At 38.0% G+C, this 144,179-nt stretch overlaps 1 protein-coding gene across 2 annotated transcripts; it reads left to right on the top strand.

Moving 5' to 3' along the window:
* Window positions 1–31,936: 31,936 nt before the first annotated feature.
* Window positions 31,937–129,554, top strand: NVL (nuclear VCP like). 2 transcript variants are annotated; one of them, XM_036757012.1, is made up of 23 exons: window positions 31,937–32,061; window positions 36,509–36,582; window positions 41,507–41,559; window positions 41,640–41,739; window positions 43,359–43,416; window positions 48,111–48,374; window positions 56,412–56,538; window positions 56,811–56,887; window positions 57,415–57,549; window positions 58,330–58,431; window positions 64,046–64,163; window positions 72,394–72,538; window positions 79,979–80,237; window positions 82,605–82,823; window positions 83,523–83,627; window positions 93,625–93,687; window positions 101,144–101,263; window positions 105,380–105,479; window positions 114,457–114,563; window positions 116,940–117,016; window positions 118,784–118,872; window positions 122,058–122,128; window positions 129,237–129,554. In XM_036757012.1, exons 1-23 carry the CDS (start codon window positions 32,005–32,007, stop codon window positions 129,279–129,281), a joined length of 2,565 nt encoding a protein of 854 aa, XP_036612907.1. In that variant the 5' UTR covers window positions 31,937–32,004; the 3' UTR covers window positions 129,282–129,554. The 2 variants fall into 2 exon arrangements, with proteins under 2 accessions (XP_036612907.1, XP_036612909.1); XM_036757014.1 differs by lacking the exons at window positions 31,937–32,061; window positions 36,509–36,582; window positions 41,507–41,559; window positions 41,640–41,739; window positions 43,359–43,416 and adding an exon at window positions 44,893–44,899.
* Window positions 129,555–144,179: the final 14,625 nt, after the last annotated feature.

Below are 144,179 nucleotides of genomic sequence, written 5' to 3'. Positions count from 1 at the left end.
CCTGGTCAGAGAGCGGCACTGACACTGGCTTTCTGTTCCCAGAGAAACTTCATTTTCTTCTCTTCTGTGTTTTTAATGTTTCCCTGACACTCCCCCCCCCCCTTTTTTTCGTCACTATCACCACTTCTATGTTTTTAATGTTTCTTCTCTTCTGTGTTTTTGTTTCCTTGACATTTCCGCCCCTCTTTTTTCATCACTATCACTACCTATGGACTTCTCCCTATAATTTCCCTTTCTCACAAAAAATTAAAGCCTTTTCTTGTAATAAATAAATACAGTCAAGTAAAACAAGTTTCTTTCTGTGCTTCCCTAGTCCACCACCTCTCTGCAAAGAAGTGGGAGGCCTTCTTCTGGAGTCATGATTGATCATTAATCAGCCTTCCTCAGTCTTTCAAAGATATTTTCCTTAAATTATTTTATTATGTTATAAATTGGACAGGTTCTACTCACTTCACTCTATCAGTTCATGTGTCTTCCTATGTTTCTCTTAACCTATCACTTTTATCATTTCTTATTCTGCAGTAATATTACATTGTTGGCAAATAGATGGATAGATGGAGAGAGACAGGCAGGTGTAGAGATAGAGATTATAATTTATCTCTTAGGTATGGACCAGGCAACGTACCAGGTGAGGGGGATACAATACAACCAGATGCCGCCTGCCTCAAAGAGCTCACATTCTAACGGGAGGCAATATATAAAGGAGAGCTAGTAAGAATACCAGGGGCATGGCAAGGAAACCTAAGGAAGTTGCATGGAGTCCTGGGGTTCTGCAATTTAAGGCAAAAAAGCTCACCCTGTTAGTGCCTGTGAGCCAGGATAGGAGATGGTGGGATAGTAAGGCCATGACAGGGAGGCCATATGTGCAGTAATTTGTTCAGCTGTTACCTAATTGATGGTCTCCCACTTTGTTCTCAGTTCTTTGCTACAGCAAAAGATGCTTTTATAAATAATATTGTACATATTGATCTTTATAAAAGATAGGGAATTTACAGAAGACTCTAAGTGTGAGCAAAGGGGCTCTCAGTTGGAGCTATAATTACTACTACTCTCTGAACTCAGCCAGGAGAATTATCAGTGCCTGCTAAGCATTGATATGTTAAGCATAAAGTAACAAGAGTTTGGACTTAGAAGCAGCAAGACCTCCCTATCTGTAATAACTTCCCAGAGACTTAAGTCACTCTCTAGGTTTCATATCAAAATACGATTTGAATAAAAAGGGTCTATCTTAATTACATCATTTAAACCTTCTTCCAAAATCAAGCCAGTGATACTAGAAGATTACCCTACTTATTCACATTCAATAAAAAGTCTTATTTTGTTACCACATTGTGGTTCTTGCTCTTCTGGTGCTTCCATAATTCAGCTTCCAATTCTTTACAGACTGTACCCAACAGTCATGTCGGGCTCACACACACAGTTGTTTGCTGCCAAAAAAAAAAAAAAAAAGGAAAAGAGACTCAATATAAATGAAAGAGGGAAGTGATATCAAAGCAATAATGGCTCTTTGCTTATGGGCAGAGACCTTTTGCATGCCTAGGAGGTGAGGTGGACTCTAGTGGTTGAGACCATGCCTGCTGCAAGGCTGAAGTAGAGTAAGCTTACATCCCCGTTTCAGGTAACATCTGGGGGCAGTAGTGCCTGATTTGGGGTGGGAAAGTTGAGATTGAGCAGGAAGAGGTTCTAGTGGGAGTCCTAGTTATAGAGCTCTGTCATATGAATGGGTGATTTGCCTCAGAGGTAGGATTAATCACCCTAGTTCACAGCACAAACTCCAAGATTTAGGGCTGGAAAATAGAGGTCAGGCAGAGCAGAATGCAGAAAGGGATCTGTAAAATCCCATTAGACTAAAATCTTTGACAGCAAGGACTGTTTTTTTTTTTTACTTTCTTTGCAGTCCCCAGTGCTTTGCACAGTGCCTAGCACATAATAGGTGCTTAATAAATACTTGTTGACCTACTACTTATTGGGCTGCCATTCCTCATTCAATCCAGAGGCTGAAAGTATGTAATTTCAGGAATGTGCTGCTTGTTTGGATCAACAAATCATATGTGGAGAAGTAGCAATAAATGTCACCAGGAAAGAAGGGCAGTAGAAGTATTCACACAGTGGGGGGCGGGGGGGGGGGGTGCGGAGCCAAGATGCCAGCTGGAAAGCAGGGACTGGCTTAAGCTCTCCCCCAGGTCCCTCCAAACACTTGTAAAAATGACTCTGAAAAAATTCTAGAGCTGCGAACCCATGAAAAAGCAGAGGGAAGCAGGGCTCCAGCCCAGGAGAGCCTGGATGGTCACTGGGAAGTGTCTATCGCACGGAACTGGGAGCAGAGCAGAGCACAGCCCAGTATGGGCCACACCAGGACCCACCAGACCGGGAGCAGGGTGGAACAGGCGGTAGGGCCCTGAATCATTGTGCTGTGGCAGTTACCAGACTTCTCAACCCACAAACACCAAAGACAACAGAGCAGGTTAGTGCAAAAACTACTGGAAAGGAGTGAAAGAAGTATGTGGTTGGCCCCAGCCCTGGGGGCGGCAGAAGTGGTGCAGCTCTGAGGTTGCTTCGAGAGCTACAGCTTCCATTGCTTCTGGCCCCAGGCCCACCTGGAGGGAGGAATTAAATGGATCTGAGGGATAGTGCAGAGCCTGCTTGGATCTGGGTCACGGTCCTGGTTGGCAGTTCATGGGGAGGAGGAGCACTGGTGTGGCAGAGCTTGCTGTGTAGAAGTAGCTCTGAAAAAGCGGCACAGCCACTAACGCTTGGGACAAAGTACTCTCTACAAGCAGTAGAGACAAAAAGCTGACAAAAACCCTGACAAAAAGCTCAAGGGTCAAGTAGTTGGCTGGGAACATTGAACAGGTAGTGAAAAGAGACTCAGATTCAAACTCAGATTTTAGAATCTTTTTTTGGTGACAAGATCGAAACATACAGCCAGAAGAAGCCAACAAAGTCAAAGAGCCTACATCAAAAGCCTCCAAGATAAACATGAATTGGTCTTAGGCCATGGAAGACCTCAAAAAGGATTTAGAAAAGCAAGTAAGAGAAGTAGAGGGAAAAATTGGGAGGAGAAATGAGAGTGATGCAAGAAAACCATGAAAAACAAGTCAATGACTTGCTAAAGGACACCCAAAAAAATGCTGAAGAAAATAACACCTTAAAAAATAGACTAACTCAAATGGCAAAAGAGCTCCAAAAAGCCAGTAAGGAGAAGAATGCCTTGAAAGTCAGAATTAGCGAAATGAAAAAGGAGGTCCAAAAGACCACTGAAGAAAATACTACCTTAAAAATTAGATTGGAACAAGTGGAAGCTAGTGACTTTATGAGAAATTAAGATATTATAAAACAGAACCAAAGGAATGAAAAAATGGAAGACTGTGAAATATCTCATTGGAAAAACCACTGACCTGGAAAATAGATCCAGAAGAGATAATTTAAAAATTATTGGAATACCTGAAAGCCATGATCAAAAAAAGAGCATAGACATCATCTTTCAAGAAATTATCAGGGAAAACTGCCCTGATATTCTAGAGCCAGAGGGTAAAATAGAAATTGAAAGAGTCTACTGATCGTCTCCTGAAAAAGATCCCAAAAAGAAAATTCCTAGGAATATTATAGCCAAATTCCAGGGTTCCCAGGTCATGGAGAAAATACTGCAAGCAGCCAGAAAGAAACAATTTGAGTATTGTGGAAACACAGTCAGGAGAACACAAGATCTAGCAGCTTCTACATTAAGGGATAGAAGGGATTGGAGTATGATATTCTGGAGGTCAATGGAGCTAGGATTAAAACCAAGAATCACCTACCCAGCAAAACTGAGTATCATGCTCCAAGGCAAAATATGGATTTTCAATAAGATAGAGGACTTTCAAGCTTTCTCAGTGAAAAGACCAGAGCTGAATAGAAAATTTGACTTTCAAACACAAGAATCAAGAGAAGCAAGAGACTTAAGAAAGTTGAACTGTTTTGTTTACGTTCCTACATGGAAAGATGATGTGTGTAATTCATGAGACCTTTCTCAGTATTAGGGTAGCTGAAGGGAATATACATATATATATGGACAGAGGGCACAAGGTGAGTTGAATATGAAGGGATGATATCTAAAAAAAAAAATCAAATTAAGGGGTGAGAGAGGAATATATTGAGAGAGGGAGAAAGGGAGAGATAGAATGGGGTAAATTATCTTGCATAAAAGTGGCAAGAAAAAGCAGTTCATTGGAAAGGAAGAGGGGCAGGTGAGGGGGAATGAGTGAATCTTATTCCCATCGGATTTGACTTGAAGAGGGAATAATATACAGACTCAACTGGGTAACTTACCCCACAGGAAAGTAGGGGGAAGGGGACAAAAAAGGGGGGATGATAGAAGGGAGGGCAGATAGGGGGAGGAGATAATCAAAAGCAAACACTTTTGAAAAGGGACAGGGTCAAGGGAGAAAACTGAATAAGGGGGACAGGATACTATGGAGGGAAATATAGCTAGTCTTTCACAACATGACTATTTATGGGAATGTTTTGCATAGTGATACATGTGTGGCCTATGTTGAATTGCTTGCCTTCTTAGGGAGTGGGTGGGGAGGGAAGAGGGGAAAGAATTTGTAACTCGAAGTTTTAAAAGCAGATGCTCAAAAAAAAAGTTGTTTTTTCATGCAACTGGGGAATAAGATATGCAGGCAATGGGGCATAGAAATCTATCTTGCCCTACAAGAAAGTAAAGGGAAAAGGGATGGGGGGAGGGGGAGGGGGGGTGACAGAAGGGAGGGCTGACTGGGAAATGGGGCAATTAGAATATATGCCATCTTGGAGTAGGGGGAGGGCAGAAATGGAGAGAAAATTTGTAACTCATATTCTTGTGGAAATTAATGCTGAAAACTAAAAAATATTAAATAATAAAGTATGGAATTAAAAAAAAAATAAGTATTCACCTACAGGCAGCCATTTCCTTGGGTCTTCACTGATATTTACCCCCTTGCTAGAAATATGAACTTATCATCATTCAACAAAAAGGTCGTGTTTTGGTTTTGATTTTGGTTTTTTGCTACAGTCTTTTCTTTCTTGCTGTCTCGGTGCTCCCTCAGTTTGAATCCTGGCTCTCCTCAGATTATAATCTCAATGAATTTGGTGGAGTATGTGTGGCAGTGTTGTGCTGGTAAATGCTTAGAAACCTGTTCTCTAAACAAACAAATACCCCCAAAACTACTCTCTCCAGAATTACCAATGAACTCTTAATTGCAAAATCAAATGGCCCCCATTATCTCCTTTACTTGTCTCTGATGAAAAAAATCACTCCTCCTTGTCAAAGCTACCCCCCTAAATGTGCCCAAAATCCAATCCTTTCCAGTCTTCTACAGCAGATCGCCCCCTCAATTTCCTCAGTTTCTCCCTCTCTACTGGTTTCTTTCCTGCTGCCTACAAACCTAGCCAAGTCTTTCCATCTTTTAAAAGAAAAAAACCAAAAACACCCTCTCTAGACCTTACCATCCTATCCCTTCAAGCCATCATCCTATCTCTCTCTCCCTTTCTCAGCCAAAATCCTTTAAAAAGCTAACACTCATTGTTTCCACTAGCTCTCCTTATTTTCTTCTAAACTTTTTACGATCTGTCCTCCAAAGTCATCATGCAATTGAATCTGTTCTATCCAAAATTACCAGTAATCTCTTGATTGCCAGATCTAATAAGTTTTTCTTATTCTTCATCCTTTTTGACCTCTATTCAGCAATGGACATTTGAAACTACCCTCTCTTCCTGGATAGTCTTCTCTCTGCTTTTGTGGCATTGATCTCTCTTGGTTCTCCTCATACTGGTTAAAGTGCAGTTCTGACCCTGTCACCCGCCTTTCCAATAAATTCCAGTGCTCCCTATTATCTCTAGAATCAAATGTAAACTCCTCTGCTTTTCATTTGAAATTCTTCACAACCTGGTCCTAGAGGTAAGTCATAACCTACCTCTGCTAGCTAATTAAATATTACTTCCCTCTGTGTATACTATGGTTATCTCAACTAGCATTCGTGTTGGTTCTCACATAAGTCACTCCTTCTGCTATCGTGTGTTTGCACTGGTCATCCCTGATGCCTCTGTCTCTTAGAATCCTTTGTCTCCTACAAAGTTCTGTTCAGGGACCATTTTCTCCAAGAAACCTTTTCTGATGCTTCCCCTCTCCCAGCTGCTAGTGCCTTCCTCTCAAAGTCATTTTGTATCTATTTTGCATATACCTCTACATCCAAATGTTGTTTTTACCAGTTACACTGCAATTCCTTCAAGGCAGAGACTGTTTCACTTTTGTCTTTGTATCTTTAGTATCTAACACAGTGCATGGCTCATTATATGAGTCTAATAAATGATTGTTGATTGACTGAAATACCTTTAGTGAGCATATGTCTCCCTGGTTTGTGCCTTGTCTAACCAGAAGGTTGTTGGACAAGGTTCGCTCTGCCAGTATATCTTTCCAGGGATCCTGACTATTTTGGATACCTGTAACCCCTAGAGGCCTAAAGTGAGGAAGATTCATCTTCCTTAGTTCAAATTTGGCCTCAGACATTTGCTAGCTATGTGATCCTGGGCAAGTCACTTAACTCTATTTGCCTCAGTTTCCTCATCTGTAAATGAGCAGAAGAAGGAAATGGCAAACGACTCCAGTATCTTTGCCAAGAAAACTGCAAATGGGGTCATAAAGAGGTGGACACCCCAGCAAAATTGAGCATAATTTTCCAGGCAAGGACATGGACATTCGGTGAAATAAGGGAATTCCAGACCTTCCTGATGAAAAGACCAGAGCTCAATGGAAAATGTGATCTCCAGATACAAAACTCAAGAGAGACATAAAAAGGTAAATGGGAGGAAAAAAACCCTAGTTAATCAACAAGACTAATTAATTACATCCTTATATAGGAGTATTTTGTTTTATATAGGTTTGAGATATATATATGTCAGTCTTGAGAATAGTATACTTATTATGACAATTGAAAGGGATATTCATAGACTGTGGATGTCAGTATAAAATAACCAATATAATGATAAAAATATAATTGTAGAGATATAAAGAGATGGTTCTGGGAGAAGAGGTAAGGAGGCAGTAAAAAAAGTCAAATTACATCACATGAAGAGGCACAAAAACGTATTATAGTAGAGGGAAATAAGGGAGGGAGAAGAGCAATATCTGAGCTTTATTCTCATCAGATTTGGATCAAGAAAGGAATAACATACCCTGATAAGTATAGCTGTCCTACAGGCAGTAGGAGGGGAAAGGGGGAAAAAAGAGAGGGGGGTGGTCAAAAGGGAGGGAAGAAGTAGCAAGTGGAAAATGGGAAGATAAGGGAGGGGAATCAAACTGAGGAAGGTAGCGGTCAAAAGCAAAACTTTGTTGAGGAGTGGAAGGGGAAAGGGAGAAATAAAAGCATAAAAGGGGGAAATAGGATGGAGAAAAAAGCACAGATAGTAATCATAACTGTGAATGGGGTGAATTCTCCCATAAAACAGAAACGGATAGGAGAATGGATTAAAAACCATAATCCTACGATATGCTGTTTAGAAGAAATACATTTGAAATGGGGATACACACAGGGTAAAGGTAAAATGCTGGAGTAGAATATATTGTGCTTCAACTAAAGTAAAAAAAGCAGCGGTAGCAATCCTAATCTCAGACAAAGCAAAAGCAAAGATAGATTTAATTAAAAGAGATAAGGAAGGACACTACATCCTGCTAAAAGGCACCGTAAACAATGAAGCAATATCGTTGTTTAACATATATGCCCCAAGTGGTATGACATGCAGATTCTTAGAGGAGAGGTTAAGGGAGTTACAGGAAGAAATAGACAGCAAAACCATAATAATGGGACACCTCAACCTCCCCCTCTCTGAACTTGATAAATCTAACCTCAAAATGAACAAGAAAGAAGTTAAGGAGGTGAACCAAATTTTACAAAAGGCAGATATAATAGACCTCTGGAGAAAACTGAATGGGGATAAAAAGGAATATACTTTTTTCTCTGTGGTACATGGCACATACTCAAAAATTGACCATGTACTAGGGCATTAAAACCTCACAATCCAGTGCAGAAAGGCAGAAGTAGTCAAAGCATTCTTTTCAGATCATGATGCAATAAAAATTATTTGTAATAAAGAACCATGGAAAAATAAGCTAAAAATTAATTGGAAATTAAATAATCTAATTCTAAAGAATGAGTGGGCCAAAGAACAAATCATAGAAACAATAACTTTATTTAAGAGAATGACAATAATGAGACAACATACCAAAACTTATGAGATGCAGCAAAAGCAGTTCTTAGGGGAAGTTTTAGATCTCTAAATGCTTACATGAATAAAATAGAAAAAAAAAAGATTAATGAATTGGACATGCAACTGAAAAACCCAGAAAAAGAACAAATTGAAAATCCTCAATTAAATACCAAATTAGAAATACTGAAAATCAAAGGAGAGATTAATAAAATTGAAATCAAGAAAACTACTAAATTAATAAATAAAACCAAGAGCTGGTTTTATGAAAAAACCAATAAAATTGATAAACCTTTGGTCAGTTTGATTTTAAAAAAAGAAGAAAATCGAATTACCAGTATCAAAAATGAAAAGGGTGAATTCACCTCCAATGAAGAAGAAATTAAAACAATAATTAGGAATTATTTTGCCCAATTGTATGCCCACAAATTTGACAACCTTAGGGATATAGATGAATATCTACAAAAATATGAATTATCCAGGTTAACAGAAAAGGAAGTAAAATTCCTAAATAACCTCATCTCAGAAGAAGAAATTGAGCAAGCCATCAATGAACTCCCTAGGAAAAACTCTCCAGGGCAAGATGGTTTTACATGTGAATTTTATCAAACATTTAAAGAACAATTTATTCCTATACTTTATAGACTATTTGGGAAAATAGGTGGAGAAAGAGTCCTGCCAAATTCTTTTTATGACACAAATATGGTACTAATACCCCAACCAGGAAGAGTCAAAACAGAGAAAGAAAATTATACACCAGTTTCCCTAATGAATATTGATGCAAAAATTTTAAATAAAATATTAGCAAAAAGATTGCAGCAACTTATCACGAGAATAATACACTATGACCAGATAGAATTTATTCCAGGAATGTAAGACTGGTTCAATATTAGGAAAACTATCAGTATAATTGATCATATCAATGAGAAAACTAGCAGAAACCATATGATCATCTCAATAGATGCAGAAAAAGCCTTTGGCAAAATACAACACCCATTCCTATTATAAACAGTAGAAAACATAGGAATAAATGGAGCCTTCCTTAAAATTATAAATAGCATCTACCTAAAACCATCAACAAGCATTATTTGTAATGAGGATAAGCTAGATGCATTCCCAATAAGACTGGGGTGAAACAAGGATGTCCATTATCACCCCTACTATTCAATTTGGTACTAGAAACATGAGCTGTAGCAATAAGAGAAGAAAAAAATTGAAGGAATTAGAATAGGCAAAGAGGAAACTAAATTATTATTTTTTGCAGATGATATGCTGATTTACTTAAAGAATGCTAGAGAATCAAGTAAAAAACTACTTGAAATAATAAACAACTTTAGCAAAGTTGCAGGATATAAAATAAACCCACAGAAATCCTCGGTATTCCCATACATTACTAACAAAGCCCAACAGCAAGAGATAGAAAGAGAAATTCCATTCAAAGTTACTGTAGACACTATAAAATATTTGGGAATCTATCTGCCAAGACAAACCCAGGGCTTATATGAACATAACTATGAAACACTTTTCACGCGAATAAAGTCAGATCTAAATAAATGGGAAAATATTGGTTGCTCATCGTTAAGCCAAGCTAATATAATAAAAATGACAATTTTACCTAAGTTAATTTATTTATTCAGTGCCATATCAATTGAACTACCAAAAAATTACTTTACAGAGCTGGATAAAATAATAACATAATTCATCTGGAAGAACAAGAAGTCTAGAATATCCAGGGAATTAATGAAAAGAAATGCTAGGGAAGGTGGCCTAGCCAGACCAGATATTAAACTGTACTATTAAGCAGCAGTCATCAAAACTACCTGGTACTGGCTAAGAGACAGAGCTGTGGATCAGTGGAATAGGATAGGTACACAAGATGCAGTACTCAACTACTATAGCAATCTGCTCTTTGATAAACCCAAAGAATCTAGTTTCTGGGCTAAGAATTCACTATTTCACAAAAACTGCTGGGAAAATTGGAAAATGGTAGGGCAGAAACCGGGCATAGACCAATATCTTACACCATATACCAAAATAAAGTCAAAATGGGTTCATGATTTAGGAATAAAGGCTGATACTAGAAGCAATTTTTGAAAGCAAGGAATAATTTACCTATCAGATTTATGGAAAAGCAAAGAATTCATGACACAACAAGAGATAGAGAGCATTACAAAATGCAAAATGGATAATTTTGATTATGTTAAATTGAAATGTTTTTGTATAAAAAAGCCAGTGCAACAAAGATTAGGAGGGAAGCAGAAAATTGGGAGAAAATCTTTACAACCAGTATCTCTGATAAAGGCCTCATCTCTAAAATATAGAGGGAACCAAGTCAAATTTATAGGAATGCAAGTCATTCCCCAACTGAGAAATGGTCAAAGGATATGAACAGGCAGTTTTCAGAGGAAGAAATTAAAGATATCTATAGGCATATGAAAAAATGCTCAAAATCACTACTGATTAGAGAAATGCAAATCAAAACAACTCTTAAGTACCACATCTCTCCTGTCAGATTGGCTAAAATGACAAAACAGGAAAATGACAAATGCTGGAGAGGATGTGGGAAAATTGGAACACTGTTACATTGCTGGTGGAGTTGTGAACTGATCCAGCCATTCCGGAGACAATTTGGAACTATGCCCAAAGGGCTATAAAAATGTTCATACCCTTTGACTTTGCAATACCGCTTCTAGGATTGTACCCCAACGAGATCACACAAGTGGGAAAAGGACCCATATGTACAAAAATATTTATAGCGGCTCTTTTTGTAGTAGCAAAGAATTGGAAATCAAGGGGATGCCCGTCAATTGGGGAATGGCTGAACAAGTTGTGGTATATGAAGGTAATGGAATACTATTGTGCGATAAGAAATGGGGATGATACGGACTTCATAATAACATGGAAAAACCTGCATGATACAATGCTGAGTGAGCAGAGCAGAACTGGGAGAACATTATATACAACCACAGATATATGAATTCTGTGATGACTAACCCTGATAGACTTTGCTCTTCTCAGTAATATAAGGTGCAAAGACAACTCCAAAGGACTCATGATGGAGAGAGCTATCTACATCCAGAGAAAGAACTATGGAGTCTGAATGCAGATTGTGGCACACTGTTCGCTCTCCTTTTTTTTTCCTTGTTTTTTTTTTCTCTTTTGTTTGTTTTTGGATTTTTTTGGTTTTGTTTCTTCTTTGTCCTGATTCATTCCCTTGGTCATAATTCTTCTTTACAACTTGACTATTGTGTAAATAAGTAAATAAGTTCAACGCAAAGTTATATGTAGAAGACATATCAGATTCCATGCTGTCGGGGAGGGAGGGGGGAGGAGGGGAAGAAAATCTGGAACTCAAAATTATGTGGAACTGAGCATCGTAAACTAAAAATAAAAAATCTTAATTATTAAAAAAATAGTTGGACACAACTGAAATGACTGAACAATAGCAGCTCCTATGGACTTTGAGGGTCCTTATTCCAAATTGCAGTTGAATTAGAGAACTGGTTCTCTGAAAGCAAAACTAAGTATGATTCCTCTAGGGTACCCCTGAGAGGTCGAGGGTATATCATTCAAATACTAATAGTTTGAGCTTTCAGTCCTATGCATTGCCCTTAATATCTATGCCAATTACAATTAGTATCTTCCTCCTATCACTAACCCAGTAATTAGTACCCACTATCATTAAATTAATTAGCTTTGACAAAGAGCTAATTTATTGAGAAGATACTGAACAAGAACAGAAGTGTGAAACACAACGTGTTATATTAGGACCACATTTTCCTCCATACCATCTTGGTCCCAAAACATAAAGTAATTGCTACAAAACATTTTCCTGACCAAATTTACTTCTGAATGCTGTGTGGCTGATAGACAAAATCACTCCTTTGACTGCAGAAACCAGGGTCTTCATTGTGTTAAGTGGATGAGAAACAATCAGAGAATACTTGTGCTTGTTCTGAAGTCCATGTGGGGGCCTGAACGACACACAGTTCACTGCACACGATCATAATGACTTAGCTGTCATTGACCTTGTTAGAGAAGAGCCTTTGGTCTTTTGTTCTGCCAAATCAAAGGTGGAGCTTGAGCTGAGTCTTGAAGGAAATTAGTGGTTCTAAAAGTTGAAGGGGGATGGGGGGCTGTCCCAGGGGTGAGCAGGGATGGATGTGTCCCAGGCATGAGGCATTAGGGATGGTCAGTTAAAAGGAACAGAGATGGGAGATGAAATGGTATATCTGAGGAACAGCAAAAAGGTCAGAATGACCTGATTATAGATTGCATGAAGGAGAATAGTATGAAATAAGACAGGAAAGATACGTTGAGGTTTTGCTGTGGAGGGTTTTAAATGTCAGAAAAGGTGCCTGATGCAAAAGAAGCCCTTAGAGGTAAGTAAACAAACAAACAAAATGTATACTGGTATTTCATATTCTCTTTCTACTTTTTTTTTAAATTTTAAACTTAATAAACACCATATAAACAGACAATTCCATATATATATATACATATATAGTATATATAATATATATATATACATATATAGTATATATAATATATATACATATATAGTATATATAATATATATATATATACACACACACACACACAGAGACAGACAGACAGAGAGAAAGAGAGAGAGATTGAAAGTAGAAAATGACAACTGAACTAATCTCTTCCATTTCCCATTTTTCAAGATCAACATCTGGTTAGAATAGGTCACATTAAGATTATTTTTATTGCATACCTTATCTTTTTCTCATTTTTAACTTTTTTTCTGGATTTGTATTAATTTTGATCTAGTTAAGTCAATCATCTGGCTGTACACGTTAATTCTTAGAGGCAGCTGGGTGGCTCAGTGGATAGATTGAATGCTGCGCCTGAGAAGACCCAAGTTCAAATTTGGCCTCAGATACTTAGTTAGCTGTATGACCCTGGGCAAGTCTCTTAAGCTCTGTCTGTCTTAATCCACTGGAGACACTGGAGAAGAAAATGATAAATCACTCCAGTATTTTTGCCAAGAAAACCCTATGGACAGTATGATCCACAAAGAGTCAGACATGACTGAATCAACTGAGCAACAACACAGATGATTCAGGAATGACACATTAATAACAAGTCACTTGCTTTCTGTTAAAATCGATTCAATTTCATTCTTTGTGATATTATTTGATATTAGCTATATCCAGTCATTCCCAAATATTTTCTCAAAGAAACTATTCATGATGTAGGGGCATGAGGTTTCTGTGTGTTCCTCAAGTCTTTGGCTTCTCTCCTTCCTTATTCCTGATCCATATTTTCTAGGATATTTCTTGCCATCCTCACCTATTCTCATTTTTCCACTGAAGTCACTGAGTATATGTTAATTTAGTTTGGAGGGTGTTCTCAGGGTTGTCATAGAATTTCCCTATCTCTCCATAAAAGATACTAACACATAAGCTTCAATTATTTTCATAGTGGTCTTTTGCAAACATTCATCATTGACACTTCATTGGTGTCTTTCAATTCTTGCTGGTATCCATCAGCGAATAGAGAAATCAAAAAATCAGGGGCCTGTTGAGTCCAATGGAATGCTACTAATCTCTATAATTTTTACAAATTCTCTGTCCCCACCCTTGTTATGACTTTGTAGCAATGCTTAGTCTTTATTAGAATTGGCAGTACTTGCTAAACTTGAAGGTAGAAGTATAAGTAGCTGCCTCCATAATAAGTCTTCTCTTTGAGTCCATGATCAAAAGGGAGTGAAGGTGAAATTAAATTATTTCAGCGACAGACTAACTAGCCCAAACAGTCAGTGCTAAGAACCTGACAAGGCAACTGGGAATACAAAATAGTCACTTGGAGATAAGAGTCCCTTTTTCCTCTTCCATCACCTATCTCCTAGAGAAAGATTTTTAGATCTGTCATAAAAGAGAAGTATCCCTTAAGAAGTTGTAGCATGGCAGCTAGGTGGAGTCTGGAGGACCTGAGTTCAAATCCGGCCTCAGACACTTGACACACTTACTAGCTGTGAGACCTTGGGCAGGTCACTTAACCCCAATTGCCTTGCCTTCCCCCCTCAAAAAAAAGTTGTGGTGAGGAATCCCCATTATAATATATGTAACACATATCATTCATGCATTTTCTTTAATTAATTTCCATTAATAGAACCATATTGATTTTTGATGTTGTTTGCAAGAACTTTATTTTCTAGGTCTTCAATAACTGTGGCTGATGTGGAGGTAGGGGCTGTAGTACCTGCAGAGGGAATTAACAAATTATGTCTCCAAAAATGATTATTTATTGGACTATGGCTTCAGGGGTCCTGTTAGAAGTGGAGATTTGGGAGTGGGATGCTGCCATTCTTTTTCTTTTTAAAATATTAAAAAAAATTTTCCCCAATGTTGCCGTTCCAAGGACACTTGGGCTTACCTGCCCATCTATGGCAGTTTGTTGGCAGTTGGTATTGACAGCGGTAGAGGTGGTAGGCTTGTTTTCATGAGGCCTCATCCCTTGAATGATAGCTGCCTAGGCTAGGTTAGAAGCAGGGTTAGTGATCTGGTGGACACTGCTGTTTCTGAGGCTTTAAGGTTTACCAGCTCATTGGTAGCAATTTGCCAGTTAAGTGATTGGTATAAATAGAGGGAAGCCCTCTTTCCACAGGGGTTTCTTCTTTTAATGGTGGCTTTGGGGTGCAAGCTAGAAGCAAGGCTGGTGGTCTGGGAGGCATTGCATAGCATAGTCTGAACAACAGACATTCTTCAACCATTTGATTTTTCCTATGTGAATAGTTTGGCAAAACACTTTTGAGAATTATAGATTTCATCCAAAAAGTCCTGCAGTGTTCCAGGTCATGACGCTGTCAGCACAATGCACTTTTCAAATAGGAGTGTTGCGTATGGGAGTATCTGGAGGACCACGCTATTTTTAAGTGTGGTCCTGTTCCATACTTGCTGTTTTATGCTTCTGATATTAATAATCAGATGGGTGTTATATCTGTGATGGGGGAACTTAACCAATGAGCCTAGTGCCTGTGCAGAGTATGTCAGCCTGCTTGGCTCAAGGCAGTTCTTCATGTGGAAGAGGCTGGGAAGCCTGCTTCTGAGAAACTCATGAAAATGTGTAATGGAAATGCCTTGGAGAGACATTGGAGAATGTGTAGATGTTCTGTAACTGGTTCTGATCTACTAATAACATGATGGACAGCAGCCTCTTTGATTGGCTGCAATTGCACAACCAGATCTGGGGGTGCCTTCAAAAAGCTTTAGTCAGCTTGAGCTTAGTCCCCTCTCTTGGTGGATCCCTCTGGGTGTATGATCAAAGGTTTCTGATGAGAAACAATGCTCTAAAGGGGAGAGAGGCCTTGGGCACGCCACCACCTAAGCAAACATCTTCTATGCCTCAATTCTTTGCTTGCTTTGGGATTTGTCCCCTTGATTTAGGTGAAGAAAATTAATTTGGAGGCAGTGTGACCTTATGGATTTCTAAACTGTCCAGATAGTCTAGTAAACATCAAGTCCATGTTAGGTTTTACAGTCAGCCCAGAACCCTTAAGGAAAGATGTAGCAAACTGACTCTGGGATAGTGAGCCACAAAGAAGGCTTGCTACATATTTTTCTGGTAACCTGGAATAATTTTTTGGGGAAAGCAATGCAATCAGGGTTAAGTGCCCTGCCCCAAGGTCACATAGCTAGTAAGTGTCAAGTGTCTGAGGTCAGATTTGAACTCAAGTCCTCCTGACTCCAGGGCGAGCGTAATCTGGAATAATTTTGAAATATGCATGGAAGATACCTAGTTGGAGAAGAGCCTTTTCTTTAGTATTTTGCCTTACCAAATTACATGCCTATTTAGTCAACAAATAATAATCACAGTGGGATTTTGCATTTTCTATATAGTCTTTCAGTCAATTATATGATGGAAGATATGTGGTCTATTGTGGAATATCATTGAAGAAGGCCTACCTGTTTCCTACTAATATGCTCATTAAAGAGATCCTTCATATGGATGGAGGTCATTCTCAAAATTTCTCTAGGTGAAAAAGTAGGGATATAGGCTAGTAGCTGCTGATATTTTCTTGGTGACTCTCCCCTCCCCCCAGTACTAATAAAATCTAAAGTTTTGTCCTCGCCTTTAGTATCTTCCCCTTTTCAGATAGGTTATAAATATATCTCGCTACACCCTCTTAATTATGTCACCTCTAAACATCCTCTGTGTATACTTGGTCTAAACCAGCTTTTTCAGGTTTTTTTTGGGGGGGGGGAGGTTTGGGAGGCAATTAAGTGACTTGCCCAGGGTCACACAACTAGTAAGTTTCTGAGGCCAGATTTAAACTTAAGGCCCCCTGACTCCAGGGCCAGTGCTCTATCCACTGAGCCACCAAGCTGCCCAGCTTTTTCTCTTAATGCCATTTCTTCCTTCTCTGTAAAGCACATCTGAGATTGATGTTAAAGTCCAAATGCAGTGGTTCCACTGCCTTTGAGGTAAAGAGTTTGTCATTTTAAAAAAAAAGAGTTTGTAACTACGCGTGCGCGCACACACACGAATTTGTTTTTATTATGAAGGGAAAGTTTGGTGAGGGTAGCAGAGCTGAAGAATAGAAGCTAAAATATGCCACTGCCACTAGATGGAGCTGTTCACTTGAAGACTGAAGGAGGTTTCTCACTGTTAAGTACTGGAAGTTAAACACTGCTCTAGTTTAGTTTGTTTTGCCTGGATTCTGGCAATTGCTTTGTCCCTGGTCTCCCTGCCTCCATTTCTCCACCTCCAATCCATCCTTCTCACTGCTGGTAGGTTAACATTTCAAAAGATAAGGGTCATTTCCTTGGTCAGATAACTAAAGTAATTTCCAATCACCTACCAAAGTCCATGTCCCTTCTTGGCAATCACAACTTTCTTTACTATTTTCTCAATGTACCTCTTGAGCCTTGTTATCCACACTCTCCTTACAGGTTCCCTTACCTTCAAAGACAGTCCAAATTCACTGGTCTTCGAACATGCTCAAGGCTCTCCTGCCTCTGCACATGCTATTTCATGTCTATAATACTCTAACCTCCAGTTGCCCCAAATCAAACAATTCTTCAAAGTGCATTTGAAGTATCAACTCCTTTATGTAATCCTATCTAATGTCCCTCTTTTGAACCTTATCGTACATCTCCTGCAGCAATTATATCTTATTTTACAATGTAATTGTTAATTATAATACTTAATGTCTGCTTCCCAGCAAGATCGTGACTTCCTGTAGGTCAAGGAACATGTGTCATACTTTCCTTTTCTGTTCCTCAAAATGTGCTGAGTCAGACAGCTATATTTCTAAGTTTCTTAAATAGATATTATAGATAAGCTCAATCCCTCGCCTGGCTTGCCAGAGAAATGGACTTTCATGGAACTGTTTAGATAGTTCAGAGCCAAAATGAAGTTGAAGGTACCAATTCAGCAGTCCCATAAAATGCCTAATGTTTTTGCTGTTAAAATATCTATCTCTAGGGAGAATATGTTAATTATTAATTGCTGCTTTGTAGTTAATTTTTTTGTTAATTATAAATTACTTTTTCATTATTGATTTTTTTGATCAATTTGTGTTTGTGAGTCTTTTGTGTGTTAAATATTTCTTTTGAATGTCGGAAATAAATAACTGTCCTATATCTAATTTGCAATGCATATTGAGTAGTATTCTCTCTCTTTTGAGGCAGACTCTAGACATTAGATAAATCTAAGCTATAAGTGATTTTTTTTGCTGGAGCAGTTGTATAAAAAAACAAAGAGTGTGAGGGAAAAAAAATAATTGATTCCTTTCCTTAGGGGACAAGCTTTCTAGGACTGAACCCAGACTGCATGCATACATTCAGGGTTCAGAGATTCTCCTTAGTAGAGAGTAATTGTAAGTGCCTCTGTCCCTTTCTTGGTTATGAATACATCTGCTTATAGCTATGAAGGCTATAATCTGCTTCTCTTCTAACTTGTTTATGTTGTAATCTTTAATAGTCAAATCTTGTATGAGAGAGCTATCTTTTTGTCCCTCTTTATCTATGTTTATCCTTGGTATGCCTGCTTCTGTTTCCAGGCACAGACTCTTCTTTCTCTGGTGCACATCTGTTTGCTCTTGATGTGTTTCTGTTTTTGGCAAGATGTCTCATCTCCTACTGAGCCTCTCTCTCCGGTGACATCACCTGGAGAGAGAAAGAGAGAGAAAGAGAGAGAGAGAGAGAGAAACAATTCCTCTCTCCCCCCCTTACCCTTACCCCATGGTTCCCTTTGAACCTGGGATCCCTCAGAGGTGGGTTGGTCTGCTGCTTGATTAATTAACTGCTAGAATTTCTCTCACTATTTAAATTCTTCAGAGGTATGGTTAGGTTATTTGGTTGGCCAATCATTTTGTTACCTTTTTGAACCAATTAAACTAATTAATTAATTAAATTAAAATTAAAATGTTTCCTCTTTAACAGGAGTTCATAGGGCATATAAATTTTATTTATACATTTCAAAAAACTAATCACATCTGTTGATTGATTGAAATAGGGGTATAGAACTTGATTACAATAGCATGAGAGCATTTATTAAATACTTCGTAAAAATTTAGACAATCTATATCTACAGCATTCTCCTGATCTAGTAACCCTATTAAAAAAAAAAAGAATGCGGTTGGTATGGCACCATCTGCTCTTAACGAAGCTATGAGCACCACTTCTTTAACTCAAATTGCATTCGAAATATACTTTATAATTTTGCCAGGAATAGAGAGTCAATTTAACTGTCCTATAGTTTACATATTCCATTCTTTTCTATTTTTAAATATTTGGGACATTCTTTACCCTTCTTCCTTTCTATAGTACTTCTCTTGTTCTGCCTAAATCCTTCAAAGATCACTGATAGGGGCTTGGCAACCACATCTGCTAATTTAGTATCCCAGGAGGTAGTTAATCTAGATCTGATGAATTCCCATCAGCAAGAGCAGCTCGGTATTCTTCTTATCTTCTTACTTATCTAGGAAATCAGTTTCTTAGCCATTTGTGTTCTGAATATTCAAATCCAAAGATCATCTTCCTTGAGAAAGAAAGCAAAAGCAAAAAAAAACAGCTCTACTTTCTCTATCATTTGTTATCATCATCCTATTTCACTACCACCCCTCCCCTACCAACGTCAACTCTATTTTTTATTTGATCCTCCTCTTTCTCTCTCCCACTATCCATCTGTTTTTGTCATCCTTAGCTTTTCTTACTAGCCTAAGTTCCTTCAAACTTTAATACAGTTGACACTCTTCTTATAGAACTATGCCACATTTTTGTATTCATCTTCCATTACTGGCCCTTGGTACTATCTTCTGTACATATCTTGTAAAAATCCAAGTTGGTACTGAGCTCCCTGTACATCTAAAGGGACATTAGTTCCTTTAGACAACTCCCCCTTTTCCGTCTCATATCTCTTTTTTTCTTCAGATCTCCTTCCTGGGAGCTTTCTCTCTAGACTGCCTTTTCCCTTTAGAATTTTAGTACATGTGACCCCATCTTACCATTCCCTGAATGCTATGAAACCTGTCCTTCTAAAAGTTAGGGTGCAGACAATTACCAGTTTTCCTCTCCTCCTCCCAAATTCCAAGTTGGAATAGTATTTTCACCTTAAGGTTTCTATAATTTCTACCCCAGAAACTAATTCCACTTTGTTGATGAGAATCAGAACCAATATGGAACTTTTCCTTGTTGGCTCTGGCTGCAGCAAGTATTCTTTTCAGGTTCTTATAAGCCATTTTTGTTCTGTCCTATTCAATCAAAAGGTAATATTCTTTGTTGGACAAAAACTAACAGCCTACTCCAATCCTTTTCATAGACTGATGAATAGAGCTAGAGGAAGTCACACTGTGAAGCTGACTAGGTTCACTACAAATTTTTTTTTAATCTCAAAAAGGCGTTACAGCATTTACTCTTCCCTAATTGACTCCTTAATCTATTCCCCACAGAGGTTATTCCAAACCTTTTCTTCTCTCCTCAAATCTCCTCCCCCTCCACGCACTCCATATCCCTCCTACCCTCTCAACTCAGGACCTCGAATCTTAACTAATCTAGAATAGAGGCCAAAAGCAATTTCTACTGGGACACAAGGTACCTATTCCTGCCTGCTCTAAACACAGCCTTGCATTTAAGTACTGAGTTCATTGCTCTGGAGTTGCCTAATTTCTCAATAGGAGATATAGACCAAGATCGGGGTGGGGAACCTGCAGCCTCAAGGCCACATGTGACCCTCTAGGTCCTCAAGTGCAGCTCTTTGACTGAATCCAAACCTCACAGAACAAATTCCCTTAATAAAAGGGTTTGTTCCGTAAAACCTGGATTCAGTCAAAAGGCTACACCCAAGGACCTAGAAGGCCACATGTGGAACTCGAGGCCACAGGTTCCCCATCCCTGGACCAAATAGTTTATTTCCACAGAGAGTTTATTCCCTCTCTCCACTCTCCACCTGCCTCTCTGCTTGAGCACTTAATAAATGTTTATTGAATTAAATTGAAAAGAAGATAAACCATAAAACAATCAATAAAGATGCATAGACTAATTAGAACAGACTCCAGTAATATCACTTAATCCAATTAGTTGAGAGGCTAATACTTAAGCCTTATTAGAACGCAGGTTGAAAGGCTGCTAACTAGCCATTCTACATTTCGGTCTGTGTGGGACGAGTGAAGACCTCTCATAAAAGGGAACAAATTAGATAAATAGAAATAAGTAGGATAGTGAGTCCCATTTCTCTACTTAGATATTTTCCTTTCTGTAAAGCCATTATCTCTACTCAGATGTTTTCCCCTCCACAAGCTTAGCTAGTGACCATAAAGCCCCCGAGGTTAAGAACAGGTCCTGTGTATTTACCTAATGGCGAGAGGCCTGGAAGAAAGAAGGGTTGAGGTGAATAAGTCAGCAACTATAAAATTCTCTGAGGATAAGGATAAGACACAGGACACTCACCCCCTGTACATTGACCCCAAGATAAGAGAACCTCTGTTTGGGGAAGAATGGATGGAAAGCCGAAAAGCCAGGTGCAATATAGATGTGCAGGATTAGGTAACTAACAACTAATTCCTGCCTGTCACCGATAACCGAACTGTTTGTTTAATCGTCATTGTCATTTAAGACAGATTTACTACCTTGAGATTGATAGTAGAATGAAATAAGGATGGTGGGAGGTTTATGACTGTCTCCTGCTTGTAAAAAATAACCATACTGTTTGTTCCTTGCAGTTGTCCCTGGGTAGATTTATCGCGTCTAGATTGTACCCTCAAGGCTTACGTCTGCAAGCTGAGAGGAAGGAGGTGGGGAGGGGGAATTGCGATTAGGGACCTATATAAACACCCCAATTTTCTGTGTCCAGTGCGCTCTGACACTGAGAGGACCCCCAAGTCCTCTCGATGTCCGGGTGGCCCTTTCCTGCAGGATCGTAATAAATTTTCCTTTCTACTTTCACCTTGAGATGCCTCTGTTGTTAATTTTTGGATTCATAAAATCCATCCCACACAGTTGGAGGTCCCACCGAGATTTAGTCCTCGCCTGGGAGGAAGCTGTCCCGCTGCGACCCCTGGGGGCAGGGTACCCACTCCGTTTTTCCGGAGGCCCTGGGGTTTCGCTGGGGGAGAGCTCTTCCTGGCAGGACAAAAGATCTCGAAGAGAGGAACTCGGAGAAAGTAGAGACGAAATAGAACGGAGCTCCTGATTGTGCTAGCGAAGATTGCAGAGACTGCAGAGACAGCTGAGGAAGCTGGGTTGCTGATCGGTCCGTAAGTGGTGTGCACACGGCCCAGGGCAATGGGGCCTTGGGTGACCGGGAGGGGACGAGAGAGGGAGAAACTAGACAGTTGGTGTCTGTAGAGTCCCTGTCCCCTGGAGTGGGGTGGACGAGAGAGGGAGAAACTAGACAGTTGGTGTCTATAGGGTCCCTGTCCCCCCGGATAAGACTTTGGGAAGTCTTGAGAAAGGAACAGTGTAAGACAGCTAATATCCCTGAAGGTAGCTCTCTGGGAGTAGGCTTAGAGATGCTGGGATAGAAAAAGAGAAAAGAAAGGAATCTGGGGATGTCTGGCAATCCCCCCTGAGCTTTTGGATTCTTTCTGTGGATTTCTCTCTGTATCTGTCTGTGTTTCTGTGTGAAGAGAGTGTGTTATCTCTAAGAGTGCAGCCCTTTCTTTCCCCTTCCTCTCTGACTGTGGCAGCAGGCAGCATCAGAGAGCGGGAGGGGGAGAAAGAGAGAGAGAAAAGTATTTTTAGGTGGAAAAGGGAAGTTGAAAAGGAAGTAATTAACAAAAGAAAGGTCCCTGGAAGGCTGGGGAGAAAAGGAAACAGGTTGAGAGACTGAACAGTCACTCATTAAAGAGAGTAAGAGAAGTGTCAGGAAGATATAATCTATTTGCATGGACAGTGTAAATAGAGGTTTTGAGAGTAAAAGTTTTGGAAACTTTTGGGAAGTTGTAGGAAAAGTGCTCTTTCTTTTTCCCTCCATTCCAAGTTCTGGCCAAATTTGGGGTGAAGAGAAATAAGAAAGAGAGTGGGAAACTTTTCCCTCAGATTTAAGGGAAATGTGTTATTCCTGATTGGATAAAGAAAGTTTTTAAGGAGTGAACACAGGAGTGAAATTCACCCAGGTGAAAGTTAGTTGTCCTGTCTCTGACCGAGCCAGGGCTGCGATAAAAGTTAGAGCAGCTAAAACCTTTTAGCAGATTCCCATCCTGGATCAGATAAGGGAAGAAAGTAATGGTAAGGAATTTGAGATTATCCTCCTCTGATTGGGAAAATGGGGGAGGCAAGCAGAGGAACCTCTCCTCTCAAGCCCCCAAGTTCTTGCCGCCACACAAAGGGACGGGCCACACCTCTCTCAAATTCATGGGGCATTTTAATTTGGCTAAAGCTAATATTTAAGGTATTGATGTATTAATGTATGTATTTATATATATTAATGTATTAATATATATAAATACCAGAAGTAATTGGATTAATAATTTCTATATGTGATAATCTGAAAACGTAATTGAAGTCATCTTATTTCTAAATTGTATTTTTATAGTTCTCTTAAGCTGTAAATTTGAGAAACCCTTGTGAGGTCTAAATTTTGTCATGCATATGAATTGGTCTTTAAAAAGGGTATGATAAAAATGTGATAGTTTGAAACTGTTATATCTGGTTATGAGCAAGTAATATTACTTTTAAATCTCCATGTGTTGGTAATGAGACTGATGTTTCTATAATCTGAAATTTGTTAGAATTGTATTAGGTTAAGAAGTTGGACAATTGCTATAACCTAAGAAATCCAAGTTTTGTCTTTATCTAAAAGGAAGTTCAGTTAAAATTGTTTTTGCTATAGTCAAGTATTTATACAGGCCCTGTTTAAACAAGAATCTCCTCTTGCAATTTCAGTCAATTCAGGATACATTATAAACTGTTAAGAAATGTGATTTTATAATCTTTACAATGCTAAGAGTATTGGGCCTTAGAAATTAAAATGTTAACACTAGTGATTATGACTCCAGATTTGATTTGACCTATGTTGTTAGAAAAAAAAAACAATTCCTCTTATAATCTGGATGTTGTTATATTAAGAATTGAAATTGAGGTTTAACTGAAACAAAGATAAGGCTAATTTAATTGGGTATGTTCTTAATTTAAGAAACTAAGTGTCCTCCACATTGCAACATCTTTTTAACTAAGGAACTTTATAATATCTAGGAATTCTGTATAAATATTTGAGAATGAGGACATCTTCCACCAACTTAGTTAATGAATTCTAATGTTTAAGGGTTAATTTGCTTTAAGGAAAGAAAAAAGAGATGTTATCATTTTAAAACTTTCCAAATAATTTTCTTCAGAAAAGTTTAGTGAGTATTCCTTTTAACATCAGGATGAAAAGTATTTTTGTGATTTTAAGCAAGTTAGAGCTTACCAGTGTGTATAAGATTTAATTCCTAAAAGTGTCCCTTTCCTCCAGAATGAGTAAGCAGGGACATAAATCCATCAGCCTGTGAGGTTGATCATTAACCTCTTTGTTTTGTATAGGAAGCTGGAATGGGATTCCAGTATAGACAGTTATGTCAGTAAGAAGTACTAATTTATGAGCTATTTTTGTCTTATGGTTGAAACATAAAGGAAAGCTGAATAATGGGTTTGAGAGATTTGGAAAAGATAAATAAAGGTTTGATTGGAAATACAAAAGGCATATAAGAAGGTCTGGGGACAAATGGGAGTTACTCAAGCCCTTCCTGTCCCCTACATAGTTGTTATGTTGAGAAAATATGAGGAAGTATTTTAGAAGACAGAAAAGATATGTACATTGATTTGATAATTATTAGCTCAATGAAATTTGGGACAGTACTATCTGAAGGACATTCATTTGCTATTTAAGATTCTATGGGACTTCGATTTACTATTATTTTAAGCTCTGGTTACAGGGATAGGTGCCATAAAGCCAATAGTAGAATGACATGCACTACAGGTTGAGAACTACTCCTAAGCCCTGCTTTCAGCATCTAGTGCCGTCTGTTAAGATATATGACATTGTCCCTCTTTTCTTCCATAGCAAATTTATGTTGTCAAGAAGTTTTGTAAACAATGCTATATCTGTTAGATAATAGATAGATACTGGAATATCTCTGAGTCACTATAATGGGATGCAAGAATGAATAGCTTACAATTTTGACCTATATTTCCCCAAATAAATATCATATAGAGATAACATCCTACAGAAGGAGGAAATGATTAGACAAAGATGTAATGTGATAGATGTCTAATTAAATAGGAAAGCAAAATTTGAGAAAATTAACAGGATCAGATTGATTTCTCTAAGAATTATATACAGATGTATATTATTGGTTTATGCTTTGATAAATAGATTTTAAATTTGGATTTTTGCACAAATTGTATAAGATAATGGTAAAAGCAAGATTATTTCTCCTTTATTAAGGTATTTGTCTGATAGTTTAAAAAGGATAGATGAGCTCATTTCTAAAGATTCTTATACCAGGTACAAGGTTTAGGTAGGGATAGAAAACAACAGGTGATATATATATATATAAACTGAAATTCTCTGAAGTTTCAAAAATGGAAAACCAAATTTGAGTGATTGTACTAAGTTATATTAAGTAAGAATTATCCAGTAATTTCAAATGATTGGGTAAATTGGTGCTCTTGTATAGTCATATGAAAGATAATATTCTTTGAAAATATTAATGGGAATAATTTAGAAGTTTGTAAAATAAAGATACAAATGTAAGGTTGAATCATTATCCCATAGATTAAGGCTGGGATTTAAAGTTACTCTGTATCTATGTGGAGTAAGGCCCTTAAACGTTTTAAGGTCATGTAAGAGCAATTGGGTATTAAGACAAATGGTGTAATTAATTACTGGAATTAAATCAGAGACATTTCCAGTTTGGGAGAAAGAATTTCAATGAGTAAGTCTCTTTAAGAGAATATTTTTGCATTGATGAACAAGTTAAATGTGGTTGTTTGAATTTGAATTCATTCCATGGTCCAAAATGTAAAGATGAAGTTAATATTTGAACCTATCATATTTATATGATTCAGTTTTTGAAGAATATCTCATTCTTTCAGATCAGGCACAGTTAGAGGAGAATAGAAGAGTCTGGGAAACTGATGCAAATGTGTTAGAACAATAACTTATAATCTTAATGGGAAGATTTTAGGAACAAGGGAGAAAATGCATGCAAGCTACTTAAGGCTCACTTTAAAGATGTTCCTTAAGAAACTGATTTTTGAAACTTGCCATTCAGAGACTTAATGGGACTGTTAACTGACTGTTTTTCTGAGTCTAACTCCAGGTGTGAATATCAAGGAAGGCTGTCTGAGCCACTGATCTATGATGCAGCAGCAGCCCTGTGAAGGACAGGCGTGGACTGCAGGTATGATTTCATGGTAAAGTTAAGAGAGCAACTGTTCAGCCTGTGCTGAGGTGGGACCCTCTTGACTTGATCCCTTAGCTGAAGCTTGGCAGACTTTGAGCCTGGCTCAATGCAGCTTGCAGTTTGACATAACTTCTACCTGGAGTTGACAGGAAACTAGACTATAAGTTCCTGATCTCTTGGTGGCAAATTTCTATAATCAGAAAGTTTTGTAAGTATAGTAACAGATTTATTAAAATAATTGATTAAGGAACATCTTAGGTTACTATAGGACTGGGACTAGTGTTCCTGTGTGTGGTCCCATATAAATTAAGGGTAGTTTATAAGGGCCTTGTATAAGGTCTTGTAGAAGTTGGGGTCTTTTAATTCTTGGAAGAAAGAAGGAGTAGATCAAGTGCTTGTGAGAATATTATTTGGTTAACATCAAGCTTGTCTAAAGTTTTGTTACAATTAGTCATGTTAAAGGAATGGTTTGTGGTTTATTTTGTAAATGTCATCAAGGAAACATGGCATGACTAAAAGGTTATAGAAATGATAACTCAAAGTTGTGTTGAGGTAACTTTTGTAGATGAATGGAAGAAGCTGGTTCCTACAAGAAGACAAGAAGAAGAAGATGCTGACAGGAGACGGGTGGAACAAATACCAAGGGCCAGAGGACTTCATTGATGATGCCAGACAGCTGTATAGGAAAAGACTTTTTGAATCTTAAAGGGACAATTGCATCATTATTTTCTTTTGGGTGTCTGTATCTGTATTGATAAAGGGGACTGCCCCTTTGATTTATCAATGTGTCAATCAGTCCTTCTCGTACTTACTTAAAGGGGTAATGAGTGAACCCCAGAAAGGATCATTCAAACTTATAGACCAGCTACTTGGGCTCAAAATGGGAGCCGAGGGTGTAGAACCCCAATTTATATCCTAAATAGGCTAATTAGGCTCTAGGAGAAAATACATCAAGATTGGCGTGAGAGGTCTTCATTGAGCAAATAAAAGAGGAGGGTCTGTGTGGGACGAGTGAAGACCTCTCATAAAAGGGAACAAATTAGATAAATAGAAATAAGTAGGATAGTGAGTCCCATTTCTCTACTTAGATATTTTCCTTTCTGTAAAGCCATTATCTCTACTCAGATGTTTTCCCCTCCACAAGCTTAGCTAGTGACCATAAAGCCCCCGAGGTTAAGAACAGGTCCTGTGTATTTACCTAATGGCGAGAGGCCTGGAAGAAAGAAGGGTTGAGGTGAATAAGTCAGCAACTATAAAATTCTCTGAGGATAAGGATAAGACACAGGACACTCACCCCCTGTACATTGACCCCAAGATAAGAGAACCTCTGTTTGGGGAAGAATGGATGGAAAGCCGAAAAGCCAGGTGCAATATAGATGTGCAGGATTAGGTAACTAACAACTAATTCCTGCCTGTCACCGATAACCGAACTGTTTGTTTAATCGTCATTGTCATTTAAGACAGATTTACTACCTTGAGATTGATAGTAGAATGAAATAAGGATGGTGGGAGGTTTATGACTGTCTCCTGCTTGTAAAAAATAACCATACTGTTTGTTCCTTGCAGTTGTCCCTGGGTAGATTTATCGCGTCTAGATTGTACCCTCAAGGCTTACGTCTGCAAGCTGAGAGGAAGGAGGTGGGGAGGGGGAATTGCGATTAGGGACCTATATAAACACCCCAATTTTCTGTGTCCAGTGCGCTCTGACACTGAGAGGACCCCCAAGTCCTCTCGATGTCCGGGTGGCCCTTTCCTGCAGGATCGTAATAAATTTTCCTTTCTACTTTCACCTTGAGATGCCTCTGTTGTTAATTTTTGGATTCATAAAATCCATCCCACACAGGTCCTAGGCACTTTCTACTCTCTGGTTGCTTGTATCACTCTTCTCTCCTGGTTCTCTTCCTACCTGAATGACTGCCCCTTTTGAGTCTTCTTTGCTAGATCATTTTCCATATCAAACCCTCTAACTGTCCCTAAGACTGTCCCTGGACTGTCTTTTCTTCTTTCTCTACACTTTCTTACTTGGTAACTTCATCATTTACCAATTAATTATCATCTCTATGTAGAGAACACTCATACATTTATATCCAGTCCTAGCAGCTGTGTTAAGATCCAGTGCCACAAAACCAAATGCCTATTGAATATTTCAAATTGAATGTCTTGTAATCCTATGGAACTCAACATATTCAAAATAGAATTAATTATCTTCTCCCTGAATTCCTCCCCTCATCCAACCTTTTCTATTTCCTTTGAAGGAGCCATTGTTCTTTCAGTTTCCAAGGTTAGTAAATTTTAACTCTTTACTTTCCCTTCTCCCAGCCCCCTATCCAATCGGTTGCCAGATCTTGATGTTTCTACCTCTACATCTCCCATATCCATTCTCTTCTCTTTATTCACGCAACTACCACCTTAACTCAGGTCCTTCATCACCTGTTTACATAGTACAGTGCCTGTCATATAGTAGGCAATGGTGTGGAAGATGCACTTCAAATCATAAAGACCTGAGTTCAAATCCTGAGATAATCACTAATTGTGTGACCTTAGACAAGTCATTTAATTTCTGTCAGCCTCAGTTTCCTCATCCGTAAAATGAGATAGTGTATAGCTCCTACTTTATTGGGTTATGAGAATCAAATATAAAGATAAATGGAAGGTGTTTTGCAAACCTTAAAGCAATATATGAATGTTGGCCACTATTATGCAGGCAGGGAGACCAATTAAAAAGTAACTCAAGTCCATAGGAGTGTAATCCAGTGAGAAATTACAAGATCACTGTACTGGATACTTTCCTTAAATGGAGACTTTGAGAGGAGCTCTTCACTCTACCCTCCAATCAGAGGGGCAGAGAATTCTGAGGGTACTGATGAAACATTGAGAACCAAGGCTGATAGCTTTGCCAGATGATGAAATTCCTAGGGCTTGGGTGGGGGTGTGTGTGCCTTAGATCACTTCTTAACTCAGGGAATGGATGAACAAATTATGATTTATTAATATAGTGTAATATTACTGGGAGCATAATAGAGAAGTCCAAAGGCGTGCAGCCAGGTCAGGTTTATGAATATAGTGGAATATTGCTGAACTATAATAAATGAAGAAATTAGAGATGATACGAGTAGTAGTATGAACTGATGAAGAATGAAGTGAGTAGAACTAGAACAATTTATATAAGAAAAATGACATTGTAAAGAAAACAACTTTGAAAAACTTAAGAACTCTGATCAATGTAATGAACAACTATGTCTCCAGAGGTCCTATGATGAAGCACGTTACTCACTTCCTGACACAGAGGAGAGAGATACAAGGATAAGAAGAAAATAGACATTTTAGGACTTGACCAATGCCTATGTTTGTTAGAAGGGTTATCCCCTCCCCACCTTGGTTTTTTAATGGGGGTGGAGGGAGAAGGAGAATCAGCAATAGTGATTTTTTTAAAAAGACCATTTAAACACTTTTTTTTTTAAATACAGAAAACAGAAAGAAGTTTAGAAGGAAGTAAAGAACAAAATAGTTTTGGAAGTAAATGTGAATTTCTTTTATTTAATCTTTCAAGAAGTGTTTAATTGTTGTTGTTGTCCTTTGTTCTCAAAGAGGACCAAAGTGACATCACTATTAAGAGTCAAGTTACAATGCATCAGACCATGGCTTATCAGACCAATACAAGCTCGGAAGGCTCTACCACAGGTCAGGCACAAATAGTCGATGTGAACATTTGGGGTGGATTCTTTACATTTGTGCATCTTGAGTTTTTTTTGGGCTACTTCAGTTCTTCTTTGCTCATAGAGCACAGCACCCTCTCTGATGAGGGCATGCCAAGCTGAGTAATCCTGTGCCAGTGTCTCCCATGTCACACAATCAATTCCAAAGTTCTTAAGAGAGATCTTGAGAGTGTCCTTGTATCACTTCTTCTGACCTCTGTGTGAGTGATTGCCTATTGAGTTCTCCATAAAACAATCTTTTAGGCAAAAATATGTTTGGCATTCAGGCCATTGGAATTATTCTCTCTGTAGCAGAGTTTGAATGTTTGGCAGTTCAGCTCAAGAAAGGACCTCAGTGTCTGGTATCTTATCCTGCCAGTCGATCTTAAGAATCTTCGTAAGACAATTTAAATGGAAGCAATTCAGTTTCCTAGCACCATTCTAAATGTTGAAAAGATGAAGAAAGTGAAAACAGGGTCCCTTCCCAGGAGTTCACATTCTGAATGGGGAGACAACGTGCCAACTATTATGTGTAACACAATATATAGAATGTAAATAGGAGATAATTTCTAAGGGCAGCACTAGGTGTAGAGTGGAATTGGGGAGGGAGAGATCAGAAAATGTCTAAGTTGGCATTTGAGCTAAATCTTGAAAGCTACAGGGAAGCCAGGAGGTGAAAGTACGTAATAGCATTTTAGACATGGAGGACAGTCAGTGAAAAGAAAGAAGTAAGAAATAGTGACACACAGAATACTCTTTTGTGATCTTTCGTGTACGTGGATGCTCCTTTGTTTTGGCATTTAAGTTCATAATAAAAAAAAAATTAAAGCAATATGCCAGTGGAGACCATATGCCCAGTAGTTTTTGTAGGACTACAAAGGATCTATGGAGTAAATGCCACAACCAGATGAGCACAGGCCTAGTGAGAAAAGTATAATGTTTCTAGAAGATATAAGTAGTTTTCCCACATTAAATTTGTCCCTTCATATGTTCCTCTTTTATGTGTCACCTATTTGTATTCTCTATGTGTACTTGCTGTCCCCCTGATAGAATGTATATTGGTAGAAGGCTATGCCATAGGTTTATGGGGGGGGGGGGCAGGGCGGAATGTTCTACTGTCAATTTTCTTACTATCCTATTTTATTAAAAACTTGTCTTTTGGACTAATTGTGTTCTCTGGATGACTAAAGAAAAAGGAAATATAGGGTGAGGCACCTGAGCTGTTAGTAGATGGAAATTTCCTGAGTACCTTGAACTTGGTTACTCTTCTGGGGTGCGGGTGGGGGTGGCCATATGGAGTACATCGGCTGCTTAATACATTACTTAGTATTCTCTACTAGGGGATAAGGCCTGGACTTGGGGTTTCTTTGGTAAAAGGAACTCTCAAGTAAGGAAACTCCCTCAGATAATTCAGGTCTACATCTAAAAAATTGCTGAGGGTGCTTAAGTGACTTCCTCAGGATCACAAAGTCAGTATTGTACCAGGGGACATGAACTCACATCTTCCTCACTTCTGGACCAGTTCTTTATCCAGTAGGCTCCAGCTACTCACTTAACAAAAAGAAACAACTAATTGGATTTTCTCAATAAATCTTCTTTGTCCCCTCAAGAGAATAAATGGTGGGGGTAAGGGGAAGGAGAAAAAGCATCTTTGTGGTCTTAATAATCTAAATAATGATGGAGAAAAGCAAGTTCTTTTTAGCTTGAACTATCTGATTAAATTGCCTTAAATCGCTATCTTGTTTGCAAAATTCTGAGTTGACCTGTGTCTGTGAATAAAGTACGCCTATAAATAACAAAAATGTATACTACAAACTAACGTCGATGCACCACTCAGGAAAGCAAAATCAGAACACATGGAACCAGGTAAAAGCACGCGAGGAATCCTAGGTCTTCATGTCTCTTTCACAATAGGAAACTTCCGGTTTTGCAACCAATAGGCTTAGACCGCTCCGCCAGGGTCCTTATGTTCAGGGTGTTCTGGCAAAATCCTTACGGGAAAAAAAAAATTAGAAACTGACTATACGGTGTCAGGTTTACACTCCTTCTTTGATGAGTTCATTTGTATCATCATTATAAAAACATGTTATGAAGAAGAGTGCCACAGGTGGATGGGATCGATGAGGTCTAACAGCTCGGCAAGTGAATCAGGCATTCTCCAGGGCAGTTCCAGCGGCGAGGTCCCCAGCTTCCTGTTGGAGACCTGGGCGTCTTAGTCTGGAGATTTCTTCAGACATGAAACCTCGAGTCGTCACCTACGTGGATCGAAAGCTGAAAAGGCGCATCGTGCAGGTATGACCCGTCGGCACACCCGTCCACTCTCGCTTCCAAGCAGCTCCGCGCCTCCCGGTTCCACCCGCGGCCTTTCTGCTCACGCATATTGGGCCCCCTGGTCTCCCTGCACACCTCCCCCCCCCCCCCCGCCTCCCCCAGGAAAGCCCCGTGGCCGCCCTCGCTTCCCCAGCTGATGCCTCAAAGACTAGTCTCCGAGGTTTCACCTTTTTAATGTCGCGAGGTGAGAGGGAGAAGCAAGACCATGTGGGGAGGGTCGGCTAGGCGGAGCCCCTCCACCCCCACCGGTGTAGTGATTGGGGCGGTACCGGACCCAGAAACGTGAGCAGCAGCCGGGTCTGTGCGCTCCCAAGTTGGGCAGTGCCTCCACGTACTTAGGGTTTTGCTGGGGTGAACAGGAAGAGCGATAGATTAGGAGTCAGGAAACCGAGGTCTGAGTCCCTGTGCCATCACTGACCATAGGCGAGTCGGCGAACCTCTCTGGCTCTCCGTATCGTCCTATGTAGAAGGGGAATGGGGAGGCATCCAGAACTTAAGTCCTTATTCTGTTTTCCATTAGATATATTTTACGGATATCCGTCTGTCCTTGAGAATACCTCCTGCAGAGGAGCTCCAGCTCTTTTTCTCTCATTCTCTTTGAAACTGTTCAGTCCTTTTTCAGTCCTGATCCTTCGTCGACCTTTCTCCAAACTTTGACACTGTTTACCTTCTTCTTGATACCCCCTCTTCTTTGACCCTAATCTCTCCTTCCTGATTCTTTTCTGTTCGAGATTTCTCCGTATCTTTTGTTGCATCTTAAGGGTGAGGTCCGATTACTGTGGGAATCTCCCGAGGGTCTGTACTGGGTCTTTTCTTCCTCCACATCTATGACCTACCTTAGTGATTTCATGAGCTCCCCTGGGTTCAATTATCATCTTCGTGCTGAATGGTTTTTAGATCTAATTGTCCAGCCTTTGAAAACTCTCTGCCATCTCCAATAGCCTGTTGGTCATCTAGAACATAGACAGCTTAAATTCAACTTGTCCAAAACTGAACTCATCATCTTTTTCCCCAAACTCTCCCCTCTTTCTAATTTCTTTATTACTGTATTATTACCACCATTTCTCCCAGTCACCTAGACTCATAACCTAGGGTATCATCCTCACCTCACCACTTTTCTATCCCTCTACCTCCACCCCTTATCCTGTATGTTTCCAAGGCCAATTGATTTCACCTGTGCAACATCCTCTCTCTCATACTGCCACTACCGTGGTTCAGGCCTCTCGTTTGAGTTTCACATTATCCATATTTATCATCTAATTCATACACTGTACCTGAGACATTCTCCTTTTTTTCCTCAGTGAACTCTGTAGGCACAGACTCACATAGTCTTTTTCTCCATTGCAACTTTATCTTTATTCCAGGCACCCTCAGCATATGAATTGATACTTCCTTGTCAGTTTCTCGGTCTATTCAGTTCCAGTCAGTTGCTTCATACCTCACCAAAATAAATTAAGATTTATTTTCCAAGAGTTCCCTCTACTTGTCCTCTTAAATCACTCAGACATCTCCCAGTATCTTCTTCTTGACTTTTGTCTGGCGAAGAGGTGTCTCTTTTCTTGGTAAATCCCTCTGTATACACCCTTGATCCCATCTTCTCCTGACCTCTCTGGCATATTATCCCCACCCTTTTCCAATCTTCAGAGTCAGTCTCACTCTCTCTCTCTCTCCCCCCTCTCTCTCCCCCTCTCTCTCCCCCCCTCTTCCCCTCTCTCCCCCCTCCCCTCCCTCTCCTCCCTCTCTCCCTCCCTCCCTCCCCCCTTCCTTCCTCCTTCCTTCTCCCTCCCTCTTTTCCTCTCTCCCACTCTCCTCCCTTCCCTGATCTATCTCCTTCACTCCTCTCCCCCTTTCTCTTCTTCCTTCTCTCTTTCTATCTTTCTGTCAGTTCCTTCCCTGCTGCCTACAAATAGTCCCATACTTACTCCATCCTTAAAAAATACAACCACCAAACTCATAGTTCTACAATGCTGCTACTGACCCCTTCCTCTCTTCCCCTTCTCAGCTGAACTTCAGAAAGCCATGCACCAGTAGGTGCCTCTACTTCCTTTCTTTTCACTGGCTTCTAAACCCCTTGATGTCTAGCTCACAACCTCATCATTTAAATGAAACTGCTTTCTCCAAAGTTAGCAATTACCAAATCCTTCTCATTTTTTATCTCGTTATGGCCTTTGACACAGTATTATCATCTCCTCCTGGATATTCTCTTATTTATAGGTTTTCATGGCATTGCTTTCTCCTGGTTCTTGGTCCCCTCCTATCTCTTTGACTTCTCTGTCTGTCTCAGTCTCCTTTGCTAGATCTATTATCTGTGGATGTTTCCCAAGGCTCTGTCCTGCGCCAGCTTCTCTCCTCCATTTGTGCTATTTTGCTTGGTGATCACATAGGTTCAGATAATTCCAAACTTATATATTCAGCCCCATCTCTCTCTTGGGCTCTAATCCCATATCACCAGCTGCCTTTTGGACATTTCAAATTGAATCTTAAACCCAACATGTTTAAATCAGAATTTCCCTTCCCATTCTCACTCCACCTCTAAACTTCCCTTTTATTTGTATCAGTATCCTCCCAGTCACCCAGGCTAGTAACCTCTATATTACCTGTGACCCATCACATGCATTCACAGGGTATAGGCATTCTATTGTCAAATCTTGTCATTTCTGCCTTCACAACATCTTCATAGACCTCCCCCTCTCTATGCTCACATAGTGCCTACTCTCATTACAGTAGTACTACTACTTCCAGAGCCGCCTTGTTGGTCCCCTTATCTCATCTCTCCCCTCTCCAATTTATCCTCCATTCAACTGTCAAAATGATTTTCCGAAGTATAGATCTGATCATGTTACTCTCCTACTCAAGAAACCCCAGTGACTCCCTATTACATCTCTAGGAATGAATATAAATCTATTTGGCATTTAAAGCCTTTTACACCTGGGGCCCTTCCTATCTTTTCAGTTCTCTTATATTTTACTCCATTCACTCTTTAATAATCCAACAACAGGGACCTATTCGATCTTCTCACACATAACACAACCATCTCCTCATGCCTTGTCTTCTGAATTCCTTTTTCGATATTCAATGCCTGGAAAATCCTCCATTTCTCTACTCTGTCTCCTGACTTCTGTAGTAAGACCCAAATAAAATTTTGCCTTCTCTAGGAGGTCTTTTCTCTCTAGTACAGTGCCTGGCCTGACATGCGAGGTGGTTAGTAAATGCTTGTTAATTATCCCTTCCTTGATCCCCTCAACAGAAAAAGATTTCTCCCTCCTCAAACACCTTCTCTTTCCCCCCTTACAGAGGAGAGGGAAGTATCGTGAGAAGCATGGAAAAGACAGTAGCTTGAGGAGATGTCAGGGACAAGTGAACATGGATCTATTTGTGGGTGGCACAGAAGAATAAAGAGAGCTTGAAAATTAATATTAACAGTAGTTAAAATTTATATGGTGTTTATGTGCCGGGCACTGTGCTGAACACTTTACAATTTGAGCCTCACAACAGCCCTGGGAGGTAGGTGCTATCAGTATGCCCATTTTACAGGTGAGGAAACTGAGGCAAACAGGCTAAATGACTTGGCCCAAGTACACACAGTGAATAAGTATCTGAGGCGGAATTTGAATTCATGTCTTCCTGATTCTAGGCTTGGCATTCTCATTGCAGAGGTGGTGCACCATGGCACTGTGGGTATGGAATGTGGTGTATATTATCAGAAACTACTAATCCGTTAATTTTGTTCTTTAAGGAAAAATCTTTGTTAAAAGAGATCACTGGGTAAAGGAATGGGAGGGATATATTAGGAAATGAATGTGATGTAAAAACAAGTAGTATTAATAGGAAAAAAGATAAGAAAATTCAGTGAGAGAAATGATCAAAGCAGTAAGCTTCTGGATGAGACAGGATGAGAGTCCAGGGTTAGTATTGGCAAGGAGAAAGTCCTCGTTTTCCAACACCAGAGAATAGGAAGAAAAGATTGGTTATTAAAATAGTTTAGAGAGAACTGAGGAACTCTTGAGTGTGGGTTGAAGCTTTTGTTTTACTTTGTCTTTGCAACCTGGTTAATGTGGAATTATGTTTTGAATGACTACACATATAATGGTTATCATATTGCTTGCCTTCTTAGTAGGTGGAGGAGGGGCCAGAGGGAGGGAGAGAATATTGAACTGATTATATGTATATCTTTCGTTGAAAGAGGCCTTAGAAGTTAGTTAGTGTAAGCTATGAATTTTGCAAATGAAGAAACTGTCTACTAGGAGAATTAAGGGGTAGGAGGTAGATCCTGGGTCTTTCAGTTCCAGATAAGATACTCTTTACACTATGCCATATTGTGATCATGATCCCTTATAACCAGTTTATGAATTTTAATCATTGAAGAAGAAAGATCACATGTTTATATTTTTCAAATTTTATGTTTTAGTACCTGAGCAGTAATGAATGTGGAAAATATGTGGACATTGGCACCTTAGCATCCGATCTGCAAGAATTGTATAGGTAAGCAATAAACAGTTTAGCATGTGAAGGAGGGAGTAAGCATTTATATAGCACCTGCTGTGTGCCAGACACTGCTGAGTAATAATACTCTTTTGATCTTTGCAACAACCCTGTGAGGGAGATGCTATAATTAACCCTCATTTTATCGTTGAGAAAACTGAGATGAGCAGAGGTATGCTTTCCCAAGGTCACACAGCTGGTAACTGTTTGAGGCTGGATTTGAACTCAGGTCTTCCTGATTCCGGGCCCAGTGCACTACCCATCAATTCCATCTGCTCTCCATCTTTCCAACAAAATTATAGTTAGTAGCAATACTCACCATCCTAATCAAGCTTTCTGTCTTAGAAACTCTGTTATTCTTTTTTTCCTGAATGCTTTTATCTTATCCTGAACTTGACACACACGAGCAAACTGACCATTTTAATATTCAAAGAGCAATAGATAAAGTAGATTATATATGAAATCGAAATCTTTTTGTGAAGTAATTAGCACAGTCCTTGGCACATAATAGGACTGTATAAATGTTAGTTGTTATTATGATCATTATTATTACACTTAGCTTTTTTTAAAGTATGTGATAAATTCCGTTAGCTTTAAAGCTGCCATGCTTGTTCTTGATGAGCTGTCTTCTGTTTTCATTTATGTATTAGAAAATGTTTCTGTGACCCTATTTTCTTTTTCTGGTATCATTATTGCTAGTCTCCTTTTCGCTTTCAAATTTCTCCCTCCCTTCAATTAAACAAAAGAACAACACTTATAACAAAATAGGCAAGCAAAACAAAACAAAAATTTTTAATCTTGAAGTATTCTTATCAGCAAAAGAAAGAGCAAATCAGTGAATTGGGTATTCGATTTAATGAGCAACAAATAAAAAATCTCCAACTATGTAACAAAGTAGAAATTCTGCTTGAAAGTCCTCTATTTTATTGAAAGTTCATATTTTGCCTTGGAGCATGATACTCAGTTTTGCTGGGTAGGTGATTCTTGGTTTTAATCCTAGCTCCATTGACCTCCGGAATATCGTATTCCAAGCCCTTTGTTCCCTTAATGTGGAAGCTGCCAGATCCTGTGTTATCCTGATTGTTTTTCTGGCTGCTTGCGGTTTTTTTTTCCTTGACCTGGGAGCTCTGGAATTTGGCGACAATGTTCCTAGGAGTTTTCTTTTTGGGATCTTTTTGAGGAGGCGATCTGTGAATTCTTTCAATTTCTATTTTACCCTCTGGCTCTAGAATATCAGGGCAATTCTCCTTGATAATTTCTTGAAAGATGATATCTAGGCTCTTTTTTTGATCATGGCTTTCAGGTAGTCCAATAATTTTTAAATTATCTCTCCTGGATCTATTTTCTAGGTCAGTGGGAAAGTAGAAATTCTGAAGATTAAAGAAGAGATTGATAAAATTGAAAGCCAAAGACCATTAAGTTGATATATAAAACTAGGTTGTTGTTGGTTTGGGTTTTTTTTCTTTTTTTTTTTTGGAGGGAGGGAAGGCAGGGCAGTTGGGGTTAAGTGACTTACCCAAGGCCACACAGCTAGTAAGTGTGTCAAGTGTCTGAGGCTGAATTTGAACTCGGGTCTTCCTGATTCCATGGCTGGTTCTCTACTCACTGCACCATCTAGCTGCCCCTAGGTTTTTTTTTAAACTAATAAATAGCTCATCTGATTTAAAAGGAGAGGCATACTAATTTTTCTCACATCAACAGTGAAAAAACCACAAGCAAGGACATTTCTGATTCAAATGTATGAAGCTAAGATCAAAAGATATGAATAGACAGTTTTGCAAAAAAGAAATCCAAACTATTAACAGCCATTTAGAAACGATGTTCCAAATCACTAATAATTAGAAAAATGCAAATTAAAGCAACTTGGAGGTTCCACTCATCACTCTACAATGATTAAAAAAAAGAAAATGACAGATTGTGGCGGGGGAGTGGGAAAACAGGTATGGTAGTGTGCTTTTAGTTGTACTAATTAATTGGTTTAGTCCATAGGTTTCCAAAGTGGACAGTATAGCCCCACAGTGTTGGGGGATGGGACTGTAGTAACCTCTGGTGCAATTGAGGGGTGTTGAGTAAAATAAGAGTTAACCTAACCTATTCCCGGGGGCCACTGAATTATTTTTTTAAAAAAGGGGGTGGTAGGCCAAATAAGTTTGGGAAAGTCATTCTAGAAAGCAATTTAGAACTTTCCCCTAAAGTTACTAAACTGTGCACATATACCCTATGACCCATCTGTTCTACTATAATAAGTCTATACCCCAAAAAGATCAAAGAGGAAAAAGACATGTACAAAAATATTTATAGCAGCTCTTTTTTTTGTGGTAGCCAAAAATTAGAAACTAAGGGAATGTCCTCCACTTGGGAATGGCTAAACAAATTGTGGTGTGTAAGTATAATGGAATATTATTATTCTACAAGAAATGATGAAATAGACAGTTTCTGAGGAAGCTATGACGACCTGTAATATGCTGTAGAGCAAATTATACAGAGTTAAGAGAACAGTTTGCACAGCAATAACATAGAGAAAAAGAACTTTGGAAGATTTTAGAGCTCTGATCAATGCAATGAGATACCACAAGTCCAAAGGACTGACGATGGAACATGCCACTCACCTGCTTCCAGAGAGGTGATGAGCTGAAAATGCAGAGACAGGCATACTTTTTTGGACAAAGCCATTTTGTTTATTGGACTGTGCATTTAGGTGTTCAGGGCTTTTTTTCCAGCTCCTCTTTTCGTTTTTCTGGGGGTAGGGGGAGTGGTTAGTGTAAAACAATAAAATAAAAGAATAAGCCTGAATTAGTAACAATAACAAAAAAAAAGAAAATCTAAAAAGATTATCAAGAAATAGAAGGTTCATGTTAAATTCTTAACAACAGGTGAAATTGATGATCTTTGAACCTAGACCGTTAGATTTGGAAATTAGGAGGCCATTGATTACCTGATCTCTCCTAAGATGTTAGTCTTTCCCTCTTTCCAATTACCTTGTATTTATTTATTTTTGTATGTGCATTATCTATGTATGTAAACTTGAAGGCAAGAATTGTTTTGTTCTTCCAGTCTTTGTATCCTCAATGCCTGGTTCAGAACATAGGACATAGTAAATGCTTAATAAATGAATACTTCATTGATACTACTGAGGTACAGGATTCTGAAGTGCTTTTGGAATCATAAGACACTGAAATTCAGTACAATAATATAGTGGAAAATGCTGTATTTATAGTTAGATGTTATGACTTCTAATCTAGGCTATTTTCTAGATTATTATTGTCTGTGCAAACTTGGGTAAAAAACTTAATCTCTTTGGGCCTCAGTTTCGTCATCTGTAAAATGAGTTTAGACGTTGAGGTCCCTCCCAGATCTAAATTTGTGACCTTATTTAGAGTTGAACAAATTCCACTTTCCTCAGTCAGTTGAACATATTGAAATTTACTGTTATTATTTTAACCTGAACTACCTTTATCCTTAGATTGGTTGGGGCTGGTCTCTGATTTCAGAGCTTCACTTAGTCCTTTTGCTACCTGATCCTGAAATAATAGAGTTGGAAGAGATCTTAGAAGTTATCTAATCCAAATGGCATAGTGTTTCATGAACAAATAGTATGCAAGCTAAAAAGATAGTAATCTTTTTATTTATGGGGGTGTAATTTTATACTTAACTTTGACCAAAGTTAGCAAAACAGACTGTTCCTACTATAAACCTTGTTCTAAACCCTAACTTTGCCTGAGGCAAGAAAAGGCTAGATTAATGCTTTTTGCATTGTATTAAATGAATTGAATAAACAAATAGCAAGGCTAACCTAATGTGATTTTAGTTGGTTTAGGCATCATTTCATCCAAAGCACTGAGGGGGCCTTTAACTGGTAAATTGAGCCACTGAAGTTTTGTCACTTAACGTTGAACTAGATATATGAAAGATTTGTAACTTGAGTGGTTTTTGTTGCTACATTTTGCTGAAGAAACTGTTACAGTGATCATTTAGATTTCTTAGCTTAGTTTTGAAGCAGGGTCATCTTTTGGTGGAAGAGAAATAAGCTCCTCTTCAGTTTGCTTCTAGTGAATGTTTTGGAGTTTGCAGAATACAAACAATGGTGGAACAAAACCTTTGCCTTCAGCTTCTTATTCTTTAAGATGTACTGTGTTCTGAAGATTATAGTTATTGGTGTAGTTTATTCCCCTAATAGATTGCAAGCATAGCCAAGTCCAGAATGACCCTTTTAATGTAAACTTTGAACCTCCTCAATACCCTGTAAGATGAAGGCTTCTTAAAGGCAGGGATTATTTCATTCTTGTTTGTGTTATCATAGGATAATACCTAGCATGTATTGGATGTTCAAGAAATGTTTTAATTTTTATTAATAAATGTGGAATTGAATTAGTTTAAAATCCCTTTCTCTTTTAGGTCAGTCTCTTGGATATGATCTTGATATTTTTTAGAAGAGGCTTCACTCCTCTCCAGGTTGCACTACTGACCCATTTCCCCAGAACTTTGTCTGTCTTGTTGTAGAAGACCAGGAAGCTCATTCCACCTCTGGATTTCTTCTTATATTAGAAGCCCTTCTGTCCCTATAGCTTCTCCCTTTGATTGACTGGTTCACGTCAGAACTTCCATTTTAAGGAGGCCCATGTCTTTATTCCTCTTCAGGCTGTACTCCTGACTCTCCCCAGGACTTTCTGTACCATCCCTTCCTGATGGGTACCTTAATCTCCACCTCCTTGACCTTCCCGGTTTTTCAGCTATCTGTTTTTATGTATGGTCTTACTACTTTAGATTGGCAGGTTCTTGAGGGCAAGGACTGACTGTCTGTCTGCTTATGTTTTATTCCCAGCACTTAGTGCATAGTAATCCTGGAACATATTAAGAATTTAAAAATGCTTATTGATTGGCTGGCAGTATCTGCTCTGCTAAACTTATTTATATTGTCTTTCAGTATAGATTATGGCCGAAGGAAGAGAAATGCTTTTCGAATTCAGGTAGAAAAAGGTGAGTTTCCTGATATTTGTTGAACTACTAACAACCATTGTAGAAAACATCTTATTTAATGGAAACTTCTTTTGTTCTAGTTTTTAGCATAATCAGGAAAGAGAAAGAACTTGAAGACTTAACCGAATTAGAAGATGAACATCTGGCAAAAAGAGCAAGAAAAAGTCAAGAGTTTAATGAGTGAGTAGTAGAAAATAGGGGCTTTATTTATTAATTTTTCATTCTGAACTTAGAAATCATTTCCATGTTCACAGCATAACCGAAAAGGTACATTATATTTTTAAAAAATTAATCTCCTCTTCATAGTACTTTTTAAATTTCCTTGAAAAAATAAAATCCCCAATATTGAAGTCAGGGGAGCCCAGACTTTTTGCCCTTTCCATGGGACCTCCTAAGTTGACCAGTGAATAGAAAAACAGCATTACTGTTACATTTTAAACTGGTTCCCAGTCCCCAAGTTATCTCTAGTGGAAAACTTAGAACTCTTCTCTTGGTTGAGGCATAGTAGGAAGATTGGAAAGAAGATAAGATAGACTCACTTTTTCTTAACACTTGGAAGCCTGGGCAGATTACTTTGTCTTTGCCTTGGCAGATCAAGGAAGACAATAGCTTTGGTTTTCCCTCCAGTTATTTGCCATATTTCTAACTTGGACAAAATGACTTTTGAGGTGAAAAATTCACCAGCAAGAGCCAGGCTAGGGTATAGAAGCAAGACAGTGAAGCTATCAGCATACTAGATGGCCTAGAAGCCAAAAATCTCCCTGAGATCAGTATTCTGGCCCAGCCTGAGCTGCCTTGCTCACACTACTGCTGCTGATGGATGTAAGTTACCTACTGCTCTAGACCGAGGCAAGAAACACAAGTTCTATGTGTAACCAGTTTTGGTAAATAAAAGCCCTCGTGGCTGTTTCTCTTATGCTAATTATCTGGTTTCACTGTCCATTAGTGTGCTTGCCTCTTCCATTTTACCTAAAAACCGCCCTGCTTATATGTGCTTTCTTCTAAGCTTCCTTCTGTTTCCCTTTGTGCATTTTAAAAAAATGTTCCAGTGGCCATCTTTTATTTGTAGCACAATTGCTAACTCAATCAAAATTAATCCACATGATTGTCTTGTCTAAATTCATTCTTTCTTACTGCACCTCGTGTCCTTTTAGCTGTTGTTCCTTCAGGGGGCTTGTAAAGGTTTGCTTGGTCATTGCATAGTCAGGCTTTTCTTTTTTCTTTACAGTATTGCTGTACTTGTAGAAATTGTTCTTCTAGTTATGCTCATTTTGCTTTTCATCAATTCATAATACTCAGGATTCTTGGAAGTGGGGATGATGATGATAGCTGACATTTAAATAGCACCTACTATTTGCCAAGCATTGTGATGAGTGCTTTTGCAAATGTTCTCTCATTTTGAACCGCATAACAATTGTGGGAGGTAGATGTTGTTATTGTCCCCATTTTACAAATGAGGAAACTGAGGCACTGAAAAGTTAGGTGATTTGCCAAGGTCACACAGCTTATAAAATGTCTGAGGTCACTTTTGAACTCAGGTCTTTCTGACTTCACTGTGTCACCTAACAACCCCAGAAAAAGTCTTCTCCTCTGTTATTTCTTGCCTTATTGCTCCCTTTTTTGGTTAATTTGGAGTACAATACTCATAAAAGTGATATACCTGATGATTCTTGGTCTGGCTATTTTATTCCGAAAATATACTAATTTTATTAATTGTATAAATCTTTTTTCAAGAATGTTATCCTGGTCCAAAATAATTTGTGTTAAAAATATTTTACCTTTTCCTATCTTTACTTAAGATATATAGCAAACAAAACAGATGATGATTCAGATGTGGAAGATTTCCCAGATCAACAGGTGAGTCACATATTTTAGCTACCACATTTTAAAAATGCTTTCCAAGTTTAGGGATTTTTTTATTGACAAATACTCACTTAATATTGTTTGCAGGGTACTGTCTTAGAACACATGAGAGATTATTTAGGAATTATTTACCCTTCTCATATATGTGTTTATAACCAAATTCAAGTGGGCAGGTAAAGAATGGTGGCAGGATGGGAAAGGAGTAACAAAAATAGGATGGAGAAACTATAATCATAGGGAAATGATAACCTAAATAAGACTTCATGAAAAGAAAAATAAATTTTAAAAAATATTCATGGCTCACTTTAAAAAAAACAATTTGGATCAACCTTTTGAACTTAGCGTTAGGGAAAAGATACCATTTAAATTTAAACACTTTAATTTTGTGTTTATATGATAGTATTTGTTTTAGGAGCTACACAGCCACCACCCTAGTTCAGGTTCTTATCACCTCTTGTCTAGGCTATTGCAGTAAAATTCCTTAATTGTACTCTTGGTTTCAAGTCTGTCCTTATTTCATCTATCTGCCAAAGTGACATTCTTAAAGAATAGGTTCGATGTTCAGTAAACTGCAGTGGCTCCCCATTACCTCTGGGATCAAATATAAAGTCCTCTGCTTGAGATGTAAAACCATTTGCAACCTGAACACTACCTTTCCAACCATATTTTATACATAACTATATTTGGAAGATCATGGCAAAATTTGATTGCCCAAAGAAGTTCATCAGTATTGTATACCAGTTCCATGATGCCAGGCTTGCACAGGTTCTGAATAATGGATGATGCTCTCGTACTTTCTTTGTCACCGATGTAGTGAAGCAGGGTTTTGTGCTTGCTCCCATGTTTTTTAGCATTATGCTCTCAGCATTGTTGTTAGATGCCTTCAATGAGAAGAAAAATGCCATCAAGGTCAGCTACTGCACTGATGGTAAATTATTTAACTTGAAAAGGCTAAAGCCAAGACTAAAGTGGAGGGAGAATTGGTGTTTGACTTTTTGTTCACAGATGATTATGCACTCAATGCAGCCTTTGAGACTAAGATGCAAGAAGTGATTCTCTGCCACTTGTGCTAATTTTGGCCTTAAAGGTAATACCAAGAAAACAGAAGTTCTCTATGAGCCAGCATTGTACCATCCACATGTGAAACCATCAGTTACAGCAAGTGGAGCAAATACGAATGTTGTGGATAAGTTCACTTACTTTGGTAGTGTACTCTCTAGGTTTGTCCACATAGCTGAGGAGGTTGATGCACAGATTGCCAGAGTTTAGCTCAGGGTTTGGGAAACACCGAAGGAATTTTTGGGAGGGAAGAGGTATTAAGCTGCCTACCGCATTGAAGGTCTATAGAGTTGTTGTGCTGACTCCATTGTTCTATGCCTATGAAACCTGGACAGTCTACCAGTGTCGTGCCAGGAAACTGAATCGTTTCCATTTGAATTGTCTTAGGAAGATTCTGAAGATCATCTGGCAAGATAAGGTACGGGACATTGAGGTCCTTTCTCGAGCTGAACTGCCAAGCATTTAAACTCTGCTGCAGATAGTGCAACTCTAATGGGCTGACCATGGTGTTCAAATGCCAAAGGTACTCCTAAAAGGCTGTTTTACAGAGAAGTCACACAAAGCAAGTGTGCACATGGAGTTTAGAAGAAGTGATACAAGGACACTGAAGTTCTCTGAAGAATTTTGGAATCAGTTGTGAGACGTAGGAAACACTGGCATAGGACTGTCCAGCATGGCATGCCCGCATCAAAGAAAGCTCTGGGCTCTGTGAGCAAAGCAGAGTTTCAGTGTCTCAAAAGAAATGTGAGATGCACAAATTTAGAGACGTCTCTACTCCAAATGTTCATGTGGATTACTTGTTCCTAATCTGTGGTAGAGCCTTTTGAGCAGATATTGGTCTGATCAGCCATAGTCAGACACACTATACTTCACCCTGACCTAGTGGTGTTATTTTGGTCCTCTTTGAATACAAAGGACAACAGCCAGCTACAAAACTACCCCTCACACACTGTGGTTTAGCCAAACTGGCTTTTTCCCCCTCCCATTGCTGTGCCTTTATACTGGCCATCTCACATTCCTGGAATGCACTCTCTCTTTATCTCTGCATATTAGAATCCCTAGTTTCCTTGAAAGCTTGAGGGGTACACCACTTCCTATACAAGACCTTTCCTGTTCCTCCCAGCTCTTCATCCTCTCTCTCTCTCACACACAGACACACCCATTACCTTTTATTTCATATATATTTTGTAGCAATGTATGTGTGTATAGGATTTTTCCCCTGAAAGGCTAGAAGCTCATTTATGTCAGGGACTGTTTGATTTATGCTTTTATATCTTTATTGCCTGAAATAACTGTTTAATACCTTAAGTAGACATAAAGAGCTTTTGTGTATGGCATATACACTTTGATATATCTAGGCATTACAAAAGACACTAGAGAAATCCATTGGTTTGAACCTTTGAATAATGTGGATATTTATTTTCTCCGTAGAATTTGAGCTGGGTTGGTTCCAGTAAAAGACTAGAAATTGTCGTTTTCCTTTGCAAATTTCAAAGAATAATCGGTTCATAATTACTAGCAACAGTATTTGAGTATTTCCTGTTTGTATCAGAATCCTGTAATTTTTTTATTAGCCCAGGATCTAGTATTGTAATTTGCATATTATAGTCACTTAATGAATTGTTGCTCAGTCAAAAAGATTTATTAAGCCCTTATGATATGTTAAGCACTAGGGTTACAAAGAAAGGTAAAAACATGATCCCTGCCCTTGAGGAACTCATTTTAGAAAGGGAGAATACATGCAAATAACAATGTAGGTACCAGATGTATCTGGAATAGATTGGGAGTAATTTCAGAGAGAAGCTACTGAGAGAGAAGTGTGGGGAGGAATAAAAAAAAAACATCCTTCAGAAGGTGGGGTTTGAGCTGAGTCTTGAAGGGAGCCAGAGAAGCTAGGAGGTGGAAGTGAAAAGGGAGGGCATTCCAGACATGGGAAGCATCCAGAGAAAAGGCACAGAATTGGGAGGTAGAAGGTCATGTTCAAGGAAGAGCAAGTAGGCCAATGTAGCTAGATTAGAGTGTGTGAAAAAGAGTAAAATGAAAGAGGACTTGGGGGGGGGGTGCAGGGAGTGAGATAGGAAATCAATTAGATATAAAAGAGCCAATTTGCTTATAGTGAGGGAGGACCCACTTGAGATTATGTGGTATATATTTTAGTGGGCCAGTCAACATGGTTTAATTATTTTCTCCAGATTTGTTCAGCATATTAATAGGAATGAAGGAGTATGATGGCAGGAGCAATTCTAAGTTTGGGATTTAGCAGGGTGTGATGACAATAGAAAAAGTGGACAAAGGATTTAAGTTTAGAGTAGAGTCGAAAGGGAGGGAGGAGAGTAAAACTAGTTGCAGGGATGTAGGAAAGGACTAAATTGGAGAAGGATTTTAGATGACAGTCAGAGGAAGAATAGGTTTAGGGATCATAAATTAAAAAACATTAAGTGCTTTAAAATGGAGGTTCTAGGAGCCTAGGGATCTTTTGGGTGAGAAGGCTGATGTGACGTAGTGACTAAAGAAGTTAGAGAGTTAGGAGGGAGCCCTAGAAAGGAATGAAGGAATGATAAAAGATTACGATCAAAAAGGGAATTTGAGAATTCATGAATGTGGAAATCAAGATCTTAAGAGTGATGGCGACATTGGGGTGTTACTGTCTTTATATATAGCAGAGTTGGTTTGGAAGAACAGATTGTGGGAAATGAGTAGATTGAGCAACTGGGGAATTAGGGTATTTGAGGGAACATCAGTATGTATTTTGAATTCCCCTAGTCAATGATAGAAGGTTATGATCAGATAAAGGAATTTTGAATTTGTGACCATTGAAATGCATCACTTTTGTATGATACTGAGATCAAGGGTCTGACTATCTGTATAGCAGAGGTGAAGTAGAGGAATAGGTCAATGGGACATGAATGGGTTAATTGACTTCAAAGTAGGATCTTTAATGAAACATCAGCCCTGAAAGATTCAAGACATTTGCCTAAGGTCCCACATATATAGTAGTAAATGACATAGGAAAGGGTTGAAAGGGTTGAAAGTCATATGAGTGACTGGGTTGTTAGTAATAATATATAATATTAATATGTTGCTATTTTCAAAAACATGGGTGAAGTGGTTTTTTTCACAGCCATCCTTTTACTTGAATTTAAACTAGTGTTTTCAAAGATGCTCGTTACATCAGGTCTTTTTTTTTTCTGCTTTTCTTTATAAAACCATATGGCTCTTTGGTCAATTCCACAAAATATATCAAAGCTTTGACTTTAATTCTACTTTTCTGTTAAAAAAAAAAAACAAAAAACAATTTTCTCACTTCAGTTAGCATAGTTTAAGTTGCATGTTCTTAAAAAAATGATGCTTCTTACTAATTGACAGTTATGAGAACACAATTTACTTTATATCTGACATGAATTCAGAGCTTTAGTGTGGTTCCTAGAGCTTTCGTTTTATTTGGTTGACTGATATTAAGTGGTGAGTATGGGAATTTTTATTGTAAGCTACTTGTTTGTGAAATCACTTTATTTTAGTGTTTGAATGTGAATGGAAATGTCATGCCAATGTAAGACCCTTGTTAATATAGCTGGTCATATTTTCCTGAATGTTTGTGGATTCATTTATGTACCATTTATTTTTTGCAGTCTGCAAATCACATGAACAACTCTCTGCTGTCATTATACCGGAAAGGAAATTCTGACATTTTACCAGAAAGTCCTGCAGTTGAACAAGACAAAAATAGTGTCTCTGTGCCAAAGAATGTCTTCCCTTTGACAACACCTGCTTTTACCAGGGTTTCTGAAGGTGGTTGGTTTATTGACAAAACCCCAAGTGGAAAAAAAGAGAATGCTTTTTTAGACCTTTCAGACGAGCAAAGCAACCATAAGAATCCGGTTTCTGAGTTACAGGTATTTACATTTTCATAGTTTAGCCTTATTTAACAGGAGCTTACTGCATCCTTCTGAATCACTGTCCTTAGGTCGATACTCTTTCAAATAGACATTTCTGCCGTAGAAAAGAAATAGGACCTTGTTATATTGCTTTTAATCTGTTGAAATTTAGTGGACATTGGGGGTCAGGTTTAATGGTACTGTTGTCTTTTACTTGGTTGATGATTAGTCATGAGGAAAGGAGCTGTGAAAACATTCTTTGTAGAACTGTAATTTTTAATTCTAGATGTACCCGTATGAATGGGTGTATTGAGAAAATGGCTGTTATCTGATTCTTTATGATGCTGTCTTATGGAAGGGTGTTAAAGAAATTTATCACTAACCTTTATTGTGTGGAATAAGCCTTTTTTCTTTCCCTTGGCTTTGTCATCGATACTTAGCATTACTGTTAACTGGTATCAAGGAGAGAGTTCGAGTTTTCTTTTATGTATTATATGATTTGCTTGTTAACAGTGAATCCTATCAAGCATCTCTACAAAGATTCTTGTTCACTGGGTACTATAATGTAGAATAATAATATCTTAATATCACTTGACCTATTTTTGATCTGTTCAAGAACCTACATATCCCAGATGGTCCACGGAAATCCTAGTGAGACACACAGCAGTTTCCTTTGACCTGACTCATAGATTCATTTGGTTCCTGCTTGAGAGTGTGAGACAATACAACTGAATGGCTGAATTCTAAATGACCCCTGAAAGATTGGTTCTAAGTTTGGATTTTAAATAAATTTTGGGCAAGGTCATCTGTGCTCATTATGAATTTATGAAACTTAAGCTTCAGAGCTTGATTCCTCAAGACTTATGTGTTCCAGATCTGTACCTTTTATTCTCATTTGGAAATTAACTCACCTTAAGAGAGTAAGCTCTTCGAATTATCTTTTCTTCTCGTGTCTCTAGTCACCTGATCTACTTTTAGCTCTTACTTTCAGGATACTATTAGTCATTATCTTAGGTAGAAATTGCTAGAACCTTGGGCATCTTAAGCAACGCTGTCATAACATTGGCTGTCTGTTTAGCCCAAATTTCTCTCTTCTAAATTCAAATCCCTCTTCACTGAGGTATTTGGCAAATTTTGTGATTTCTTTGAAAATTTAAAAAAAACCTGAGACAACATAATTAACATTTCTGAAACCAAATAATTTTGTGATTTAGAATTTCTGACATCCAACTTAGTTACAGAGTAAAGACTGTTAGAACTTATTTAAGATTGCTATTACATATCATTTTAGGAAAGCTCTGTTTATTTTTGTGCTTTCCAGTGTTCTTAATGTGAATGAGTGTTGTCTTTTGTCAAAAATTTTTCCTGCATCTGTTGAAATGACCGTATGATTTTGTTGTTAATATGATCAATTATACTTGTAGTTTTCTTAAAATTGAACCAGCCTGGTATAAGTCCAGCTTGGTTATGTTGTATGATCTTTGTGATATACTCGCTTTATGATATGTGATATGATACTTTCCTTACTAAGATTATATTTAAAATTTTTGAATCAGTATTCATTAGAAAAAATGACCTATAGTTTTCTTTTTCTACTTTGACTCTCCCTAGTTTAGGTATCAAGACCATATTTTTGTGATAGAAGGATTTTGTTAGGATTTCTTTATTTTTTCCAAACAGTTTCTATAGTATTAGAATTGTTCTTTTGGTAGAATTCACTTGAAAACCGTTTGGTTCTGGGTGGTTCCTTAGGGAGTTCATTTCTGGCTTCTTCATTTTCTCTTTAAGTTAAGGTTATTTAAGGATTCTATTTCCTATTCTGTTAATCTATGCAGTTTATATTTTGGTAACTATCCATTACATTTAGATTGTCAACTTTATTGGCATATAATTGGGCAAAATAGCTCTGAATAATTACGTTTATTTCATTGGTTGTAAATTCACCTTTTTCATTTTTGTTATTGATAATTTTGGTTTTCTTTTTAATCAAATTTACCAATGGTATATTTTATTTTATTTTTTGTGTTTTTGAAAAACTAGCTCCTGGTTTTATTAGTTTTTTTTTTTTTTAAATTAAATAAATTTCTTTATTTATTTTTAGTTTACCACACACGGTTCTACATAGTTTTGAGTTCCAGTTTTTCTCCCCTCCCTCCCCAAGACGGCATGAAGTCCCATATAACTGTCATGTATAACTTTGCATTGAATTAATTTATGCTCTAGTCAGGTCGTGGAGAAGAATTTTGACCAATGGAATGAATCATGAGAAAGAAGAAACAGAACCAAAAAAAAAAAAAAACAACCCCAAAACAAAAACAAAAGAGAAGCAGAAAAGGCGAGCATGTAGTGTGCCTCAGTCTGTATTCAAACTTCGCAGTTCTTTCTCTGAATGAAGATAGCATTCTCCATCGTGAGTCCCCTGGAGTTGTCCTTGCCCTTTAGGTTGCTGAGAAAAGCGCAGTATGTCAGGGTTGGTCCTCACGGAATCCACATATCTGTGGCTGTGCACAACGTTCTCCTGGCTCTGCTCCGCTCACTCAGCATTATGTCGTGTAGGTTTTTCCAGGTTGTTATGTAGTCTGCAACATCCCCATTTCTTATGGCACAATAGTATTCCATCACCTTCATATACCACAGCTTGTTCAGCCATTCCCCAATTGATGGGCATCCCTTTGCTTTCCAATTCTTGGCTACCACAAAGAGAGCTGCTATAAATATTCTTGTACATATGGGTCCTTTTCCCGCTTGCGTGATTTCTTTGGGATACAACCCTAGAAGTGGTATTACTGGGTCAAAGGGTATGAACATTTCTATAGCCCTTTGGGCATAGTTCCACACCGCCCTCCAAAATGGCTGGATCAGCTCACAACTCCACCAGCAATGCAACAATGTTCCAATTTCCCCACATCCTTTCCAGCATTTATCATTCTCCTGATTTGTTATTTTAGCCAATCTGACAGGAGAGATGTGGTATCTAAGAGTTGTTTTGATTTGCATTTCTCTAATCAGCAGCGATCCAGAGCATTTTTCCATATGCCTGTAGATAGCTTTAATTTCTTCCTCTGAAAACTGCCTGTTCATATCCTTTGACCATTTCTCAATTGGGGAATGGCTTGTATTCCTATATATTTGGCTGGTTTTATTAGTTTAATAGGGTTTTAATTTTTTTAAACTTTCTATTTTGTTAGTTTATCCTTTGATTTTTAGGATTTCTATTTTGACACTTAATTGGAGTTTTAAAATTTGTTGGTTTTTTAATTTTTTTTAGTTGCATACCCAGTTTGTTTCTGTGTTCTTTCTTTTGGCTTTGGCTGCGTCCCACAAATTTTGGTATTTTGCTGTCATTATCTTTAATGAAATCATTGATTGTTTCTGTGATTTGTTCTTTGAACCACTCGTTCTTTAAGATTAAGTTATTTGGTTTACAATTACTTTTTTAATCTATGATTCAAAGGCTCTTTATTGAGTGTAATTTTTATTGCATTATAGTCAGGAAAATATTTTTAATATTTCTGCTTTTCTTCGTTTGTGAGATTATTATGCACTTAGTCGTGGTTGATTTTTGTGAACGCATAGCCAAGAAATAAGCATAATCCTTTCTATTCCCATTCAGTATTTCCCAGAGATCTGTCATACCCAACTTTTTCTAAAATTCTATTCATCTCTGTAAACTTATTTCTTGCTTATTTTGTGGTTATCTAGGTTTGAGGGTAAATTGGGGTCTTCCACTATTCTAGTTTTACTGTATTTCCTCTTGTAATTAATTTAACTTATTCTTTAAGAATTCAGATACTATGTCATTTGGTGCATAAATGTTTTCAGTATCAATATTCATTAATTGTCTATGGTACCTTTTAGTTAAGTGTAGTTTTCTTGTTTATCTCCTTATTTAGGTCTACTTTTGCTTTTGCTTTGTCTGAGATCATGGTTGCCATGCCTGCCTTTTTTTTTTTTAAACTTCTTCTGAGGCATAATAGATTCTGCTCCACCCCTCATCTTGACTCAAGCATGTTTCTTGTAGCTAGTTTTCACTTAACAAAAGTGTACCATTCTGCAGACTTCCCTTTTGTCCCCTCTCACAACTCTACAGGCCTCTGCAGCCAGAGCCTGGACTGGTGCTGGGTCCTGCCACCTGGGACCCTGCCACCAGGGAGTTGAATTTGTGTAAAGTGAATTTACATAATATTAGAACTATCTGTATTGTTGGATTCTGGTTTCTAATCTTATATCCTTTTCCATTTTATGGGTGAGTTCATCCCATTTATATTCACAGTTATGATTGCTAACTGTGATTTCCCTTCATCCTGTTCTGTTGTATGTCCTCCTGTTTTTTACCCTTTCTTCTCTTTGAGAGTCAGATGTTTGCTGACTAAGGCATTTTGCCCAGAAAGCCTTAACCTGGAAGCCCTTTTGGCCTCCTGGCAATTAAGTTGGTTAAACTCCCAGCTCAAATTATTCTGTTGTTAGTATTGTTTCTATTACTGTGTTTGGTTTTCAGTTATCTTTTTAAATAGTTCACGTTTAAGTTGTTTCAATTGTATGCTAATTTTTTCTCATTATTATTTTTATGACTTAATATTTTATTTTTTTCCCAATTACATATAAAAACAATTGTTAACATTTCAAAAAATATTTGAGTTCCAGGTCCCCTCCCCTCTTGGGAAGGCAAGCAATCTAATATAGGTTATACACGTGCCGTCATCAAAACCTATTTCTATGTAGTCATGTTATGACAGAAAACAGCCTCACCAAAAATAAAAATTAAAGAAAAAGTATACTTTGATCTGCATTCAGGCTCCCATTAACTCTTTCTCTGGAGATAGCATTTTTCATCATAAGTCCTTCAGAATTGTCTTGGATCATTGTATGGATGAAAATAGCTAAGTCATTCACAGTTAATCATTGTATAATACTGTTGTAACTGTGTACAGTGTTCTCTTGATTCTGCTCATTTCATTTTACATCAGTTTGTGTAAGTCCAGGTTTTTCTAAGAGCATCCTTCTTATTATTTTTTATAGCACAATAGTATTCTATCTCAATCATATACCACAGTTTGTTCAGCTATTCCTCGATTTATGGATATCTCCTCAATTTCTAATTCTTTGAGCAGCTATAAATGTTTTTGTATGTAGGTCCTTTTTCTTAAAGAGTATGGATGATTTTATAGCCCTTCGGGCATAGTTCCAAATTGCTCTACAGAATGGTTGTTGAATCAGTATAGAATTTCACCGATAGTGCATTAGTGTCTCAGTTTTCTCACATCACTCCAACATTTATCATTTTCTTTTCTTGGGAGGCGGGGCGGGGACAGGGGGGGGTGTTGTATTAGCCAGTTTGATAGGTAGTTGTTTCAGTTTTCATTTCTTTAATCAAGAGTGATTTAGAGCATTTGTCATACAGTTATAGATAGCTTTGATTACTTTGTCTGAAAACTTCCTGTTTATATTCTTTGAACATTTATCGACTGAGGTATGGCTCTTATTAGTGTAAACTTGATTCAGTTCTCCATATATTTGAGAAGTGAGGTCTTTATCAGAGAAACTTAATGTAAAAATTTTTTCACAGTTATGATTACGAACTGTGTATTTCCCTTTAGCTTATTTTCCCCCTTTTCATCTTACTTTATCTCTCCTTTCACCCTGTCCATCCTCAAAAATGTTTTTCTTCTGTCTTTTACCTACCCCAGTCAGCCCTGCTTTCTGTTATCTCTCCCTTCTTTATCCCCTTCCCCTCCTATTTTCTTGTAGAGTAAGGTAGATTTCTCTACCCAACTGAGTGTTTATGTTATTCCCTCTTTGAGCCAATTCCATTGAGATTAAGGTTTGCTTGCCCCACCCCTACATTGTGAAAGCTCTTTTCATGCTTCTTCTGTGTGATAGAATTTACCCCATTCTACTGCTCCGTTTTCCTTTTTCCCAGTGCATTCCTTTCTCACCCCTTAATTTCATTTTTTTAAGATAATCTTCCCATCATATTCATCAGCTCACACCCATTCTGTTTGTCTATGTATACTTTTTGTAACTGCCTTAATAACGAGAATGTTTTTAGGAATTACAGGTATCAATTTTCATGCTGGAATGTAAACAGTTTAACCTTATTGAAACCTTGCAATTTCTCTTTCTTGTTTACCTTTTTATGCTTTTCTTGAGTTTTGTATTTGAAAGTCAAGATTTCTGTTAAGCTTGGGTCTTTTCATCAGGAGTGCTTCAAAGTCTATTTCATTGAATATCCATTTTTTTCTCCCTGAAGGATTATACTTTTTGCTGGGTAGATGATTCTTAGTTGTAATCCAGAGTGTCATATTCAAACACCTTTTATCTTTTAATGTAGAAGCTGCTAAGTCCTGTGTTATTCTGATTGTGGCTCCACAATATTTGAATTGTTTCTGGCTGCTTGCAGTATTTTCTCCTTGACCTGAGAACTGTGGAATTTGGCTATAATATTGAAAGTTTTCATTTTAGGATCTCTTTCAGGAAGTGATTGGTGAATTCTTTCAATTTCTATTTTACCTTCTGGTTCTGGAATATCCTCTAGAATTTCCTTGATAATTTCTTGACAGATGGCCTCTCCTTCCTGAATCATCCTTTCCCATGGATTTTTCTTATCTTTACCTTTTTTTCCACCTTTGTATTAAAGTCATCAAGTATCACAGTGTATGCCGATTTAATTTGAAAGGACTTAAGTTCTTTGTAGTTTCATCTTTATGCTTTATGCTCAGCAACCAATGTTTATATATAAGCTGCAATTATTTTTACGGTGATAATTTTTGCCAGTACATCTCATTGGTCTTGCAATACCGGGTGACCAACTATTCATCTCATGAAATCTTGTGCCATGTGGCTTTTTGGACATGATAAAACTGACTTTGCGTTTTGTTTTCTTTGCTTCTCAGAAGACCATCTGTATGCCATTCTTTCATTTAACTGCAGCCTCCTTCTTCTGGATTCATTTGTAGCAAAAATGTTAAGATTGATAGGATTCAGCTCCTCCAGCAAGGTGTCCATTTGCTGGTGACTGGATAAGAATTCACTTTTAAGGGTTCCAAGCATCTAAATTCCTCGAAATTCCAAAAACTGTAGGATTCCTTACTGCTGCTTCTCCTATCATTTGAATTTTAAGGGAACCACAGAGGACTGAGGGCCATTTTGCAATTTTCTTTGTTTCATAGGTACTCATGGCCCCAAAAAATGGATTATTCAGGTTGCTAGGTGTTGATGACATGCCTCTCCCTACATAGCAAGATTGGTCTTCTTCATAAACAGACTGTGTCTCCTGATTAGGATAGTCGGTTTCCAGGATGGTAGAACTATCCAAAGCTTATCCTCTGCTGTGATAGAACCAAGGGTCACCTCCTTGGCATGACTGGGCATTGGAGTAGGACACTATGGAGGTTCTACCATGTAATCATATATTTAAAAATCTGTTTTAAAACCTTTCTCAGTAAGGACACATGAATTTTATGATACTTGTCAAGTGAAGCGTAGATAGCAAAACAGCATGTAACCAAGATGAGGAAAGTTATGGCAAGACTCAAAAGCACTTGTCAAGTGAAGCATAGATAGCAAAGCAGCATGTAACCAAGATGAGGAAAGTTATGGCAAGACCCAAAAGCTAATCGGGTCCAAGTCTGTCAGTCCAGACTATGTAGAATATATCATAGGAATCTGTTCAGACTGAAATTGAATTAAGCTGATGGACCAGGAATCAGAACAGGCCTAGGTGAGGAACAAGGAGGTCAGCAAAGCATGGAAAGTGTACCCTATGTTAGGAATGTCTGGAAGGTAAGTTCTTTTGAGGTTTAATAGAGCTGAAGTAATTTGGATGCTTGAATTTTGCTGGCTTTGTTGTCTTCTTATCTACATGAATATAGCCAGGAACTCTTGATGTCTGAGATAAAAAATGAGAGTCAGGAACAAGTGAAATTTTTGACAATACCCTTTCTAAAGATGTTAAGGCTTTTTCTATCATATCTCCAAAGGTGGCTTAAGTAAATATTTAAAAACTGCATGTTAACTGACTACTCTTACAGGTATTATCTCATTTGGTCTCTCTAGGGTCCAAAAGAGAATTCTCTTCTGGAGAATGAAAGTAAAAGAAAAAACAGGCTTAAGAGAACCAAGAGGAAAACTGAGGATCTTCAGAAAGTAGATGGAGAAATAGAAGGTGTTTTGCAAAAAAAAGGTTAGACTAATGAGTAGTTGACATTTATGTGGGTGGTAAGTGGTAGTAGTGTATCATTAGATCATATTTAGCTTTAAATTTCAGGAAAGTACCTTGGCAGAGGGAAATGCCAGGTCCTGTGATTTTAGGTTTAGTTTTAGGGGTGGGAGTATAACGAAGTGTACACTAGAAAATATTTCCTTATCTATAGTAATTTACTTTGGGGAAGTTATTAAGTAGATTCCTGTTGACTTGCTCTGGATTGTTCATGCCCCTTCTTTTCTGCTTGACAGCCAAATCTCAAACACTAGAGCTCCAGATCCCAATTGTGAAGTTTGAAGATGTAGGGGGCAATGATGTGACACTGAAGGTTAGTTACACTATAGAATACGACTTTATCTTGCCGTGCTGCTAGTGACAGAAGGAAACAGACTGCAATGTTTTTGCTTCTATCAAATGTATATCCATAGCGAATAAAAACTTGAGATAGACCAACCTACCTTTTGCCTTTTGACTTTATCGAGGGGCAAAAGAAATAAGTGATATAAAACACAGCACCTCTGATTTTAAGGTCATTTGAGTTGTACTTTGACAAAGTTGCTTGTTTTAAAAGTTGGCCATTTAATTCAACTTAAATGTATTTCTTCCTTTGGCCATTTTAGTGGAAGCTATGATATATTAGAAAGAGTATTGAACTTAAAGTCAAGTGAGGTTGGGGTTAAAATCTCATCTTTGATGCCCTATTTGTTGTATCGCCATGGGTAAGTCACTTAACCTACTGCATCTGAAAAATTTTATACCTGTAGAGCATACCTCACAAGATTGTTGTGCTGATCAAATGAGATAACGCATGTAAAATGCTTTGCAAACCAGTGTTATTTCCTTCTTTCTTGACAGGAAATATGCAAGATGCTTATCCATATGCGTCATCCTGAAATATACCACTACCTTGGTGTAGTGCCACCTAGAGGATTTCTTTTACATGGACCTCCAGGTTGTGGAAAAACATTACTTGCACAAGCAATTGCTGGGGTGAGAAATGTTAATGCTTGCTGTTTCTCTCTTTGGCCTTCTTTAATTTGTCTTGTGATGGTGTCAGGAAGAAGACAGTTGTCATTGAAAATTCAATGAATTTATGCTATTTGATAGGGCTGGCAATTGAAACGGCATTCCAGTTTAGTTTTCAGGCTTTCTGTTCCCTTAGCTCCTAAGCTGATAATGACCAAAAGTGTCATCTGACTGCTTTTTCCTCTGGATGACTTTTTGGGTAGAATAGCATCCCATTTCTTTTTCCACTAGAGCGATAGTTGGTAAGCCACCTTTGAGATGATTGTAATTACTTATTGCCATTGGTACAGCTGGCTTCATATGAGGCGTCTTTTTTCTCACCTCTGTCCACTGTTTTGTCAGTTAAAAGTGGGAAAAAAGTTTTGGGTATGTGTCAGATCTCCTGTAGTTCCTGTCCCCTAGGCAGAGGACATTTTAAAATATGTTGGCCCAGTCTAGAGTTGGGAAAGATTATAGCTTCTTTGGTTCCAGACCAGCTTTTCAGGGGGAAGAAAATAATCTTCTAGCTTTCCTCTACCAGTGGTGGAGTTAAAAATCCTTTGTCACTGTGTCCAAAAAAGTTGATGTTAAAACAAAATCTTGATTAAAGTATGTTTCTTTTTCATTGGCCCGAATATAAAGCTAACAATTCCTTAGAAAATAGGGTTTGAAAAAAATTAGTTTATTTCAGTTGACTGGGTCAGAAGTAAATAATTTAGTTTAAAACTTGGCAGTTTCATCATTCTTTTCTGTGTCTGTGTGCAGGAACTTGAGCTGCCAATTCTTAAAGTAGCTGCTACTGAGATTGTGTCTGGATTGTCAGGGGAGTCTGAACAGCAGCTGAGAGCACTCTTTGAACAGGCTGTGGTAAGTCAAGGTGGCTGCTAGCTACACAGAAGCCATTTCATTGGGAAGTTCTGTTCAACTTAGTCTCTTCTTCTATTTCTGGGGTTACCAGGATTTACTTATTCACTGAGTTGATTGACCCAGGTTGCCATGCCTGCTGGTGCAGGAGAGAGTTGGAGAGAACTTCTGACACATCAGATTAGTACCTTATACCCAGGTGCCTCATGACAGAGACATGATTGGATAGAGACAACCTACAGATGGCTTTTAGAGGCCACTTAAATGTCCAGGAGAACACTCCATATCTTATATTGGATTTCACAGCAAAAGAAAGCCAATTGTAAACTTGAATGTAAACTGTCTTGTGACTAGTAGAATTTAAGATCTTATCCCTTATGAGGAAAAAATTCAGTTATGTTTCACTAGAAAGATTCTGGATTATTTCTGTTTTATCTAAAACTTAAGTTATTAAAAGTTTAAAAAACTAAAACAACCCAAGAATATTGCAGAGACATAATAATGTGGTATCTGCATTCAGTTCAAGTTTATTCTTACACTTGCTGTTTACTAGTCATTACAGTGATTAATTCTTTAATGAAAACTGGGGACAAGTAAACTTTTTCTTCATCATTTGAAAAAATTGTGTCTAATGAAAATGTTCAGCCTAACTAGAAGTACTACATTACAAGTGGAAATGAGAAATTTTCCCGCAGCAACAGCTAAAGCGATGTATGGTAGACAAACAGATGATAGGCAATTTACTAGGTTATTTGGGTGGAGACAGTACATGATGAGAACTAGAAGAAGATACAGTTAAAATTCTTGTTTTGGCCCTCCATTGATATAGGGGATGAATGCTGTGGTGAATTATATTTGTGACATGACTTATATTTATTACATTTTAATTTAAGGTGGAAATGGGATCTTTATATTTAAAGAGGCAAATGCAATCTCCAGGTTACCAGTGTTCTGCCTTATGAAAATTGTAATGATACCTGTTTAGCTAATAGGACATAAGATCAGTTCACTGCAAATGATACTTTTCCCAATGACATGGTTATTCTTGTCCCTTTCTTTTTCAATCTCAGTTCTTATGCCCTTCCATATCTTTTTTTATTTTCTCTTCCCACTCTACTTTTCATATAACTGAGCAGAAATTTGATATACTTGGCTTATGGAGATTCCATTCTGATAATATGGTGTGGTGTAGTGGATAGGTTGTGGACTTGGAATAAAGAAGTCCTAAATTTGAATTCTGCCTGTGATTTTACTAAAGTTCTGTGACCATGGACAAGTCACCTAACCTCACTGAGGTTTCCATCTATGTGTGTGTTTTCCCCACAAACATTTGTAATTTGGAAGAGAGCTAGATAATGAATAGCCAGGCTTTTATTTTAAATAAAATGTGTCCTATTCATGATTTTGTGCAATTTTAGCCTTATGGTCAGTCACTAAGCATTTATTAAGCACTGCTGTGTCAGACACTATGCTAACTTTTTTACTCACCAAACCTCTTCTGTTCTTAACCCATTGCATCTGCCCTCCCCAGCCATAGACCTTATTTTGAATGATTAAATGTTAGCTTGCACAGCAAGTTTCAATTCTTGATACTCTGACTCTCTAAAACAGTATTATAAAGAGGTCCATGAACCTCACTCATCCCCATGTATTCTGTGATCCAGTGATGCTTCTCTCCTTGCTGTTCCTCACATATCATCCAGGCAGTCAGTCATTAAGCACCTGGGAGGGGATAAGCCACTAGAGTTTATTGAATGGGGGGCTGACATGATCAGACCTGTGCTTTAGGAAAATCAGTTTGTCAGCTGAGTGGGGGATGGACTGGAGGCTGGTGGACCTGCTAGAGGGCTACTGCAGTAGTTCAGGTTTGAAGTAATAAGGACCTGCACTGGAGTAGGGGCAGAGAAGGGGCTATAGTTAAGAGATGTTTACAAAGATGAAATCCACAGACCTTGGTAACAGATTGGATGTGGGGGAGAAGGGGAAGTGAGACATTAAGGAGCTGAGAATGATACCTAGGTTGTGAGCCTGAGTATCTGGGAGGATGATAGGGCCTTCAACAGTTTGGAAGGGGAGAAGGTTTAGGGGGAAAGCTAAGGAGTTCAGTTTTAGACGTGTTGAGTTTCAGAGGTCTGTTGGACATCTAGTTTGAGATGTGTGCAAGGCTCTTGGTAGGTAGATTTGATATTAAGCACCTACTATTTGCCAAGCACTGTCCTATAGGAGTTATTACTATAGAGATAATAAATCTATGGGAGCTGTAGAGATCACCCAATGAAGTAATATAGATGGAGACAAGAAGAGGAACCAGGACTGAGCACTGTGGGAACCCAAGGTAAGTGGGCAAGACCTGAATGAGTTTCCAGCAAAGGAAAATAAGAAGGAGCAGTCACAGTTAGAAAGATAGCCAAGAGAAAGTAGTATACCAAAAACCTAGAGACAAGATGATACCAAGGAGGAGAATGTATCTTCAGCAGAGGGCTCAAGAAGAATGAATTTTGAGACATGACACTTCATCTCCTGACCCAAGCATTTTCACTTGACTGTCACCTCTTTGTGGAATTCTCTACCTCCTTATTTCTGCCTCTTGATTTTCTTGGCTTCAAGTCTCAGCTGAAGTTCTGCCTTCTGCAAAACGGCTTCCCCAGTGCTCCTTAAACTTAAGACTATGCCCAATTTAACCTGTATATATCTTGTTTGTATATGGTCGCATGCATGTTGTCTTCCACATTAGAATATGACTCCTTGAGACCAGGGACTATTTTTTGTCTTTGTATCACCAGCACTTAGGACAGTGCCTGGCAGATAGTAGGTGCTTAATAAATGCATGTTGAGTAACATTTTTTTAACCAGTCTCTGAAATTTGGCTTTTTTTTTCAGTTATTAAAAAAAAATTATCCTGAGAAAGGGTCCATAGGTTTCACCAGACTGCAAAAAGGGTCCATGGCCTAGTAAAAAAATTAAGAACTTCTGCTCTAAAATGCATTATCTTTAGTTTTAACTTGCTATACACCATGTCAGAATCCATTTCCAAAAGAGAACAAAGGTAGACCATTTATACTCTATGCCTTAGGGTTTGCCATCTTCCTTTTGTAACAATTTGCCTCAAAATGAGCCTTGCTCTTCATACTTAGATTGAACTACATTTTATAGAAGTAGATAGACAATCAAGTTGAGTATTAGGACTGAAAGTTAATGTTTGTGTCATTTACAGTGACCCTGGACTTTCCGTGTCTTACCATAAAGCTTAGGCTTAGAAAATAGTATTATTAATAGCAAGTAATATATTGGTATTTGTAGTTCAGTAAATTCTCTACATCTGTTATTTAATTCAGTCTTCAACATAACCCTATGAGATAGCTAGTATGTAGATATAATGCCAATGAGGAAATGGGCACACAGAGGTTAAATCATTTGTTCAAGGTCACACAGGTAGTAAGTGGTGAGCAAAAATGGAATCCGGGTTTCCCCTTTTTCTGTCAAGGAGACCAGTATATTCTTCTAGTTACCCAGGTTTAAAACCTTGGCAGTGTCCTTGGCTTTCATTCTGCTTCAGCCCACATGACCCCTCAGTTAACAGGTCTTGTCACTTCCATATCAGCAATTCTCGCATCCCTTTTCTCTTGTAACTTACACCTTATTTTATACTTTTAGTATCTCTGTCCTGGACTCTCGAATCCTAATTGATCTCTGCCTTCAGTCTCTTGCCCTCTTGCCATATCCTTGCAAAACTCATCAGTCCTAAAGTGCACATCTTGCCATGTCTCTGTCAGTAAATTGCACAAGTTCTCTAGAATCAGATTGATTCACTTTTACTTATCATTTAAAGCTCTCCTAGGCTAGACCTACCCGTAAGCTACCTTTTTTTTTGGCCTCGTTGCTGATGTGAGTCTCAGACTTCAGGAGGGTAGATGTACAAAAGTACTGCTCTGATCCATGGAGTCGTACCTTCTGCAGCTATGCATACCTTTCCAGCAGGGCAGAGTCTCAGTGTGGCTGTGGCCATAAAGAGAATTTAGCTTATACATATGCCTTGGGATAGAATGATTGAAAATAGTACCAACCTACTTCACAATGTGTTAGGCTGAAATAACAAAATAAGCGGAACATTATTATTATTTGTTTTTACCATGATAAAATAATTTTATATTATTTGCTAAGGAATTGGAGAGGGGAAAAAACTACCTTAAGGACAGTAGGAAACAAAGCCAATTATGGTTTGAAAATGAAAGTACGTCACTGAAGTGGCATTTATCCAATTAGTTAACTGTTCTTTACTGATCTTACATAAGATTGAAATTTTCTTTGAGCATTAAAATATTTTTAAAGAGTTTTCTAGTGAGAGACTTTCTATACCCTCCATCTAAAAATGTGATTGAAGTTCATTTTGTGTCTTGTATGAAAGAAGGGAATACTTTAAGCATAAGAATCAAATAATCAGTGATACACAAAATAAAAATCATAACTCTGGATGGGATCATAAAATGACACTGGATCAGTTTGGGGCCGTTAATAAGACTCATGGAATATTCTCTAGATATGTCTCTGTTAGAATGTATTGGTCATTTGCCCATATGCACTCTAACCACATAAAGCCTTCCCTTATGACAAAGAAAGGTTGAAGGAAAACTGATTAGCACAGCAATGATACCTAATAGTACATGTCCTAAAAAGACATTCCATGGCAGAATCTCTTCCTTTAGTGTGTCAGACAGTATCTAAGCTGTTATGGCTGTGTATATAAGTGACTGAGGGAACCCAAACTGCTTGCTCAGCTCCAAAACAACCCTTGGGCTCTCAGATATCACTCAAGCAAAAGCTGGTAGAATCAGTCCAGGTTATGGGGACCCACTTCAGTGAGTAGAATCATCAACTGAAATTACTTTCTCATGAGGGTCACCTTAATCTAAGACATCATGACTCGCCGTCCACCTTGGAGCTGCATCTTCTTGACTACCCGTCCTTGTTGTTCGTCTTGTAGCTACATTCTTCTTATGTATTTTCTCTCCCTATTGGAATCTAAGCTCTTTGAGGACGGTAACTTCTTTTGTATGTGCATTCCCATCACAATGCTTGACACATACTAAGAACTTATTACCATGCAGCCAAACTGGCCTTGTTACTGTCCTCACATATGACTCTCCATTGATTGTGTCTTTGTGCTGGCTGCCCCTCTTGCTTAGAATTCCTCTTTGCCTCTGCCTCTTAGAACCCTTCATTTCCTTAAAAACTCTCATTTTCCTGATCTTCTCACCTGCTAATGCCTTTCTTTTCCCCCAAATGTCTTTGTATTTATTTTGTACTTATGTATGTATATATTGTCTTCTCCTTTTTTGTTGTCTTTTTATCCTTAGCACAGTGCCTACAACATAGTAGGTGCTTAATAAAGGTTTATTTTATTGAAATCCAGGATTTTTTTCAACTATATCTGCTTGTATTCCTTTTTATGTTTCATCAGAACCATCTAGATTCCCTTTGGGTCAGAGATATTGGTATTAATGTATGATCTTAAAACTTCCAAGCTTTTTAATGATGTGAGTGCTTCTATAACTTGTTTTGGTATTATTATATGGTTGATATCTTCATGAATCACTTATCATGCCATTCTTATTTTTAGTCAAATGCACCTTGCATCCTTTTTATTGATGAAATTGATGCTATCACCCCCAAAAGAGAAGTTGCTTCAAAAGACATGGAACGGAGAATTGTGGCCCAGCTCCTAGTCTGCATGGATGGTTAGTTTAAAATAAATACTTGTTTGAAAAATATTCTTTTAATGGTACAGTTTTTATTAAGGGGACTGATAATGCCACTTCCACCAGACTCTTAGGACTAGATAATCCCCATTGTAGACTGTTGCTTGTGTACCTGTTTAACTCTGAAGTAGAAATGTGCTTGCTGGTGTTGGCCTTTGTGATCTGCTCATTTCTTTTTTGGTTACCTGTATCCTGTGCTCTTTTGGCTTTTAAGCCTGGATACATCTTCCTCATGATAGTTTGCTCTTTAAGATTCCATACTAGGGATCATTAAGATTATAGTTCATGTTAATAGTGCTGTACAATTTTAAAATACATTACTTACATTATCTTAATTGATTCTCAATAACTCTTTAAAGTTGTTTCTGTAGCTAGTGTTACCTGCATTTTTACCCATCACAAAATTGAAAACTAGAGAAATGAAGTGACTTGCCCCAGTATATACCATTAATCGTCAATAGAAAAGGGACTTAAACAGTTTTTATGACTTCAAGTGCCATTATCTTTTCCATTAGACCTGAGAACATGAGGCATATCATTTAAGAAGTCTAGCATCTCTGAACTTGAATCAACTTTGAAAGGAATATAAGACTTGAAAGGATTACCCCTTAAGCAAGAACATAAAATTCCACAACTTATATAATTATACTTCAAATGGTGGCATTTTCACTGATGCTTTGTTTTGCACATTTTTAAGGTTTATAAAAAAAAATCATCATTTGATTCCATTCAGTTAGAATTTCTGCTAATTCAGACATGAATTTTTACTAAGTAAATTCATAGTGTGAACAAGATCATGAGAAAAATTAATTCAACAAAATTTCTTATATCAGTGGGAATACTCATGCGTAACGGGGTTTTATCATACTCTTGACAATATTCGTCCAGAAAGCCTCCTCAGGGAGTCCAGCAGTGTATTGGAGCTTTTCTCTGAACCTCTTGTTGTTGAAATAACATATGCCATATTCTCTGAACTTGGTAAGTTCTGCTGTTTAAGTCTGGTTGTTTTTCAAGGCCCAGAGATAGGGCCACGTACTCCGTTGTTCCAACTACAAGGCTTATCCAATAAGGACTGTCTTGAATATTCCTTGTTTTTACAATATGACTAGCCCATCTCTTTTTCCACTTATCCACCCATACCATTCCAGTGGTATTGCTTCTTCTGTGCAATACATCCCCTTATGTCTTAATTGCCCTTTGAATAATCTTCAACTTTAATTCTTTGTAGTGGTATTCTATAACCCAAAGCCATATAGTATCCCCTTAATAATAATTGATATTAGAAAGCTGGTCCTTTAGGAAAAGCTCTGGGTGATTAAAAACAATACAACCTGTTCTCTTCATCCTGTTCAAGAATTTTTCCAGGTCATCATGCATCCAGAATAAATGAACTGTTGTCTATCTATTGGTATTTCATAGCCTAGAAAATAGGTGTTATATGTTCACTTTTTTTCCCCATGGGTGAGTATTGAGTACCAAGGAGAGAAAAATCAAATTTGGCAGGTATGAGATGATTGGTAACTTTGGAGAGAGTAGTTTTAGTTGAGTGATGAGATTGGAAGCCAGGTTGCCCAAGATTGAGGAGTAAGAGGACAGGAAGTAAAGATAAATTTAAACAGCTTTTTCAAGGAATTAGACTCTGAGAGAGAAGAGATACAGGGCACTGTCTTGCGGGGATGATGGAATTTAGTGATGGTTTTTTGAGGATGATATAATGGTAATGTAAATTTGAAGATCTTCCCCATCCATTAATAGGCCCATGTGACCTGCTGACATCACAGGAAGCCCAAGTCACATGTGGTAGGAGTAGCTTGCTGAATGAGGAGAACAGGAGAGGGTGGAGCAGGAAATGCTCAGGGCAGTTAGAGCTGAGGGAGAGAGAGAGAGAGGAGGTGTGCTAGCTGTGCTGTGGGTTTGTGGGAAGGCCCCAGCCAGGTAGAGGTTATGGGATGGAGTCGTTCTCTGCTGTGATGTTGTGTCTTAATCTCTATGCTACTTGGATAGATCAGACTTACTGGTTTTGGGATCTGGTTCTCTGGTGTCTGAATAAATGTTTTACTTCTTCTACCTTCTATATGGAGAGTCTCTTATATTTTGCCATACGGAACTACACAGACATATTCACAATTATCGTCGATGTTGTGATTATCACCTTGCTGATACAGATGGGGAAACTTAGAAAGTTTGAGGGCAATAAAGAAGGAACCAGATGATTGAGGATGTGCTAAATTGGTTTATTTCATATCATTAAAACCTATATTTGGAGAATTTGCTTGTATGGCTCTATCTCTACCCCTTGAAATCCCAGTCCTTATTAGAAGAACCTAATTAGTTTATGGAATAGCTAGTATTCAACTTTAGCTGGAGAGTAGAATGTTTGAGTGAAATGAGTAATAGGAAGTTAGGTAGGAAAGGTATGTCTGAGCCAGCTTATGGAGTTTCTTTGTTGCCAGGTTTAGGAGTTTGTATTTAATCCCATAGAGGGCTTTGAAAGGGTTTTAAGTGTCAGACTTGTACCTTAAAAAGATTAATCTGGGCTCTACAAGAAGGGTGGTTCGAAGAGGGCAATGGAACTTTGTAATAATCCAGAGAAAGATGGTAATGGCCTGAACTAGGATGATGCCTGTGTAAATGGAATAGAGAGAACAGATTTGGGAGGTGTTGTCAAGCCTCAACAAGATTTGGCAACTGCTTGGTTGTAAGGAGTAAAGGGTGGAGAAGAGTTAAAAACAAGTTCAATGTTTTGAACTTGGGTCTCTTGGAAGTAGTTATGCCATTAACAAAAATGGAAAAGTTAAGGGAGGGACATGCGGGGTTGGGGGAGAGAAAATAATTTTAGTTTGAAACTCCTTATGCTTAAATTGCAAGCGGGATATCCAAGTGGAGACTCTCTGGTAGTTTTGCAATGCAAAGCTTTATATACAGTTCAGGGAAAAAAATTAGGGATGCATATATTGATCTGAATGTTCCTTTTGTAGAGGTGATAAGTGAACTCCATTTCAGATGAGATCACGAAAGGAGAGCAGAGAGAGGAAAAAAGACCCTAGGACAGTACCTTGGTTAGCACTCAGTGTAGACAGTCAGCAAACAGTATATTTTCATATGCTTTCCCATTCTTCTGTTCCTCTATTATTCCCCTACCCCAGCCAGGTATTTCCAGTTTTCCTTGGTTTTTTAATGTCATCATTCTTCACCACATGTATAAATGTTAAAATTTTCTGGGCCCCATGTTGAGGATGGTTCTCTAGATGTACACTGATAAAAATTTGTGGGGGAAGGATGAGAGTGTGACAAGTAATAGGTTGGTGGATAGAATGAGGCAGTGTGAGAAGTAAAATCTTAAGTTTGACAACAGTAATAATAAATATGATTAGACTGTCAGGGATTTAGGACACTGTGCCTTAGTTGTGCTTTAATATGGATTTTGATTCAGTTGGATGAGTCAAACTTCCTGAGTTTCTAGCTTCCTCCCTCCCCTAACTCCGCCCCCCATTACCCAAATAATCAATAGTGAGCTCTTCTTGCATTGTAATCTTTGGTAAAAACCTGGACAGGTTGTAGCTCTATTCCTGGTCATGGGGGACCTGAGTCATGACTATAGGAATTTTATCCAAATGGGCACTTGTGAGGGAAGGACGAGGGGGATGATAATATGCCATATTCCTGGTACCTGAAGGAACTTGACCAACTTTTGGTGCCCTGGCCCTTCAATGGCCTGAACCTTTCTGTCCCTAAGCCCTTTCCTTTCTCTACCCTTAGGATCTTCTGGAATCTGCTATGGTATTATCAGACAGTTGTATTTTGGCACAGTAACATTTTAGTGGGAATATTCAGATAATTTGCGTTGTTACAGTTAGTTGAATTTTTGTTTTACTTTTCCATGCATATTATAGATACTTCCGCTAGAGTAAATCATAAGCTTCCTGAGGTCAAGGACTGTACTGTTCTTTTTTTTTTTTCAATCCTCATTATCTAATATCTTCATACAGTAGATTAATAATGAATGTAGGTTGGATTGCATTGAGGAGAGACAACCATACAGGTAGAAAGAGAACCAGAAGCATGTCAGAATGACCAGGAGAGAAGGTAGCATGAGGAGGTAGCATTCAGTGGTGGCAAATCCTGCAGAAAGGTCAAGGAGGATGAGGAATGTGGAAAGACCTTCGTACCTTTGGTGTACTTTTAGTGGAGACTGTTTAAATACTTGAGAAAATTATTTTTAATTGTTTTGGGGTACTCAGAATACTCTTTTACTTATGCTAATTACAAATTGATTTTTATTCATTAAAGCAGTTCTAAGAATCTCTATCATGCTTTGTTAACTAGCTTCAGTACTCTGTTTCAGAAAGCAGTAAAGCTACACTTTGTTTAAAATATTTTATAATTTAGACTGTGCTTAATTTGAAATGAGTTCTGAGAAAAATATAAAATTGAAATTTCCTCTAGAAATGTTTAGCAATCAGAACAAGATCCTAGCTTTGGCAGATTTCCTTACTCCTAATTTTATTTCATTTTAAAAGAAAGGAATACCTTTATTTCTTTTTTACCTTATTTTTATTGACGTCTTGTTTTTACATTTACTTTGTGTGTGAATCTATCCTTCTACCTGCCCAGGGAGCCACCCTTTGTAGCAAAGATTAAAAATAGAAATATTGGGGCAGGGGAAAAGCATTTCAAGTAAAACTAACCAACCTTTTTGTCCAAAAGCAAATGTAGTATTCTGTACTAGGAGTGAAGCGGCATTTTCTCAACTATTCTCCTTAGGGAGTCTTGGTAGAAAGGCCTTTTTATGCTAGTGATTGAATAAATTTTTGATCTTCCTGATCAATTAATTCACCAAATTATAGAACATAGCACTGAACTGAAGACTCAAGGGATACAAATGAAGTAGAATATATAAATAACTCTTATCTTCATGCTTACCATCTAACCTCACAACCTAATTCGGTAGAGCTAAGAGGAAATTTTGTAAGCTTAATGCAAAAACTATATAAATAATATGGTATATAAATATATAAAATTATATATAAATGCTGAGGAACCTTAACATAAGGAGGAGACCTTAAATGAATTTAAAGTAGGAGGAAACCTATTGGTGTGAGAGTTGAGGTTGTTGGGGATTTTTGGGGTGATTTCTTTAAAAGCTGTCAAGTGGGTATTTTTTTTACTTTTTTCTTATTATACATATTTATTTGATATATTTGGTTTTCAGCATTGATTTTCACAAAAGTTTGAATTACAAATTTTTTCCCCGTTTCTACCCTCCCCCCACTCCAAGATGGCATATATTCTGGTTGCCCCATTCCCCGGTCAGCCCTCCCATCTGTCACCCCACTCCCCTCCCATCCCCCTTTCCCTTCTTCTCTTGTAGGGCATGATAAATTTCTATGCCCCATTGCCTGTGCATCTTATTTTCTAGTTGCATGAAAAAACTTTTTGTTGTTCTTGTTGTTTTTGAACGTCTGTTTTTAAAACTTTGAGTTCCAAATTCTCTCCCCTCCTCCCTCCTCACCCACCCTCCCTAAGAAGGCAAGCAATTCAACATAGGCCACATGTGTATCATTATGTAAAACCCTTCCACAATACTTATGTTGTGAAAGATTAACTATTTTTTGCTCCTTCCTAACCTATCCTCCTTTATTGAATTTTCTCCCTTGACTCTGTCTCTTTTCGAAAATGTTTGTTTTTTATTACCTCCTCCCCCCGTCTGCCCTCCCTTCTATCATCCCCCCTTTTTTTTATCTTCTTCCTCCTTCTTTCCTGTGGGATAAGATACCCAATTGAGTGTGTGTGGTATTCCCTCTTCAGGTCAAATCCGATGAGAGCAAGATTTACTCATTCCCCCTCACCTGCCCCTTCTTCCCTTCCTACAGAACCACTTTTTCTTGCCACTTTTATGCGAGATAATTTACCCCATTCTATCGCTCCCTTTCTCCCTTTCTCAATATATTCCTCTCATCCCTTAAATTGATTTTATTTTTTTAGATATCATCCCTTCATATTCAACTCACCCTGTGCCCTTTGTGTGTGTGTATATATGTATATATATATACATATATATACCTACATATATACATACATAGACACACACATATGTATATATATACATATATGCATATTCCTTTCAGCTACTATGATATTGAGGTCTCATGAATCATACCCATCATCTTTCTATGTAGGAATGTAAACAAAACAGTTCAACTTTAGTAAGTCCCTTATGATTTCTCTTTCTTGTTTACCTTTTCATGTTTCTCTTGATTCTTGTGTTTGAAAGTCAAATTTTCTATTCAGCTCTGGTCTTTTCACTGAGAAAGCTTGAAAGTTCTCTATTTTATTGAAAGTCCATATTTTGCCTTGGAGCATGATACTCAGTTTTGCTGGGTAGGTGATTCTTGGTTTTAATCCTAGCTCCATTGACCTTCAGAATATCATATTCCAAGCCCTTCGGTCCCTTAATGTGGAAGCTGCCAGATCCTGTGTTATCCTGATTGTTTTTCCACAATATTCAAATTGTTTCTTTCTGGCTGCTTGTAGTATTTTCTCCTTGACCTGGGAGCTCTGGAATTTGGCGACAATGTTCCTAGGAGTTTTCTTTTTGGGATCTATTTGAAGAGGCGATCTGTGAATTCTTTCAATTTCTATTTTACCCTCTGGCTCTGGAATATCAGGGAAATTCTCCTTGATAATTTCTTGAAAGATGATATCTAGGCTCCTTTTTTGATCATGGCTTTCAGGTAATCCAATAATTTTTAAATTATCTCTCCTGGACCTATTTTCTAGGTCATTGGTTTTTCCAGTGAGATGTTTTACGTTGTCTTCCATTTTTCCAAGCTTGGGACAAATTACTCTCTACTCTACAAGCAGTCGTACCCTGACGAAAAACTCAAGGGTCAAGTAAGTTGGCTGGGAACATGGCCAGGCAGTGAAAACACACCCAGATTCTGTCTCAGACTTTGGAATCCTTCTTTGGTGACAAAGAAGACCAAAACATACGCCCTGAAGAAGTCCAAGAGCCTACACCAAAAGCCTCCAAGAAAAACATGAACTGGTCTCAGGCCATTAAAGAGCTCAAAAAGGAGTTGGAAAAGCAAGTTAGAGAAATAGAGGAAAAATTGGGAAGAGCAATGACAATGATGCAAGACAACCATGAAAAACAATTCAATGACTTGCTAAAGGAGACCCAAAGAAATACTAAAAAAAATATTGAAGAAAACAACACTTTAAAAAGTAGACTAACTCAAATGTCAAAAGAGCTCCAAAAAGCCAATGAGGAGAAGAATGCCTTGAAAGGCAGAATTAGCCAAATGGAAAAGGAGGTCCAAAAGACCACTGAAGAAAATACTACCTTAAAAATGAGATTGGAGCAAGTGGAAGGTAGTGACTTTATGAGAAATCAAGATATTATAAAACAGAACCAAAGGAATGAAAAAATGGAAGACAATGTCAAATATCTCATTTTACTTTTTTACTTATAATTTACTTAACCAGTTAAATTGGAATTCAACAGTCATCTTTCCCCTTCAGGATTGGATGGCACAAGTAACTCAGATAAATTTATTTTTTCTCTCTAAAAAAGTATGTGTGTGTGTTTTTAGCAATCTTTTCTTTTAAACTTTTGAGTTCCAAATTCTCTCCTTCCCCTACCCACTGAGAAGGCAAGCAATGTAATATCAGTTACACATGTGAAATCATACAAAACATATTTCCATATTAGCTACTTTTTTAAAAAAGAAGAAAAGTGAAGAAGTGAGAAAATTATACCTCACTTTGCACTCAAGAGTTTATCAGTAATAGTAGATGACATTTTTTCATCAGGAGTCCTTTGGGATTTTCTAACTCATCAAGCGGTAAAAATGTCAGATTCATGCATGTGAAAATTCTCACAGTTTGGAAGGTAAGCTTGCTGTTGGACTTAGGACTATGTCATTTAACTTCTCTTAGGTTAGCTAAAACTGGGAGCAGTAACTGCACATTTCTATTCAGATATCATGTGATGATGGATGAAGTAATATAGTTAGAGAAGGTCTTATAGAAAGGTCAAGGTTAAATAATGAAAAACAACAATATTAATTATTTCTTAAAATCAGATGTATGTAATGAACTCTTTCTAGACCAGTATCAATTGTTTATTGTGAAACAAAATCTTTAAGATAAATCCAAAGGCTTATTAATATATTCACCAGTTCCTTGATTGATTCTTTTCTTTTAGATCTGAATAATCTGGCTGCTACGGCGCAAGTCTTAGTAATTGGAGCAACCAACAGACCAGACTCACTGGATCCAGCTTTGAGACGTGCAGGAAGGTTTGACAGAGAAATTTGCTTAGGTATTCCAGATGAAGCATCCAGAGAAAGGTAAACTCTTTATTTTTTAAAATTGTTACTTATTTATTTTTGACATTAGTTTTTAAAAAAAAATTTGAGTTCCAAATTCTCTTTCCACTCATTGTGAAGGCAAGAAATGTTATATCAGTTGCACATGTGAAATCACGCAAAACATTTCTATATCAGTTGTGTAAAAAAAAAAAAAGCCAAGAAAAAAAAGAAAGTGAAAAAATTATGCTTCAATCCTCAGTTCTTTCCCTTCAGGTGAATAGCATTTTTCATCATGGGTCCTTTGGGATTGTCTTGGATAACTGTATTTATCAGAATAGCCAAGTCATTCACAGTTGATCATCTTTATGATATTGCTGTTGTTGTGTACAATGTTCTCCTGCTTCTGCTCACTTCACTTTGCATCAGTTCATATAAGTCTTCCCAGGTTTTTCTGAAACCATCTTGTTCGTCATTTCTTAATGTACAGTAGTATTTTATCACAATCATATACTACAACTTGTTCAGCCATTCCCCAGTTGGTAGGCAGCCCCTCAGTTTCCATTTCGTTGCCACCACAAAAAGATCTGTAAATATTTTTGTACATATGGGACCTTTTCCTTTTTCTTTGATCTCTTTGGGATATAGACCTAGCAGTGGTATTGCTCGGTCAAAGGGTATTCACAGTTATACAGCCCTTTTGGCATAGTTCCAGATTGCTCTCCAGATTGGTTGAATGAGTTCACAACTCCAACAGTGCATTACCGTCTTGATTTTTCCTCTTCCCTTCAAATATTTGTCATTTTCCTTTCCTGTCATATTAGCCAATCTGACAAGTATGAAGTGGTACCTCAGAGTTGTTTTAATTTGCATTTCTCTAGTCAGTAGTGATTTAGAGCATTTGTTTATATGACTTTAGACAGCTTTGAAGTCTGAAAACTACTTGTTCATATCCTTTGACTGTTTATCAATTAGAGAATGACTCATTTCTTATAAATTTGACTCCATTTTCTATATATTTGAGAAATGAAGTCTTTATCAGAGAAACTTGCTGTAAAATTTTTTCCCTCAGTTTGCTTTCCTTCTAATCTTGGCTACATTGGCTTTGTTTGTGCACAAAGTTAATTTGATGTAATCAAAATTATCCATTTTATATCCTGTGATCCTTTCTATCTCTTATTTGGTCATAAATTCTTCCTTTATCCATAGATCTTAAGGTAAATTTTTCCAAGGTGACTTTTTTCCATTCCTAGGCTGCCAGGTAGCTTTGAAAAGAATCACAGGATCTTCAAATTGGAAAGGATTTTTGAGGTCATCAACTCCCAAGTCACAAGTTATTTATATGTAAACTTGGAACTAGTAGTCAAAAGTTTTTTTTTTTTGTTTTGGGGAGGTGGGGGTGTTGGACAAATAGCCAAAGATCATGTATAGCAGTATTGTAAATCAAATAGGAACAGATCTTAGGAACAGATCTATTCAAGGCTCCGTTTATCTCCTAGTCATCTACTCCTCCTGATACCACCTTACCTGCTTTAGGTTATGAGCTGCCCTGAGGCAGGAACTATCTTTTGTTTTTCTTTGTATCATGCTGTGTGACAAACATGTACCTGCCAGAAACACCTGTGTGGATGGCCTGAAAAACGGAGTACAGGCTTAAAAAAATTAAAAGGATTAAATTGTTATAACAGCAGGGATTGTGTATCTCCGCCATCCATAGTACAGTGCTTAGCCACAATAGGCTCTTAAATGTTTAGCGAATGCTAAGTTCTCATCAAATGATAGATTGCATTCAGGAAGGGGGCATGGAAGTAAAAAGAGATAGAGTTCTAGAAGAAGAGAGCATATGGGAAGGAAAAACAGGGATGATTAAAGAAGCACAGCAGTAGAGAGGAGAGTGTAAAAGGAGGTGGAAAGACGTGCCCTTCTTTTTCTAGCTCCTCCTTTTTGCTGGGGTGAAGGCGTAAGGGACTGCTAATTCCTTTCTGCTCTAGCTCCTATGACCCTGGGTGTTATTTGTTCTTTGTACTCAAAGAGAACCAATGACATCATGATCAAGGTACAGCATGTTCACCTGTGGCTGATCAGTCCAATGTGAGTTTGGAAGGTTCCACAACAAGTAGGGCACAGATAGTCCATTAAAATCTGGGATGAAGATGGCTCGAGATTTGCTTATTTCATGTTTCTGTTGTGGTGCTGCAATTCTGCTTTGCTCATAGAGCACAGCACCTTTTTTGATGTGGGCACCATGCCAGGTGGTCCTGTGCCAACATCTCCCATGTTTCACAATTGATATTGAAATTCTTCAGAGAGGCCTTGAGAGTCTCCTTATACCACTTCTTCAGACGCTTTCCTTGTGCCGGTTCTCCATAAAATAACGTTTTAGGTAAACATGTGTTTGGCGTTTCAGACTACCTGGCTGTTTCATCAGGGTTGTCCTCTTTGCAGTAGAGTTTGGATGTTTGGCAGTTCAGCTCAAGAGAGGCCCTCTCTGTCCAGTACCTTATCTTCCCAAGACAATTCAGATGGAAATGGTTTTAGTTTTCTGTCATGGCACTGGTATACTGACCAGGTTTCATAGGCATACAACAATGATGTCAGCACTATGGCTCTGTAGACCTCCAGTTTGGAAGGTGGTCTAATACCTCTTTTCTCCCACATTTTCCTTCAGAGTCTCCCAAACACTGGAACAGAGGTGGAGAACCTGCAGCCTCAAGGCCACATGCGGCTCCTCTAGGTCCTCAAGTGCAGCCTTTGACTGAATCCAAACTTCACAGAACAATTCCCCTTAATAAAAGGATTTGTTCTGTAAAACTTGGACTCGGTCAAAAGGCTGCACCTAAGGACCTAGAAAACCACATGTGGCCTCTAGGCCGCAGGTTCTCCACCCCTGCACTGGAACCATTGGTTTCAGCAAATGGAGAAATTCTGAATTCTGTGGATGAGTTCTTTTACCATTACAGGGATGTCCACATAGATGATGAGGTTGATGCACACGTGATTCTGGTTAAAGTACATATGAATACACATCTGAGTGTGTGACTGCAGCATAATGGTAGGTTTTTTGGTTTGGTTTGGTTTGGTTTTATTGGAAAGACAGCATATTATACTAGAGAATAGACCTGAAGTAGAAGGACCTGGGTCCACATTCCACCTCTGATATATACTGGATATGTCATCCAGAGCTAGTAATCTCTCTGTACCTCAGGCAACTCTCTGTTGACATGTGTAGTGCTCTGCAAGTCTTATACATGCTGCCTATTGCTACTACTGTTGTTTCAAATTGTAGAACTGTTGCTCATCTGTAATAGTAGAAGAAACACAGTGCCCAGGGTCACACAGCTAGTAAGTGTCTGAGGCTAGATTTGAACTCAGATCTTCCTGACTCAGGTCCAGTGCTCTATTCACTGTGCCACCAGCTGCTTATTAGTGTTTATTGAGTGCATGCTCTGGGTATAGTACTGCACCGGACACCATGGGAAAGAGGAATGAAGCATAAGACAGCTCCTGCTTTGAAAAAGTTTATAAACTAGTCAGAAGTAGAAGAGAAGCTCACATGAAGCATTTAAATAACAATACAAAGACAGTTCATAAATAAACTAAACAGATAAACAGACTTAGGAAATTAGGAATTGCCAAAAGTCTTCAAACCTGTGGTCCATCTTGCCTAATACTCTGTTTCTAACAGTTTGTGTTTGGGTGTGACTGAATGTCCTAAATCTGATTCTCACTAGAAGCTGGTTGTTGAGGTGGAAATGATAGAAAATGACCACCACCTCCTAGAGATATAACAAAGGAGAAGAAATCTAGGCACACTGTGGTGATTTTAGGAGAGCATGCTTCACAGGGTGCAGAAGAAAGGGAGGATTCTGTTGAGTAAAATGCTTCGCTGAAGTCAGTCTAAAGGAATCGGAGATAGTCAAGAATATTGTAAAGACATAAAGAGAAACCGTTCCAAGGGAGGAAAAAGAAAAATGGCTTTGTCTGAAAGGATCAGTGTGGGTGCACAAGGAGCTCCAACCAAAGAAGGCAGCTGCAGGCCACGTAATAAAGGATACATTTAAGAGTGTAACATGGTCCTGTAGAAGTAGTATCAGGAGAGTTAAAGCTTAGGAATAGCCTTGGCTGCTATGGGGAGCTAAGGACAACAAAAGAGTATTTTAGTATTTGGAGAAAAAGGAGAATCAAATGGATAAGACCAGTGCTTGGCATAGATGGGATGGATGATAACTAGCAACAGAGACAAGGCAGGAATGCTCAATTTTTATTTTTTTCTGTTTTCTCTGAAAAGGAGAATAACCTTTACATTGGAAATGGAGACAGTGAATTGATAGCCCAGATAAGGAGATAAGAAAATTTAGTAAGCTTCCATGACTAGGAATCAGAAATTAAACATCTAAATGTTGCAAACAGACTGACAAATACGGTAGAAAAAACATCAAATGAGTCCCAAAACTTAGAAAATTTTAACTGGTACAATTCGTTCTTTAAAGCCAATTTGGTACCTAGAGCACAGCACCTCGTTAGTGCATAAAATGATTCCTTATAATCCTCCGTGTTACATAAATATGAACAAACGACACTGCTGAGAAACAAAAGGCTCTGAAGCTAATCTCCTTATGATGACATAACTGCCATCACCATCCTTTCCCGCCACACCTCCCAAGCATTTATGTTTGACCAGCTGAATAACTTTATAACAACAATACTCTATCTTAGGCTATCTCCAGTTGTCTTAGTCAATATTTTGCCACCGAACCCAGATGGCTCTGGAGGAGAACGTGAGGCTGGTGACCTTGCACAGCTCTCCCTCACTTAAATCCAATTCACTTGCAAGTCATGGCATTAGCTTCCTGATATCGTGATCCTCTGAGAACAAAGAACGAACAACAACAACAGTAATCTTGGGCCCTCTTCTCTTTTCTTCTCCTTTTATGTTATTCCCTTGGTGTTCTAATCAGCTACTATGGTTTAAATTATCTTTTTGCAGATGACTGTCAGAACTATTTATCCCATCCTAACCTGACTCCTTACCTCTAGCCTCACATCTAAAACTGTCTCCAAAGTTTAGACATCTCCACAACTGGGTGTCCTGTAGACAACTTAAACTCAACATGTCCAAAACTGAATTTCCTATCTTTTTCCTCCAAACCTTCCCTTCTTCCTAACTTCTCTATTACCTTTGAGGGCATCACCCTCCTCCCAGTCTAGCTACCCAAATTCATGACCTAGTTGTCGTTCAACTCTCTCACTCCCAGTAACCGAACTATTGCTGTAGTTGCTACCTTTGTAACATTTCTGCTATCCACTCCTTCTCTCCAGGTCATCTGAATTCATCACGGAAGCTTACTAAATCAAGAACTGTTTATTAAGCACCCACATGCCAAGCACTTGTGAATACAAAAAATGTAACAATCCTTTCTTCCAACAAGCTTACACTGAAATGATAGGAAGGGAGAAGGGAGAGAAGGGATTGTTACATTTTTTGTATTCACAAGTGCTTGGCATGTGGTAGGCTGCTTAATAAACAGTTGTTGATTCCTTAGCTACCAATTTAGTTACTGTTTCAGCTATGGTATTCCCAGAATGTTGGTGCATGTCTGATAATATCTATTTTTCCTCTCCTCTGTCAAGAATTCTAACATCTAATAGTCACTTCCCCCAAGGTTCCCATCACGTCTGCTAGTTCTTGGTTGGTAAAAGTCAGAGTAGCGCTGGTCCTCACTTCACTTCCTGTGAGATGAAGAACCCTGCACCAGACTTTACCATCCACCCTGCTGCCTCCTAAGGTCTTCCTGATCTTCCCATCTGACCTGTCTTTATGTTGTGAAGACTCCAGGCATTGTTACCTGCCCTACTCTTATAACCTAAGGATACCCAGACCTTTCCATTTATCCTGTCCACTGTTTTATGTGGTGTTTCCTTTAGTCAGAGTGTGAGCTCCTTATAAGAAGAGATTCTTACTTTTTCTATTCTGTCTCTTGTACTTAGCACAGTACTTGGTATATAGTAACCACTTACTAAATGCATTAATTCATTGATTCATTCATTTACCTTTCCAAGGATGAAATTTTCATTAAGGCAAGACAGAAATTTATTAGTGGCTTTAATTTTGACAGTGTTCCAGAAGTTGTCTTAATAGTTCAGGTCCCCATTACCACTATCCAAACTACTCATTTACTTTCTCAGTCAATTGACAATCATTTATTATGCATATCTACTGTGTGTGAGGCAATATAGTAGACACTTCCCCAGGGTAGGGTCTTCTACACTTAGAAAGAATAAAACAATACCCACCAAGATTACTTTCTAACAGGGAAGACACATGAATATATAAGTATATATAGAATAAATGTAAAGAGACTAGACCTGTGATCTCATTAGAATAGATTGTACAGGGTGGCCTTTTGACTGAGTCTAAGTTTTACAGAACAGAACCTTTTATTAACGGCTTAGATTCAGTCAAAGGACCACACTCGAGGACCCAGAAGACCAAATATGGCCTTGAAGCCGCAGGTTCCCCACTCCTGTATAGGGAATTCCCAGATGAAGGAACTCCTTACGTCATGCAGGCCTCGATACTTTTCTACAGCAGTCTTTTTTTTCTTTCTTACAGTCTTAGTTGCCTAGAGACTTGACCAGAGTTTTATAGTATTAACTGGACAGACCTGGCCTCTAACCAGTAGGTGGCCAAAGCTGAACAAAGCAGGCTAGAGACAGGGGAGTCAGGAATCAAACAAAAGTTCAATTTCAAAGTGAGGGAAATGGCTTGCAAGCAAGGACCATGTGCCAGAGCCCTGCCTGTAGTGAGTGGGACTTGAGGCAGTGTGGAGAGTTCTCAATACTTACATGGATGGCTACAAGGAGAGATGTAGCCCTGACAATGAAGGGTAACAGCAACAATGAGATAAGTTTGATTTATAGGTGGGCTGCATGACCACAAACAATTCTGGGATTTTGCTGTGGTTGAGGTCATCTAGAGGGTGTGAGGGCAAAGGATTGTTGTTATGCCAAGCTCAGGGCACAGCCTGATTGCTGGGCCTTAGCTCTGGAAAATAGGGTGTCCCCTAATATCTTAACAATAGCTAGTATATGCCAGAGGCAGGGCTTGGTCCTGATTTTCCTGGCTTTGGGGATTGCTTCCTATCTTCTATGCCATTTTGGCTCTCTAATAAAAAATAAACATATATATAAATGAATGAATGAATGAATGGATAAATAAATAAATGCAACACGCACCCCCCTCCTCGGGGGTGGGGGGGGAAGATGAGGGTGGTGTTACGCTAGAAGTTGGTGGTATCCAGAAAAGTCACCGCTTTTTGTCAACTAACCATAGTACTTTGGAATCATAAATTATCATTAAACATTTGAATTGGATTGGGGTGTGATGAATTTGATTTTTTGACCTTCTAGCATCTTGAGAGTTAATTTTATATCTTTATAATGGTTATCTGAATTTTTACCTCATGCTTTCCCCCATAACAGAATTCTTCAGACTTTGTGCAGAAAGATGAAGCTCCCTGAGGCTTTTGATTTTCGTCACTTAGCCCACCTTACACCAGGCTATGTTGGTGCTGATCTGATGGCACTGCGTCAAGAAGCAGTCAGCTGTGCAGTTGACAGGGTCCTGTTAAAGCTGAACATGTCGAAGCAGAAAGATGTTTGGTCTGGAGGTGTGACCGCTGAGGGAAGCCTGGTAGACCCGATGGAAACAGATGATGATTCAAAACCACAGGAAGTAAAGGTATTGTAAATGGCTACACACTTTCTTCCTTGTGCCCTTTATTTTAATTAAGTCAAGCCAGTTTATGTTTCTGAGGCTCCTTATTCACTGACCTAGTTACATAAAATCAGTTGTTTACTTAAAAATTGTAGGAACGTCTCTTACTCAAAAAAAGCTTACAGTTTATGACTTATTTTTAGTAGATTGGATCTACAGCAAACTTTATACAACTGCAAAGCTTTTAAGTAATTTGGGCATATTTAGTGGAGTTTTATGGTTGCTTTAAAGCAACATTTCCTTCCTCTCATAGCCACAGTACTTATTTCAAGTCAGATACACTCCTGGAAATCAGTCACAATAATTTCAGAATTTTTGTCAGGCAGAAACCTTTTAAGGGAATAGTACTTTATGAAAATTTGGAAACAGTTTTAGAATCTGAATTTAGACTAGATGGGTACTTTAGAGATTATGAAGCCTTTATTTTGTAATCAGGGAAAGCCCCTGGAGGTTAAGTAATAAGGTGGCAGAATTTGGATTTAACCCCAGGTTTTCCAAATCCAGTCTGTACCATTCATTCTGTGTCTGATCGGCTCTTGTTGGGAACGACAAGCAAACTCTGTTTTAAGAAATTCAATTCAACAATCATTTATTGTGTAATTGATTAGTTATTGGAAATACGATCCATACACAGATTCATCCAGTATCAGATTGGTCCAATGGGGTTAAAGGAGAGAGATGATCAGATTTGAGGAGAAGAAAATTTGGAAATCTAGGCAAATTTTAAAGAGAAAATAGTTTGAATGAGGGGAGTCAGGCAAGACTACATGGAAGGAGTGGAACCTGAGTTGAGGCTTGAAGGGAAAGAGACTTTCAGAATTCTTACCAAGCAAAGATTAGGTGACCAGTTGGTTACCTTATTCTGGTACAAATTAGACTAGATGGGTTTTGAGGTCCCTTCTAACTCTTCAAAAATGCAAAAGTTCATTGTTAATGAAATTCTTATGAATGGAATCACCTTTAAAATCTACTGGAAGAGAATGTTTTAAGGAAGGCCAAACTAGTGCTCACCAAATTGGAGTTCCAAGTTTAAGAAAACCTGATATTTCAAAATGTAAGCTTAACAAACAGAGAAATGAAAGGATAATAATTGACATTTCCGTTGTACCCTGTGTCCTGCCCTGTGCTTAGGCTGGTCTCACTGTCCAACAAGCTTATCCTGCTTTCCTGCCTTCACTCACATTCTTCTGTCATTCCCTTTCCCCTTCACCCATCCAGATCCTGTGTATTCCTTTGCTTCCTCCACTGGACTCTTACCCATACAGTTTGTAGGCACTCCAAAATGAAGATAATGTACGCCAGAGCCTGTCAGGCCTTTGTAGGAAAGTTGTCTCAGATATCATTTAATTACAGATGGGAAAGGAACTTAAAGTCATTTGATCTGGTCTTCCATCTAGATCATGTTTAATATTTAAACCATCAAAGCCTGATGGTTATGCATCTAGTTTTAAAAACTATTCTGGGAGGGTATTATAAAGCTCTTCTAAGCTAATGTAATACATACTTGTTGATTGATTGATGGTGACAACACAGATTTTTATAGGAATACTTTTTCTCTTTAAAATAGTTGCAAATCTTAAGTTGCAAAAAAGAAAAACCAAGTTGCACATCATATATTTTATATGCTTTTTCCATTTACAAATATAAATTTGCCACAATTTTCCTTTTTCCACATGATTTCCTTTCTTAGGTACATATTCTTTTAAACTAAATAATAAATTACACCTCTCACCTTTCTATACATGTCTTAGTTCCTTCTATGCTATATTTTCAGGATTGGAGATTTCATTCCTCGTCATGAGAGCCTATTTTACTGTTTAATTACCCCTGCAGTTAGCTCTGTGTCTACTTGACTGCTACATACTGTTGTGTTAAATGTATTTCCTTTAGTGTATTTTGCCCTCTGTGAAGTCGAAGAATAACAAAACAGCTTCAGAGTAACTCTCCATATATTTGGAGACAATGCTATTTATTTTCCTGTTCTGGAGCAATTAAGTTGTTATTGAAATGTTTTCCTGAGGGCTATACATCTGTTAGTGTGTAGCTCTTGTTTCATTTATTGCACTTGTATCTCCCTAGCAGCTGGTACACTGGCACTGTATATGTAGTAGGCATTTAATAAATGTTTGATTAATTATATGAAAATTAATGGAGGACCATTTCATTGCAGTGTGTGTAACCTTAATGGTACCAAGTCACCATTCATTATAATGTCAATTTAGGAAAACCATTGTAGCTTCCAGAGAAGCAACAACGTATAAAAACATAGATGTGATCTTTTCAGCAAACTCTAAATAATATCTGATTTTCTCTCTTCTTCCTATCTCTAAGAATGAATTGCTGAGGCTACTGGAGTTGCTGAAGGACCAAAACTCCATCCCGGAAGAGCAGCTGCAAATGCTGTGCATAGAAATGAATGACTTCATTGTTGCTTTGTCCAGAGTACAGCCTTCTGCTAAGAGAGAAGGCTTTGCTACTGTCCCTAATGTGACATGGTCAGATATTGGAGCCCTGGAAGATATTCGAGAAGAGCTCACCATGGCAATATTGGTAGGTGTGTCTGATGTTAAATAGTGTGAAGCAGTCCAGAGGCAAAGATTCACACCACTGTATTCTGTTGTGGACATAGCTATGTTGGCTCTTTGTTTTTATTTTAGGGGTCCTAGCAAACCAGAATAACACCTCCACCCCGGGAGTGATGTGTGCTTTTGAGACTTCCCTTAGATTTTTCTTTATTTTTAGTTTGTGATTATATGTGTCTGTGACTTAACCAAAGACATATCAAGTTTCATTCTGAGACTAAATTCTTAAGTCAGTGTTTCTGAAATTGAATACATTTAAAAATAAAAATTAATTTTAAATTAACTCCAACTTTTAATTTTTGTAATTAAATTTCTATTTAATCAGCTTTGAAATAATTTAAATCAAATATATTATTAAAATGTACTAAAAAGAAGGATAAGAAATGGATATTAGTTTAAATTGCAGAGAGAGTATATCAGGCAGACCTCTGCTATTCTGATTTGTATAAAATTTACATTTTCCAGAAATCTGAATGATTTCTGAGGTTGCTTTGACAAAATTTTTATAAATAGTGCCTTATGAGCATATGGTACATTTGAGCCCATTCAACAACTATGTCTTTTGTCCTTTTGATGGGAACATCAAGACTGCAGATCATTAGTTCCATTTGGGGGGCATGTTTGAAAATGATTAGTAATTAAAATATGTTGGGATTTTTGTTTGTAGGCCCCATTGCGTTATCCAGATCAAGTTAAAGCTCTTGGATTAATGACTCCAGCTGGTATCCTTCTTGCTGGGCCACCTGGCTGTGGCAAGACACTCCTGGCGAAGGTGGGTATTCAGCTGCATATTTTTGTATATTTGTATCACACAGTATGATAAATTCAAGGGTACCAGTATGGTAAACAGAAACATGGTTTTCTCAGATGTAGCACCAGGGTAAAAGGAATGAAACTGACCATAGCTTAATAGCACTTTTACTAGGTACCAGGATACTTACGAGCCATTGTTTAAATTCAGCTATTCCTTTGAAGAGCATGTGCTTGATACTTTCAGGACTATTTTTCTAGTACTAGAAGTAAGGATTTTGAGCACTTAGAAGTGGTGGAGGAAAGCTGTTTGGGACTGAAACTATGTAGCAGTAGATCTGTAGATCCTATATTTCTCTGGTCATAATTGCACTCAGGACTTTTAAACAAATATGTCATGATGACGTGGTTGCTTTATTTTTTGTTTTTGTTCATTTGTTTCAGTCATGTCCAACTCTTAGTGATTCCATTTGGGGTTTTCTTGGCAAAGATACTGGAGTGTTTTGCCATTTCCTTCTCCAGTGTTTGAGGTAAACACGGTTAAGTGACTTACCCAGGGTCATACAGCTAGTAAATCTCTGAGGCTGGATTTGGATTCAGTTCTTCTTGATTCCAGGCTTGGCATTCTGCTCTATCCACTACACTATCTAGCTGCCTGCTTTATTTTACATGTTGCTAAATTCTGTGTATTGCCTTTTTTTTTTGAGTTACTGATAACTTTGTTAATAGTCAACTGGGATAAATAATTTGTAGTCCATTGTAATTCATTTTCACCTGTAGCTTTTTTTTTTGCTTGTTTACAACACTCAGTTCCACAAGTTTTTGGGTTCCAAATTTTTCCCCCACCCCCTCCCCCCCAAGATGGTATGGAATCTGTTATAGGTTCTACATATATCTTCACATTAAACTTACTTACATAATAGACAAGTGGTAAAGAAGAATTATAACCAGTGGAATGAATTGTGAGAAAGAAGAAACAAAAGCAAAAAAGGAGAGCAAGTAGTTTGTCTCAATCTGCATTCAGACTCCGTAATTCTTTCTCTGGATGTGCATAGCTTTTTCCATCATGAGTCTTTTGGCGCTCTCTTTGAACCTTGCATTCATGAAAAGAGCCAAGTCTATCAAAATTAGTCATTACAGATACCGTGTGTCCGTAATCATGTGGAACGATCTAGTTCTGCTGCCCTCATTCAGCATCAGTTCATACAAGTCGTTCCAGGTTATTATGAAGTCCGTCTGTTCCTCATTTCTGATAGCACAGTAGTATTTCATTACATTCATATACCATAGTTTGTTTAGTCATTCCCCAGTTGATGGGCATCCCCTTGATTTCCAATTCTTTGCCACCACTAAAAGCTGCTATAACTATTTTGGTACATGTAGGTCCTTTTCCCACTTGTGTGATCTCTTTGGGATATAGCCCTAGGAGTGGTACTGCTGGGTCAAAGGTGTGAACATTTTTATAGCGCTTTGGGCATAGTTCCAAATTGCTCTCCAAAATGACTGGATCAGTTCATAACTCCACCAACAGTGTAACAGTGTTCCAATTTTCTCATATCCTCTCCAGCATTTATCATTTTCCTATTTTGTCATATTGGCCAGTCTGACAGAAAAGATGTGGTACCTAAGAGTCGTTTTGATTTGCATTTCTCTAATCAATAGTGATTTAGAGCATTTTTTCATATGACTAGATATGTTTAACTTCTTCCTCTGAAAACTGCCTGTTCATATCCTTTGACTATTTCTCAATTGGGGATAACCTGTAGCTTTTAATGCTCTTTTTGTTGCCACACCTTTGTTCATCCAACTAATAAAAAAATGGTACGCTCATTACACACCTGTCAGATTTCCAGCAATCTCAATTTGAAGCTTAGAAATAGGTCAGAAGGCATTGATTAAGCATCAGTGTGCCAGGCAGGATGCTAAGCACTACAAAACAAAAGTAAAAAAACAATCCTAGATCTCAAGGGGCTCACATTCTAATGGAAAAATCCTAAAGTGACATAGTAAAATAGTCTTCATGAAGCCCATGTTCTTTGTTCCATGGAAAGGCATGGAGCTGCTTACTCACTTTGAATTTCCTATTAAAACTTTCCAGCTTATAGTTAATTGGTGTGGTTTGTCTCAGAATTCTTCAATTTTCCTTAGTAGAGAGTAAGCAGCCTAAGAGAAGCCGCTGAAGGAATGTGAGATAGGGTGGGCTACTAGTATCTGATGATATAAATGACAGCTACCAGTCAGGGAAAAGGTAATAGAGGCAACAGAAGCAATTTTTAAAAGTTATGAATGTTTTCTGTTTTTTACATCACCATAATATCTCATGTATCTTCTCCTTCATCCCACCTGACAAATAGTATTTGTTTTGGAGAGGAAACAAAAGTTAAGACACTTGATCATTACGTTGAAAAAGTCCAAAAACGTGTAGTCTGGTAACACTTGTGGAAGGGGTAAATTGAGGGTGTCTTCTTATATATCTTCTTTTTAGTTCCACTCGATCTGTACAATTTTGTTACATTTTCTTTTAATTTTTTGGTGTCTTGTTCTTTCTATTTGTGCTGTTATGGTTACTTTGCATATTGTTTTCTTGGCTCTGCTTACTCTACTCTGCATCAAGTCATTCGCCGTATTCATCACATACATCATTTCTTACGGCACAGTAATGTTCCATTACATTTGTTATTATTTTATCAAGCTCTATGAACCGTTTGATTAGTCATTCCCCAGTTGATGGGCATCTACTTTCTTTCTGATTCTTAGCTATCACAAAAAGTACTGCTATAAATATTTCGGGATATTTGGAGATTTTTTTCTTATTGATGGTTTCCTTGGTCTGTAAGCCCAGTAATGGAATCTCAGGTTGAAAGGATATGGATGTTTTAGTAACTTTATTTGCATAATTTCAAATTGCTTTCCAAAATGGTTGTACCATTTCACAGCTCCACCAGTAATGTATTAGTGTGCCTGTCCTTCTACAACCCCTCTGACATTGATAATTGCCATTTTTTTGGTCATTTTTACCAATTTGCAGAATGTAAAGTAAAACTTCAGGGTTGTTTTGATTTAATTTATTAGTCATTTGGAGCATTTTTTCATGTGGTTGTCACTACTTTGTAGGTCTTTTCATATCTTTGAAAAATAGCTTTTAGTCATGTATATATGCATATACATATTGTTTATATTTCTTGTATAAACCATTATCAGAAAACTTTGATACAAAGATTTTTTTTTTCCCATTCAACCATTTCCCTTCTTATCCTAGATGCAGTAATGTTGTCTGTACCGATTTTCAGTTTCAAGTAATCATGGTTATCTATTTTGTCTTTTGTAATTGCTTCTATCTGTTGTTTCATTAAGAATACTTTTCTTACCCATAACCTTAAGAGGTATGTGATCTGTTTTGTTTGCCTTGTAATTTTTTATAGTACGATCTTTTCATTAAGGTCACGTGTCCATTGAGACTGTGGTAGAGTGTGGTGTAAGATGTTGGTCTAAGCTTAATTTCTACTGGACTGTATCTTCCTTGTCTCATCTGTTCTGTTGAGCTCTCTCTCTTCTTTAACCAATACCAGATCAAAACTGATGACTCCAGCTTTAAAACCTAGCTGGAGGTCTGAAAGTGCCATTCTGCTTTCATCTTTACTTCTTTTCATCGTTTCCCTTGATATTCCAGACCTTTTTTTTTAAGGTGAATTTTGTTATTATTTTATCAAGCTCTATGAAGTGTCCTCTTGACAATTTGATTAATATAGCATTAAAAGTAAAAGTTAATTTTGCTCGTATTATCCTTTTTATTATCTTGGCACCCTTGAGCACTGAGGATTCCTCCAGCTCTTCAGGTTGCCCTTTAATTCTTTAAGGAGTCCTTTGTAATTAAATCTATGCAGGTCTTTTGTGTGCTCTGGGATATTGATCCTCAGGTTTTTTATGCATTTTGAAGTTATTTGAAATAGAACAGAAGCAACAATTAAAGCATTTTCAAGGTACTACGTGAGTGAAAAACATCTGTGCATTATTCAGTAGCTCTTCAGGGTATTATCATACTGCAGTTAATATTTTTAAGGATAATTATGATGGACAAGTCAATTGACTTGTGCCCCAGGCAATTGTAAAAAAGGACTGTTAATTTCAGAACAGGTGGTAATCTGTGTCAGTGGAGGTGGGTAAGATACGGTTTCCGCACAGTAATAATCTCATATTTTGACACTTCCCCCTTCCTTCAGTGTATATAGTTTAAGAAGGTACAGGAGGGTTTCTTTAATTTTAAAAATATTTCAGAAACAAGTATAATAGAAAAGTTCAAGAACGTAAAGATTAAACTTAGTTGCCTGTGAAAGTCACTTGTATATAGTGTGTGGGGTAGAGCAAAGAGGAGTCTCAAGGTAAGAACAGAAAGTATTTATTCAATTCTTGAGAGAAAGGGGCGTCACCTCCACTAGGAAGGACTAGTGGAAGGAGTTGGATTACAAAAGACAAGTCATGGATTTATATCCTAATGCGAAAGATTCCCACCCACCACTATCCCTCTTCTCCATTGGGGCTTACAATCTAGCTGCAAAAGGGTAGACAAAGAATCAGGAAATAAAGCACAGCCAATCCAAAACATCTCATTTAGCAACTAGCTGCCGATGTGGCAGTAATATGGCTGAAGTAAAGAGGAGGAATGAGGAAGAGGAGGGGGAGTCTTCCTGGAGCAGAAAACAAACAACCTGTATGTAGTCCATTATATCCTTATTTGGTAAAAACTTTGGGCTAGCACTAAGGAAGAGAAGGGGGAGGGCTCTTACTGCCCCAAGCCCTGAATTCCTAAGAGTTAGGTAATCAACTTCCTGCAGGATTAAATTCTGAGTCCATTTTGATCCCACTCCCCCCTCCCCTCCAATGCCACTTTAAGAATAAAAGAAGGAAATAATTTCTATATTTTCTTTCTGTGAAGTCTTCACATGAGTTATCTCCCACTCAATCTGCCCTCTTAATTCATACTATTTGAAGACTTCACATACCACTGTTGATATAAATTATTCACCAACCTATCTTCTTCACTCATCACTTTTATACCACATTTTCTTTCCCATCATGCTTGTGTCCCCATTACCGTTTTCAGACTTGCTCCCCTCCTCCTCTTTTATAAAGTTTCCACCCCTCAGAATCCTCAGCTTAGTTGATTCAGAATAAACAATAGATTGGAGCAATTGTCAATGAAGTCCTCTGGTCCTTGGAATCTGTTCCAGCCATCTTCAGCATCTTCCTCTCATCGTCTTGTAGGAACCAGCTTTCTATCTGTCCTCCTACAAAAGTCACCTTAGCACAATTTTAAACTACCATTTCTAATCCTTATACCCTAATCATTTTACATTTTCAAAATTGGAACTTTGACAAATTGTCCTGTTTAAGAAATTCACATCAGAACCCAGTTTTTTATACTTTACATTAGCCCATTAATTTCCTCATCAGGAGGATGAGAATTCACTAAGGAATTAACAACAGGCTCCAGTACATACATAAATACATTAAATAATCAAATTTTTAACACAGTACATATAACATCATAAACTTTTAGTCATGCCATGTTTCTTTGATGGCATTTACAAAATAAACCACAGATCATTCACCTTATTAATTGTAACAAAACTTTAGGCAAGCTTGATATTAACCAAATAACATTCTCACAAACCCTTGACCTAATTGTCTCCATACCATTACCAAGAATTAAAGGACCCTAACTTATACAGGACCGCACACAGGAACACTAGTCCCAGTCCTATAGAAATCTAAGATGTTCCATAATCAATTATTTAACAGACTTGTTACTGTACTTACAAAACCTTCTGGTTATAGAAATTTGCCACCAAGAGATTAGGGACTTAGAGTAAGGGGACCATATTTTCCCCAGCTTCCTGTCAAGTGCGGACAGAAGTTATATCAAACTGCAAGCTGCACTGAGCCAGGCTTAGTCTGCGAAGTTTCAGTTAAGGGGATCAAGTCAGGAGGGTGCCACCTCAGCACATGCTGAACAGTTGCCCTCTTAACTTTACCATGAAATCATACCTGCAGTTCATGCCTGGTCGTCCGTCCTGCCCCCTGCACCCCCACCCACCCAGGGCTGCTGGCATCTTCCTTGATATTCACACCTGGAGTTAGATTCAGAAAAACAGTCAGTTAACAGTCCCATTAAGTCTTTGAATACCAAGTCCAGTAATCAGTTTAAGATATAACTATAATCTCACATTGCTTAAGGAACATCCTTAAAGCTAGCTCTAGATAGCTTGCATCCATTTCCTCCCTTATTCATAACATCTTCCCATTAAGATCATAAGTTATTGCTCTAACACATTTGCATCAGTTTCTCCTCCATTTTTCTGTTCTTCTCTAATTATGCCTGATGTGAAAGAATTGAACCATATAACTTTATATTTATGTTTTAGATGATGGAGTGAATTCTAAACCATATTTAACTTTTACCATTAATGCCAGGATATTCTGCAACTTTCTCTAAGGAACATTGAAATTATTTTCCCCAAACTGCAAATGTCTCTGATTTAATTCCAGCAATTAATTACACCATATGTATTAATACCCATCACTTTGAAACATTTAAGGACCTTATTCCACATAGATGCAAAGTAACTTTAAATCCCAGCCTTAGTCTATGGGATAATGATTCAACCTTACATTTGTATTTTTATCTCACAAACTTCTTTTCCCTTTGTCCAAATTATTCCCATTAATATTTAAAAAGAATGTTATCTTTCATATGACTATATAGATAGGAGTACCAATTTACCCAGTCATTTGATTAAAAGCAAGATTTCACATATTTGCATTAATCCAATTTCCATTTCTCCCCATAAAACCATCTAGGTATGTAAGTATATACCTTTCCTTTCATCACTAACTACTCATTTTTGATTACAGAGCCCTGCGATAAAAAAAAAGGCATCATGAATCATACATGTCTATTAGGGTAGCTGAAGGGAATATGCATATATATATGTTTATGTATATATATATATAAGTGAACGTGTATGTATATATCTTTGTGTAGAGAGAGAGAGAGCGGACACAGGGTGAGTTGCTATTAAGCGATAGCAAAGCAATTTTAACTGAACAATAATACCTTTAACAATTCTTAACATTTAAACCATACGAAGGTATGTTTGAACCATACAAATTTAATGCTTTGAACATTTTTATGTATTTAAAAACTTGAAATTACCCATCAAATTAGGTGAATGCATTTTAAGTTTCCTTACACAGGAAGTCACTCATCACTAGCACATGGAGATTAAAAGTAATATTACTTGTTCATAACCAAATATAACAGTTTCAAACTATCACATTTTATCACACCCTTTTTAAAAAGATCAATTCATATATATATATATATATATATAACAAAATTTAGACTTCACAAGGGTTTTTCAAATTTTACAGCTGAAGAGAACTCTAAAAATACAATTTAGAAATAAGATTTCAGTTACATTTTCAGATTATCACATATAGAAATTATTGATCCTATTACTTCTGTTATTTATATATCCCTTTAGATACATTTTATTTTGCTTTATATTCCTCAGTACTGAACAGCTCCTCTTCTGAGATAGCTGTTGCCTCTGGCCCAGGTATTAGGAATATTTGCCTGGCCATGAGTGAATTTAGGAATATTTTTAGTTTCCCCTCTGTCCTTCTGCCTCAGATAACATGGAGGGGAAGATCCCTTTCAGTTGCTAAAAACAATTGAGTTAAAGATGAGCACAGGATTATCAGTAGTACAGATCTCATCCCTAGGTGAATGGGGCCTGGCAGCCCTTTTGAGAACAAAGGAGCCTACCTTTTAGATTTCCTATCCCTAGCTATTAGTGTAATTTTATTTATAAAACCTTGGATTACTAAGGTCTTACTAATCAGCCTTATTTTCCTGTCAGGCTACAAGTTTCTTTTAGCTTCAGCTCCTGATTGACACACCCAGTCCTCTAAGGTGGAGTGGGGGTGGGGGGGAAGGGGCTGGCCAAAAGCACATGACTGCTAAGAGCACTTGGACTCACCAACCATTCTACCCCCCACCCAAATCCCTTATCTCCAGCCTCTATCTCTCTTTCCCAATTTTTACTGAAACGTTTTATCCTCTGCATTCCAACTTCAATCTCTTTCCTAATCTTGACAACATTTCAAGTAAATAATAAAAAATATATATATATATACTCACCCAGCTTCTCTTTTTCCCAGCTGCTTTTTACCTTAAAACTTAAAAGTTAAATGACTAACAATTTAATCACATTCTAAACAGACCACTGAACCTTTTAAAGTGATCATCCAACTATCATATAGAAGACCCCTTTACTTCTGCAGTTTTAAAACACTTTGCTTGATGTTAGATACACCGAGTCCATTCAAACACACAGGCAGATTTTTTTTTAAACCCTTCATTCCTCGGGCTGGTGGCTTTGCTCTGATTCCTTATCCAACAATTTGCATACTAAAGGAGCCCATTTCAGCCTCCCAACCTGTTTTTCTCCACTGCCTTCCAGGGATAAAATTCCCACATAAACATAAAGCAAAACTTTTCTTAAACACACAGACAGGACATTAGACAAGACATTGTACATGAACAATTTAGAATTCGAATTCAGATCCATCCCAAGCATTAAAATAAAAAGAAATAATACACATCAAGCTTCACATCTCCTCTTGCGGCTATGAACCTCCTGTCCATGAAGCAGTGAAAGATGGAAGGAAAAATCAATATACCCCTCCCTGAGAGAGAATTTTTTTTTAACCATAATCCCTTTTCCCTGGGTCAACCCACCAGTGCTTTTCCTCAAAGCACTAGGAGAAATCCATTCTTCCCCGCCCAGGTCAAATATTTTAAGAGCTGTTTTCTATGGCCATTTTCCTTTCTACTTTGGCAGTTCATCCCAGTCTTTGAGCCTGCTCCCTATAGCGCTATCTACCGGTATGTCAGACAAATTTCGCTCCAAAGCAGCGGGTTTGGGTTGTCCTTTTCCTGTTCTTAATTTATGAAGTCCCTCGCCTGTACTTCTAGGTCAGAGACCTAGCCAAATTTACAGGAGAGGCAGCCCTACTCCCCTCAGTCACCCGTGGGGCTCATTTGGCATGGTCCATGAGCAGGGTCAGCCCGTAATTTGGATAAAGTCTGTGGCAGGATCCTCTGAGTCAATGACTCCACAATCAAGACCCCAGGACCCCCAGATCGTGCCCACCCCCAGGTTATACTGTATAACTTACGTGACTGTCTTCACTGGCTGGCCAGGATTTGGTTTTGCTCAGTTGGACCCTCTCAGTTTCTGTTCTTCCGAGTTCCTCTTTCTTTGGGACTTTACCCAACCGAAGCGAAAATACCCCAAGCCTGGTCTGGGGGTTGCTGGAGAAATCTCCAATGGCGCCCCAACCCCCACAGTCCAGTTAGGGGTTCCACTTGTGTGGGTGAATCCCGGATGAGCCCCCAAAACTGTGTGGGGTACAAGAGACTTACCAATATAAAATTTATAGAGCAAAGAGGAATCTCGAGGTAAGAACAGAAAGTATTTATTCAATTCTCACCTCCACTAGGGTGGACTAGCGGAAGGAGGCAGATTACAAAAGACAACTCATGGATTTATATCCTAACTCAGAAGATTCCCGCCCACCACTATTCCTTTTCTCCATTGGGGCTTACAATCTAGGTGTGAAAAGCTAGACAAAGAACCAAGAAATCAAGCACAGCCAGTATCTGTTTACCCTGTATAGCATATGTCCATAGGATACCAAGATAAGAGAAGTCCCACTGTTTAAGACAGTGTCTGGTCCTAGGCATCCTGCCCTTTAGTGATTACAAACAGGAAGAATGCTTCTGGTCAGCCTCATCCTATAATTGCTGACACAAGAAAGGGTATTTTTAGAGCAAAGCAAAGAATGTCTGGTTGGTTAGTTCTTTGGTCCTTATTGGGGTTCAAGTGATCTTAAATGATTATCACATGCAATAAGTAATATTCAGCTTATTTGTTTTGCTTTCATTTTTACAGGCTGTTGCAAATGAATGTGGACTGAATTTCATTTCTGTGAAGGGCCCTGAATTGTTAAATATGGTGAGTAATATTAATGGCATTAACCCTTGATTGAGATTTCTTTAATTATTACCTTAGGAATAGGAAAGTAATTCTAATTACAATATAAAGTATCTAAATGTCGCAAACATAGAATTCTTCATATTTTTTTATTTCTTACAACAATAATAATCCATTATGTTCATATGCCTTTTAAAAAAACTTTTCTCAGTCAATGAACAACTACTTTAGTGTATGCTCCATCATTCATTCATTCAGTTCCACTTCTTTGTTATCTCTGAAAGTGCTTTTATAAATATTTTGAGACATGTTGGACCTTTGTTTTTGTCTTTAACTTTTCTTTTTGTTATTTGCCCAATAATAGAATTTCTGCTGCTAAGATTATGGACATTTTAATCATTTTGTTTATATAGTTCCAGAATATATCCTGAATAGTTTTACAGTTTAAGAGATTTGTCTTTCTGGGGTTTTGTTTTGTTTTGTTTTGTTTTTTAACCTCCTTTGGGATGTAGCATTGGACTCTCCAGGTGTGGCCATTTTAGTGTTTTGTTTTTTTTTTTAATGACATTCTAAATTGCGTTCCAGGATCCTGGAATTCCATCAGCAGCGCTTTATGCCTGTTTTTCCATACTCCTTCCGACACTGCCTATTTTTATCTTTCGCCATCTTTCCCAATTTGCTGGGTCTGGGCTGAAATCTCAGAGATGGTTTTATTTGCATTTTTCTTAGAGATTTGAAGAAGTCTTTCCTAGTTACTAGCTTTGAATTCTTTTTAGAACTTTTTTTATATTCAGTAGAATTTATTAGAAAGTAGTTGATTGTTACTCATTCATAATTTTAAGGATATTGATAAAGAGTAGGAAATAATTTTCTTCTTACCCAACTTAGTTATAAGATGAACTGAGAGCATAAATAGATAACACCAGAGATAGATAGGATCGTTCAATCCATTGCTTCTAGATAAGTCAACATTTATTCCACACCTGAAAAATTTTAAAATTATTTCTAACAGAATGCCTTTTTTAAAAAATTTAATTTATTTAATAGATTTAGTTTTCAGCATTGATTTTCACAAGAGTTCGAATTACAAATTTTCTCCCCATTTCTACCCTCCCCCCCCACTCCAAGATGGTATGTATTCTGGTTGCCCCATTCCCCAGTCAGCCCTCCCTTCTGTCATCCCACTTCCTTCCCATCCCCTTTTCCCTTCCTTTTTTGTAGGGCAAGATAATTTTCTATGCCCCATTGCCTGTGTATCTTATTTTCTAGTTGCATGCAAAAACTTTTTTGTTCTTGTTTTTGAACATCCGTTTTTAAAACTTTGAGTTCCAAATTCTCTCCCCTCTTCCCTTCCCACCCACCCTCCCTAAGAAGTCAAGCAATTCAGCATAGGCCACATGCGTGTCATTATGTAAAACCCTTCCACAATACTCATGTTATGAAAGACAAACTATATTTTGCTCCTTCCTAACCTATCCCCCTTTATTGAATTTTCTCCCTTGACCCTGTCCCTGTTCGAAAGTGTTTGTTTTTGATTACCTCCTCCCCCATCTGCCCTCCCTTCTATCATCCCCCCTCCCTTTTTTTAAGTAATTGAAAGAAATGCTAAATTTTATTTAGAAGTTAGTGACAATAAATGTTATTTTTTTCTTATCCAAATTCAAAGGCCTCTTGAAATCTATTCACAAACCTATTTGGGGTTTTTAATGGACCCCAAGTTAAGATCCCCTGATTTATAAACCTCTGATTTATTGACCTCTGGTTGATTTTCTTGCTTTCTTTCTTTCTTCCTTTTTTTAATTAATTTTTATTTTTAGTTTACAACATTCGGTTCTATGTGATTTTGAGTTCCAGATTTTCTTCCCTCCCTCCCCAAGGCGGCATGGAATCCAATATAGCTTCCATGTATAACTTCGCATTGAATTAATTTACACACTAGTCAAATTATGGAGAAGAACTGTGATCAATGAAATGAATCTTGCGAGAGAAGAAACAGGACCAAAAAAAACAAACAAACAAAAAAAAAAACCAACCCAAAAACAAAAACAAAGGAGAGAAAAGGAAAAAAAATAAGGTGGAGGGGAGGCTAGCATGAAGTGTGCCTCAATCTGCATTCATACTTCATAGTTCTTTCTCTGGATATAGATAGCTTTCTCCATCGTGAGTCCTTTGGAGTTGTCTTTGTACCTTGTGTTACTGAGAAGAGCGAAGTCTGTCAGGGTTGGTCCTCACAGAATCCATATATCTGTGGTTGTGTATAATGTTCTCCTGGCTCTGCTCCGCTCACTCAGCATTATGTCGTGTAGGTTTTTCCAGGTTGTTATGAAGTCTGTATCATCCCCATTTCTTATAGCACAATAGTATTCCATTACCTTCATATACCACAGCTTCTTCAGTCATTCCCCAATTGATGGGCATCCCTTTGATTTCCAATTCTTAGCTAACACAAGCTACCCCCTTTTTTATCTTCCTCCTCCTTTCCTGTGGGGTAAGATACCCAATTGAGTGTATATGGTATTCCCTCCTCAGGTCAAATTTGATGAGAGCAAGATTCAATCATTTCCCCTCACCTGCCTTCTCTTCTCTTCCTACAGAACTGCTTTTTCTTGCCACTTTTATGCGAAATAATTTACCCCGTTCTATCTCTCCCTTTCTCCCTCTCTCAATATATTCCTCTCTCATCCCTTAATTTGATTTTATTTCTTTTAGATATTATCCCTTTATATTCAGCTCACCCTGTGCCTTCTCTCTCTCTCTCCCCCCTCCTCTCTCTCCCACTCTCTCTCTCTCTTCCCCCACATACGTATATACATACATATACACACACAAACACATATATGTGTGCATATTCCCTTTGGCTACTCTAATACGGAGATCTCATGAATCATACACATCATCTTTCCATGTAGGAATGTAAACTTCAACTTGAGTAAGTCCCTTGCAATTTCTTTTTCTTGATTACCTTCTCATGTTTCTCTTAATTCTTGTGTTTGAAAGTCACATTTTCTATTCAGCTCTGGTCTTTTCACTGAGAAAGCTTGAAAGTCCTCGATTTTATTGAAAATCCATATTTTGCCTTGGAGCATGATACTCAGTTTTGCTGGGTAGGTGATTCTTGGTTTTAATCCTAGCTCCACTGACCTCCAGAATATCATATTCCAAGCCCTTCGATCTCTTAATGTAGAAGCTGCTGTATGTTGTGTTATCCTGATTGTGTTTCCACAATACTCAAATTGTTTCTTTCTGGCTGCTTGCAGTATTTTCTCCTTGATCTGGGAGCTCTGGAATTTGGCGACAATATTCCTAGGAGATTTCTTTTTGGGATCTATTTGAGGAGGTGATTGGTCGATTCTTTCAATTTCCATTTTGCCCTGTGGCTCAGGGCAGTTCTCCTTGATAATTTCATGAAAGATGATATCTAGGCTCTTGTTTTGATCATGGCTTTCAGGTAGTCCAATAATTTTTAAATTCTCTCTCCTGAATCTGTTTTCCAGGTCAGTGGTTTTTCTAATGAGATACTTGACATTGTCTTCCACTTTTTCATTCCTTTGGTTCTATTTTATAATTTTATAATATCTCGATTTCTCATAAAGTCACTGGCTTCCACTTGCCCCAATCTAATTTTTAAGGTAGTATTTTCTTCAGTGGTCTTTTAGACCTCCTTTTCCATTTGGCTAATTCTGCCTTTCAAGGCATTCTTCTCCTCTGGCTTTTTGGAGCTCTTTTGCCATTTGAGTTAGTCTATTTTTTAAGGTGTTGTTTTCTTCAGTATTTTTTTTCGGTCTCCTTTAACAAGTCCTTGACTTGTTTTTCGTGGTTTTCTCGCATCCTTCTCATTTCTCTTCCCAATTTTTCCTCTACTTCTCTAACTTGCTTTTCCAAATCCTTTTTGAGCTCTTCCATGGCCTGAGACCAGTTCATGTTTTTCTTGGAGGCTTTTGTTGTAGGATCTTTGACTTTGTTGACTCCTTCTGTCTGTATGTTTTGGTCTTCTTTGTCACCAAAGAAAAATTCCAAAGTCTGAGACTGAATCTGGGTGCATTTTCGTTGCCTGGCCATGTTCCTAGCCATTTTACTTGACCCTTGAGTTTTTCGTCAGGATATGACTGCTTGTAGAGTAAAGAGTACTATGTTCCAAGCTTGAGGGGATGCACTGTTGTTTTCAGAGCTGTTACAGCCAGCTCTGCCGCACCACCACTCCTCCTTCCCCAAGAACCCCCAACCCGTACTGTACTCAGATCTTCAGCAGGCTCTACACTGCTGCTCTGATCCGCCTCTTAAGTCCTACCCCCAGGTGGGCCTGGGGCCAGAAGCAACTGCAGCTGCAGTTCTGTAGCTGCTCCACCTCTGCTGCCCCAGGGGCGGTGGCCAAACCTTGAACTCCTTCTTTCACACTGTCCCCAGCAGCTTTTCCCACTAACCTTGTCTGTTGTCTTTGGTGTTTGTGGGTTGAGAAATCTGGTAGCTGGCACAGCTCACTGATTCAGGGCGCTAGGGCCCGCTTCACCCAGCTCCCTGTCTGGTTGGTCCTGCTGCCGCCCACACTGGGCTCTGCTCCACTCCACTCCCAGCTCCATGCTCAATAGACCTCATCCAGGATGTCCTGGGCTGGAGCCCTGCTTCCCTTTGCTATTTTGTGGGTTCTGCAGTTCTAGAACTGGTTCAGAGCCATTTTTTTTATAGGTTTTTGGAGGGACTTGGCAGGGAGCTCACGCTAGTCCCTGCTTTCCAGCCGCCATCTTCGCTCTGCCCCCCAGAATGTCTTAGCTAGACAGGAAACAGTCAATAAATGTTTATTATTTCAAATAGTGATCTCCTTTGCCTCCTCAGCAAGTTGTTTCAACTTTATAATGCAGGTGTTCTTGCTGGATTTTAAATCCATTTCTGTTCTGTCCTTAGTAGAAATAGATTCTCCAGTAAACCTGCATACTAAAATGGTTCCTGGAATGACTTCTATATAATTTTCTTGGGCAAGCCTCTGACAAAACCATGTAGAGGAAGAATACCAGCTGAATTGGTATTTTCTGCCATAAAATCTCCATGAACTAATTTACCATTGGGATGCCCTCCTTTGGATTTCTCTTATGTCCAGAGGAATCTCATCATCCAGCAAGATCACAGCAGCCTTGGTACTCAGGCCTCCTTAGTACCTTCTGTTCCTGGGACTTCTCTGAAGAGTGGAATAGAGAACTCCTCACAAACCCTCTATTTAAAGAGAGTAGGCAGGCCAGCCATCTCTGCATTTCCTGTCTAGCTGTACTCCTTTGGGCTTCTCCATCAGGCCTTTCCCTTCCCTTTCCCCCTTTTTTTGTCATCCCCAGTGCTTAGCACAGTTCCTGGCACATAGAAAGTGCATAATAAATGTATATTGATTGATCTGTTTTGATTTTTTTCCTGTTGTTTTTGTGCCTAGGTAATAATTCTGTTTTATGACCAGACTATATAAATAGCATGTTGAATATATGTGTCACAGATTGCCATTTAATAATAACAATAACATCAGTAATTAAGCATTTATTAATCACCTGTGTCCCAGGTTCTGTGTTAAGTACTTCATTATTATTATCTCATTTTATCCTAAAAAGTATTTACTCTATCCCCATTTTACAGATGAGGAACCTGAGGCAGAGTCACATAGCTAATGAGTGTCTAAGATTATATTTGAACTGAGATTTGACCTCTTAGCCAACCTTCTAGCAGTAACAAGGCTGAAACTGTCTTCAAATACTTTGTAGACTAGTAGAACCTTTTAGAGCTTGCAGTCCTCTGGTATAGACTTTCAGAACCCAGGGTCACTGTCATACCAGGATGCATCACTCAAGTAGAATTTTAATGGGGAAAAAATAACTATAATACAAGGCAATATTATAAAACAAAATATGACAATATAATAAAGAGACTTGTAGGTATATTCTTAGTAAGAAGAACAAGATAAAAATAGGTTCATTGGGGTAGGTGTTATATAGTTACTACATATATAGAGAGAGAGAGAAAGAGAGAGCGCGCGCGCACGCAGGACTATATATTTTATAGTAGAAAACGTCTCAGATTTATAGTTGTGGACGTTAAGTGCTTTAGGATTTAAGAGGAGGAAGAGACTGATTCTGGCTTACCTTCTGACACTCCTGTTCTGTAATAATAATAATACGCTCATCTCAGCTGTAAGTTTTTCAGCTCTATGACATGTACTTCATCTGAACCAAGAGAACTACTCGGAGCAATTGTGGGTTCTCCTCTCCTTTCTTATCATGGACACAAATTACCTCTTAACCACATTGTTTTGTACTTTCTAGTCTCGTGGATTCCCCTCCCCCCCTCGTTTTTTAATGGAGGAAATGGAATCAAAATAGGAATTGAAGAGTTTGAGTTCTCTCTTATATTAAAATTTTACCAAGTCTCCCAAATATTGAAACATACCTAAAAAGGTTCTTTTGTTGTCCTTTCCATTTTTCAAGCTTTCAACACATTCTGGGATTCTGCCCTTTTGGTGCCATTCTAGTATCTGTCCCTCGGTTCATTTTACTTCTTCATTTCTGTACATGCCCTTTTAGAAAGCCTCATCAGAAAGCTCCTGTGGCTCTTTGCTCCTTTATATGTTTACCTCTTTGCTTTCTCATCAAGAACATTCATGATTATGTTGTTGGACTTTTTCTAGAGAGCTTCTCTTTATTGCCTATCCTTTCCTTGTAGGTTCTTAGACCATGGAATTATGCTTATTATTTTATAAAGTCAAGGTTACGGCTACATTCTCCATGGCTATCATGAATTCTAAGGTGTCAGTAATTTTTTCTCCAGTTACTTACTGGGCAGAATAACAGTTTTCCTTGTCACTTTGTTGTCCTTCTGAGAAATGAAATAACCAGTAGGGTGGTTAGCCACAACCTGGGTTCTTGTGGTGACCTTCACTTTCCACAGTTCACTTCCCCTAGATCTTTGGGGTTCAAAGTGCTGTCTTCAGGGCCATTTCGAGTATTTGAGAACAGAGAGATAGGGACCTCAAAGGACCCAGGCCTTGGCTGTTATGGTCTGAATACTTAGGCACATGCTGTGTAGCCACTCCTGTGGGGCTTTCAACTCCCCACCCTGGGCTTTTCTGACCACTGGGACTTTCTCAGGGGAATGTTGTCGTCTTGCTTCTTTTAGACACAGAGCCTTGCTGGTTATGTATGTCTGATATCTTGTCATGTTGGCATTGGCTTGGGAGTGGGTGGGGAGGATATCTTTTTTGGACTTCTGGTTGACTTTTGTCTTTCACTTCTGGGATAGACAAACTATTTTCTCTCATTTTTCTTTAGATTTCTTGTTAATTATTCGGTCTAGTGCAAGTTTCAGAGTTTTGTTGGAATTGACATAAGGGAATTAGGCAGCTGTCTCCCAATTCAGGTGGCCATCTTAGCAGGATATTGGTAGTATTGTTAAAAAAAAAAATCCCTCAACTTGAGCTATCTCCTTTTTTTTTCTTAACATACACATTTAGTATGTTGGGCAGAGTGAATCAGCTGTGCGACAGGTTTTCCAGCGTGCCAGAAATTCAGCTCCATGTGTCATCTTTTTTGATGAAATAGATGGATTGTGCCCTCAGAGAGCAAAAGTGGAGGTAAGTCTGACAGATGACAAGCTCTTTTATTTGTTTCTATTTGTATCTCTTTTTAAAAGTAGGTTTGCAATGTTCTTTTATTATTTTAGAATATGAGTTTGTGAAGTATTATCAGCTTTTTTGTGAAGTTTTATCAGTTTTTCTGCCGTGCATTACACAGACCCACGATTCTTTTCCCCTCCTTTTACCTTACTTGTATCTTGGCTACTCCAATACACTGCTACCATCTTTTCCAAATTATTGTCAAATTATTTTAGAAAACTGGTTCATGGTCTTCAGGTTAAGAACTTCTGCCCTGAGTAGAGAGAAGCCAAGCATATTATATGCTTTTAGAAGGAAGTTCATTGGATGGTGTATGAAGGCATAATATGTCAAATGGGTACACTACACATTGATTATCCAAACTTTCTTACAAATGGAGAAGACAACATGAGTCAGGTATAAGAATATCAATCACTTGATACAGAATGTAATTCCAGATTTTGGGTATTAGAAAAACAGTGCTTCCTAATCACTGAGATGTGTTGGATATCTATTGTATCTGTATATCTTATGATCTAACATGTAGAGCGTCTAGTGCAGAGTCCCCCAAACCAATTTTTGTTTTTCACAGCCAATAATGTAGGCATGGCTTAAAATCCGGACTTTGTACTTAGCCACCTATATAACTTTGACCAAGTCCTTGGCCCTGATTTGGCTTCAGTTTCCTCATTTATAAAAATGAATAGGCTTGACTAGATCTCTGAGACCTTTTTTCAACTCTAAAATCTAAGATTATAAATAGTATTCAACCTATTCCCTGTTACCATTAGAACAGTGACTATTGAAGGCTAACTCCATAGGAGGAAGAGGACTCTATAACCATGACCTAAATTATGCATTACTATATCATACTTTATTACTGAATTTTTTTATAGCTACCATGGTGTTAGGCCCATCTGTTCTTTATTATGTGCTGCATTCCTGGATCCCTTCCTGAATTTTTTTGGGCCTATTCAGCACCAGACCAATATTTTTCTCTATAATACTAATATTTCTTATGTTATTAGTAAGAATTAAATTCTATAGTTTTTATAGCTATTACCCATTTGATGGAGAACCACTTCTTTTTTTCTTTCCAGTTCTTTTACCATGTAAAAGCGCTGCTACAAATATTTCAAAAATAAATTTTGGGGCAGCTAGGTGGCGCAGTGAGTAAAACACTGGCCCCTGCAGGAGGACCTGAGTTCAAATCCGGCCTCAGACGCTTGACACATTTACTAGCTATGTGACCTTGGGCAAGTCACTTAACCCCAATTGCCCTGCCTTCTCACCTCCAAAAAAAATAAACAGCTTTAAATAGTTGAAAGAAATTTATTTTTGTTTCTGTGGGTGAATTTCTTGGCTGAATACCCAAGGGTGAGATTACCAAAGCAAAGAATACCAGATAGTTGAGTTACTCGTCTTGCATAATTGCAGATTAATATCCAGAATGGTTAGATCAGTTCACACTTTTACCATTGGTGGTGTTATCTTCCTATAATCCTTCCGTCATTGATTATTCTTGCTTTTGGTCATGTTTGCCATTTTGTAGGATATGAGGTAAAATCTGAGAGTTGTTTCAATTTGCATTTCTCTGTCTATCAATGATTTGACTAAAAGAAGGAAACCCAGCGAAGCAAGACAACTTTGAAAGCTATGTGTTAAATTTACAATAAAATTTTAAAATAAAAAAGGTCTACATAATAGACAAATCTCTTTTGCTCTTTATGGAAATTCTCATTTTATTTGGAGTTTTTTAATTCCAGAATTAAAAAAAAAATAGTAAAAAAAATTATTAGTGATTTGGAGAATATTTTCATGTAGGTATTTACAGTTTGCAGTTCTTTTGTAACTTCTTTGTTCATACCTTTTTATGACTTTTTTCTTGATAAATAGTTGGGACTTATGTGTCAATAGTTCCTTATGTATTAGACTTTTATCAGTGATCTTTGAGGTAAAGGTCTATCTGCATTGACTTTGTGCAAAAACCTTAAAATTTTCTATAATCCAAATTGTTTGCTTTGTCTTTTGTGATTTTTTTTCCACTTATTTAATAATTTCCCTTTAACAATAATTGTGAACCTTCTTCTGTTCTCCTCAAAGCCTTTTCAGATGTGATTTATATATTAAATATCCATAAGATTTATATGTCCATTTGGAACATGTCATGATATGTGTGGTTTAACATCATCAGTTTGTGCAAGTATGCTCATTAGCACATGCACAAAGAATTTGTTGAGATTTTAAATTTATTTTTTAAAGCATTCACTCTATTGAATTAGTCATAAGGGATGTTGTTATTATTCTTCAGACTAAAGAAACTAAAGCTTAAGTTTTTAAGAATTAATAACTAAACTTTAAAAGATATTTAGCATTTGCAAAAAGTTCCTTTAAACAAACCTTTCCCTTACTCTAAAATAGAGAACAACCTTTCAACTATATCTTCTTCACTTAAAAAGCATCTTTTCCAATGGACTCTTTCCTCCTAGCCCCACAGTTTGCCAGGAAAGATGGGTGGTTGAATTCATGGACATTCATCATAGGTGAATTCTTTTTAAAAAATTTTTTTGCCCATACCAGCCAAAATCCAGAGGCCACATACAGTGAGCTGCTGCAGCAAGGAAAAAGTTTCGTGGGATAAAACCATGTAGATGAGTTTTCTTTGACTTTACTAAAGCCAATTGGGTAGAAAGGAATGGGGCAGACAGCTCACCTACCCCCCAAATTTGGGCTCTGTCAGGATGAAGGTTCACTAGAGCTGATGGTATAGAAAAGGGCTGTTGAAAGGCATTAGACCTTTTTCTTCCTCCTGCCCCAGAGCCTTGTGGAAACAGCAGAGGAAAGAAACAGGAGTAGCAGCAGCAGTGACTACACCAACTGGGTGCTTCTAGATCCTGGCAAAAGTTGCCTCTTGGTCTGCTGGTGCAGTCAGGTGTGCCTAGGCACATCTACCATAATCTGTATGCAAGCCTGTGGCCAGGATTCTGGGGTAAACAGGATTTCTATCTGTCCTTTCCTTAGTTGTTAATCTTGCATTTAATCTCTTTATCAGTAATATGAAATGCTAAACCATGCAATTTAAAGTGGCCTTGTAGGCATTTGTATTCTCAGGAATATAAAGGGAGAGTTAAGGTTAGATGTTCTAATGTTAGCTTCTGTAAAACTGGACCTCCTGGGACATGAAGTGTATCAGACTTCAGTTCTCATCCTCTCCATCATCAAATTCACATCACAGAGCATCATTATCATTGTGCAAGGAGATTTTAAAAGTACCAAAATCACACCCCAGCCTGAAAATTGATGCTGAGATAGTCATTTCCTGAATTTCCTGCCACGGCATCTTTCAACAACATTATGAAAGTAGCACCCTTACTTCTGTTTGAACAGAGCCCCATTAAAAAAGGTATTGACTAGACCCCTGTGAAGGAGGTGCTTTTTTTTTTTGTCATAGTTTGTGCTAAAGGAGAGGTGGTAGAGCAAGGTACTATCTAGGACATTTGACTTCTTAAACTGACTTTTGTCAGGGCATCCAAGAAAATTTAGTCAGTCAGTTGAGCTTTTTACTCACCACCGTGACCACTCCATTTCTTCTCCTTCTTGCCATACCCTGACAAAGACTACATCCAAATACTGGTTTTTCTTTGCTGGGAAATCTAAATCTGCATGGACATGTTAAAGGCATAGAACTCACAGATGCAGACCTCAGAAAGATGCTTTTGGTTTCTATATCTTACTACCTCTTAGACATTGCAGTGGAACAGCCAACTCTTTATCTAAACAACATTAAGAAAAAGAAAATCACATATAAGTTTTTGTTGGAAAACTTTGTTAGGAAACTTTTAAGATTTTAATGTAAGTTTGAGAATTCTAAATCATGCAGGCTTTTTCATCTTAATCTTAGGCTAGACCTTCCAAAAAAGTTCTTTGTGGATGACACACATCGCTTCGACTAGATTTTCTGCTACAAAAATAGTTAATTTTAATTTAACAGACATGCTGTTTTGTGATGAATTTTTCTGCCTTAGGTTAATAAAATGTGATGGATTGTGTTTTTTGTTTCCCCTTATGTTTCATGGAAGCCCATTTCTTTTTCAGTCAGCTGTCAGTGACCGGGTCGTGAGTCAGCTTCTTACAGAAATGGATGGTGTAGAATCACGGCAACAGGTTTACATTCTGGCAGCCACCAACAGGCCAGGTGAGAAACGGGATCTAAAAGGAGACAAAAAGCTTTCAGAGCTTAGAAAAAGGGTGCTTTGCTTAATTTATGGTAAACACAGATAAGTTTGGGTAGCAGATGTTTGGTTCATCTCTTCAACTATTTGTTGAATGCCTACTAAATGATGCCAGGAAAAAAACAACAGTTTTTGCCTTCCAGGAATTTGAAAATAAGATCTTGAACATTAAGGTACTGCAGGAAAAAGAAATAACTCAATCAAGATTATATTTTTTTCTGTCTACTCATCAGTCTTACTGCAAGTTGATACTGTTATTATTCTATACCTTAATCTAGGATCATGTTTCCAAAGAAAGATTAAGAGCAGAATGTCTTATATTTTTTCCTCAAGAGTATAAAAGCAATATAAATCTGAAAAACTCTTCCTACTTTGATCAGTTATGGCAAGATTGTGTCCTAAGACCATGACTTCCTTTTAAGTATATTCTCATTCATACTTATCCTACTTAAGCTAAGCATAGACTTTCCATGGTTTAAGAAACTGTTGTTGCCAGAGCTGGGCAGGTAGAAGGGCAGCAGAAAGTAGGGCTTTAAGAGAACTGAGATGTAGTTTGTTGTTTTTTTTTTTTTTTTTTTTTTTTTTAAACCCATTTATTATTTATTTAGTATTTTTAATTTTCAGCATTGATTTCCACAAGATTTTGAATTACAGATTTTTTCTCCATTTCTACCCTCCCCTCCACTCCAAGATTGCATATGTTCTGATTGCCCTGTTCCCCAGTCAGCCCTCCCTTCTGTCACCCCACTCCCCACCCCCCCATTCCCTTTTCCCTTACTTTCTTGTAGGGCAAGATAGATTTCTATGCCCCATTGTCTGTATATCTTATTTCCCAGTGGCATGCAAAAACAACTTTTTTTTTTGACATCTGCTTTTAAAACTTTGAGTTCCAAATTCTTTCCCCTCTTCCCTCCCCACCCACCCTCCCTATCAATGCTGAAAACTGAAACTATTAAATAAATAACAGGAAAAAAAGAAAGTCCTCTATTTTATTAAAAATCCATATTTTGCCTTGGAGCATGATACTCAGTTTTTCTGGGTAGGTGATTCTTGGTTTTAATCCTAGTTCCATTGACCTCCGGAATATCATATTCCAAGTCCTTCAGTCCCTTAATGTAGAAGCTGCTAGATCTTGTGTTATCCTGATTGTGTTTCCACAATACTCAAATTGTTTCTTTCTGGCTGCTTGCATTATTTTCTCCTTGACTTGGAAACTCTGGAATTTGGTGACAATATTCCTAGGAGTTTTCTTTTTGGGATCTTTTTCAAGAGGCAGTTGGTGGATTCTTTCAGTTCTCCAGCTCTGTGCGATAGACCCTTCCCAGCAACCATCCAGGCTGTCCTGGGCTGGAGCCCTGCTTCCCTTTGCTCTTTCGTGGGTTCTGCAGCTCTAGAATTTGTTCAGAGCCATTTTCATAAGTGTTTGGAGGGACCTGGCGGGGAACCTAAGCAAGTCCCTGCTTTCCAGCTGCCATCTTCCCCCCCCCCCACATGTGCCATCCACTTACCTCTGTCTACCCTTGTTCTGTATCTACTACAAACTGCAACATTTATGGTAACTACATGTTGATTTTTTTTTGTTGTGAATCTCAAAATTGAGCACTGTAAGCCCTATTAAGTTTAACCAGTGAGAATCGCTAAGAAGCACCTTGTAGTGCCCTGGAGTTTGTCCTCTTTATGCATTTCAGTTTTGTGCTTTTTCCCCTCACATGTGACTCAGTAAGCATTTATTAAGCACATAGTGTGTGTCAGGCACTAGGTGAGGTGATGAGAATACCAGTACAGAGCATGGGAACAATCTCTCCTCTCTGGGAACTTAAATTCTAGCCAAGCAGTAAGTACATGCATGAGCATGTACACAGTCAGTATAGGAGAAGGATTACAGAATAGCTGCGGGAAGGGGTCAGCATTTAAGAGAGTATCAGAGAAGCCCTATGTAGAAGGTGAGGCTCAAGCTGTGTCTTGAAGGATGAGAAGAAGCATTCTCACACGTGGAAGTGAGGAGGAAGTGCATTCTATGCATGGGGGGCAGCTGGGACAGAAACACAAAGGTGGGAGTGTGAAGGACAGGCAGGCCATTTTGGTTGGATCACAGAAGGGCAAGTAATGTACAGTGAGACTGGACATTTAGGTTGGCACTGCATGGCAAAGGCCTTAGTTTGTATTTTATCTTAAAAACAATAGGGAACTCCTGGCATTTACCCATAAGAGTTTAGAGGAGTGACTAGGCCAGACAAGGAAGATCACTTTGCAGCTGCTTTGGAAGATGGAGTGTGCTGGGGAGACTCCTTCAGCAGGAATACCAGTTGGGAGGACATTGTAGTAGTCTAGGGGGAAGGTTGGGCAAGCCTGAGCTAAGGGAAGGGGTCAGATACAAGAAATGTTGTGTGGTGGTGGAAACTGCAGGATTTGGCAATTGATACGGGGCAGGGAGAGTAAGGATAATGCTGAGGTTACAAAAGAGGGATACCAAAATAAAGGTGGTGGAATAGGTAAATTTGGAAGAGAGGTTGATTTGTGGGAGGGTGAGAGATAATGCATTATGCTTTAGAGTTTGGATTTTGAGATGTCTTTCGGACATCCGGTTTGAAATGCCCATTAGGCAGCTGCTGACATGGGATTGAAGCTCAGGGGAGAGATTTGAGCCGGACACTTAAAGTTGTGAATTAGCTGCGTAAAGATGATGATTAAATTCCCAGGAACTGATGAGATCAGCTATAGCAACAATGTAGAGAGACAGAAGGGTAGCCAGGACAGAGCTTTGGATGATGAGCCAGTAGAGAACACTGAAGAGGAACATTAAGATGGGAGAATCAGGAGAGAATAGTGACATAAAGAGAGAAGACATTATTCAGAAGGAGAAAGTGGGGGGCAACAGTGTCAGATGCAGTGGAGAAGTCAGAGAGGATAAGGACTGAGAAAAGATGATCATGATTTGGTGATTAAGAGATTATTGAGGGGGTGGAGCCAGGATGGCATAGAGAAGGGAGAATTTTTTCTGATTTCTCCCGAACTCTCAAAATAGCCTTAATTTTTATTTATTTATTTTTGGTTTTCAGCATTCACTTATATAAGATTTTTGAGTTCTAAATTTTTCTCCCCTTCCCTGCCCCCTCCTCAAGACAGCATGTAATCTGATACAGGCTGTACCTATACAATCATATTAAATGTGTTTCCACATTAGTCACATTGTAAAGAAAAACAGAACCAAAGGGAAAAACCACAAGAAAGAAAAAAAAAAGTAAGCTTTGATCTGCATTCAGACTCCATAATTCTTTCTCTGAATATGGATGGCATTTTCTTTCTCTAGTCTTTTGGAATTGTCTTAGATCATTGCATTGCTGAAAACAAAACAGCTTTAAAAAGCACATATAGAGAGGATAACCAACAAAAGTTCACAACAAAAGTGAGTCATTTTTCCAACCTGTGACAGCCTAGGAGGACAGAAAGAGAGATCTGTGGACACTGGAGTGTGGGCTGGCCAGGAGTAATGCTGTTGGCTTTGGAGGCAGCAGCAGCAGCCGTACTGATAGTGGTTAGGGGCAGTAAACTGTGTTAAGAACACCTAATCATAAAGAGATTCTGGGGAATCCCTGTGCTAGCCCTGGGTGCAGGATCAGGCACCATTTGGTACCCCTGTTACCCATTACCCAGTTGTGGATTGCAGTTCTGGGCAGAGATTGCAGTTGTAAGGGAGCCAAGGCCCCACCTGTGTGAGAACAAGAACAAAGACTGAAGGGCAATGACCAGAACGCTTTCCAGATCATACCACCATGTAAGCACTGAAAACTGAGTAGCCTCCAGCCTTCGCTGTGAAAGCAGCGGGACTCAAATGTGAGATGATGAGACTGAACAACCTACTCCCAGAGGTGAGCAGAGCCCACCTCTAGTCTGATCTAGACAAGAAGGTTGTTACTAGGCCCCCTGTACTAAAATTTTTTGGACCTAATGTTTAGCTTCTTTTTCCCATTCTCCTCTTTTATTTAATCCTCTATCTTTTGTTGGCTTCAAAGAAGAAAAACCTTTATAGAAAATACTGAATAAAACTTTACAATGACATGCTTTTATAATTAATTTTCTCAAAGCCCTTTTCAAATATTTAAATTAGCCCACATATTACTTTAGTGAAGTAAATTATAGATGCATGGTAAAATCTTCATTTTTCTAAGGAAACTGAAGTGTGTGTGATTTTTAAAACTGTCATAAACCAAGTATTGGACTAAAAAAAGAAAATCAGACTGCCTGGCTTCCTTTATTGTGTTTTGTCATATAAATCATACTTCTGCCTCTTGCTTTGTTCTTTGGTTTGGAAAAATGGCCCTTTGCCCTCTCCATGCATTTCAACCCCGCCAAATACTTTGAATTCTCAAGGAGGATCATAGCAAACTGAATTAACAGTGGACAGTAATTCATGACAGCTATGTACGTATGTACTCCAGAGAAGTTATTTGGCAGGCACAACAGGTGCAGGAATGGAGTTTTACCTTTTATCCAACTTTAATCTTTCTGTAATGGAGCTCTGAATCTGTAATGCTCCATAAAATATACTGTTTATTGGCCAAGAACAAGTGAAACATTGGATGTGTTCTCTCGTGAATAATTTTTAGGAATTACATTAGATTTGCTAGCGGTGCTAGAGTGAAATGTTCAACCATTCACATAATTTTAATGAAGATAATTTTTTGCCTTATAAGCTGATCAAGATGAAGTGCTTAACATCTTTTTTTTTTGTTGCTATAATCTATCTTTATAGAGTTCAACTTAAAATACCACACACCTCATAAAATACAGCCCACAGTTAGTAATTTTTAGTATTCCTGTAAAGTGAATTCATGACATACCATTATGTCTCAAGTTACAGAGGAAGGAAAATTGAATTAAGTGATTTGTCAAGAGGCACACAGATAGTTGTGATTGAGTTGAATTACCTTTGGCCCCTGCTCTTCAAGCTAGTGGTTAAGACCTTCAGGTTACCCAATGGGGAATTCTCCTGAAGTTTTGGCGATCAGAAATAACAGTTCCAATCACCTGTTAATAACAGACTGTTACAAGAGCAAGAAGATAACTTCTTATTAAAGCAGCTGAATTTATTGTATACCTTAAATTTTAAAAGGGGCAAGTTGTATGTGGTAGAAATTCAGTTTTATGTGCCATGCTCTTTGTTCTGTTCTTTTATGTGAAAACGCTTGTGTTTGTTGGTTCTCGTAAAGTTTAGAATATTAAAAAGAAAAGAAAAAACAGGTAGGAAGGTAGGAAAGTTCACGTGGGATTGTGTGTAGGAAATTGTTTCAGATTGCTCCAACTGCTAGAAAGTGGCCATTAGAATTCTGTAGTATATAGAAAAATTTTCCGTGAGTATCAGATGAGAGGAGGAGACAGTTGGGTGGATATTCCCTGACAACCTAGTTGCAGTATATGGGGCCCTGGCTTGTTCTTCTTTACATTTGTGTGCCCTGCTGATCTCTTGCTGGACCAGAGTGGTTTTGCTCTATATGTCTCTAACTGGCTATTGGTTTGTTTGTGTGTGTGTGTGTGTGACCATGTTGTTAAATATCTAGGGCATGTTTTTACCAAGGGAATACAGATTGGCTGTGATAGAAGACAGCGAGTCAATAGAAACTGTCATGGAAAATATTCTCAGCTACTCCCTTTTCTTGGGGCACATGGGGAGATAAAAGCCAAGCAAAGCATGTAGGCTTCTCATCACCATCATGCAAGTCAAATGGGGGTGGGGGAGAGACTTGGCCAATATTTTAACCAATAGCCAGTCAGTAGTTAATATCCTTTCTAGTAAACTGTCTCATTTAGAGCATAACCCCGGAAGAAACATTAAAAACCTATAAATAGTATTGAGTCCAAATCAAGCTTATTCTTGCTAAACACAAAACAGCTATTTTTTTTACTCGCACTATCTCTATCAGTGGTATTGTTAATCAGTCATTGCTCTGTTTGAAATGTTGGTAATTATCTTTGGCTCTTTATTTCAGTTACCAGGTCCTGTGGATCATATTCTTCCATATTTTTACCTTCCATCATTTCTGTGTTCCCACTTGCGTCCATCAGATAAAGCTCACTTCTGCTCCCTTTTACTATCTCCAAAAATTATACAGTTGTAGATTTCAATATGAAACAATCCATTCCATACTTCTCATTGTATAGGTGAAGATGTTGAAGCCTAAAGAAGTACACAGAACAGTAACAGACTGCAGCCATACTTTTCTTTTTATTCAGGTCAACAAACCTTTATTAATATCCTACTACAAGGTACTGGGATAGTTGTTCTTCCTGTGTTAAACATAGATAATCAAAACCCTATTACTGGAGTAAAATTCAGACTCCTTTGCCTAGCATTTAGGGCCCTCCATAATCTTAAACAATCCTACTTTCTTGTCCTAAAAATCATAATTCTCCCTTATATGTGTTCTGTACTCTTACCAAACTCAACTTATTCCTGTACATGCTTTGTTTTACTGTTTCCATACCTCTGTGCACGACAGCCCCTGTGCCTTGAATGCCACCCTTCACACAATCCCCACCCTCATCACTACTAGCTTTTTAAATGTTTATCTGTCCTTTAAACCCCAGTGCAAATGCTTCTAGGAAGCCTGCCCCGATCTTCCCCACCCCTCCTGTATCAGCAGTGATATTCTCCTCCCTCAGACCTCACATAAAGCTATGCTCATACTTCTCTGAGACAGTAGAATGGATACTGCCTGTTATGAATTGATTTGAAGTCAGTGAACCTGTATTAGAACTTAATAGTCATCCAACTAAGTGACTATTCTGGGCCTTAATTTCCTCATATGTAAAGTTAAAAGATGAAATGAGATAACCTCGAAGGTCCCTTTCAACATTAAAGCTATGATCTTATGGCATACTTTTATATTTTTTAAATGCTTTTAATACTATGTATTTGTCCTACCCCCATTAGACAATAAACTCCCTAGGGGCAGAGACGTTGTTTATTCAAATTTTGTATCTCTTTACACTGTGGGTATTTAATAAGTAAATAAATAAATTTAATAAATAATGTGGCAAATTCAGTGTTACTAAGTGAAGCAAAGCATTAAACTTACCACCTGAACTCTTCATCCTGTCCTTCCAAATGTCAAATAATAGCTTTAAATATTAAAGCAGTTTTTAAAAGAAGGTTCTGTTAATGCCTTTTATTTCTTACACGGACACATTTCCTACTATCTCCTGTTAAAGCTTTTTCATATACTTAATTTCCTTTTATTTTAACAACTCTGTAAGGTAGGCACAATAGATACAGTACATGGTCTGCCCCCACTTTATAGATTGACTTAGCCATATGTTTATGTTTCTTTTTTTAATTAACTGTTACTGTTCAGTCATTTCCGTTGTGTCTGACTCTTTGTGACTCCATTTGGGGTTTTCTCAGCAAAGATACTAGAGTGGTTTGCCATGAGGAAATTGAAGCAAACAGGGTAAAGTGACTTGCCCCTAGAGTCACACATATAGGAAGTGTCTGAGACCCTGGTCTTCCTGATTCCAGACTTAGCACTCCATCCACTGCACCATTTAGGTGCCCATTTTTGTACATATGGCTCCTTTTTCTCTTTCTTTGATTTCTTTGGCTTGTAGAACTAGCAGCCGAATCATTGGGCAAAGAGTATACCCAATTAATGGCTTTTTGGCATAGTTACAAATTGCTTTCCAGAATAGCTGGACCAGTTCACAGTTCCATCAGCAGTGCATTATTAATTTATCTGTTTTCCCACTGCCACTTCAACATTTGTCGTTTTCCTTTTTTGTCAATATAACCAATTGGATGGGTGTGCAGTGGTACTTCAGAGTTGTTTTAATTTGCTTTTCTCTAGTTACTAGTGATTTAGAACATTTTTTTCATTTGCTGTTGATAGCTTAGATTTCTTCTTTGAAAAATGACTATATCCTTTAACTAGAGAACGGCTCTTATTTTAAATTAAATTCAGTTCCCATATATCTTTAAAATGAGACCTTATTTGGAGAAACTTGCTGAAAAGATTTTTCTTCCTGGTTTCCTGCTTCTCTTCTAATTTTAGCTGAACTGGTTTGGATTGTGTAAAAACTTTAATTTTATGTAATCAGAATTACCCATTTTTACCTCCTGTAAAGCTGTCTAGCTTATTTTGGTCATGAACTCTTCCCTATCCATAGATCTATCTAATAGGTAATTTCTTCCTTTATCCTTTGTTAACCTTTATGTCTAAATTATGTACTCATTTTGAGCTATAGAATGATGTTTCTTGCTTTAGAAACCAGTATCTCAATTGTAAACTTCTAATCTGCCACCCATTCCTGTCCCTCATGGCTAACAAATTCTGACATGCACAAGAAATCAGCTCTTTTGGTGAATTTTATTTCCATACTGTGATTTTAAAAGTATAAGAAATTAATAGCCACAGACACTTACAGTAAATAAGAAACCTCATGTTCGTCATATATTTCTATGAAACCTAAAATCCAAGAATGAGACTGAGTAGTATTCCATTAAGAATTTAAGAATTGCCGTGCTGGGCCAGCCCAAGAGGTTGCTGATGACATTAGCTCCAAGGATGTAGTTGCCTTCCACAATATCCTCCTCATAGAACTGGGACTGAAACAACTATGGGACACCAGGAACCACCATTAATCACTGGAAATGATTAAAAATGAGAAAATCTCTTGTTGGTTGGATTACCCTTCTCTCTGTTCCTTATACACTTCAGTTCATCCTTTTAACAATGTTGTACAATTTTAAATAAAGGTTAATATTGTGCAGCAAAAGTACTAAAAATATTCTGAGCCGTAGCTACACCGTTGAAATAAATACATAGTCTTCTAACCTGATAAAAGTAATTTATAAAAATACTATGTGAGGATTGGTTGTGGCTAAGGATACGGTTCCTCTACCTTTCATGGAAATTGTTTTTAGTCGTATTTGCATTTTCTTACTAGATTCTATTGACCGGGCCATCCTGCGTCCTGGCCGGCTGGATAAAATCCTCTTTGTGGGTTTGCCATCCCCTGCCGATCGTTTTGCCATCTTGAAAACTATCACAAAGGTGAGTAAAGGGAATCATGTTTACCATTTGTAAAAGCTGTCTGTTTCAGGTAGAACATCATAATTTAGGAGTACTGTATGTAATGAAAAAAAGTAGTTGAAAGCAACATCAAAGCTTTTTCTTTCTATAACTTTGCCTAGCTCGGAGCTTGAAGTATTTTTCAGAACTGAGAAAGTTTAAATTCCCATTTTCCCAGGCTCAAAATCAGCTAATCAGAATTAGGGTGAATTAGCTAGTTTATTGTTTAGATTTTAATGCTTAATTAGTAATGTTAGCTACTTAAATAGACAAAAAGAACTTTATTAGATAGTGTTTACCTTGAGAAGTCTAAATATAATATATAGGCATGTTATCTTGCTATGTCTGAGCTTAACAGAAATTAGTGGCAATTTTGTTTACTAAAGGGGTAGCAGAATTAGGCGTCTTGTAAATGTCTGGAGTTCTAAACCACTGAATTGAATATTATAGGTTGTTGTATAAGCTGCATTTCGATGTCAGGACTAAAAACTTGGTTTTATAAGACTTTTAAGGATAGTAACATTCTTTTTTTATTTAATTGATGCCTTTCACATCCCAGAATCAGTGAGAACGTTAATGGACCCATATGTACCAGAATATTTATAATAGCAAGGAACTGAAAGCAAATTAGCGGATCCATTGATTACAGAATGATCAAACAAATAGTGGTACATGAATGTAAAAGAATATAATTTATTATAAAACATGATGCATATGGGTACAAAGAAGCAGAAAAAGATTTATATTAACTGTTGCAGAGTAAAGTAATGAGAACCAGGACAAAAAATGTGTGAATGACTACAGCAACATAAATTGAAAGAGCTATATAATGTCAGAATTTTTTGAGGGGTTACTGGATGATTTTTTTCTGATACTTTGTTATAAGGGATCATTCTCTGGATGAGTTAGAGGTGAATTACATTGGGAAATGCAGGTGATGTAAAAACATGATCTCAATAAAATTTTATTTTAGAAAATATCCCAAAAGGGAAACATCATTCGTTTCTGAATATGTCCTTTCCCATCTATCCCTTCCCAACAAGTGTTACATTGTAACAAAAATTTAAAAAGAAAGAGGAAATAAAAAGTGGTTTGACAAAATCAGCCAACACCTTGACCACATCTGACAGCCTATGTAATATTCTATTCCTGGACAGTGAAGGATGAGGATGTAATCTTTAATTTTCTCTGGAGTCAAGCTTGCTTATTACAGTTAACACAATGTTCAGTACATTGTGTATTTTGTTTTCTTGATTATGCTTATCTCTATCAATTCATCTTGGGATTGGTTGTCATTTCTTTTAGCAATATTCTATTACAGTCATGTATCATCTTAGCCATTTCCCAGTCTAGGAGTACTTGATTTATTTCCAATTGTTTGATACCACAAAAAGTGCTAGTGTCAATATTTTGGTATTCTGGGACCTTTCTTTCTAGCTTTGAGCGCATTGAGGTATATATCTAGTAGTGGGATTTTTGTGTCTAAAGATGTGAATGTTGAGTCATTTTTGTTTTAGCATAATTCCAAATTGGTTCCAGAATGGTTCAACCAATTCACAGCTCCACTGACTATGTATTAGTTTGCCTGTCTTCCTGCAGCCTTCCCAACATTAACTATTTAAGTGACTTTTTCTTTTAGGGACAAAATAAATCTTAGAATTATTAAATTGTGAGCTTCTCAAGGGCAAGGACTATCTTTTGCCTTTCTCTGTATCCCCAGCACTTCACAGTGTGTGGCACATAATAGGTACTTTGTTTATCCATTTCCTGTTTACAGGCCTCTTCAGCTTATAAAAATAAATGAGAATTAACATTGACATATCTATCACTTTCAGGTTTGCAGAGTGTTTTTACATTTATTATTTGATCTTCACAACAACCCTATGAATCATATACATGAGGTAGAGATTTTATAGATTGGGAAACAACCCGAGGGAAATTAAATGCCTTCCCCCTGCTCATACAGCAAGTATAAATGATAGAGATGGAGCATAAACCCAAGTCTTTCTGAGTCTCAGTGTAGCATTCTTATCATTATGCCATGCTGATAATACCAGATTTAGCTGTGTAAAGGAAATACTTAGCTGTTTTCACTTGTCGTTAGAATTTGTTTTTTTCCATGAATAACGTCAAAATTCTTTGAAATGTGGATTATTTTCCCTTAGACTGTGTAGAACTCATCACCCATTTCTGGACCTTGTGTCTTTTGAGGTAAAATATTTAAAATATTTTAGGTACCATCAGTTGTGGGCTACCATTTTACGAGTGCCTACTCTCAAAAGGGCATTCCTTAAAAAACCCCACTGAAAAGGGTTCATTTCTCTCTTTCTCCCCCCCCCCCCCCCCTCTCTCATTTAGAATGGAACCACACCTCCTCTGGATGTTTCTGTCAGCTTAGAGGCTATTGCTCATGACCCTCGATGTGATTGCTTCTCGTAAGTGTTTATCGTTTTCCTCCAATTTAAAAGAAGGAATGTTCTTGGTGAGATATTGAAATGTGTATTACTGTGAATGTGAAATTTCATCTGCTGATCTTTAATTCCTGGACTTCCTTCTCCTTGTTTCCATTCTACACAAATTCTGTCTGTCCTGTTTACCCTTTCAACTAATGTACAAAAGAAGATAAGAATGACTGCCAAATTGTTCAAGTGATTAGGAATACTGAAATTTTTCACAGACAGTGGCTTACTGGCCTACTGTTGGATGAATTATTCACCAAGTGGGCTTTTCTATTTTTAATGCTAGTCTTTTTTTGGCTTTAATTTATGATATATTAAGAAATGAAGTATGAATAAATTAGGACTGCAACACATCAGGGGTAAGAGTTACAGAATTTACTCAGATTTCCATACTTCTCACAACTATTAAAATGTTTTGAATTTCAACACTATTGCCAGTGTATTTTGTAATAGTTATTTTATCTTCACAGTTCTTCTTAACAGAAGAATACTGTTAAATTTTTTATCAAATATTATATTCTCTCACATGCAGTAAAAATACCAGAAATTATTTGTGCAATTAGAAAATGTTATGTAAGCTAATATTCAGACATTCTACTCTTTGCTTTTAAAATGCATTTGTGTTAACTATGTTAGGGTCAGGAGCCCAAAATGACGTGTTAATTAGTCAGCACTGAAATTTATAGCTATTCATTATGACTTAGAAACACTGCTCAGAAGTTTATATCTCAAAATATCTCCAGTGAAAAAGCAGAGTTAGTGTGATTAATTTTTAGCCCTAGATTAGCTAACAGTTCCATTCCTTTTGGATTTGGAAATGTAAAAGCAGTATAAAAATTTGTTCTGTAAAAGCATGTGCTGTCTTTGCATATGAAAATGAAGTGGGGAGATGATTGTTCTGCTGACAAAACCTAGCTGTTTTCTAGTATTGAGGATGAGCTTCACTGATCTTTCTAAGCACTTTTGACCTTTCCCCTACTTGACTGAACTTGGCAAATCTGAGCAGAATTTTGGTGCCATAATAAAATCCTGTTTCTTTTCTAACAAGTAGCTAAGGCAGTCTTGATGACAGATAAATAACAATTGCCACTTACAGAAAAGTTGGTGGGAGGAATGAAAAAACCAGTATATTATTAGAACCATAAAATTCCTTAATTGCACTCCTCCAAAGTAATATTTCTTTAGTGATTTTTGAGGGGTTTTTTTAGCTTTATATAATAAATAGGCCTTCACCCTTATATAGTAAATAAGTTTTGTGGCTAAAATGAAGTTCTTTTTCATCTAGAGATCATTGCATGACAAAGGAGAACTGGGGTCTTTTAGTAACTAAGATCTTTGTCAAAACAACCATTTCTTCTTAAGTTTTACAAATTTTTAAAAACCTGTAATACAGGCAAAAAAATATTCACTGTTTCTGTTTTCCAGGAGCATTTAATTGAGTTTAATAACTTAATCTTGTACCAGAGCATTTTTTAAATTAATAAAGTAAGCAAAGTCCTGCCAGCTTTCTGTCTTTCTTAAATAGCTGATGTATCCACTTCAGCTTATAAATTTGAGATTCCTTTTGCCTGAAAAAAGTACATCAGAGGTTTCTCAATATTTATATTTAGTTTTTTAATCAGCATGTGATTTTTGCCTCTGTCAGAAATATTCTTCATTTTGCAATTTCCAGTGTATGTGATAATTTCAGGCAATAAGGTGAATAAAGACAGTCACCTAAGCACCTATTTCTCTATGCTGCAGTGGTGCTGATCTTTATCTTCTGGTACGAGAAGCTTCCATCTGTGTCTTGAGACAGGAAATGTCAAGTCACCAAAGTGGTAATAAAAAAGGTAAGTGTGTCTTTAGGCCCCTCAATTCCAGCTTAATTTTATTGTTGGAAAATCTTTTCAGAGGAAGAATTTCTATTGGTATGAAAATCTGGTTGTATTAGCTTTATAACTATGACACTAAAACTGACATTTTTCTGATGAGATGGTTTTAGAAAACAGTCTTATTTCAGTGATTGATTAACCAGTTCTGGAGAGAAGCACAAAGTTTTCTGGTCATTCGTTCTTCAGCCAGTTGAGTAAAACTGCTTCTTTTTCATTTTTCTCATGAAAGGGCATAACATTTACATGCTGAATATATAAGACATTTTTTAAAAATCTTACACATCTTAAATATTTAGTGGAGGGAAAGATCCTAATCATATTTTCGTTTCTCTTTTCTCTTAGAAAAACAATCTGAATGTCCTATAACTACAATTTATAGAGATTGAGATCCACTTTGGTGGAAGATACTCCTCTAGCTTATTTCAATACAAATCTTACAGGCATAAATGAATGTCCTTTTCTACATCCTGTTATCAGGAGGCTTTGTAATTTATTTCTTAATTGAATATAGATAGTTCAGTTTAGAGATTCATTCCTATGGCTATTCTCATTTAGAAACTTGTGCTGACATAATGTCTCTAACTTCCTCTTTCATCTCTCTTGGGAGGCTAAAACTTTAAGAGAAAGTCACACAAAGCCTCGCCACAGACAAGAAATACAAAACCCTTCTGGGATGAGGGTCTTGCTCAAAAGGAACTTTCCATTTTATTCTTTCCCTTCTCTATTAGAGTCTGAGTTAGTTTGCATTACAATACTTTCTTATATTTTCCTGTCATCAGCTGCTTGAAATATAAACCATATCACTTAAGAGAGTTCTTTAGAAACTCTTCTGAATCTCTGTACTTTACTTGAGAGACAGAGTGGCCTGTCATAGTGCATATAGAGGGTTAGCTGTCCTTTGGATGAGAAGGATCTGGATTAAAGTCTGACCTTGGACGTATACTAGCTGTGTGACCTTGGGTAAGTCTCTAAGCCTTGGTACCCCTCTAAGTTCCTTGGGTACCTCTAAGACTAAATTACAAAGAGTGGTGAATCTGCATCAGTGGAGAAAGTTTCTGCACTAGGAGTTTGCAGTGTTAATGGGATAATAAGATCTTCTCAGCCCATTAATAGGCCAAGCCTCACATGGAGCCCATTGGGAGAGAGACTTGGCTAAGAAGAAGCTTGCTTAGGGGAAGGCTTGCTTGTAGGAACGCTTTCACACCTTTTAGCACTGAAGCTAATTAGGCGCTGAATCACAAGGGTTGTGATGCCTTGTGGCTTTGAGCCTATTAGCCAAAAATGTATATATGCTCTTGAGTTGCTATTTTGCTTTGGGGGCTCACTTATGAGAAAGATCTTTTGATTTCCTGGTCAAGACTCTGAGTAGATGTATATTCAGACCCCTGACTGCTCGGGTGTAAAGGCTCTCTCAATCCAGTGATGTATGTGAAGTATATAGCAATATTACTTTGATTTAGGCAGTTAAGAGTCATGTCTGTTGGTCTTCATGCTAATTTCTCTGACATTTGGGGGCTTTACCCTGAACTAGTGAATGTAATTAAAGAAGATTGTTGACCCCTTTAAAGTTGCTTTCCTAGAAAAGCAGATGGAAGAACCTGTGCTAGTAAGCCATCCTCAGTATGCTAGGATGCTTGCTGCTACAGAGTTCTACAAGGATGAAATCACTGATCTAAACCAAAAAGAAATAAACAAAATACCTGATATAGAGCAAACCATAGTAAATGTTTTAACGTATATTTATTTTTTTATTTTTTTTTAATTTAAATTTATTTATTTAACATATTTGGTTTTCAACATTGATTTTCACAACAGTTTGGATTACAAATTTTCTCCCCATTTCTACCCTCCCCCCCACTCCAAGATGGCATATATTCTGGTTGCCCTGTTACCCAGTCAACCCTCCCCTCTATCACCCCCCTCCCCTCTCATCCCCTTTTTCCTTCCTTTCTTGTAGGGCAAGATAAATTTCTACGCCCCATTGCCTGTGTATCTTATTTTTTAATTAAATTAGCTGTTTTAACATATCCTTAAATTAGTTTCATAAGATAGAAAATACAGCAGAAGAAAGTCTTATTGAATAGTTTTTATTTACCTGCAAGGAAATGAGATTATTTCTTTTACAAGCCTTTATCCACTGATTGTTTCAGATTTTGCCATCATACAAACTCACAGCAGTGGAATGTAGAGGTCACAGGTGTCTGATACACTAGTTTACTGTATTGAGCCTGAAGGCTAAAGCAACTTAGGACAAACACGATTAGTAGCACCTGTCCTCATAAGATTGCCTGGAAAAAAATGAAGCAAGACATGAATATTTTGGTGACACAGAAAGCACTGGAAGTTCTTAAGAGAGTGAATGGGAATCTAACCTGTAGTAGATACTTTTGGTAAATGAATACTGTTTTATGAGTAACTAAAGCAGTATAGCTCTTGTGAAACTGAGAGGAGACTAATAAGTTAGTGTCTAAATGAAAGAATATGTAGGAGAAACTTGGATATCTCTCACTTAATCAGAGAGTACTTAGATCTCTTAATTTTCATTCCACTTTCTTCTGTTCCAACTACAGTATTGCTCCTCCTCCATCCATGAACTGAAAACTTGGTCAGGCCTTCATGTCAGTTGTCACAGGAGATGTACCCGTGGAAAGTCTTATTCTACCTATAATGTTGCTTTCTTTTTAAGAGAATGGGTACATAATACATAAAAAATACATGAAAGATGCCCTTTTTAGGGTGATTATGCTGTTTTGCTTGGTGTTAAAAAAAAGTTCTAGGTAAGAGAAGAGATCTTGTATGAAAATGTTTCTGTAGGAATTGCAAAGCTTAGAGATATTTTCATCAGTGACTATTGGAAATCTATTGCTTTGTGATATTCTCTTTGAGTTAAGCACGTGAGAGTAAAATTGTGACATCAGGTTCAGTAAGAGAGACAGCATGGCACAGGGGAGACAGCAGTGATGTGGCCGTTCAGAACATCTGGATTACAGTCCTAGCTAACCAAACAACTTCCCCTTCAGAGGCTGCTTCCTTATCTAAGATCAGGGCATTGGACTAGATGACCTCTAAGGGCTAACGTTCTGTCGTTCCCAGTCAGCAAACCAGATAATGGATCAGACTGTGTATATGTGTTCTCTCCATAGGAGAAGTCAAGGTTAGCCAGGAGCACTTTGAAGAAGCTTTTAAGAAAGTGAAGCCTTCTACATCAAAAGAGGTAAGACATGCCCTTTAGGTAAAAAAGGGAACAGAGCTGGAGCCATTTCAGGCCTGTCTTCAGCATGCCGTCTGTTATCCTAGAGACTCCCAAACTGCTGCATGAAATGAAAAATCCAGCAGTACTGCTGCTTCTAGAGTCAGGGATACATTATGTGGTAAAATAAAATTGTCCAGTTATCAATGGAATTGGGAACAAACTGAAGAAAAGTATTCTTCTCCTGTTTTATTATCCATGACATTATTTCTCATGTCTGTTCCAGTGCTAACGTTCTGTAGTTGGATACAAAATTTTAAGAAAGTCAACCAAACAACTTGCCAGAACTTAAATAAGTGTCTATTTGAGTTGTCTATTGAGTCCCATGCTTCTTCCATAGTGGCTTCTTATCACAACCAGGTTTTACTGAAGTTAAGCTATACATTGGTTAGAAAGCTTTAGTGATTTACTGTGTTTAGTGTTCATTTCATTGAAATAGAAATAATGTCCTCACCTTTTGATGGGAATGAGGTGAAGAAATTACTGTGCTTTTTTTTCCCTTCCTCATATCAAACGTCAGGTTTTGAGTGTTTGCTTCTGATTGTTGGTGTGTTCTGTTTGTGATAAGTGAAGTACAAAGACTTGTTGTTATGAAATGAAACCAGTTCTTTCAAAGAGGTTGAAATCCAATATACAATGATGAATCTGAATTGGATACTGTTAGGAAATCCACGTTCCCTTGAGCATCTTATTGTTTCCAGGCTCATTGGATAGCATTCACAAATTACAATGTTGCTTGGCCGAGAGAACTTGTTTTGAAATCGTTAACTGTTTACAACTTCCAACTTGAAATTTTCCCTCACTCTGATTGCTGATTGAAAGATCTTATTTCAAAATCCATAACAATTGTATAGAATGGATTGCTTGTGTTCTGCTCCATAGCTTCAGTGGCAACAGATGATATATTGCTAGGTAGTCATTCAAGGCTCCGTACAACCTGGTGCCAAATTAGCTGTACTTTTCTCAATATTCTAGCCAACCAAGATATTTATTATCCCCAGTACACACCCTACAATTTCTTAACTCTACGTGTGCTTTTTGTTCATGCTGAAATCTCCTTTCTTGTTCTTGGAATTTCCTTCCTCACCTTCTGTTGTTCAGTTGTTTAAGTCATGTCTGACTCTTTGTAACCCCATTTGGGGTTTTCTTTTCTCCAGCTCATTTTACAGAGGGGAAAACTGAGGCAAACAGGGTTAAGTGACTTGCCCAGGATCACATAAGTCGTAAGAGTCTCAGGCCTGATTTGAACTCAGGAAGATGGTTCTTTCAGACTCCAGGAGGTCCAGGTTCCAAACGATGTTGCATAATTTCTTCCTTCTCATTTAGGAGATTGCACCAAGATGCAACAGACATTTTTTAAGTGTCTGTGTTCCAGGCACTTGAGGCAGTCCCTGCCTCAAGAAGTTTACATTCTTTTGGGGTGGTGAGGAGAACAAGATTTGGAAAATTCAAAACCAAAGATCACAAAGAAAATGTGAGATGGGGAGGCCACTAGCAACTAGTGAATCACAACAGGCTTCCTGTTGTAGGTCCTCACTTTGAAGGGAGCTGGAAATTCGAGCCAGACCTGAGGAGATGGAAAGCATTCCAACCAAGGAGACAACCTATGCAGAGCCACAGAGAGTAGAGATGTAATGTGGAGACCCTCTCGCTGCTCCCTCCCTCCACATGCCTTTTTGTAAAAAATTTTAAACAATTTTTTTTAGTTAACAAATATTTATTTTTTCCCATTCCCATCCCATCTATAGGAAAAAAAGAAAAACAGTCTAAACCCTTGTAGTATACACACATTCCCACATTGTCCTTGTCTAGAAATGTGTCTCACTCTCCTGTATTGAGTGTCTCATCTCAGTCAGGAGGTAGGTAACACTCTTCCTCATTAGTACTATGAAATCATGATTGGTTTTTGTGTTGATTAGAAATCTCAGGTCTGAGTTGTTTTTACAGTGTTGTCATTTGGAAATTGTTCTGTATCTGTTCATTTCACTATGTAGCAGCTCATACTAGTCCTTCCAGAATTCCCTGAAACCAATCCTTTTATCATTTCTTCTGGAATAATAGTATTCCATCACATTCATTTAAGCCATCATTTTTTCAGCCATTACTTAATTGATGGGCACCCCCTTAGTTTCCAGTTCTTTGTAACCACACACACAAAAGAAGCTGCTATGAATATTTATGCCCGTATGGGATTTTACTTAACTTCATGTGGGTCATTTTCCCTTTTTGTTTGATTCAGGAGAAAGGTGTGGTTTTGTTGGGGGTTTTTTTATCTGCAGAAATTGAATAATATTGTACACTTACTCTTTGTCCCTAAAAACCAAGCTAAAGGAAAAAGCTTGGGAGTCCTATTACAGAGTCTATTGAGCAATACTGGCCTGCACACTATTGTGAACTGGGTAAAATACCCCTTTCTCTAGGTAACTTTCAGCCTCAACTAATTCTTTCTCTCTGGTAGTGAAGGTTTCCTCCTCATCTTGTGGCATCTATGTGACTGTGAACAGTAATGGCATTTACCTCCATGACCAGCACAGTCTATTCATGTTTTGAGACAGAACTCACATGCAGTGAGTTGTCATTTTACTCATCAAACCCTTCATAACATTGCCATCTTGTTTAATTTAGAAGATAAAGACCATAAAGCAAAGATCCTCTTCCTCTTACCTCCTTCCTGTGTATCTTGTTGATTCCTAACAGACAGGAATCTGTGAGACTCTTCCAGTTTTATCTAAAGGTCACTTAACATTCCTGGTAACAAAATGCTTCTCTGTGTTATAATTATACTCCATGATACCTTATCAAAAAGAACCCTTAACCAGCTGACTACTTATGATTTAAGTAATCTTAGAAAACATATGTGATAACCTGTTTACATATTTGTTTGATTTCAGAGATGGTACCATGCCCTCTTTTTTCTAAGCTTCCATCTAGACCAAATCCTGATGGTTTAGCATGTAGGTTTTTGTTGGACAGATAAATTCTAACATGTTTTGTCACGCTTGTTTCCTCCCCATCCTTTCAGGTCCTCACTATTCATCCATAAAACTGCTCCAGCACTAAATGTTTGGTATATGTCTTTATCATTAATCTGTAATGAAACCCACAATGAGTTTTTATCCATGACACATTAATTATTTATAGGAGCTTGGGCACACAACCTGCTTCCCCTACATATTCACCCTAAAGGAGCTATCTTCACTTACCAGTTCTGTAACGTTGCTATTACTGGGAGGAAAAAACAGCCAGATCAAAGTCATCATTTTTCCCCTGTCTACTCCCACCCCCCACTTCCTTTATGGTTGGAGTAATACACCATCCCAATAATCTAGATGCCAACTGTAAATATCACTGGGAGATGATTTGGGGAACATACAGCTTTTGCCTGAAAAGTTGAACAATGTAGTGACTAATTTTTTTATTAAACATGCCAGAGCTTAGATGGCTAAACTAGCTATACACTTATTCTAGTGGTATTTCTGTTTTCAGAACATGTTCAGCATTCTTCTTTGACGCTTGTCTTTGAAATCTGTAGTTCTTTGGGGGCATTAACTTTTCCCAGTAGTGGCCAAAAAAAAAATCACTTTCTTTTGAGAGTAGATCTGTATTTATCAAGTATCCAAAATCAGTTTCAGCACTCTGTAATCAAGTCTTACACAGTAGCAAAAAGTAGAGCCCTTTCTTTATGAGAAAACAGTCTCTGTGATCTAGTTGTGCACAACAGTGAATGTTAGCCAACACATGTACATACTCAGAGGGTTTTGCATTGGTTAGATTGTTACGGGTAAGTTAATGTATAAAGAGAATGAATGCTTTTATTAACTGTATGAGGACAAAGGAAAGAGGTTAAATGGAATTTAGCTTTTGAAACTAAGTGGAAATGCAAAGCAAACTTTAAACAGCTGCTGAATTTCTTGTGTTTTAAGTGCTAGGCCCCTGGTCTTTGGAACACTGTCCTAGAAAGGAGAGGCTCCCTTGTCTCCTTCCAGAACCAATTCTCTCTGATCACGCAACAACCAACTTAATTCAGGCCCTCTTCTCCTCTCACCTAGATTATTATCGTGCCTTCTTGATTGGTCTTCCTGTCTCAAGTCTCTCCCCATACTAGTCAGTCATCCACAAAGCTGCCAAAATATTTTTTCTCTAGTTCACATCTGACCCTGTCACTCCATTACTCAGTAAACTCAGGTGACTTCTCATGCCTCTAGTTTCAAATATAAAGCCCTCTCTGTCTAGCCTTTAAAAAACCCTTTATAACCTTGCATCTACCTGTCTTTGCAGCCTTCTCCTTCCATCTCTGTGCTTTTTCATTGGTTGGAATATGCTCCCTCAACACCTTTATTTCATAAAATTCCTCTCTTCTGTCCAGACACAGCTCAAGCTCCATCTTCCCTGATTCCTCACAACTGCTAGTGCCCTTCCTTCTACATTATCTTGTAGTTAACTATTTTGTATTTATTCAGTTTATATTCATGTATTACTTGTCATGGTGAGGGTTACTATCTCTTTTCTCTCCCTACCTCCCCCCCCCACCCCGCTCCCAACATCCACACTGTTGCCAAATTCACCTTGGCAGCATCTTTTCAATATGCCCCCTTCTGATGTCACCACCACTCTAGTGCTGGCCCAAATCACCTCACACCTTGATTATTGCAATAGACTACTATTGGATCTGCCTGTCTTGACTCTCTCACCACTCCAATCTATATTCCATTCAGCCACTAAAGTAATTTTCCTAAAATTAACAAGTTGAGTCCAATCATGTTACCCCACCCTACTCAGTAAACACCAGTGGCTTCTATTGCCCTAGAAGCAAATACAGAATGCTCAACTTGGTTTTCAAAGCCCTCCATAACTTTGCCCCCTCCTGCTTTTTTCCAGTCTTCTTACACCTTACTCCTGGACCTGTGCTCTTGTGATCCAAAAGACATTCCGTCTCTGAGGTCCAGGCATTCTCTCTTACTGTTCTCATGCCCAGAATTCTCTTCCCTCCTCTGCTCTTGACTACTGACTTTCCTGGCTTCCTTTAAGTCCCAAGTAAAATCCTACCTTCTACAGGAAGCCTTCCCCAACCTTTCTTAATTCTGGTGCCTTCCCTCTGTTATTTCCCATTTACTCTGTCTGTAGCTTGCTTTATATATGGTTGGATGCATGTTGTCTCCTCCATTAGATTGTAAGCTCCTTGAAGGCAGGAATTGTTATATGCCTCTTTTCATCCCCAGCACTTAAGTCAATGCCTGGCACATAGTAGGCACTTAATAAAGATTGATTGATTGGTATAAATTGTTGCTAAGGTTTTAACTAGAATTCTGACTAATAGGAAGAGGTAGAGTGATCACCTAGAGGGTGGAGTTCCCTTATTTGATCAGAATAAGGGATGGAAGGAAAGAGGTGAAAGACCAATATGTGCAAAAATATTTATACCTGCTCTTTTCATAATAGCAAAAACCTGGAAACTAAGGGAGTGTCCATTTAGAGAAGGGCTAAACCAATTATGATGTGACCATAATAGAATAATGTTCCTTAAGAACATTATGAAATGACAAAACAAAGATCTGAGAACTCACACAAAGCAAGGTAATTTATACAGTGATGACAGTATTATGAAGAGAAATAATTTTGAAAGACTTCAGAACTCTTATCAATGCAAGACAGACCAGAATGCCAGAGATCTACCTCCTGACAGGGGGGATGGACTCCAAATGTAGAATGAGATAGACAGTTTGGGATGTGACCAATGAGGGAATTTGCCTCTCCTGACTATGTGTGCTTGTTAGGAGTATTTCCTTTTTCTTTTCTTATTTTTTTAAGGGAGGGCGGGGCAGGAAGGGTCAGCTGGGGAATGGTGTGAGGGAGAAAGAGAAAAGAAATGATTGATAATTGGTTGGGTTCTTTTTTGTGAATAAGGGAATGAATGGGGGGATCTGTGGAGCTGGCCACTAGGGAAAGTTTTGATTTGAAAAGTCAAAAGTTCTACACAAATGAGAATTAGTGTAATGCTTATTATTTGTTACTCATTCTAGGAATTTAACTTATAATTTGTAGACTAATTCACAGCCCACTTTTCCCCTACTTTACACCCCATAACCTTACCTCATATTTTGATGAAAATCAGGACAGCTACTTTTTATAGCTTTGCTAAGTCCAGTAGGAAAATGTAATTGACATTTTAGCCTCTGCATCCTGGAGATTGCTTAAAATTGATTGCTTTCATAGTCAAATTCTTTATCTTGAAAATTATTACAGGTGCTGTTACCTAGCCACATCCATATTCAAGAACAGAAAAGTGAACCAGTGATTCCATTAGCTCTAGAGTACTTTTCTCCCAAATAATCTCTAGTAGTTACATCATAAGGAACTCGTGCACTGCATGTGAACTGCACGTAATGCTCTAGCTTCTGAGAATTATGTCTGCCCAAAGGGCAATGTGGTGTTGAAGTATAAATGAGCAGTTAGGAGTTGTCTCCATCCTTCATGAGAGGAGTTGTAATGGAGTTCTTCCTGCCCTGAGCAATCTCTTCTTTTCTTTTGCTTTAGGGCTATAGCTTAGGCACACTACACCATGCAGACAAAATCCCAAGCTACTACTGCTGCTCACCTTCCCTGAAGCTAGTTCCATACTCATTTGCCTTCCTGGGATAGTTGAACTGTGGTGGAAAATTAGCATCCGGGTGCTAGTAAAAAACAAAATCTGATTGAATACAACAGAACAAGAAAGCAGCAGAGATTCCACTCAATGCCAGGGACACACCATTGATTACTTAAAAGAATGTTCAAATTGGTTCTGTAAATGCTTTCATTTGGCTATTAATATATTTCAACAGTCACCATCTCTTCTTCTTTCCCCCAGTCCTTACTCAGTACAGTTTGTAATTTTACTTTCCCAAAAAACTTTACTAACTAGGTCAAAAGAGAACCTTTTTCCATCCTATATTTTACACAAACAACTGTAAAGGTCACTTGGGATACCTGTGGAAAGGCACACGTATGAGATTAGAGAATAGAACAGGTAGTGTCAGTGTCTGCAGCAATAACCTAATGCTTTTATTTTTCTCTCTCTCTGTGGCATCTTTAGGATCAACTGATGTATGAAAAACTTCGGCAATCCCTTAGCCGTTAGCGTCACCCTCTGTATTTTGGCCTGTGGAAGAATGTGTCGGCTGTATCATATGTGTTTGTATGGCAGAGAAGACCTTGATGTTTTCGTTTGATAGTTTGCCTTTTCACAATGGCCCAGATACGTCTATGGTTTTAAATGTGAGCTGCTTAACACCAAATGTGGTAAACGTAAATGACTGCTGATGCTGAAGATCCCCTTATTTCTCTGGAACTTGGTGCAGCAAAAATCAAGCATTTTACTTTTTTGGAAAGTAAAAGAACAAAATGAAATAGATTACATGTTTATGCTGTGTTTCTTCAATTGAGTTTATCTTACTCTCACTAACTGTAGATGAGTTGTGTTCTAACAGAGAAGCCTGTCAGTTTTGAAACAGTTTTTCTTTTAGAAAAAGTACTGTTTTAAGATAGTGGCCTGAGGTTTGGTCCTCACTCTGTTTGTTACTGTGGATAGTCACTCAAAACTTCTCCACATCTCGATTTGCTCATCCCTGTAAGCTAGAACTGTTACCTGCCCTGCCTTCCTCACATGGTTGAAATAGATCAAATGAAATTGATCTATGAGTGCCTCATAAATTGTAAATTTTGAGGCAGTCCCACATTTGGAGGGGGTGCCTAACAGCCTTAGGCTTGGATTTCCAAATATGGAGGCTGAAACTGATCTTTGGTACAGGAGCTACTTCAGGTTTAGCACACTGTCTAAAGGAAACTGCTATCCTCAACTGGAAAGCATCTGGGGGAAATCCATGTTGTGCAGGGGAGGAAAGAGGTCCTAGTTATGGATTGGGTGAAAGGAAAAGTTGTCCACTTTGAAGAATTCTGACAGGCGTCCAGTTTCGACATTTTTCTCTAAATGTTTACAGGTAGGGATAGAGACACTACCTAGCTTATCCTTTTTTTGTTCTTTGTAAGTGTTATTTAAGCCTAAAGTTTATCTGTTCTGTGAATTGAGTTTGTATTATTTGCATTACTATAATTATCATTGAGTCAAATGCTATGTTGGGCACACATTTTCCCCAGCTCTACTTTGTATGAAATTTAGATAACACTCTGTAATCTCACTGAGTGGTTGTAAAGCTGATACATTGTTGGGAAGACAAAAAGAGAATGATAAAGTGACTAAGATAAACAGAAAAGTGAAAAAAAAGTCTTTGAATGGAAAGAAATGTTTAAAAAAAGTCTTAATTTATTTTTATGTCATAATTTCTTGTGATTATTTGTCAATGTAAAGATATCTATCTTTATTCCCTTTCAAAGAGATTTCATCATAGGTGAGGAGCCTGTACAATACAGCATATGTTTTCATATAAGTAATCAACTTAATACTACTCTCCTTCCAAGGGGCAAGGGAACTCCATGAAGATAAGCAGTAAACTTTGTTCTTATTAATTTGAAATCTTTGCATACGGGTCTGTTGGCTTTTAGCCCTGACATCTTCAGATTTCCTCAATGATTTAGAAAAAGATTTAAGGTGTAGAAGATGGGAAGTATAATATGGATCAAAGTAAAAGCTTTTTGAAATCAGTCCTTTGTAGATTTAATCAGGCTATGACCAGTGCAGTTGTAAGGTGGGGGCCTACTGGTCAGAGTTACATGCAAGACTGAGCTTAAGCATGGCATAATGGAAAAGAACATTGAATTTGGGATCAGAAGTCTTGAGATTGAACCTATGTAACCTTGGTCAAGTCATTTCCCTTCTGTAAGCTTGGAGTTTCCTCGTCTGTGAAATGGGGCTGGAGAGAAGGATTGGATTAGACTACCTCTAGAGTGCCTTCCAAGCTCAGAATTCTATGTGAGCATCACCTTCAAATTAGATTGCTTAGAACAGCTTTATTTTAATACATGTTGCATTTTTAATCTGTCTCTGGAAATAGTATTTAAATTGTGACATATATAGTTCGTTTGTTACCCGTGTGACTGATAGAGTCTACCTCGTCTCTTAACAGACAGCTGTTGTACTAAGTAAATATATGCCTTAGAGAAAAAGATAGAAAGCCAGAGTTACATAGGGTCTAAGGAAATGTTCTCGTCTTTCTATCTGTGCCCAAATTAAATCCCTAGGGTAGAAGTACAACTACATCTACTTCCTCTGAACAGACATTTCATGGGATTTTATTGAAATCCCATCATACAAACTAGTATCCCTTGTCCCTCTGAAGAGAACGATAAAACAGTGTGGAAATAGGACCTGTGCTTTTATTAGATCAGAGCTGAAGAATGTCTGCCATTTCTATACGCAGTTTGAATAACCCCTAGTAAAGCAGTGTTCGGTATTCTATTTTCTTCAGTTTAGTCCATCCACTGAAGAATTGTTTCCAAAAGAGGAATATTTTAAGAAGTAAACTCAACACATCTTTTACTACAACTTGACTGATAATCTCCCCCAACTTTTTTTTTTAAACAGGCAACATAAATGGCCCTTCTGCTCTAGCTAATTGAGTTTAATGTGTCATACAGTGAGTCTTCACTTTTTGTGTTCCGGAAAGCTCAAAGAATTTCATGAGGGAACTGAGAACAGAATCAGAAGATAGGGTGGGTGACTTAAGAGAAAGTCAAGGAAGTAAAAATAACACACTTGAATTTTTCTTCAAAATTCATAATACACTTTAATTGTAGGTCTTGCAATTGTTTTGATCCCTATTTTACAAATGAGGAAACAGGCTCAGAAAAGTTAAGTGATTTAACTAGCTAGTAAGTGCTAGATCAGTGACTGGAATGCAGGTCACTTGGTCCTAGGTTCAACACTCTTTCAACTGTTCAATGAACATTTTTCTTAGACCTGGGATTTTATTGGTATAGCAAAGCCCTGTCCCTCTGCCAATGCAGATTCAATCAAGAAGTTTGTAAGTGTTTCCATTAGCAAAATAAGAGCACTAAGGGGAGGAACTGAAAAAGAAATGAGAGCCATGGAACAAAGAATTGGGAATAGAATTAGTAACTTGGCACAGGAGGTACAAAACCTTGCTCAAGAAAAATCTCTCTGAAAGTTGGAATGGACTTTGGTCTAAAAGCCAGTGACTGCGTGAGACAAGAACTATTAAAGTCAAAACACTGACAAGATAGAAGAAAATTTAAGTTATCTCACAGCAAAAACAACTGACCTGGAAAACAGGCAAAAAAAAAAGTTTAAAAACCATTGGATTACCTGAAATCCATGACCAAAAAAAGATCATCTTTCAAGAAATTATAAAACTAGCCAATCACTTAGAATTAGAGGGCCAAGTAAAAGATCAAAAAATGAACTGAAAATAGAATCTACCAGTCACCACCTGAAAGAAACTCCTAAATGAAAACTCCAGGATCATTATAACCAAAATCCAGAGCTTCCGACATCAAACAAAAGAAACATAGTACAAGCAGTCAGAAAAAAATTCAGTTATCAGAGCCAGAGTCAGAATCACACGTGATTTAGCAGCCAACAGCATTCATAGTGGGGAGTTTGAAATACAGTATTTCAGAAGGCGAAACATAGGCTTCCAAGAACAGCCTACCTGGTAAAACTGAGTTGTTATCCTAGGTGGGGGTGGAAATGGACCTTTAGTGAAAGAGTACTTCCAAGCATTCCTGATGAAAAGACCAGAGCTGCATACAAACTTTGCAAGACAGACAGTGAAGAAAAGCATAAAAAGGTAAGCACAAATAAGCAGTTTTAAGGGACAAGAGGATAAACTGTTTACATTCTGATGTGAGGAAATGATACACATATCCCCTTACAATTCCATTATTGTTGGGGTCATAGAGGGAGTTGTTAAGACAGGGCCTGGAATTGGTTGTTTTAATGATCGTAAAAGAATGGAAAGGAATACACTAGGCAGGGAAAGGGAGAGGAAGGATGAAGAAAGTTATCTCACATATCAGGCATGTACCAAATAGAGGGTTATACAAATGAGGAGGGGGAAGAGAGAAGTGGCTGACCCTTGAACCTCACACGTCTGAGCTGGTAAAAGATGGAAAGACTACTTAACACTCACATGGTTGGGTTCAGAAATACATTATGCTTACTAGACAACCAGGGCAAGAGAAGGGGCAGAGGTTACGTAGGCAATGTGGCATAATGGATGGAATGCTGGGATTCGAGTCAGGAAAGCTAGGTTCAGAACCCTAGGATTTGTCTGTTGAGTCATGGGGTTACGTCTATATTCTAACAAGGATTTTGCTTTTTTGTAGGCTATAAATTTGGAGATTGAAATATTTAGCAAGCAAAAGAACAATAGCATTTTATTTCATCATATTTTCAGCTGGTGGAAAGGAGTTGGCAGCCTGACTCACACCAGAGGTGCTAGTCTTCCCTGAACATACCCCACATCCTATTGCACTCAGTGCAGCCTCTGAAACTGAGATGCAACAAAGTATGGATCAGTTCTCTGCTGCTTGTGCTAATTTCAGCCTAACAGTTAACACCAAGGAAACAGGTGCCCCACCAGCCAACACCACACATATGTGGAACCATTGGTAACTTCGTTGTCATAGTCAAGGTAACTCTCCAGAATTGAAGTCACATACCAAGGTCATACTTGGCAGAAAACAATAAGTGTGCATGTTTCAAAGGGCGAGATGAAGTGGTCAATCAGAGGTCAGTTGTAGATTTAGGTAACTAAGGACACATTTTCCTTCTGAAGGAAGGTAAGACATTAGCTTATGTATAGAAAACTTATTCGCCACCTTTGTTTGGTTTTTTTCTCTTAAAGACCAGTCTTAACCCCAAATCACTCTGGTCCCAGACCAAGTCCTACTTGGTTACTATTTGGGCCCTGATCGGCCCAGAATGAATGTAAATAACAGTTGTTTCTGTTTTGGTGAGAAACCCTGAGGTTCTACCTCTCCCAGATTTTTTTTTTTTAAAGAGGCCATTCGCCTCATTTTTTAACAGCCCTTTGACTGGGTCTCCCCATCACTTACCTCCTTTCATTGTCTGCCCTTGGCGCACCCCAGGCTACTTACCACTTTATAATCCCATCAAGATCTTTTCACTGACTCTTTTTGATATATCAGTCCCATCCTCATCAAATCCACAGATCTACTAGGAATCTTGCCTACTCTATTGGCCTCAATACTTTGAAAGAAGGTTTGAGTGGTTGAATTCTTTCTAGGCAGACCCCCTGTAACCTTACATTTTGGGATTCCCAGCACCCCAAACCACAACATATTGACCCCTGTCTCTATTTGAGTTTGACACCAATACTGAAGGGAATGGCATTAAAATAACTGGCTAAGATGGATGCAAGTTTTGTGGTCTGAGAGCAGAGCCTGAATTAAGAAGAAAAGGCAAGACTCCCAGTAGTTCTTGGGTCTTGTTCCTTTAACTGTGGTTATGAGAACTGCCTGGTGCAGATTAAAAGGTACTTTTTGGCATAAAACTCCCTGCCATCATGTTATCTCCTCCCTCCTCTTTCCCATAAACTGAAACCTGATTAGCTGGCTCTGTAGTAAATTTCCACATTATAATTAAAAGTTGCTTCACTAGGCTCCAAAAGATCCCTCACCTAGGCAAAGACAGTTGAGATAAAACTTTGCTGACAAACCTGCAAAAAGCAGCATGTGATACAGCTGAGAAGGAGCCACAACGTTTACCAGGGACTTTACTCTCCATTCCCCCATCTGGGATACAATTAGTAACAGGGAAATGTTCCGGTCTAACTTGATAAATGAGTCAATTTGTTTTTAACTAGAAGTTCCAACAGAATGAAGTAGGGTGTAATCACAGGGTAACGTAGCTTCTTAGTCATTCCAGGTGATTCTAATTTTTTCCCCTTTTTTAATAGTATCTTATTTTTTCTCTCTTCCCCTTTCATCTTCTGAAAATGGTAGGCAGTTTGATATAGTTTATACATGTGCTGTCATGTAAAAAAAATTTACGTATTAGTAAGGGTTATGAAAGAAGAAAAAGATAAAAAGAAAAACATGAGAAAGAATGAGTAAGTTAAAAGTGCTTCCATCTGCATTCAGAGCCCATCGGTCAGTTCTTTATCTGGATGTGGATAGCATTTTCCTTCATTAGTCCTTTGTCCTTGGCTTGGATCAGTGTTGTTAAAAAGAGCTGAGTAGTTCATAGTTGATGATCACACAATGTTTTTGATACTGTGTACAATGTTTTCCTGATTCTTCTCATTTCATTTTGTATGAGTTCAGTGCATGATTTAGACATAAAGGGTGACACTGTAAGCAAATTAGAAGAGCAAGGAATAGTTTACCTATTAGATCTATGGGGAGGGGAAGAATTCATGACCAAACAAGAAATAGAGAGCATTACAAAATATAGATATATAGATAAATATAGATCCAACCATTCTGCAGAGCAGTTTGTAACTACGCTCACAGGGCAAACAAACTGTGCATACCCTTTGATCTAACAATAACAAGGCAAAGAATGGCAAACAATGAACATAGTTGAAGATCATAAGTTTTTTTAAGAGCAAAAGACCGTACACAGATGTGTGTCCAGGAATTCTAGCACCTTGGAAAAAATCAGTTTGGAAAGGGATGGAATATAGAGGATAGTCCATCCCAGTTGGGTGAAGTCACACCAAGAGTGGGGTCAGCCTATCCTCTAGAGAGTCTGATCCCAGACCTTATGAGCAGTGGAAGCCACAGGGCTTGGGAGTGGGTGGATGCACAGTAGTGGATTGTCAAAGATAGTGCGTGAGGCTGGTAAGAGACCAGAGGACATACTGGATAGCCCTCAGGGAGATACCCACACTGACCTCTGGATTTCAGTGCCTTAGGACAAAGTCCTTGTTGTACTGCCCCTAGATAGAGATATGACAATTCAAAGCAAAATTACTAACCTACAAAGCAAATGGGAAAGATAAAATGTTATAAGTTGTATTACTAGAGAATATTACAGATGAAAAGAACCCAGGTTCTGTATTTCAAGAAATCTTCCATAGGCTTCTCAAAAACAATGTTCTCTAAACAGAAAGGATACACAAGGTCCCAATAAGAAGACATCTAAATTTTAACTCTCCAAAGCACATCGTTGTTCTAAGTTGCTTATAGAGCATTGGCTTTGGAGTCAACAGACCTAGATTCAGATTCCAGTTCTTGGCTGCAAAAATGTTGGAGTGGTTGTGCAAACATAGGCACACTAATACATCATTGGTAGAGCTGTGTACAACCATTTTGGAAAGCAATTTGAAATTATGCAACTAAAGTGAGTAAAACATCCATACCCTTTGAGCCTGAGACTCCATTACTGAGCTTATATCCCAAAGGAAGACATCAATAAGAAAAAAATGTCCCCATATACTCCCAAATATTTATAGTAACACTTTCTGTGATAGCTAAGAACTGAAAACAAAATAGGTGCTCATCCATTGAGGAATAGCTAAACAAGCTGTGGTACATGACAGGAATGGAATGTTAATGTGTTGTGAGAAATGCGTGACAGAAGCATGGAAGGATACACATGAACTGATACAAAGTGAAGTAAGCAGAGCCAAGAAAATGATATTCACAGTAACTACAATGAGGTAAATGGAAAGAACAACGGCATACCCAAACAAAATCAAAAGTAAACATAACATGATTATAAAATCAAGTGGATGCCCCCAAATCTGCCCCTTCATGGAGGCAGGAGATCCACAGGTGTTAAACACTGCATGTGTTCTCAATATAGTGATCAGTTCTTATGGCCAAAGGGCTGTAACTGTGCATGCTCTGTGACCCAGCAATACCACTGCCAGGTCTGTGTCCCAAAGAGATCATAAAAAAGGGAGAGGGACCCGCATGTACAAAAACATTTATAGCAGCTCCTTTTGTGGTGGCCAAGAACTGGAAATTAAGGGGATGCCCATCAATTGAAGTATGGCTGAACAAGTTATGGTATATGAATGTAATGATATACTATTGTGCTACAAGAAATGCCAAACAGAATGTTTTCAGAAAAACCTGGAAAGACTTACACGAACTTACGCAAAGTGAAGTGAGCAGAACCAGCAAAACATTGTACACAGTAACAGCAACTTCACGTGATGATCAACTATTAATAACTTTCAGCAATACAATGATCCAAGACATTGCTATCCAGATCCAGAGAAAGAACTGATGGAGTCTGAATGCAGATCAAAGCATACTGTTTTTGCTTTATCTTTTTCATGTTTTTTCCATTTCTTCTATTTCTTCTTTCACAACATGACTAATATAGAAATAATGTTTTACATGATTGCACATTTAAAATTCTTACCTTTTTAAAAGGGAGGCAAGAGGGAGAAATTTTGCAACTCAAATTTTTTTAAAAAGAATGTTTAAAAAATTATCTTTACATGTAATTGGAAAAAAATAAAATACTATTTAAAAATATTTCAATCAGTTGTGCTGACTTTTTTTCCTCCCCCAAAAAAGAAATGCATTTGTCATATTGGATGCCTTTTGGAGAAGGATAACATCCTCCAAAAAATCAATTAAAATTATTTTAAAAAAGAAAACCTATGGGCTATAAACAAAATATGCTTAATATCAATTGCATAAAAGTGCACCTTCATAATGAACAATAAAAAAAGATGGGTTAAAATCCAATGAACCAATTGCCAAGTTGGGTAAAATAAGTGATTGCAGCTAGAGGATTATGTTATATATTAAAAGTTGTCATTTAAGATGTAAAAAAACAAACAGGGAATTACTTACTAATAACTACTTTGATTCTTCCTCCTATCTTTACTCTATTGCCCTTCACCTACCTCGGTTGAAGACAAGCAGCTGGGTTGTCCTCAGAGCATCCAGCTCCTTCATCTTCAAGAACAGCTTCAAGTCTTGGTGGTTTGGGTCTTTTGTTAGGTTTTTTTTTTTTTTTGGTCGTTAGCTATAAGTGTAGAGCTGTCCTTTTTCTTCCCTTCCTTCTCTGTGTAACTCTCTAACACTATCCAACTTTGCAGCATAAGTCACGACCTTCCTCCACCTCAGATCACTGTTTTGTCCCCAACAATAGGGTGGGCGAATAGATGTTCCTCAATTGTCATCATCTTCTCTAGGATGGAAATAACCCTATACATGAAACACAAATAACGATGCAGCAGCGGCAGAAATCCACTCACTGCAAGTTACCACAAGACTTCTGTTCTCCATAGTGGTAGAGATTTGCAGCCTTGCTTGGCCCGCCCCTCCCCACCCCCACCAGGTTATTTGCAGCTGCTTGTGCCTCATTACTAACTAAAGCTTTATAGCCAATTGTCACTATAAATTAAAACAGTATAGCCAGGTATCTCTATCAATCAATAACCCCAATTCTAAAATTACACCTTACTTGTTTTCTCCAACGTTGACATTCTTTGTTTCATTGCCTCACCCATCAATCCCTTCTTTCAATTTGCTTTATCCTCTAGCTGTTTCACTTTCCTTTTCTTACCTTCCTTATTTTGTCTTCTCAATTATCCTCCCCCTTTGTTTCTTAAGTCTTCCTCTTCCAGTCACTAATTCCGTTTGATCTACTTTGAGCCTGCTCTTTTTTCTTCATTTTTTTTCATAGAAGTAGAATCGACTGACATGAATTTATTAAGTGTCACTGTATGCCAAGAAATCAATCAATAAGCATTTATTAAGGACTTGCTCTATGCCAGACCCTGTGTTAAGTGCTGGAGGTTCAAAGACAAAAGTCAAAAAGCACCTGACCTTAAAGAGCTTACGTTCTAATGAGGTAGAGAACATGTATACATATAAATACAAAATTATTACAAGGTGGTTATGGAAGGAAGGACACATGCAACCGGGGATGAGGAAAAGCTTCATGAAGAAGCTGCATCTTGAAGGAAACCAGGCTTTTACAGAGCTAGAAGTGAAGAGGAAGAACACTCCAGGTGTTGAAGACAGCCACCACAAGACATGGAGTGTCATTTGTGAGGAACAGCAAGCAAGCCCAGATGGCTGGATCCCAGGGTTTGAGGAAGAGAGCTGCTTTGCAAGTTGTCTTGCCCTTGCCCTGTAGCAAGTGGCCAGGGATGGCTGGTCCCTCTCCGTTCAAGTTGCTACTTTCAATGATGACTATAGTGAATGGAGGTGGGGTGGGGGTGGGGGTGGTACGGAGTGTTCAGGGAGGACTAGCCCCTCTAGTGTGAGGGACTGCCAAGTTCTCTTCAGGGCTGCTCATACACCTTGGGTGTCCACCTGATTCACCCAATTCTCACCTTCTAAGAAGAAATTCTAAGTAGATTAGAAGCCCTTGGCTTCTTTCACTTATTGTGCCCAAACCATATTTTTTAATTTAATTTTTTTTTATTCTTAACAAATACCAGAAAAAAATTATCATTTCCATATACAGAGTAGAATCAAAAATTGAAAGAATCAAGAATCAAAAAAAGTAAAACTGTAATCTATCACATACAGCTTTATATAAAGTATATAATAAATTTATATTACTTTCAAAGCTGTCCTGCTTATTCATAGTTCATTCTGTTCTCTTCTGTATATTTCTTTAAATGCTTCAATGGCCCGTTTTCTTTCTTTTCTTTTTTGGGGGCAACACTATCACTAGTTCTACTCTCCCCCCAATCCCCAGCCATTCTTCCACAAACAAAAAAAAGAAAAATACAATCTTTGTAACAAATTATCATACTCGAGCTAAATAAATTCATGCATTTGCCTTTTTGGAAATGTATGTCTCATTCTGCATCTTGAGTTCATCACTTCTCTGTCAGGAGGTGAATAGCTTGCTTCTTCATCAATCCTCTAGAATCATTGAGTGGTCATCATAGTTCTTAAGTCTTTCAAAGTTGTTGGGTTTTTTTTTTTTACATTATTGCATGAATCGTTCACCTGACTCTGCTCAATTCACTCTGGATTAGTTAATTTTAGTTTTCCTAGGATTCTCCAGAACCATTCCCTTGTTATTTCTTACAGTGAAATGATATTCCATCATATTAATATCATTTGTTCAGCCATTCCCTTTTGTTTCCAGTTCTTTGCTATAGAAGTGCTGCTATAAATATTTTTGTACATCTGGGTACTTTAGCTCTTTCTTTGATCCCTTTGTGATATAGATCTACTAGTAATATTGTTGGATCAAAGGGTGCATGTCCAATGATAACCTCTTTTTCAAAAAAAATTATCAAATAACATTTTCCAACATATTTTTTTATCCTCTTCCCCATATCCACTTTTGCATTAAAGTCCTTGAGTGTTAAGGTATATGATGACTTAGTTTGGAGCACACCCTTAAGGTCTTCACTGAATTACTTTACTTCCTCATCTGCAGCTCATGGTGGCATGAAGACTTTTTGGTGATCCATTTGTTTATATCACAAATACTGCAATGTAAAATCTCCACATATCTGATGAAATGATAGTTCTTGTTGCCATTCAGGGCATAATAAAGCCCCACTCCTCTGCCAAGCATCTTCTCAAAGGAAGATCAGCAAGGGCAGGAGAGCTGGCCTTTCCCCTAGAGCAATAACATTAGCCCTTGGAGACTGTGAGCTTTATTTTTCGTCTACCACCCATTGTTACCCGTATTGCTAACAACTTTCTACCACTTCTTTCCTTCCCTATCCTTATATATAATGTATATTAATAATAAATTTTATTATATATTAATTAACCACTGGCTATATTGGAGAAAACTATCCCCAGCTCTACCTTATTATTCTCTCATCCCCATCTTCTTCAATGCTACCCCACCCATATCCTAATCCTACCCTGACAACTCTTTCTCCTATGCCCCCTGGAATTCTCGTTCCTCAGTGAACATACTTCCTTTCATCTTGGACTTCTCTCTCATACTCTTTCCATCTAGCAGAATTTACTAAGACTTGGCTCCCCTCTGACCTAGACCCAGTCCTTGGCCTTCATCTCCAACGGCTATATTATTACCCACATGTTTCTATACCCACATTGGTCCTAAAGGGGAAATTTGAAATATTCCTTCCTTCCCAGTGCTATTTCTAGATTCTTCTTTTACTATAATCACTCAACAACCTTTCCTCCTTCAAAATGAGTTCAGTATCAAAATTTTCTGCCTAACCTAATTTAATTAAGGTGGCTATTGTAGACTGACCAAGTCATTCTCCTTTCTCGAGGAGTTGATCATTTAGGATACTATCTTTCTTTCCTCACAAACTTCTGCCTTCATACAAGGTGACTTCCAACATCCATGGTGATGTTTCTTCAAAATCCCTAACTTCCCAATTCCTCAGTTTCCTTAAATCCCCTCTCTTACCCTTTCAGCTAAGGATCTCTCCTCTTACTTTCTTGAGAAATCTGAAGCTATTCCTCCTGAAATCCCTCTTCTTTTTATCTGAAAAGTACTTGGCATTACCCCCCAAGTTTCTCCTCCTCTCTTCAATGTCTCTGACAATGATGTGGCCCTTCTACTTGTCAAAGCCAATCCTTCTACAGGTGCGTTGGATCCCATCCCATCCCAATCTTCTCCAGTAGATTTTTACCTCATCCATCATTCTACTTAATTTTCTGCCTCTTTCTGTTTGTTGGTTCTTTTCCTTACCGCTTTCAAATATGGCCAAGTTTCCCCCATCCTTAACTGATACTGACTTGACTCAACTATTCCCTCAAGCCATCACCCTATATTTCTCCTCCCTTTCTCAGCCAATCTCCTAGAAAAAGATGTCTGTACTCATTGGCTTCACTCCCTCTCTTCCCCCTTACTCTTTAACCATCTTCAGTTCCACAAAATGTTTCAAGTTTAAGTTTATGCTTGTGCATGCTTATGAATCATGTGTTACAAACATTTCTTTTGTGGTTAAGAAAACACAGTCCTCTATCTGATATCTATTTTGTACACTGAATATGTTTCTAGTATTTTTCATCAGAGCCTAGTGGTAAGACAAAAGTCAAGATGGCTGGCAATGGCTCTGGGTGAAGTAGATGACCTTGGCATCTTCAGTGTCTGACCAAGCTCTTAAGTACTGCTCCACAGCACCTCCTTCTGCCGTCTTCATAGCCCATTAAACAAAATATTCACATATGCCTATTCTGCCAGGGTTAAGTCTTCACGTGCTTGGCGGTAGACACCCTGCCCCAACTCACAAATGGGCTTGAGACCTGTCAGTTACCCTGGTTTAGCCCATCTGCCCAGACGGTTGTACTAGGGTATGGCCCCTGTGCATACTACATACTACAGCTTCCTGGAGCCACAAGTAAGAGCTGGGTGGCAGGTGGATACCAAAGGTGAATGAGCAGCCCTGGAAAGGGCTCAGCAAGCCCTCATGCCAGAGGTTCTAGTCCTACCTGAACACCCCAAAGGGATACAAATACTCTTCAAAGAGCTTATAATCTAATGGTGGAAAACAACACACAAAAGAAGCTGAAAAGAGGGGAGAGGGGAGGAAGGTACCCGGCACAGGTGTATAATAAAACCCACAGGAGTACAGCAGAGAGCATCCTGGTAGGAAACTGATGAGGTAGCTGATCTGGGCACTCTCCTTAAATGGATGCTCTGAGAGGAGCGCTCCACCCTCCGATCAGAGAGGCCTGTGGCCAGTAAGTATTGATGAAGTATAAGTTCTAAGACTCATATGATTTTGAAGTATGGAGAGTTTTCCTCAGGTATGATGGAGAAGTTCGAAGGAGAACAATGGGATAGAGAATGTGAAAGTACATACAATGCAGCATGACTGTGACTAAGGTTAAGTGACTTAACCCTGTGGTATCCTGAGCAAGACTCTAAGCTGTAGGCCAGCTGCCAGGAAGTCCTTCCACTAATTAGATCACAGGACCAGCCCAACTCCAAAACAAAACAACGTTTAAGGATATGTGATTTCATTCCTGTAGGTACTCCCACCAACTCCACAAAAAAATAACAAACACACCCTCTTTAGCCTTGTAATAGACATACTCCGGAAAAGCTGTAGCTGCAAAATTCAGCCTACGGGCAACCTTGGCCAACAAGCCTCTCCATATTTAACTAGCTTATTTTTGAATGGCAGATATACAAGTCCCTTTCCAGGCCAATACCTCAAGCTTTTCCATGTTGGTAGGTTACACCAGAGCTTGTGCACAATTCTATGGTAACATTAAAATGATTTATGTCTTTGTGGTACCCATTCCCAGCCCACATCTTGGGTGGAACCCAGCGTCTTGTTACTATCCAAATAGTTTGGGACAGGGATAAGAAGCTGCAATCATAGAGAATCCAGGAAAACAAATTAACTATTTAATGCTTGGTAGCTAAAGATCTTAAAATAAACAATCTCCTCCTCCCAAACGCCTACCCCCTACCTCCGGTAAAACTATACCACATAGAAAAGGTAACGGAAATTTCTATATAATTCAGCTTCTGTCAGATTGCTCAAGTAAGTCACTCAGCCTTCATGAAAATTTTTTTCCTGCAATAAAATGGAGATGATGCAGTATGTTGAAAACTAGTGCAACCCATAAATAAAATACATATATAAGTATAATACATAGGCATGGGACAGTCATAACTGATACTTACCTGTGCTATTCCAGAAAACAATGGCCAAACCAGGTATCCAATCAATCCAAGAAATATTAATTAAGTGCCTGCTATGTGCCAGGCATTGTGCTATGCACTAGAGATACAATTAACAAAAAGAAAGCCAATCCCTCCCTCGAGGAGCTTACAAACTAATGGGTGTAGACCACACACCAAAAAAGGCAGGAAAAGTAAAAGGGGATGGGTCGGGGTTGGGATCAGGGCTATCTATCATCTTGTTCTGTGGAGTTGAAACCAGGGAGAACAGAATATGCAGAACGGCATGAGGCATCCTTTGGGATGTATTTTTAAGATCTGGCTGAGCACAAAATTCAGAGTTTCCCTGCTAAATAGGACTGAGATGTCATTTGAATAGGTCACGGCAAATTATCATGGTCTACGGGCACTTGGACTTCCAATCAAGCTTGCTTGCTCCCCATATTTCAAGAGAACCCTGGTCTCTGACCTGCCAGGCTCTATTTCAATAGAAAGAGATTGTCGTTCAAGGTGGCATGGCTCAGATCT

Source organism: Trichosurus vulpecula, chromosome 4 (assembly GCF_011100635.1).
Source record: "Trichosurus vulpecula isolate mTriVul1 chromosome 4, mTriVul1.pri, whole genome shotgun sequence".
Classification (NCBI taxonomy): domain Eukaryota; kingdom Metazoa; phylum Chordata; class Mammalia; order Diprotodontia; family Phalangeridae; genus Trichosurus; species Trichosurus vulpecula.
The sequence above is the reverse complement of the archived record's forward strand: the minus strand, read 5'-3'. Positions and strand labels throughout refer to the sequence as shown.

Coding starts and splice junctions, on each gene's coding strand:
- NVL (XM_036757012.1), top strand. CDS start 32,005: ATGAAACCTCGAGTCGTCACCTACGTGGATCGAAAGCTGAAAAGGCGC. Junction 48,375..56,411: donor ATCCGGTTTCTGAGTTACAG/GTATTTACATTT, acceptor TGGTCTCTCTAG/GGTCCAAAAGAGAATTCTCT. Junction 56,539..56,810: donor AGGTGTTTTGCAAAAAAAAG/GTTAGACTAATG, acceptor TCTGCTTGACAG/CCAAATCTCAAACACTAGAG.